The sequence below is a fragment of the Aptenodytes patagonicus genome, chromosome 1, assembly GCF_965638725.1.
Source record: "Aptenodytes patagonicus chromosome 1, bAptPat1.pri.cur, whole genome shotgun sequence".
NCBI lineage: Eukaryota > Metazoa > Chordata > Aves > Sphenisciformes > Spheniscidae > Aptenodytes > Aptenodytes patagonicus.
Genome location: NC_134949.1, coordinates 88,255,940 through 88,371,571, shown reverse-complemented (window position 1 = coordinate 88,371,571; position 115,632 = coordinate 88,255,940). Strand labels below are relative to the sequence as shown.

The 115,632-nt window shown below is 42.5% G+C and overlaps 5 protein-coding genes across 8 annotated transcripts; 3 read left to right on the top strand and 2 right to left on the bottom strand.

Moving 5' to 3' along the window:
- Positions 1-4,867: 4,867 nt before the first annotated feature.
- MIX23 (mitochondrial matrix import factor 23) lies at positions 4,868-14,024 on the bottom strand. The gene is made up of 5 exons (XM_076347875.1): positions 13,951-14,024; positions 12,926-13,051; positions 12,250-12,396; positions 8,814-8,873; positions 4,868-5,161 (listed from the first exon to the last, which is right to left on the bottom strand). Exons 1-5 carry the CDS (start codon positions 13,999-14,001, stop codon positions 5,111-5,113), a joined length of 435 nt encoding a protein of 144 aa, XP_076203990.1. The 5' UTR covers positions 14,002-14,024; the 3' UTR covers positions 4,868-5,110.
- A 260-nt stretch (positions 14,025-14,284) lies between these two features.
- Positions 14,285-23,565, top strand: FAM162A (family with sequence similarity 162 member A). 2 transcript variants are annotated; one of them, XM_076347838.1, is made up of 5 exons: positions 14,285-14,398; positions 15,575-15,700; positions 18,387-18,495; positions 21,405-21,513; positions 23,308-23,565. In XM_076347838.1, the coding sequence occupies exons 1-5, from the start codon at positions 14,383-14,385 to the stop codon at positions 23,401-23,403; spliced, it is 456 nt and encodes a 151-aa protein (XP_076203953.1). In that variant the 5' UTR covers positions 14,285-14,382; the 3' UTR covers positions 23,404-23,565. The 2 variants fall into 2 exon arrangements, with proteins under 2 accessions (XP_076203953.1, XP_076203963.1); XM_076347848.1 differs by having other exon boundaries at positions 14,288-14,408.
- Positions 18,885-83,944, bottom strand: KPNA1 (karyopherin subunit alpha 1). Of its 2 annotated transcripts, XM_076347711.1 has the most exons (15): positions 83,784-83,839; positions 70,856-70,989; positions 68,374-68,481; positions 66,471-66,570; positions 65,838-65,932; positions 61,708-61,839; positions 53,552-53,640; positions 51,597-51,696; positions 50,863-51,026; positions 49,632-49,710; positions 48,707-48,832; positions 33,572-33,699; positions 32,722-32,900; positions 31,074-31,262; positions 18,885-19,980 (listed from the first exon to the last, which is right to left on the bottom strand). In XM_076347711.1, the coding sequence occupies exons 2-14, from the start codon at positions 70,982-70,984 to the stop codon at positions 31,075-31,077; spliced, it is 1,617 nt and encodes a 538-aa protein (XP_076203826.1). In that variant the 5' UTR covers positions 70,985-70,989; positions 83,784-83,839; the 3' UTR covers positions 18,885-19,980; position 31,074. The 2 variants fall into 2 exon arrangements, with proteins under 2 accessions (XP_076203826.1, XP_076203816.1); XM_076347701.1 differs by lacking the exons at positions 18,885-19,980; positions 83,784-83,839 and adding an exon at positions 83,924-83,944 and having other exon boundaries at positions 28,238-31,262.
- Positions 83,945-84,521: 577 nt separating this feature from the next.
- FBXO40 (F-box protein 40) lies at positions 84,522-104,792 on the top strand. Of its 2 annotated transcripts, none has more exons than XM_076347493.1 (5): positions 84,522-84,975; positions 86,267-86,376; positions 88,388-88,474; positions 96,121-98,019; positions 100,145-104,792. In XM_076347493.1, the coding sequence occupies exons 3-5, from the start codon at positions 88,466-88,468 to the stop codon at positions 100,340-100,342; spliced, it is 2,106 nt and encodes a 701-aa protein (XP_076203608.1). In that variant the 5' UTR covers positions 84,522-84,975; positions 86,267-86,376; positions 88,388-88,465; the 3' UTR covers positions 100,343-104,792. The 2 variants fall into 2 exon arrangements, with proteins under 2 accessions (XP_076203608.1, XP_076203619.1); XM_076347504.1 differs by lacking the exon at positions 84,522-84,975 and adding an exon at positions 85,216-85,268.
- A 3,383-nt stretch (positions 104,793-108,175) lies between these two features.
- TAPBPL (TAP binding protein like) lies at positions 108,176-113,082 on the top strand. Its single transcript, XM_076347726.1, has 7 exons — positions 108,176-108,249; positions 108,550-108,798; positions 110,102-110,380; positions 110,838-111,179; positions 111,365-111,688; positions 112,410-112,499; positions 112,735-113,082. The coding sequence occupies exons 1-7, from the start codon at positions 108,183-108,185 to the stop codon at positions 112,773-112,775; spliced, it is 1,392 nt and encodes a 463-aa protein (XP_076203841.1). The 5' UTR covers positions 108,176-108,182; the 3' UTR covers positions 112,776-113,082.
- Positions 113,083-115,632: the final 2,550 nt, after the last annotated feature.

The following is a 115,632-nucleotide window of genomic DNA, read 5'->3' as shown; positions in this document are numbered from 1 at the left end:
GTGCTGCACACAGGCAATGGGCATTTCTGCTGGAATCAGCATTAGGGAATTCGCTAGAAACAAGTCTGTTCATGGCCACAGCAATGGTGACTGTGTAGCACAGACTTACTAGTGTCCTAAGCAACCTGCTGACCCTCCTCACATACGATGAGTGATGCAACAGACTGTAAACAAGTACTTCATATCTAACTTCAAGGCCTGTTTTTGGGACAAAGGACCTAAGATTGAGAAACTGGGTCGGTAAGGGCCCTAAATTCAACAGTATATAGATCAAGGTTAGAGCATGTTACCGATAAGGATGTTGCAGAATTTCCCAAACTTGAGCAGCAGTGTTATGGGAGTGGATGAAAGGCATTTGAGGAAGAACAGTTGTCCTGAGACAACATCTTTCTGAAGAGAAAAATGTTCCCAGTTCTTGGGAATAAAGGGAATGGGAGGTGTTAAAGCTGGAAGTCTGCCATTTTCTCCAAATTCACCACTCCAGATGAGGAGTTCCTCACAGCCTGATTTGTGGAGTTAATGACAATTCAAGCTGATAAGCTCAAACTCCACCTTTTGCACAAGACCCTGCTGATTCACTCAAATGCTGATCATCTTCCACCATGTTACTACCATGCATCTTATTCACACAGCAGGACAGATGAGCTAACTAGCTAGGAGAGCCAGCTCACCTTACTGAGGCCAGAAGCCACAGAATGTGTCCAACAACATGCAGTGCCAGTGCTAAACCAGGACACTTTATAAACTTCTCCACTCACCGGGATGCAGATCTCACTAACTCCCTTGGGAAGGGATGCTGATAAGATCCCCAAGGCAGCACCACCCCCCTGGAGAACCCTTGATTCTGGTTAGTAAGAAATACACTGAGCACAAAGACTAGGAGGGTTAATTTATAATCTTGGGAGAACTCTAGGTGTGAAACTAAAGATGTTAATATTGTGTGGAAATCATTCATTAGACTCCATATTTCTGGGTTTGCTGGTTTTTTGACTTCAAAGCATAAGAACTCTTTTTTTCCCCCAGAATGCAGAGTTGTGCAGAAGGGAAGGAAAATCAACACTAACTGTAAGCAAGCTGACGCTAAAGTTTACATAGGCAAATCAGTCTTGTTTTCTTTCCGTGGGAGTGCTAATGGCCATCCCAAAATCCAGTGATATTTCTAAGATTGGGATGCAGTACTCATCCTGCACACATAGTTCACGAAGTCACTTTGAAATGATGACGTTTCACAGACTTGCTATCAAAGACGATCAGTGGCAACAGACAATCCTAGGCAACCCTCATCCACACCTCTCTCTACTAAGCTTGGATGTAATGAAACAGCATTTGGAACATTGCCTTGAAAACAACAGCCGTCCCCATTGCATCTCTTGCACAACATCAGCAAGCTAGTGAGTGTCTCCACTTTAGTACTGGAGACGTGTTTGATATTACATACCATTCCAGCCTACGCTCACCATTTGCACAGATGGCAATTTCTTTTCACGTAACTGTACTGCTGTTCACTTGGGGAATCTGTGCTGGGAGAACAGCACTAGTATTCTTTACAGTTTTAAAGCTGAGAAACATCTTGCACTATGTACTATTCCAATAATGAAGAAACAAATCTTTACAGCTTGCAGGCCACTACTCTCTGGTCCTGCATAAGCAATTTTAAGAAGTAGAAGCTATAGTCAATAAAAACACCAGTACAGTAACAAAACAAAGCAAACACACACAACCCCAGACCCCAGGGTTATGTATTTATGAGTTATTTTTAAACCAGAAATTAAGCCACCTCTGTAAAAATGATTGTGAAAGCTAAGTCAGTAGGTCAGTCTTCTGGTTTCGCCGTGACAAGACACGTAATTGTGACTGGATGAAATGACACATGGTCTGCACTAAATTTTAAGAGCTGCCAAAGGAAAGCAGCCCTCCATCTACCAATTGAGGATCTACTTGTCATCGTCACAGTAACAACAGCCTTGACTTTCAACGTGCTGGTCTGCAAAGAAGGTTCCCCTCCTGCTACCCACCCTGATTTCAAAAGATTTCTGACATTGTACATCAACTAGGATTAATAGAAACCTGAACTTTAGCAGCACAAAGTTATCATATCCCTGCCTACGCTGAGCCTATGGTACCAGTACAGAGCCTCTTCCCCTCAGCCTGCTTCAAGACAAGCAAATTCTATCCTTAAAAAATTTCTGTAAAGAGATTACCTATTTCATCAGTCTTGAGTGCCTACAGGCTGCAGAAGACAACAGCAATGAGTGTCAGAAAAAAACACCTCTTTCTATTTCACAGAAGGACATAAGAAGCACACACTTGAGAGGGCTTTCCAAGGAACTGGGATCTGCCCACCTATATTCACCATTTCCAAGCAATGGGAAAGCCCCAGTAGAGGGGGAAGCCACCTGCAGGAGATCTAGACTCTGGGCAGGGGCATCAGCTGTGCTTTTTGTTCAAGTGCCTTTACTTGCAGAAATAAAGTTAGAACCAGGAAAAGGATGAAATCCTAGTATTTGTGGGGTCCATTATTTGATTCACATATGACATCAAGCAGGCGAGTAATTTTGTGACTACCTTGATGGTAAAGTTGAAGCAGGATTCAACTGCAGACTAGGCATGATCCTAGAATGGACAGAGCTCGCTAGACACAGAGATTTTACCTGCCTTTATTTAGTATGGTCCACAGCTCATACCAATGCCATTTACATACCATCACAAAACATCCCGCTTCACAGGCAGATCTGAAGTACTCAAAAAATAGCAAAGCCTTTTTCTCCTTCCCCATGCCCCAAAGCATGGCATGCAATTCCAGTTACTCACCTTAATGTTCCACTAAGTTCAACAGCAAGATTCAAACAGCCTCTGATCCATGTGATTTGCCATGTACTGTAAGAGATATCCCTCTGTGCTCAGAGCAAACTAAATAGAGTAATTCAACTTCTTAGTGCAACCCTTTGCATATAAGCTGCAAACACCTGAAGAAGGGATGTTTGGGACTTAGAAGTCTTCTTATGGTGTCAGCAGTTTTTCATATACAGGTTTGTATAGATCTACTTGTTTGGCCTTATATTCAAATGAAAAATAGTGCTATGTTGGGGTTGGGTTTTGGTTTTTTTTAACATAGTTTTCTCACAACAAATGCTAAGCTGGGCTACTGCAAAAAAAAAAAATCTGCACATGTATCACACCCATTTCACAGGTCATTTTTCACAGCATCTGCTTAAGTGAAGAAGTTTTCCCACAACAGCTGAGCAAACATCTGGATGGATAGAGGAGGACAGTGATTAACTCATTACAATCTCTAATTACTACAGAAGTACAATAGAAGCTTAAATTTCAAGAGTATTGATGCCAACTCTATACACGCTGGCAGAAGTTTCTATCATACAGCTGGCTTAAAAGGAGAATTTGTCCCCGCAGTTGTAGACCCAAGCCCTGGAGAGAACAAATATTTTAGACACCTATACTAGAGGTCAGTATTAGAGCACCAACTTTGAAATCAAAACTGTTCTCAACATCTCATTAGTGGACCATCTCCTGTGGAAATTAGGTTACTGGCAATTCAGCCCACAGTTCCGAGCAGTATTTGATTTCCACTTTGAGATAAACAATTATAAGAATTTAACAGTTGAAGAACAAACATGCTTTCTGCTTTCAGAGTTGCAGAAAAACAATGGGAATACTTCAAAAGCGAGACGAGCGCTCCAACTGGAGTAAAGTTCTGCTTAGAGCAGTTGCAGTACCTTGGGAAAAAAGGAAAAATATGACGTTTGAACATTAGGATTTACATCCTCAAAGACTTAAAATACATTTCTGCCTCATTTTCAGAGAAAAGTGAGACTAAATGACTCTGCTGCCTAAAAATAAAGGCCACCAAGTAGTTCAAGTCTCTACTGGACAAACAACTATAAAACAGATGATGCTGCACAGATTTTTGCCAGCTTTCAGCAACACAGGTACATTCTTCCATTTACCTCCCACCCCCCATATATGCACAACTTTTAAGGATGTGAGAATATATAGTCATTTCAGTGCTGTAACTGAAAGTGTTTGCAAGATGGGGCCTGTATTTTTAAGGCTCTGTTCAAGTTCAATGGTTCTTAAAGATTTATCGCTAAGTAATAAAAACAGCTGGCAACTAAGCAGACCTTGTCATTTGACTGTCAGCCAATTAAAGCTAGTAAAAAATAAAGGTATAATTACAGCAATTCTGATTTCCTCATACTTATCCGCTTTTAAATGCTGTGTTACTGCAGGGGTGTCGCGTTTAAAGCTTTCTGAATACACCACTATGGCCAGAATCAACAGGATCAGGTATGCACAGCTATTTTCTCAGTTCAAATGCAATTCACCTATAGAATTAGTTTTAAAGGTTCAGAAGGAGGGACAAAATAGGGTCACCGGATAGTTAACTGTCTCATTCCCGAATGAGATATATCTTCATCTCCAACCCAAAGTGGTTTTAATTGACACCACGTTCCCTATTTAAAGAAAAAATCCAGAACGCGGTAACACAAACCAAAGGACAGTATGCAACAGATGCTGCCTGTGAGCACTGTGGGAACAACGGCAAACCTGTATCCACATGCAACTCTGAACCAATGCTGCTAGCGTTGAGTAGCAATGCTACCAGAACAATGCTGGTAGCTTCTTACTTTCAGGGATGCTGAACCTACACTTGCTGATCATTCTGCAGTTTTTATTTCCTTTCAGATTGTAGTAGATTATTCGCACAAACACACCATGTTCCCTGATAGTTTGGCAAGCATCAGTTCAGGGAGAGCCCTGTCCTCCCTGCTCAGAGCTGGTTTTTACCGTTTTTTCCCCTCTAGGACTACTGAAGCTGTAGAAGTTCAAGGAAGATGCCAGTTTCACATTCCATTTGAAAATTATTTTAATACTATAAAACTCATTTGTTCACATATTTTGTACAAAAGATGAGTTGTTTTCTCTTAATTACAGGAAAATCATTTCAACCTTGAGATTTCAGCTAAGTAGGTCCAAAACAAAACAAGACTGGGTTCTACTGGTTCTGGAGGGTCCCAATACAGCTCACCCAAGGTCTCTTTCCAGTTTGGCTCTCATGGTTATGGACCACCTTGATGGAAAATACCCCACATCATTGACTCTTCGGAGGCTTGTAGTGAATTCGGCAACGCTCATTAAATACCTGAGACACCAAAACAGAAGAGCAAAAGCGAATCAGCCCTCATCCAGGAGATGATCAGAACTTCAGAGCTAGTTCAGGCAAATATCTCTTCACGTAGCACCCATCTCAAGCTGCCCAGCCCTGCTGTACCAATAAATGGTACTTACCAAGGCATCTGTCTCCATTCACTTTCTCTCCTGGCTTTAGTGAATCCAAAGTTTGCAGCCTGATGCTGGGGGACTGCACAGCACTAAAAGTGTTCTCCCTCAGATAAGGCAGGCTTATAATCCTGGTAGTCTGTTATCCTCAAAGATGATGATGCTGCCTTTTTTTTTTTTTTTTTTTTTTTTTTTTTTAAAGAAGGAGGGAAATTATCAGTGGAAGGCTCCTGACCGGCTGTGTTCTGTTAAGTTCAATCTGGCATTCAACTTTGGACACTGTATTCTTCTCTTTCCTGAACAAATGCATTTTACATTGTTGTGACAGCTAAAAAGAGGTGCAAGGGCTCTTGGAAGCCACGTTCACACTTTTAGTTATCTGACCGCAGGTGCTGATGCTTCCAACCCTCCTATTGCAAAGGGCACACTGCTCTCACCTCACTCACCTCTGGCACCTTCTCTGGCTAAAATTTAGCACACAGAACTAGAGACTGATGATCACGTTCATTTACCTTGAACTGCAGGCCTTGTCAAGCAGACTGCTTACCCTAAGGAGGGCCAATAAATGTTACTATTTAAAGTATGGCAGTCTGAATCAAAAGCACAACACATAGGCTCACACCAAAGTTACAGGTGCTCTTTACAAGCGATTTAATTATTTATCGTTTTGGCGCCAAACTTTGTCCAGCTTGTGTCCTGGAAAGCAACACGAGCACCACCTAGCACCAAGTTGAGGCACTCGTGGTTATTAGTTCCCCCACCAGCACTCCTGCAAGAGCACGTTTTGCCAAGCTGTCCAGAGACTTTTCAGATCCAAATGCCTGTGATCTTCAGGATGTTAAATTTCGTGAACTCTCCCATTGGCTTCACGTGCAAAGTGAGTGGTCTTGTAATTTTGGGGAAGTTATGCATCGCTTTATATAAACACGTTATTTTAAACTGTATCTTCCTAGAATCTTCTACTTCTACAGCTGATCTCCTTATTCAGAGCTCAGAACCTCTGGCAACTTCAGCAAAAGTGATGTTTGCAGCATGCATTAGTTTTAGCATTTATTCTTAACAATTTTTGAGTCATTTTCAACTTATTTTCAGATCTAATTTACTTTAAGAAACAGACACCTATTAGAAACTGCTTCATATTGCAGAAAACAAAAGTTGTGATACAGTTTCTTTCACATGCACACAGACAGCCTGTCCCACTACGTTACCACATGCAATGGACAAGAAGAGTTAAGAGTATGTAAAGGTCTGAGATCAGATAAGCAATAGAAGGAAACTGTAGAAATTAAGAGCCACAAAGGGTTCCCATTCAGAAGCATTTTAATACTAAGCAAATTGCACCATTTTTGTCCATTGTCTGTCAAAGACATTTTAAGGGCATATATGTCTTAAAGGGTACTGGAAATATGCTCTAAAACACTGTAAGGGTCTCTTGCGTCAAACAACACATCAAAAAAATTGCAGCTTCCACCTTGCTATCATGCAAACTTTTAAAGCATCTGTAACAGTACCTCTGCAGCCTACGGAAGGAAGATCAATACTGCAATCTTACTAACACTGCCTCCTACTTTTAGGATCATTGACCAACAGATCTCAGCGTGTTACTCAGGCCAGCTAACTCCATTGGTCTACCTGTGAAGTGCTATTCTCATTTTTCAGACAGGAAAAAACAGTGCCTGAGAAACCTTAACATTCATGTTACTATGCAGAAGTTTGATTCTGCTGTCTTTTACGTATTAATACAGAACACTCCAATGATAAACTCCAGTGCGGAGCTGCTGTACAGAGACTAATGCAAGTGTCTTGTTTTGGAAGTCAATTACTTGTTTGATATCAGCCAAACAAAGTTCTGCCACGTACATTTCTATAAAGCAGCATCTTTCTGTATGCCACTATTGCTACAGCTACCCAGAGTAAGTGTTTGAAAATAACTTTGTTTCCTAATCAGATTTTTCCAATCAGTTTTCAGTTGGTTAGGGTTAATATAAATATCTAAGTGTACTTTCCAACTAAAAGTCTGCAACAGTAAAAAAGAGTGGAGGTCCTCACCTGCAAACCAATAACCACTTCCATGTAACAAATTGCACTCGGTCCACAGCTATGACTGGGTCTAATTCCTTCAGTGACATATTTTTACAGGCAGCTAAATGAGACATTTATGCCTATATTCACACAGAGACAATAGCAGAGCTGGAGATAAAACCCAGAAATACTTTTCTCTTCAAGCCCTACTTTAAACATTAACAGGCTAAGATATCCCTGCACCATGCATAACTCACTATTTAGAAACAAAACGTTCTCCATCTTCAGGAAAAATTGGACATTTCTGTCACTAGCAAAAGCTTAATGCAGCTACAGAAAATCACTGGCATCAGTGCTAACTTTGGTGCCAACTCTCGGCTTCAGAATGGAGATAGTGTGGGGCGGGTCTTCCCCCCACCCCTTTTAAATAAAACTGACAGCAGAGTTGCCATAAGATGTTTGCCACTGGTGGCCTGCAGCATGTTGTTAAGGCTGTGCTGTTGCTTAGTCATATCTGAGCTGGCTTTAAATTAATTAAGTTTAAAGGCATAAATAGCTTTTTCAGACAGTACAGAAGCAGTACTGACTGCAAAGCATACCTAGAAAAACGTGTAAATGCTCATCTAATCAGCTGGCATTGACCTGTATTGTGGTGACTAGACCACCAAGAATACACAAGCTGTATTGCATTTATGCTGATGCAATCTAGAGGACTAAAATCCTGAAGTAGAGATTAAAAAGGGAGCTGCAGCTAGTACTAGCTATTTGCAAAAATCCTTTTTGCATTTAGAGAGGGAAAGAGGTTCTCTGTACGGTATTGAAAGCTCTGAAAAGCTACAACAAATGAGAAAAGGATGCTAGACGTGAAATGCTGCAGTGACAGAATACAGCCACTTCAGAATTTAACCTCAGTGTTAAGATCACTTTATAACAAGACAGTGTCTGCGGCCATCAATCCAGAGGGTGATCTGCCCCCTCTGTTGACACAGGAGAGCAACGGCAAGCCTGCCCTTTGCACCAGGGAGCATCAGCGGAGGCCCGCAGAAGCTCCATCAGGAAAAGGTTCAACTTCTACAGCCCCACCCTCCTCTGGCCTCTGCTTGCTCAGAAGCATGATCAGTACCAAACACAGCCAAATTTGAAAGACTCATCCCTCTGACATTGTTAGAGGCCGAGCAAAGCTTTTCAGACAGGCCACCACAGAAAAGTCTACAAAGTCCTTAGCCACTGGGCAAGGCGGAGAAAGGGATCTACGCAGGGAGTACTCCACTTTCCTCCCCCCTAAATCAGACGCTTTTCTTTCCTCTGCAGTGCAACTGAAAAGCTTTGATCTCTGCATCCAGAACTGGGAAAATGACTGACCTGAAACATTTCCCCTGGCACTGCCCTCACCTATTTCTAATTAACCTGCCTCCTAAGGCACCGGTCCCACACCTCCAGTGCAAGACCATCTGTTGGGACAGATCACCATCACTATTTTGAATGACGAGTACCTTCCAGCTTCTGTCGTTTACCACTTCTTCAACATTCAGCTCCGACTGCATCAATTTCAACTGCAGAAAATAACAGATAAAGAGGTTATTGTCAAACAGGTCTCCCTGCAGCCTTCAATATTTACTACCATTGCAGCTTTCTAGATCACAACCCCAGTACCAGGTCTGCATCCCCTCCGACGGTGCAAACTGAAGGGCACGATGCGTAATCATCCTGAAAGTCTGGCCCTTCCATTCGGCCAATACTCAGGGCAGACTGAAGTCTGCAGGGGCACAGTGAAGGCACACTCACAATGCCTGGCAGAAGTAGCTCCTGATTACTGATGCTCTGTTCTTAAGTATTGCCCATCAAGATTTGCTAGCAATTAACTGATTAACGTTAATGGCTTCACAGACAAAAGTAACCATACCTAATTCAAGCACTCGGCACGGGGAATGCCAGTGCCGGGGTTAGCTCTGCAGCCTTGAGTTGTCATTCTTCCACGCATACATTATTAGAGTCATAGGGAGCTGGCAGCAAAGATAGGATTGAACACGCAGATCTCAGATTCTGGATTTAGAATTAAGATCGTAAAGAGACCCCCTCCGCTTCCTTTGCCATCTACTCTGTGCACTGACCAAAAAAACGGTCTACAAGAACAGATCACGTATGTTCATGCTATCTGAACCAGTTAATATGTTATGTGATCACAGTAGGACAAATCAGGTTTACACGGATGCAAAAGCTCCGGCAAGAACTACCACAATATGCAGTTCTTGAGCACTCACTCGACCCATGAGAAACGTTAAGAATCTCTTTGTTTCGCACCTATTAGAAACTCCAAGGGGCACACATGACAGTTGTGTTCAGGTGACCTGTGGTAATTTGATCCTGCCATGAGGCCCTGAAGCAATAGTAGGAGATATAAGAACCATCTGCCATTTTTGCCTACATTTAGGATGTATTTTTGTTGGAGTCTTTAACACAACAGACTAAGAATCAGAGTTTATCCATTTTAAATACATGGTTCCAATTGGAGAGCTGGTGAACAGGTGCAAGCTAAGACAGCAATCCCATCAAAAACCTTCAAAGTAAGATGTCCAGACACACACAGCTAATACAGTTGTTGGATGAACTTTTACCTACTCAATAGTACCCCAAACTATTTGAAATAGCAATCCAGCATCAGCAGAGTGACTAGATGACCAGGATCAGTCTCTATAAAATAACCACTCAGAAGATCTTTAGCAGTTCAAAGAAACGTTTTTCCTGCTGGAGGATGTGAATAGGTTTACAATCATCTGGACTGTCACATTAATTGCCATTGACACCAAGCCTAAGCAAAATTACTATTTTAGCCTTTTCCTTAGAGTTCCAGACCTGAACAGAAATATAGTGTTAATTGACACAGCTATACAGGGTTTTTTTTTGTTGTTGTTGTTTTTAAAACATACTCTGACATTTTAACAAGCCTTACTAATTCAATTGATAAAGCTAATAATCATTATGCTGTATGTTTTGGATTTCCAGAATTCATTTGGTTGGCTATTTTATGACACTTCATTCAAGTAAACGAAGACGATAACAAATTAATACAATAATCAAATGATGATTTAATGTAAGTGGGCTAAAAGAATTGGCTTTATTTGAGTTCTAGAAAAAGTACAACTCTTACAGAGAACAAAAGAAAAAAAAGCGGGGGGGACGACACCTCATAAAGTCCAAGTGCAAATTTGAGGTCATCTCATCAAAAGATTTCTGGGATGTTTCCAAATCATGGATTACTTTTAACATTTAAAATCACCTCCAATTATTAAACATTATCATTGCGGTCCTCCTAGCGAATGATAGGTTTTGGGCTAAGTAAACAATTTAAATAATTGGTTCTGCAAACAAATTTGTAGAAAATACTAAGCTACCATTCTAGTTTTCCAAACTAATATGAATGCTTGTTAGCAGTTCCGTAAGTGAGGCTTTAAGAATAAAACCACTTGCCTGCCACCTGGTTCTTTAAATCTGAGCTCATGACAGAGCACATGAACAAACAGTTCACTCAGTGCCTGGGAAAAATCAGATGCTTGAGTTCAAATCATCTCCTCAGGAAGCCCTTTAACTACAACTGCATCAGCATTCAACTGCTTTTGAAACAGGGGCTACAACAGGCTCCTCTTGGAAGTACAGAGGCAAGTGGATTTTGAGGAAGTTCAGCACTGTAAAAGCAAAATTCAGGACCGATCTCTTCAAGTCTTACAGTACTGCAGCAGGGAAAGCTGTACCCAGGATATAGGACCCTATATAGGACACCATATATATATATGATGGTGGGATGTCTGGCTGTTATGAGAAGAACTCACGGTTACATTGGGAACTCAAAAGCACTGGTTAAGACAGTCCTCAACAGAGGAAGGCTCACTAAACTGCTGAACACAACAGACACACCTAGCCAGAGTATACAAAAAAAGCAATAAGCAAGCAGTCTTACTTGGTATGTGCTGCAAGCATATGGCGTGGAAAAAAAAATGTAAAGTGATCACGAGCCACACAGAGCGGGTCTGGTAGAGAAATCAACGGACCAGTTCACATCCCTGCTAATCTCTGCTCCTAGAGCTACACATGCAGTATCCTTTCCCCTACAAAGGAAGCCCTGGAATGGGGGCAAGAACTTCAGCGGCGTTCCCTTCTCCACTTCTGATACTCCATCTAGATCACCTCTGTTCACCTCTGGTGAAGTACACTTTCCATCCAGAGGCCAGAAGGTCGAGAGGGCGTTTGCTCATTAAAATTCGTTATGCAAACCCAGAAGTCTCTCTCACACCATCACAATGTATTCAAAAAATTAATCCAAGAAATACTAAACAACAAAAAAGTCGGTTAAGTGGAATTCAAGGTTGCCTGGCAGCTCCTCGTAGAGGACAGGAACTCCAATTAACACATCAAGTAAGAACGATGCTTCTCAAGGTGATAATGAAAAGAGACAGCTTTAAGACTGCGTAATTGTGTGGTGCAAGAGACATACACAAAAGCCGTATTTCATTATCTTCTGGTGTTTGCATTTTGGCACCCATACTTGCCGTTTGCAGATATACTAGTTTTAAAAGTTCTCAGAAAGGCAAAATGAACCTTCAGGCATTTTGAAAGGACTAAGCAAGCCACAGGTAAGTTGTACGCTAAGTGGCGTTAGTCAGTGAAGGTTAGAATCCACCGTGGGGAAGTACACGTTTTCCTATAGCATTTGTGCAACGGGATCTCAGAAAACGCTCCACTTGCAAGATAAAAGCAGCTCTGTCTTGTGGGCTAGGGGAAATGGTTCTCACAAACCCATCCAACAAGACCCTTGGAAAAGACTGCCTGAGTCAGGATCCACTTCAGGTTCTCTCCATCACACTGGTCTTTCCGTTTGGGAAAGATACCCTCTTCTTCCTATCTAAGTGATCTCTGAAAAGCTCCACCACTCACCTTTGTCTGCTCCTTCCTGAGTTGCTTTAATAATGCTACGTCATCCTGGGCCTTTTCCCTCTCTTCTCTGAGAGTTTTCACTATGCTGGAAGTCTGAGCGATGCAGTTTTTGATGATTCTCTCTCTGCTGGTGTGAGCATCCATCAACTAAGTGGGGAGAGAAAGAAAGTCACAACTAGTTCAGCAGAGAATAAAAGCCTCCGAGTTACAAGTTTAAGAGAGACTTTCCAAAGTCAAGGTATTGCTGCGCCTATAGAAATCCCTTTGACTCTATAATCCATATGTTGGAAGCAACACTGCTTTGAGTTGTGTTGCACCAACTTGATCAAAAGTCAAAGATACACACGGGCAGGAGTCTCGCGAAGTAGTGCAAAAGCGTGCTAGCACCCATTTTTAAAAGAAGCGGACTGGGCTAACACCATCCACTGAAGCCTGAAGTAGACCTCGAAGGATCGGTATTGCAGAACAAGTAAGTTCCCTGCAAGGTTTTAAACTGAAGTAGCTGTTACACGCGCGTGGTTGAGCTGTGCAGAGAAGCTGAGCATGCCAGTTATGGATACGTAAAGCACGATCTATCAAGGCAGTGCTTTCCTTAGAAACGGGGGATGCTCTACTGGCCACTGCGCATAACAAAACATCAGGAAGCGAGCTGGAAGTCGAAGGAGTACACACTCACAGACTGATACAGCTCTTTACACGTCTGGCCGGCATCAATTTTCCCCACAAAGGAAGCTGTTGGAATCGTAGTGTTTAATTCGTGGACGATTCTGTCATCGATTGTCCTCATCACCCTGAGCAACTCCTGTATTAAAAATAAAATAAAAATATTTGCTTATATCTCTGAGAAAAGCTTACCGCAAGAAATTTTGTAAGTCTTTTAATAGAAAATTAAGTAGATTGCTTACAAACAGCAAAGAACCCCCACCAAATGAACAATTCCTGCACGCAGGAGTATGTGCTGCAAACCAACCAGTTTCCTTAGCAGCAAAGGCCAGAGGGAAGGAAAGAACTAGTCAGCCCTGAGTAACTAACATCCCCCCGAAGCCCCCCGGCCCTGCCCGCCCCAGCAGCCGGGCCCTGCCCGCACTCGTTCCCTCAGGAAACCCGCCCGCGCCAGGGCCAGGCCGGAGAGCCGCCGACCAAAGCCCCATCCCCGCCCGTTTAAGGTTTCCAGGCGGGAAACTGGGCACAACCTGCAGCAAAACGGCAAACTTCGAATAAAAACCACCTTTTTTGGGGCAAGACGTTTAAGAAACGCGCCAGGTACCACCACCTCAGCCGACCCGCGCTCTGCTCACGCCGCTGAAGATACAGGCGGTATTCCACGCTCCATTAAACAACGTGAAGGCTCCCACGGCGCTCCCTCCGCCCACGGAGGCTCCCACGCCGCGGGCGCTCCCTCCCAGGAAGGGACCCCGGGAGGGGGAGCCCCTGCCCCGCTCCCCGCCAAAGAGCGCCGGGCTCCCGCCGCTGGGGGCGAGGGGAAGGCCGGACCCTGCCCCCCCGCCCCGCCACCGCCGCATCATCCCGACCGTTGCGGGGAAGGGTGACCTCGCCGTCGCCCCCCCCCTCGCCCCCGGGGCGCGCGCTCCCTCGGGGCCGCGCGGCGTTGCCAGGAGACGGCAGGAGCGCGCCGGCGCGGGGAGACGGCGGGACCGGTCTCCCCCCCCCTCCGGAGCCCCCCCGCCCCACGCGGGTTACCTGGAACTCGGCGAAGTCCTCGCAGTTCGCCGCTCCGCCGGGCGCCGCCATACTGGAAAGGCCGAGGGCCGCGGCGGCGGCCAATCCGGCGGGGAGGCGGGATGACGCGCGGGGCGGGGGGCGGGGCGAGGCGGGCCCTGCCTGGGGGCGGCCCCCGGCGGCGCGGCGCGGCCCTCGGCCGGGCATCTCCACCGGCGGCGTGGGGCGTCCTCGCCGCGTCCAGCTGCGGGGAGGGCTCCGGCGGCCCCCCCCAGAGGCGGGCCCGGGCGGCAGCGCGGCGGGCACGGGCCCGGGCACGGCCCCGGCCCCGGCGCGGCGTCCGCGCCTTCCGCCGCGCCTCTCCAATCGCGGGGGCGGGGCGCCGGCCCGGCGGTGACATTGAGGGGCGCCGGGCAGGGCCGAGGCAGCGCCGGCGGGGCGGGAGGCCGCGCCATGTGGGGCCGCGCCGGTGAGTGAGGGTGCGTGCGTGCCCCGAGGCCGGGGCGGGGGCTGCCCGACCTCTGCCGGGGCTGCCCGACCTCTGCCGGGGCTGCCCGCGGGTCCGCCCTCTCCCCCGTAAGGCGGCGGGCGAAGCGGCGTTGTCAGCCCCGAGGCGGCCCGGCGGGCCCTCGGAGGCGCCGGGCCCCCGGAGGCGCCGGGCCCCGTGCCGTGGGGAGTGCGGGACGGGGATCCCCCGGGCGGCCCCGGCCCGGCTCCGGGCGGTGCGGCAGGGGTGAAGTGAAGCGTTAGCGTCCGTGTCTGACGGGCACTAACGCTTGAAGCCTGGCGGCCTCTAAGCTGACTTGAAAAAACAATGAAAGGAATGGGTTTGTGCCTTTTTTTTCCTTCTCTGAAGATCTGGAGAAGGGTTTGGTTTCGTTGGGGGGGTCCGCTATAAATGTAAATCTTTTTTTTCAGAGCTGGAATGTATTATGCCTAGAAAATAAAGGGCAACTGTTTCTCGTAGGAGAGACGTTTTCAGCTAGCATAAAGGAGAAAAAGAGAACTCGATTTGTACTTTTAACAGTGCCCTTTTGCTTTTCAGAGTTGTTTTTCCCTCATAATTTTTTCATTATATTAATTAATGAATTAGAAGCTCTTTCTTGAGAGTATGTTTTCATGTATAAGGTGCCCTGGCCTTTTCTAATACACCACAAAGTAGGTATCTCTACTGCAAGATTCTGCTTTTTTCTTGGCTTTTTCCCTTGACTCTCTCAAGTCTGTGACTTGCTTTTGGGATGTGACAAGATTGGTAGAATGCTGGTGTGCAGTCCTTGAAATAGCACTGCCCAAAGTATATCTGAAGCATATGAATAGATAAGTTCCTTGAAACTGTGATGTGCATTGTGTGTGAGAAATTGTCTGTAGGCTGTAGTCTTGCGTTCCCATTTTTCTGCGTAAGGTTAATGGGCAAGCTCAAGTCATAGCTTATAGAGTCAAGCTTTAATTTCTTTGGTAGACTCTGTTACAACTTAAATCTGGTGTTTCGTGCATAGTATTAGATTTGTACCTATTGTTTTTCTTTCTTTTTCTCTTTTGTTTAAAAAAACCACCAAAACAAACTTCCATTTAAAGGCTAGTATTCTCACTTTCTACTACTCTGAATTAGATTTGGCCCCTTTGCTTCCTCTGCTTTCTCTTCCAGATAGGGCTGTTAAACTGCTGGGAAGAAATATTCCCTCGATTCTGAGGATGACTAAAGGAATGGATCCGAAGATAAGCAGAAGGCTTTGCATCAAACCCCAGGAAGAAAGTCAACTTCAGCCAAGAAGTAAGTTTTTGATAACGATCATGCTATGTTTCATGCCACGAAATATTTAGATGTCCAGGCTGCAATCATGTGAACAGGAATTTGGCTGACATAGATGCTAATATCCCTGATTTTGTGAGAGGGAATAATATTCTTTAGACTAAAAAAACTGAGCATTAAATTTAGCAATAAAATCTTGTTTTTTAACAAAGTCAGGGGTCAATATTTCCTCTTGTGACAATAACACAGCTTTCACTTTGTAGCAGGTCACTAGTATCTTATCTGACGTGCAGTCCTACACTGAGGCTCTTCAGCTGCGCCCTAGAACTGACTGTTCAACCCCCATGTAAACTATTGATGTTTAGGAATGTCGTACGAGCTAAAATACTTTTGCATTTTTTCATAGTACAACCAGCTCCAGCTGTTCACAAAATTGAACGTGCCCTGCAGGAGAGAGTCAGTCTGAATCATTGGCTTAGTTCATGTTTAAAGGTAGAGTTGTTCAGGTAAAGCTCAGGCCATGAAACATTTTTTCACTATATATGGGACAGTTATGATGCTCTAATCAGACTCCCTGTATAAAAGGTTCCCTTCACGGCCTATTGATGCTAGATAAAAGGAGCATACAGATGTGAAGCATTTTGCATATTTCTGCGGTAAAAACATAATGTAGCTGTACTGGGTAAGACCAAAGATCTCCTTAACAGTGTCATGTCTCCTGTAGTGGCTGGTAAAGGAGGTCCCTTACATTTTTGTGAAGGCTAATAGGAATGGTGGCCGATAGCAAGGATCTAAGGAAGAGTGTAGAAACAGGGCAAACATAGTGTTTCTCCCTAGACTGCTGTCCCAGGGGTGGCATCTTTGTGTTTAATTGTCCTCACTGGATTTTTCTTTCATAAATTTGCCCAGTCTTTTGAAGCTGGATGTATTTTTAGCATCCACATCCTCTGGGAAGGAATTCCTCAGCTGAAACATGCTGTGAGAAAACAAGTACGATCTTGTATTTGTTTTTGAACCTGGTGCGTGCTATTTTCAATCTGATGTTCCTTTATTCAATACCCCTTCCAAAACAGGATCTGTTCGTTACAACCCACACTCCCAATGAATGTCACTTAAGATTCTCCTGCCCTCTGTTGTGCTGAAGGGAGCTTCAATTACTGCTTTTCCAGGCCAAAGGTCTCAGTCTATGATACTGTTTCTTATATGGTGGCCATTCCATACCTGTGGTCATCCTTACCAATTTTCTCTGCACCCGTTCTATTTCAACTGCTTCTGAGATGAGGGATCAGTATTTCACATGCTTTTCAAAATGCTGGAGTCGTGGTTTTATACAATGGCATAATAATGCTTTTGTGTTGGTTTGTGTTCCTAATCACTGCTAGTAATCACAGAATCATAGAATAGTTTGGGTTGGAAGGGACCTCTAAAGGTCATCGAGTCCAACCCCCCTGCCATGGGCAGGGACATCTTCAACCAGATCAGATTGCTCAGAGCCCCGTCCAACCTGACCCTGAATGCTTCCAGGGATGGGGCATCCACCACCTCTCTGGGCAACCTGTTCCAGTGCTTCACCACCCTCAGCGTAAAAAATTTCTTCCTTATATCTAGTCTAAATCTACCCCCTTTTAGTTTAAAACCATTACCCCTTGTCCTGTCACTACAGGCCCTACTAAAGAGTTTGTCCCCATCTTTCTTATAAGCCCCCTTACTATTGACTATGACTATTACTGAACATTTTGCCAAAAGCTATGAAACCCCAAGGACTTACTCCTCAGCAGTAGTGGTTAGGTTATAGTCTGTCTTCTGCATGTGAACTGGAATTGCTCCCTGTTTATATACATGGGGCTTCACTGGCAATCTCATTGACTCAGGATTCTGAAGCCCTGCAGCTCTTCACGCTTAGCCCTCTTCTTTATGCTTCTGAATAACTTCGTGTTGTCAGCAAACTGTCTATCCACCCTACTTCCTAGATAATTCATGAATCCACGAGGCAGCACAGAGCCATACAGGACACCTCCCATTATTGGGCTAGTGTTTTGGTTTTTTTTGTTTTTTTAGAAAAAGGAGGTGGGGGGTGGGAAAGCTGTCTATCTTTGCACTTTCTTTGCTAGATTTTAATGGTATGTTATGTATGGAAACCTTCCCGTATTACATTCTGAATACTTTTTTATATGGAGTTTGAAAGACTGAGCTGAAAATTAAGGGTCTAATCTTTGCCTATGGTCATCTGTTTGTTTATACCTCCAGATAAGATAAAATCTTACACTCCCTGGAAAAGTTAACATTCTGTGATGCAATGGTGTGGCATATTGGCTTTTCTTTAGCAGTTCCATTTGATTTTTTTTTTTAAACTAATTTAAATGTAACAGGAAAACTGTAATATCACAGCATCTTAGGAAGCTTAAATGCTGGAGCAGGTTCCGCAAATTTAGAGCTACAAATATAGAGGTCTTGGGCAAGATTTGGCTTTTCCTTACATGGCCTCAGTTTAATCCACTTTTACAGGTTTGTTAATCTGACTGTGATATACTTTTTGTTCCCTAACCAACTCCAGCAATCATACTTAAAATTCTGCATTGCTCACCCTAACTGGTTTCATTACAGCTGTGGGAATTCATCTTCTCTGACTGTTGGTTTTGGTGGGGGTTTTTTTGTTTTTCTTTGTTTGTGTGTTTGGGGTTGTGTTTTGTGGTTTTTTTTTTTTTAGGTCGGACTCCTTTGAGGGTGCCTGGACACAAGCCTACAGACTGGGAGAAAAGGTTTTTGTTGTGGGCAGGCCATTTCAAAAAACCAGAGGATATACCAGAGACTGTCTCGTAAGTGCCAGTTTTGAAGCTGTAAAAGAAACATTGTCTATGCAGGAATAAGTTACTTGAACGCAACTCCAGAATAACTTTTAAATGGAATGGGTTTTCACAGCTGAAAAATCTTACACTGCTGTGTTTGGTGTATCATCTTGTAGATGAGATGACCTGAGCAATTCTGTATTGCTGAGATAATACATCCCTTTTGATTTTTTTCTGAAGGGATGACCAGCATCTGTCAGATGTTTCATTAGAAAAACATGACAAATCAGTTAATTTTTACTCTTCTCTCCCTATCAAAAAAGCTTTTTGCAAATATTAGTATGAGCTTTTTCTAGTGTTTTTCTTTATATGTCAGTCTCCCATTGTGTGAAACTTTCATCATATAGGTATAAAATAACTGAAACTCATTTAAAATATTTATTCATGAATGTCTGGAGGGCATGGGCCAACTTTCTTTACCCTTGGAATTTAAACTAACAAACAGTGGAAAGGCTTCGTAACAAAAAAAATACATATAGTCAAAATTCCCCTGTTGCTGGTGGAATCCAAATGTCAATGCTTTGCCCTGTGTGAAAAGTAGAAAATAAAACTGGATGTATGAAGATCAAACTTAACAATAACAAAAGGCAATTACTAGTTTAAAAAACATTCCTGGTGGTAGTATGGTTATCTTTTAAAACATGCTTGTAATGCTTTCAAATATATGTATTTATTTAAATTAAAAAGATACAGTAAATCTTTGTAAATCTTACTGCTTGGGTAAGCAAACTATGTAGCTGCCCTCTAAAGATATTCTATTTGTTTGGATGCACAGTATGGGAATTGAAAATCCACCCATGTATCTAAGTTTTTTCTAAATGTATCACAATGGATAAATATTGTTTAAAAAATTAATTCTTCAATTTTGTTTTGAATCATTTTTCTTAAAATTACATTTGAAATACATAAAGGCATAAATTATTAAATTATGTCAGTTCATATATTTTTGCATACCAAACACCTGTTGTGAGTGTTTTTAAGAAAACAGTTAGCAGAGTGATTGAAGTCATTTCAGTGGTTTATTGAAAGGACAAACCAACTTCTGATAAAAGCTGACCATTTTTGCAAGTGCATAGGGAATTCTTGTTTTTATTTAGGCAAATAGTTCAGCCAAAGCTGAGCAGACAATTGAGAACTATAAAAGCACAAAAGCTTGTTTTCCTGCTCTAAGCTGAATTAAGAGTGGGTTGTAAGGGCTTGTGATATAACTCAGTAATCTTGCAAGATGTGGTGATCAGAAGTAACTCATTTATTAAACAAATGTTCATCTTAGCCACTGAATTAAAATGCAAATTGCGTTCAGATAACTACCTTTTCCTCTTGTATTTTCTAACACATCCAAGGTACTTCAAAAATTAACTAATAAAGTTTTAAAATCCTACTTCTGTGCATTTCAGCTTGATTGCAGGCTGCGCCCAAGTTGTTCATCGCAGATTGTTAGCAAAAACAAATAACCTGGAAGCAAAATTTAACTACTAGTTTCATGCTAGATGGACACGTTCCCTATGTTCAGAAGTGTTGTACTCAGATCAATACTCTGAAACAGTGATCAAATCACTCTTGCCCTCCTCTTCAAAAACAAGAACAAAACTCTCTTCAGTTCTCAGGTCCTATGTGATTTACTATGTTGAACTATCGTGGATCCTTTGGTTTTTTTCCTCCAAGTATAAGGGTCAAAATGTGGTAAAAGATTCCATATTCGCTCATGTTTGTGTATGGTGATAATTTCCCAGTTCCATTAAATCCACTATCCATGTTAGTTTTGGGGTATAATTACCTAGTTTGATGCATTTATTCTTTCATCACATGATGCTGATGCTTTTCCAGTCATCTGTAATTTTATAATACGCCAAATTTAATCAGTGAGACTATTGGATCTCCTTGAGAAGGGAGTCAACTGCTCTAAATTCTGCAAGGAGAGTTAAATATATAGGGTATAGGTCTTTGGTTATTGTGGAAAGCACATCTAAAAGCATTATGCTTCACTGGCCCTTGCACTGGTATCTCTAATACAAACTTTACATTTGCTGTAACTGAGATGTCATTTGGGTAGAATGATCTTCAAGGGTTTAACCCAACTTACAATAAATGACTTTTTGTTTTAACTCATCACATGTCCACCTGGAAGGATACAGTGATAACTCTTCTTGTGGAAGAGTTCTGGTTTTTAAAAGATAACAGTAGACTAGGCAATAGGTTTCCCAAAGGAGTGGTATAGCTACTGGTGTGGCTAGATAAGCCCCCTGAAATAAAATAAAATTAAAAAAAAAAAAAATTAAAGGAGTCCTCTGTCCAAAGCTGATGTTGGAAAGCTTACAAGCATCCATGCCTCCTTAGTTTCTTAGGAAAACAGATTACCTTAAGAGTATTTACTCTAGCAGGAGGGAAGTGGTAGCCACTGGTCTTTCACCAAGTCCTGTTCAGAATTTCGGAGGAGTATTACATTCAGCAGCCAGTGTGTAATCTAATAGCACTATCAAATCCTGTCGCAGAGGATCATTAGTAAATGCATCCCTCTCCTTTTCCTGTTCTCCCCATAGTGAATGTACATATTTAAATACTGCAGCCTTCCTCCTCTGCGTTGCAGTCAAGTGGTCTAGAAAGGCAGCATTGTCTCTTAACAATTAAATAACCGAAAGTTAAAAATGTTGGGTTTGTTTCCAGCTTTGAGAGGAACTCCTTTGTGACCAAGTACCTCCCAAGGTAGGTGAGGATCAGCCTTTCCCATTCTTGTAAAACCTTTTTGTGAAAAGAGCCAAGTACGGTTAGCGTTATACCAAGATTACATAGATAGCATGCCAGGAGAAATCAAACAATTAGCCAGATGGTTTATTTGGGTCTCTGATAATGAGTCTGTTCTTTTATTATTATTTCTTGAGGATTGAAACAATCAGAGCAGCAAAGACCACACTGCGTGTGAAGTTCAGCTATGTAATGATTGCCTTGACAATACTGGGATGCATAGTCATGGTGATTAAAGGGAAGCAGGTAAGCACGGATTTTTGGCTGGTGAGCATGAATCAATCTTCACATAAACTCCTCAGTTCCTCCTATGGATTGTTAGTACTATTTTGTTTTGTTGGTTTTGGGGTTTTTTTCATTTTATCACTAAGCAAAAATAAAGTCCTCCTAGTTCCCCAGAAGTGACCCTCACTGATTAACTTCCAAGTCAGAAAAGGGCGACATCACTGTTAGACTGCATATGCTTCCTTTAGAAGGAAAAAAAAAAAAGTCTTTTTTTTTTTCAGTGCAATACTTAATTTTAGCTTGCGCTGTTTTAACTCTTTAATTTTGCTGATGGGCTGCGAGAGTTTGAAAGGAAGGAGCACCTTCTGTTGTGAGGATCTGGTAGGCAGGTAAATGCTCCTTGGGCCAATGGGGTCCATACAGTTCACTGGATGGACCTATTACAAGTGCCTCTCTACATGCTGCGACGCTCGTAGAATCAATATAATGGAAATAGCAAATGAGTATGTTTCTCCACAAACACACTTGAGAATTCTCAAAAGTCTTTTTAAACAGCGGGCAGATGGTCAGTAATAATTCTGTGCCCTTTAATTGCATTAGAAAATAGCCTTCCTTTAGTGTGGATGGAACAACTTTTCTCAAATTATTATTGTTTGTTGAATTGAAAAACTATTTCGTAGAAAAGCTCCCATTTCCTGTAGATGCTGAGTATCCTTCACTTGCACAGAATTTGGCAAGATGTCGAAGAAGTTCAGCCTATGGCAGAACTAGGTCTATGATTTAATTTGCATCATATGAAGTGAGGAAGTGTAAAGTTTAAGATTCCAAGTGCAGCAAAGGTTAGTCGTGACTTAATTTTATGTGTCTTTTAACACCGTTGGTGAACTATTAACTCTGTGGTATTTCTGTAAAGAAGCAAGGAGTGCTTTTTGTGTACTGAAGCCAAGCTAAAGCCTCTCAGCAGCATTAGTCTCAAAGTCAAGGAATGTGAATATAATCTGTGCAGCTTATTGTCATGTTGCTTTTGATAAAAAGCATGGTGATAACAGAAACACAGTCCGCTACATTCTTTTAAGGATGACTGGAAGCAGAAAACCCTGAGCTTAAAGCATGTACATGGGCAGAACCTTATTTGTATGCTGCCTTTCTCTGAAGCAGTTCTTCTGATGACAGTGTTCAGATCTTGTTTCTATAAGCTCCTAGTTGTTCTAGAGAAACCTTAAAACTAGTAACAGAGTCTCAACCCCAGCACTGTGAACTATTGAAGGGTCAAGTGACATTTCTACTTGTCAGCATTCCCCTATCAAAATGAAAAGGATGCAGCACTCTGAAACAAAACAGTGGAAAGGTTTTTCCCTGGCTTTAGCAGAAGAGATCAAACACTGACAATTCCCAGAGCATTTTCCTCTTACATTGGAGTAGTATGAATGCAAACTGCGGAAAGAGAGGAGGACAGCTGCTTTGGGACCCTTGTTTTCACAGCAGCTGGAATCTAATACGTTTAACTTCTGATTTGTTTCCACTACCTCTGACTTCTCAAGACCAGAGATTAGTATTAAATACTGTCCAGAAGCATAGAATACATCTGCTAGTGCCTTAACAAAAAGGTTTCATTTATTCCCAGAGAAGTAATGAGTTTAAGCCAAAATAGTCTATGGATGTTTTATTTTAACCCTCTCTCTTCCTAGCATTAAAGCTGACAGAACTGTGCCTTCGTAAGGATAGGCCAGCTATTTTGTAAACTATTGATTCAATTTTCATCTCTGTGGTCCCTTAGGTGATACTTTCTGCTCTTGCTTTGTCATTATGTTGTAGGCTGTAAAAAGGCATGAATCTCTTACAAGCATAAACTTGGAGAAGAAAGCTCAATGGAGACAGGAAGCTACTCAAAGTACATCTGCTAAACCTTAGAGGAGGAAACGGAGAGACTAAGGACTGGAGAAGAAAAGCTGATGTCCTTTTCAGCACTGGAAGGAAGATACAGTCACATCTCTCCTGTATGTTAGTTCTGTACTCTCATGTTCAAGAAAGAATGAATACATTATCCTGTAATCATTAAAACAGAAATACCTATTTTCTTTTCCTAACCACCTCTTCTTTCCTCCAAACTGTTGTCCCGTTTCACTAACCGTGAAGACAAGTGAGCAAACTGTATAGACAGAATAGTTGTTTCTGTCACATCTGCTATGCACAAGACTAAGCATCTTTTAAAAGACTGCAGGAGCTGTACCTGCATTCGTGGTACCAATCATCTCCTTTATGAAGTCTTACGCTCGCTCTTACCACTTACAAGAAGATAACTGGGACACAAAAGGACAGCCTATTCGGTTTCCATTTGTACATCTATACTTGTACAAACAAAATACCTTCGCTGGGCAGTCATCTGCTATCACTGACTATTTCACGTCCCTTCAGGAAGAATGGTGCTGTATGTATTCTGTATTGTTACACACTGCCTAAAATATTCCATACGTTGCTCTTTGTGTAAGAGAGAACAATTATTAGGGGAGTCCTCGAGTCAGGAATAATTGTATGGCCTGTACTAACATCATCAAAATGATCGTAAGTTATTAGAAAGTCTGCTTACGTGTTTGAGGTCCAGTGTGTTCTGGCTGCATTTAAGTAAGTGAGGATTACTTTTTGTGAAGAACTGCCTAAAAACAGAAGGGGGAGTGGTAGTGAAATGGCATTCCAGAGAACCAGTGTGATGCTGATGACAACCTAATGGTTTTTACACCAGAGCTGGTAGTGAGATGAGAGAATGTCCAAGCCAAGGGAATAGAGACAAGTGTTTTGAGGAATACCGAGCAACAGCTTCAACCTATGCTATCAGATTTACTATTTAGAGGCACATGAGTATGAGAAAGACAATCAGGCATTCCTGCCCTCTGCTGCTGAGCTCTTTTTTCCAAACCTCATTTGGATTTATGTTTTTCCACCCTTTAAATTGTCATCTGTGCTTTCCTGATACTAGCTCACTTAAAGATCATTTGCTTCAAGTTTTAGAAGCAGCAGACCCAGTAATACCTGCAAAGAGCAACTCCCAACAGTCCCATTTCTGACATTCATCCCAGAAGAGTCACATACTGTTCATGCTGAACAGCCTGCTGCAACTGGAGACTAGTATTTTTCCTCCTCCTTTCAGTTCATTTGGAAGGAAGTGTAGATTGGGACTGTTAGGACTGTTCGGAACTGTGTTACTTTCCAGGACTGCCTGCTAACTGGCCGCTGGGGACACCACAAACAGAAGAGGCAGATGTGTTTGAGATTTAGTTTGTGAACTTCCTGATAGTGGGAGGCAGATTTTTTTTTTTTTTTAACTTTTTCCTATTTTTCTTGTACTACTAAAAATTAGGCCTATTGCTGAAAAACATTAAAAACCCTACTAAAAAACGCAGGGTAAATCTTGTCTTTATACCTGGAAAAGAGAAGCAGTAAGATACCTAGTACAGTCTTCTCTAGTACTTTGTCCTTTCCTCTAAAGCTAGAAAATAACTGCTGCAGTCCACCTTTTTATGAATTGCATTTCTGGGTACCACTTGTATTGATGAGATGTAACCAATCAAACAAGCTGTGCAGTCATTCCACCACAAAGCTATAAACTTCAGATGATGCCATGACCTGTTATCTGATTCTCTGTAGGACAATTATCACAAGTACGCTGTCAATCAGAGCAGGCTTCTACAGATTTGTCCACTCATTTAGCACTGAATGTAAGTCATGCTTAATTCCACTGCAGGTACATGAACAGATCTTTCATGACAGCTCTGGTTCTTTGCCACACTAGTAAGTGCACAGGTGGGAACCAAAAAATCTTCCCAGATTGTGTGCATGTGCTCATTTATGTATTAAATGAGACCAAAAAGGAGAACATGCACTTCAGACAGTATTTCAGGTTACCATGAAGAGAAACTTGTGATTTGGTCGATGCTTTGTGATGGCAGAGCTTAAAACCATGCATCTCTCAAAAATATCCCCCTTTCAATAAGCACCTCCGAGTGCACTCTGTGAAGAGGACTGGCAGGTGCCTCATCTAGTTTTGGAAATAAAGCTACTTTGACTCATCCAGCTGGTAAAGCATTTCAAATAAAAATCTGTAAAACAACACTTGGAAAGCAACACCCCAGAGCAGCAACGGTCACCAGTTTTTCATTTTACTTAAATTTCTATAATTTTTTTGAGTTTACTCAAAAATTGAACTCTGGTCCAGTGGTTTGACAGAAGCTCCAAGTAGAAGTCCTTCCTTCTATCACTTTGGTACCTCCACCATTTCAGGATCTACCATAAAACCTGTGCATCGCTGTGCACATTTGTGTTTTCTTTCAGCTTCCACGTCAGTTCCAGAGTCTCAAATAAGAGCCTGAGCCACTGGGCTTTGTGCTGTCTCCAGCTTGCTCCCAAACATTTGCAAGTAGCTGGGTACTAGAAAAATGATATAAATCTTTCTCAGGGAGGCAATGAAAGAAACCACCTCTTTCCTGGTGTGGTGGCTTCCAAGAAAGCACTTCTAAATACAATGGTTAAAAAACAGCACACATTTCTGGCCTAAGCTGCCAATCTAGCCGACTGGAGAACTTAATACACCTTGTATCACTCAATTACCTCGTAGCTTTAGCCAACACCCTTTTAACAGTGCCTGATGGAGAAGAACATACTAAGCCCTTAGAACAGTTTTTAATTTTCTTTGTCCCCTTTGGCTTGGTCTGCACCACCATTCATGTTTATTCAAAAAAGTCAAATTATCAATCCTATACCATATGCCATATTGCTGTACCACCTGTTCCAGAGGCAAAAGGTACTTCCCAATGCAACGATCAATCTGACAACTTGAACACTGCCTCAAAAGAGCATGCAGGCTCACCATGGACATGGCCACAGCAGTACATAAAGAGGTCCTGTTTATTTTCCTACTAAGACTCAGGCATCTGAAGAAAGACCTTCATGTCTACTGGCTAAAATTGGCATGGGAAAGTACTAATGATGTGTTGTGCCAATCCCAGAAGCAAAGATATCATACGGGAAGACATGGGGAATCACTTAAAGCTGGCACAGAGGTAAAACAGCTGTTCTGGAAATCCTCGGGGAAGCACAGAGGTGCATTACCAGGAGCACTGTCACATTTAGGACTGGGTGGTGGGGTTTGGTTCTTAATAGTCTCAGCGCTGATAGTTACAGAAATGCAGGTTCAAGAACATGTAGGTTTTCCAGGGTGAGTGCCTTCCTCCCCCCTTAAGACTAAGTGAAGGGACTTTGACCACCAGTAGTTGGTTGGCATCAAGGAAGCAACACAGGAATTTAAGAACTGGCTGAAGTCCCTAGGCAGCAGTTCCCTCAAATGATTGTTTGCGTGTGTGCTGTCTTCACAGGAGCCCCAAGCACGGGTCCTGGCCTAGTGAGCTTTCAATAACCTTCTGCCCCATCATCTGTTGCATCCTCCTGAATCCAAGAGAGTGACCCTGCCTGCCACGTTCCACCCGGGAACTTTACCAATAGAAAGAATACCTCCTGTTTGCTGCCTCAACAAATATGCAACACTTAAAAGGCATTACAGATCCGTGACAGGACAGCTAGATAACAATTCCTGGTAGTCCCACATCTTCCTTTCTCTAACGCCCAGTTTAAAATTAGACTTTGTTAAAACCTTAATGTAGTAGTTTCACCTCATTACTGATACTGCAAGAAGAACTCAGAGATTCCTGTTTCTCATTAATCTTTTCACCTTACCAGCTTGTGGGGCTTTTGGAAGGTGCTTAGATTGGATCTCCACAAGCAGACAGAAACAAATGCGTTAATTTCAATTTTCAGCATAAGGGAAGAAGAAAATACACAAGATCACTTTTCTGGCACTACACACTGTGTGGCAGAGCTAAGAGAAGAACCCAAGAACCCCAACGGCTCCCTGGCATATCCTCTACACGAGACCACGCTGCCTCCTACTTACACACAAAACAAGAACAGATCATTCAAACACACTGTGACCTTCGCAAAAGTAGAAGCTAGAGGCGTTCTCTTAAGAGTTCCTGTTTGAGCAGCAGCACATCCTTCAGGAAAGCAAAAACTGGTTTCAATGTTTCTAGCAGGGGACATAACCCTTATTACTCTCATGTCAGTCTGAAAAAGTGCCTCGTTTCTCATCTGAGTGGAACTTAAAACCTTTTTACAGTCATTGCTGTTCCCGATTTTTAGCATCCATTTTTAACTGCTGATAGCAACACTGAGAGGGTTCCTGTAAAAAAGAGTTTCACCAATGCCAAATATAAAGTTAATATAAATTCCCCATTTCTACCAAAGATTTCTTTTTGTACCTGTGAGCATTACACTTAGCCACACAGAATCGTGTTAGGAAGTAGTGTTCAAGCAATAACGGATAATGATCCTCATACTCTTTCAGTGGCACTTTTCCTCTGAAACAGAGTCCTTCACCTGTGGCCTGAATGTTATTTATTAGATGGGTAACGTTACACTACATGTTTGGCTCTATTAAAATGCGAATAGTTTACTTGCCCTTGGCTTACCAAGTAATTCTGATCAGTCTGTATCAGTGAGCTGTTCCTTTCATAATTCACAAGTCTGATCTCCCTTCCATACTCGTATAATTTGCAGCCTTTGTTAGAAGTAGATTTTGTTTCTTTACAACCTATCAATAAAGCTAAGTAAAGCAAGGCCAAGAACTGGTTGCTGGAAGATCCTGATGGAAATACGCTCACAATTAAGCACCATTTAAAATTAAATTGAGACCTATGAGTTAGCCACATTTTAATCCATTTAATGTGTGCCACGTTGGTTTTTGTATTGTTTTAGTTTTCAGTCAAAATATTATGCAGTACCAGTCAAATGCCTTACACAGTCTAAGTATATATGACAACAATATTACCTGTGTCAACCAGGCCTGTCACTTCAAACAAACATACCAAGTTTAAAGATTTATACTTATCTGCTCTGAATTCACATATCCACAGCAAAAGTAACAAACACTGGCCAGGCTCCTTACACAGGAAGGCACACCATTCAGCTTAAATGGACTCTTTTTTAATTCACTCATTTAGAGGCAATTGTCATTATTTTCTTGGGGGGCAGGGGAGGGAAACGCCAACGCACCACATTGTTTTCACTAGCCTGGAAGAGAAAACACTTATATATATAGATATATAGATATATAGATATGTATATATATACACACATAAATATGTGTGTATATATATACACACGTGTGTGTGTATATATGTATATATACACACTAGTGTATATATACACAGAATATACATATATGAATATACAGAATATATGCACACACACTTTGCTCAGATTTGTTTACAAAATATGTAGCATTTTTATACCATCCAATAAGAGGTACATGATTTTAAACAAATCTTATAGAAATGACATGTTATTGGAAATTTACACGTAAAAAAATCCAGCACAAAAAAATCCAAAAGCTAAAACAAGATTTTGCTACTAATCAGTGCTTCTATCACCCTTCAAGAAAAGAGAAACACAGTTATTTATATGTGATGTAAAGGCAACATTGAGGGGTTTTTTGCTTTTTTTAAATTAACCACCAAATGTAACCCCCTAAAATTACAAAGAATCAAAGTCCATTTACAGATTAAGTGCAGTAAACTAAATGTTCCTTCAGCACAAAGCAGCACTAGAGAAAATAACTGGGAGAGGGAAGGTGGAGGCCAACTGGCTTAGCTAGGGAGGCAGCAGGTGGCTTCTGCAATGGCCACACAGGTCAGAGTCTCCATCCTGAAGCACAGACAGAACTGAAGACTGTATTTAAATAATGGTCACACAGAGCTGATGTTCAGGCCTTTGCCTAGCTTCTTTCAGCAGTTTGACAAGTGATTGATATATTTTTATTATTCTGTATCCAATGGGCTGTTTTTGCTTTTGCAGTGGCTTGTCACTGACAGCAGTCATAAGGAGGATCTTGCAGACAGTTCTGCCACTGACATTTACCACAGGTACATGACACTGCAGTTATCAGCGGTGATTTTGAAATGTTTACACTGGACAAATGTGTGTTCCGAGCATCCAAAATGGCTTGAAAGAACATACGATGCAGGGGGGAGCGGACGGCCTGGAGAATCCATTGCATTTACAGAAATGGAACTGCCACTTTCAATCACGTGGCATCCCCCCAGTTGTGTGAAGAGTTTGGTGTCAATGTCAGCTGAACTCAGTGAGGAGTGGCTGGCCTTTGCATCAGATGTCTGTGATCCAAGCAGGTTGCGGAGCCAAGAACATGCTGCTAGCAGAAGGGCAGTCTACAGCTGCGGATGACAGCTGTCATGCAGTCAGCAATGCCTTATAGATGTCACCTGTAGGAACCATGCGTTCCACGCTAATTCACCTGAAGTCCCGTAAACAGCAAAAGGAAAAAATGAAATGAAAGGGCCAGGCAGATCCAGGTGTAATATAACTATCCTTTGAATGTAGTGTCATTTCAGTTGTTAAATAAGGGGCTTGACCAGGAGGACTCTATTTTATCAGGTGAGCTGGAGAGGAAGCTCTTGTCTTGTGAAAATGAAAAGGAGATCTTAGCTCCTTGTGCTAAATTTTACAAATTAAGATTTCTGTATTCAGAAGATAATTTATCAGAAGAGAAATCTGTTCAAGTCACGCTCTGTAAAAACGTAAAGAGGCAGACAGGAATTTTTCAGCCATAACTATAATACCAAGGACCAGACTCTGGAGCATGAAGTTAGGAAGGGCTTGATTTTTAAGGAAGGCCCAGCTGGATCATACTGTGCTGGCAAGCAGAAGTGAGGGTAGTTCTCCATTCTAGAAGCTGGTTTGGAAAGTCATTTCTGGGGAGGTGGTAAGAGTGACCTATTCACAGGCTCTTTTCTTGTGGATGGAGAGGAAAGACTGGGAAGGTATACAAATCTCCACAGTGGTCTGCAATCCAGCTTGGGAGCTCAGTGTTGAGAAGGGATGGGGCCAGATGTGTTCAGTATTCTTAAGAACCATACAACACGTCCATTGGAGCCTGTTGTTGCAGGGGATAGAGAACTTATTCCATTATTTGTAACGTTCTATATGCCAATAACCCCAGCTGGCACATACAGCAAAGATACATTGCATGTGAAGATTTAACGCATCTCTCAGCCATCCAAAGACGCATCCAGGGAAGATTATGGGGAATTAACTCAGCTACGTTCTCAGAAAGTCTGAATGTCTCCCTGGACTGCAGGCACACGCTGCAGCAAATACATGAGAAAGGCAGCCTTATCTTGGATGCCAGGAGTGTGGGGGCTAGTGGAAGAGGGATTATTTTCCTGTAATAGGAGCAGGGAATATCTCAAAGTATAGAAAGGTGCCTCAACTCCACAAAGATGACAGTGGAGAGGTTCAGAATCTAGAGGAGAAGGGCGATTCTGGCGACCCCTTGCCAAGCAGGGGGCATCCTGCCACGGAGAGCCAAAAGTTTTCCAGATGTATGTAAGAGCATGTGCACAAGGCAAGCGAATGAGCGCAAACAGGGTTATGGAAAACATTGAGAGAATCACTCCACGGGTGGCTTGTGGCTCGACAACAGGATTGGCTAGGTAGAGGAGCACACAGCACAGGGGCACCTCAGAGCTGGAAGCCTTCCATGGGAGCCTCACACTGCTGGAAGATGTACTGTTGCTGGCTGAGATCCACCTGTGGGGCAATGCTGCTGTCTTCATCCTCTGTTCCAAAGTAGTGCTCAATCAGATCAAAGGCCTTCTGATAAATCTCTTGATTCTCATGGCTCTGCAGGAATTCAATCTTGTCCAGGCCTGCAGGGAAAAGAAGTACATAAAAGTTACAGCTCGGTGGAAGCATATGACCATGATCATTTTCAGTCTGTTGTGAACATCAAGTTCCATGACAATTCTCTCCCACCTTCAGAAAGAACAGGTCCCACTATGGAGACCCTTACCCAACTTGTACTCTCCACACCCAAGGAAAAACAGGTTGAACTACAGAGTTCCCTGTAACTGTGTGATGTGTTTCATAGTTTCTGCTGCCTCTACCCTCTCACTCAAAAAATGAAATCAACAAGCTTGAATGTGTAAAGAACAAGGCCTCAAAGACTTTTTCTGAAGAGACCTTTAGGACCATGTTTCCTGAAAGTGTGTCCACGGTGCTTTGTTTACAAGGACCATGACTACAGAATCACGTAACTGCAAGTTGGAAGAGACTTCTGGTAATCATCTAGTCCAACCTGCAGTCCAGCCCAGCACTACTACCAACACCAGATTAGGTCAGCTGTGTCTAGCCAAGTCTTCAAAACTTCCAAGGATGAAGACTCCATCATCTAATGTGTATCGTGTATATACAATGCAGTTAAACTCATGCAACCAGTTTTTGGGCAGACATTAAGCAGGTGGGCAAACTCAGGCCTTGTAGTCAGAAACAAATGAAAATAATACAGCAAGCTAAACTATCTCTGATACCTAGGAATGATGCTGTAATGAAATCCAAGTCTTAGCCACTCTAGTAAATCTCTAATATTGGGAATTGTAGTAGCTTTCTTGTCTGCTCCTTTTACTATGTATGAAAACTAGAGGAAACAATTCTCTGATACTCTATAGACATTTCTGCAACACTGATAGGAAAAGGGAAGTTAAAACCTAGAATCAGACAAGAAAAAAATCCTGTTCTGATATAACTCTTCCGTGGAAGTCAAGGGAACCATGGTGCAAGAAACCATGTTCAGTGATACTATCCTCTTCTATCCTGCTCTTGATAACCCATTTTTATTTTTCTTAATAAGTACTTGCCAATTGACAAGGAAACTAACCTTAAGAGCAGCAGTAGCTCAGAACTGGGATGAAATTATGCTGGTACATGCCAGAATCTCAGCACAGCAAAGGCAAACAAGGAAGTTGCTGCTGCTGCCATAATTCTACAGGGCAGCAGAGCGGGAAGGGAAAGGCTTGAAACCTGAGTGACAAAGCAGTGCACCTGAACTTTTGAACACTGTGGAAGGAAGATACTGAGGCTGAATGACACCCAGAGGGCTCCCTCAGGGTCAAAAGAAATTAAGAAAAGAAGATCTGTACACACTATCTCCAATCTACGTACAAAGATAATGTAAAAGATGGAGTACATTGGTAAATGGAGACTTGTCAAAGAACAGTTAATTTTCAGGTAATAGTGATGAGGAATTTAATAGAATTTGGTCTACTGAAACTCTGATCGGTTCGTGACCATTGCTTTAACCCCTGACTTCCACAGATGTTTTGCTCATACCATATGCTTCTTCAATAAGAGCACAGTAAGGATTAATGCCAGTGCCACTGCGTTTGGACTCCTGCTCTCCAAGCCTCAGGATGTTCTCCAGCCCATTCAGTGCTACTTGCACAATCTTTGAGTCCATTACTGTAAGGAGGTCGCAGAGTGGTTTGATGCATCCCAGTTCTACTAAATACCTGAAAAACACCACATGGAACCCAGTAAATTGTCTGCAAAATTATAACCGGTGAAGCCATTTAAGTACTTAGCGTGAAGGTCTAAGAACCAAAACAATCAGCTAAAATATCAACTCGACTGGAGTAACTGGAGAAATTATAGATATTAATAATAATATAGATATGAAATAATAATTTAATTTTGTAATGTACATTTATAATTCTATAACTATAATTTATATTTTATATTACTATAAACGGTATTGATTTAATATGTTTATAATTTTATTATTTTATACAAAATTGCATATAAGCATAATGTACCAGTATAATTTAAACAGGAAAAACAATGCCCTTGTCTGAGGGGCTGAGCTATTCCTCTCCAGACTGCTAATCCATTTTGTTACACTCTACAATGACCACTAAGAAATGAGTTTAAAAGTTGCATTTAGTTTTTTCACATAAGAGAAATGGTTCAATTAATGAAGTAAGTATTACAGCTGAAATACTTATGTGATTTCTCCCTAAAGGAATGAATGGCTCATTCACAACTCAATACAAAGACGTGGTCTCTCTGGATACAAACACTGGAATCATACAGAAACGTTTTCCAGTTTCTAGGTTATTAGTTTGATTTCTTGTACAAACACTAATTCACTCAATTGCATTGAAAGATTTGAACTATTTCATACTTGATCTGTTCAGCAGAGCCTCCAGATGTCGCATTTGTGATTGCCCAAGCAGCTTCCTTCCTTGTCCGAAACTCAGCCGTTTGCAAAATATTTATAAGAGCTGGAAAGATATGGGCATCTATGACTGTCTGCAAAAAGAAAGAACATGTCAGGGTTATAATAAAAATTAGAAGTAAATTCCTTGTCTTGAGCTGGTTAATGTCTATGCTTAGCACAACACATTAAACAATGAAACGTTAACTTATCAAGGGGCAAAAATCAGTTTTCAGCTTTACATTCAAACCCTAGATATCACCAGCGTCTGTGCTTATCCCAAAAGAATTCAAAACACGGTCAGATGGAAGTGACTGCCATATCTAATGCGTTACTTAATCATACCTTGACAGCAAAAGAATGCCATACTTCCCTTATTTTTCCAGGTAGTGAGCCACTCAGCTATTAAGTCAGTAAACCACTAAGTCATTAAGATCCCCTAAACAGAGAAAAAAACTTCATAAGCCTGCGTGTCATACGACATTTCCACTAGGTGAGACAACAGAGCAAAGAGAGACAGTATTGCAAGAACTCCTCAAAACAAGCAAGCACCACTATATTCTTTCCTGGTGAAAAGACAGAGCAATGGATGGTTCGGTAGTATGGTTAACTGCTTAGCTCACCAAACTGATGTAAGTCAAATGAGTTAAATACTCAGCTCAAAGTTTCTAGTAACTTCCTCTGGAAAGAGCCTTTTGCAATAAGGCACAAATGAAACCAGTTTAGTTACGCTAAGGATCTGAAACACTTTCATAAGGATCATTCAAAGAAGCAAGAGCTTAGGATTACATTTTTAAACTACCATTTTAGAAATATATGTCATCACAGAACTGGTAAAGGCAAATTCAAAGAAAGCCAAAGAGATCCTTCTCAAGGAGCTCCACAGAAGAAAACTAACAGATTACATACAGCAAAAAGCTATAGTCAGTTCACGGTGTGGACTGACCCAGTGAAAAAAACCAACTGTTTGATACCTCTTTTACCCTTCCTGTTTGTATGGGCATCCACACTGCATCTACTTTGTAAATCCATACCACATATCAGTTGTATCAAAAGTCCCACGAACACTGTCTCCTTTGCCACAGAATCTGCACTGCACAGCAATTTGGGGCCCTCAAGGAAAACCACTTACACTTCCATCATGCCATGTTGTATTAAATTTGTACTTTGCAAAGAATATTTGGCGAAAAGTCCTTAACTGAAATTTTTGAACATGAATGCTGGAAGTGGTAGGTCATAAACAGGAGCCAGCTATTTAAAAAACCACAAAAGAAAATATCTTCAGAAAACAGGATGGATTTTCCCCCCCGACATATTTTACTGGGGAAAAAAACACTTAATGTTTAAAAATATACAAAAGCAACACACTGTAAGAGTACGTGGAACGCAAGAGCATCTGCTTCATTAAGGTTATCAGATCAAGGACCTTTTCAGCTCAAAGGGAGATATAAATAACAGGAAAGCAACAAATAAAACACAGGGTGACACAAACCTGATAGACAAGGGATAAGAGAGACACAATCACAAAGAGAGAAAGTCTCCAGTCACTAATTAATGGGCCATTAAGAAACTACAGGCACGGCTTTGCAGAGAACCAGCCTGGACTTTGTAACTGGTAAGACAGGGACATGTGGGACTGTGCAAAACTTAGTAACGAATCTTTTCTTAACTATCTTACCATGTCACCTCCCTCTCTAGCCTGCATGAGTGCTGTAAAGATTAGGTGCTAGCAACTGAGACCAGCGTGAGTGAATTTGGGCCAGAAACTAAATCAGACCTCAGGAGAAACCCCTGTGTCTGTGGGGCCAGCAACTGGAGCGCGTGGGGGTCTCAGCATCAGTAGCTAGAGGGGCCATGGGCTAGGTAGCATGTTTCTGGGGTACCCAGAAAGGGTGAATTCAGGGCCAGCAACTGGTGTCAGACCCTGGGTGAAGGGGCCCCTGCAACTGGAGCAGGTGAGGTCCCAGCATCAGCCAGTGGGGAAGGTTCACAGTCCATAGGGCCTGTGTGCCTGGATGCCAGCTACTCGGGGGACTGGGGTGAAGTTGAGTGAGGGTCTTGGCACCTCAGCTGGAGTGGGACTGCAGGTCACAGGACCCATGTGCCTGGGCACCAGCTCCGTGGGGTGGGAGGATTTACATTTTCCCCAAATGTGGTGGTGGGAGTGGAGGAGCACAGTATACATAATTTGCTGGCAAACTTCAAGCTGGACTAGGTGGCAAGTACGAGGCCCAGGATCCAGGCATGGACAGAAGGCCTGTGCTGATATTCAAGGGATCTGCAGTTGTGGGGATGCTTGAGACAAATGTGTGCATCTGTTTGCTAGCAAGAATCAAGCTGGACTAGCTCATGAGTAGGAGACAAGTACAGTGAGTTAAGAGAGCTCAGGATCCAGGCATGGACAGCACACGGGCAGAGAGCCCACACTGATATTCAAGAGATCTGTGAATGGATCATAGGGCACACAGGCCCTATGGACTGTGAACTTTCCCCACTGGCTGATGCTGGGACCTCACCTGCTCCAGTTGCAGGGGCCCCTTCACCCAAGGTTTGACACCAGTTGCTGGCCCTGAATTCACCCTTTCTGGGTACCCAAGAAACATGCTGCCTAGCCCATGGCCCCTCTAGCTACTGATGCTGAGACCCCCACCCGCTCCAGTTGCTGGCCCCACAGACACAGGGGTTTCAGGAAGACCAAGCAGATGAGGTCCCTCTATAGACAGGCTGGAGCAGCCTCACGCTCACAAGCCCTGGTCCTCATGGGGGACTTCAACCACCCCGACATCTGTTGGAGGGACAACACGGCAGGGCATAAGCAATCCAAGAGGTTCCTGGAATGCGTCGATGATAACTTCCTTCTCCAAGTGGTAGAGGAGCCAACGAGGAGAGGTGCTGTGCTGGACCTTGTTCTCACCAACAAGGAGGGGCTGGTGGGGAATGTGAAGCTCAAGGGCAGCCTGGGCTGCAGCAACCACAAAATGGTGGAGTTCAAGATCCTGAGGGCACCGAGAAGGGCGCACAGCAAGCTCACTACCATGGACTTCAGGAGAGCAGACTTTGGCCTCTTCAGGGATCTGCTTGGTAGAGTGCCATGGGACAAAGCCCTGGAGGGAAGAGGGGCCCAAGAAAGCTGGGTAATATTCAAGGATCACCTCCTTCAAGCTCAGGAGCGATGCATCCCAACAAAGAGGAAGTCCAGCAAAAACGCCAGGAGGCCTGCATGGATGAACAAGGAGCTCCTGGACAAACTCAAACACAAAAGGGAAGCCTACAGAGGGTGGAAGCAAGGACAGGTACCCTGGGAGGAATACAGAGAAATTGTCCGAGAAGCCAGGGGTCAGGTTAGGAAAGTGAAAGCCCTGATAGAATTAAATCTGGACAGGGCAACAAGAAAAGATTCTATAGGTACACCGGGGATAAAAGGAAGATGAGGAAAAATGTGGGCCCTCTCTGGAACAAAACGGGAGACCTGGTTACCCAGGAGAAGGCAGAGGTACTCAATGACTTTTTTGCCTTGGTCTTCACCAGCAAGCGCTCGAGCCTCACCGCCCAAGCCGCAGAAGGCAAAGGCGGGGACTGGGAGAATGAAGAGCCGCCCACTGTGGGAGAACATCAGGTTCGAGACCATCTAAGGCACCTGAAGGTCTATGGGACCCGAGGAGATCCATCCAGGGGTCCTGAAGGAACTGGCGGATGAAGTTGCTAAGCCACTATCCATCGTATTTGAGAAGTCGTGGCAGTCCAGTGAAGTTCCCACTGACTGGAAAAGGGAAAACATAACTCCCATTTTTAAAAAGGGAAAAAAGAAAGACCCGGGGAACTACAGGCCAGGCAGTCTCACCTCTGTGCCTGGGAAGATCATGGAACAGATCCTCCTGGAAGCTACGCTAAGGCACATGGAGGACAGGGAGGTGATTCGAGACAGCCAGCACGGCTTCAGCAAGGGCAAGTCCTGCCTGACTAACCTAGTGGCCTTCTATGATGGAGTGACTACATCAGTGGACACGGGAAGGGCTACGGATGTCGTCTATCTGGATCTCTGTAAGGCCTTTGACACGGTCCCCCACAACATCCTCCTCTCTAAACTGGAGAGGTATGGATTTGATGGGTGGACTGTCCGGTGGGTGAGGAATTGGTTAGATGGTCGCATCCAGAGGGTAGTAGTCAACGGCTCAGTGTCCAGATGGAGATTGGTGACAAGTGGCGTCCCACAGGGGTCCATATTGGGACTGGTATGGTTTAATATCTTCATCAATGACATAGACAGTGGGATTGAGTGCACCCTCAGCAAGTCTGCAGATGACACCAAGCTGAGTGGTGCGGTCGACACGCATGAGGGACAGGATGCCATCCAGAGGGACCTGGACAAGCTCGAGAAGTGGGCCCGTGTGAACCTCATGAGGTTTAACAAGGCCAAGTGCAAGGTCCTGCACCCGGGTCAGGGCAACCCCCGGTATCAATACAGGCTGGGGGATGAAGGGGGGATTGAGAGCAGCCCTGCCGAGAAGGACTTGGGGGTACTGGTGGATGAAAAGCTGGACATGAGCCAGCAATGTGCACTCGCAGCCCAGAAGGCCAATTGTATCCTGGGCTGCATCAAAAGCAGCATGGCCAGCAGGTCGAGGGAGGGGATTCTGCCGCTCTGCTCTGGTGAGACCCCACCTGGAGTACTGCGTCCAGCTCTCAGCATAAGAAAGACATGAACCTGTTGGAGCAGGTCCAGAGAAGGGTCACAAAAATGGTCAGGGGGATGGAACACCTCTCCTGTGAAGAAAGGCTGAGAGAGTTGGGGTTGTTCAGCCTGCAGAAGAGAAGGCTTCGGGGAGACCTTCTTGCAGCCTTTCAGTACTTAAAGGGGGCTTACAAGAACAATGGGGACAAACTTTTGAGCAGGGCCTGTTGTGACAGGACAAGGGGGAATGGCTTTAAACTAAAGGGGGGTAGATTTAGGCTAGATAGAAGAAATTCTTTACGCTGAGGGTGGTGAAACAGTGGAACAGGTTGCCCAGAGAGGTGGTGGATGCCCCATCCCTGGAAACATTCAAGGTCAGGCTGGACGGGGCTCTTAGCAACCTGATCTAGTTGAAGATGTCCCTGCCCACGGCAGGGGGGTTGGACTAGATGGCCTTTAGAGGTCCCTTCCAACCCAAACTATTCTATGATTCTATGAATGTGCGTGTGTGCCTGGGGGTCTAGAGAGTGAGGACATGCGTGTTTTCACTAGTGAACTTCAGTCCTGATCAGCTGGAGAGGTGAAAAGGGACTTGGCAGTCTACACTTATGTTTTCTGTGAGTCCAGGTAGTGCTATATAAGGATGTTGTTGAAGTGGAAGCCCTTATAAGAACAGTGCATTAAGGGATGTTAAGTATTCTCTACCAAAAGAGCTTGATATAGATCTAGGATAGGATATGTGAGGGCATTAGTATTTTACTATTCTAGCAAAGAACAAGTCAAAAATCTCATTATCGCTTCTTTAATCCTCTCCCCAAAAGAAAACTTTTACATGAGATTTACTTCCTTAGAAAGTGTCTTCTTAAAACCAACTTACTAAGGAAGTACTAAAATCAGAGCATGCAATGAAGTCAGCACATATTAGCTGACAGGCAGTAACATACTCTGAGCCTTCTTAATGCAAAAAAAAAAAAGTTACCTTAAAATGTTTCAGTGTAAACTTGTAAAATAGTAGGAGAATTCCAGAACAAAGGGAACTAGCAATGGGACGGCAGCAAGTAAGAGAATCACAGAAAACTGTTACTGTTTTCCTTCTGGCTCCATCAATTTTGAACTCTCTGCTTCAACGCAAAGACTGGTGGGTAAAATTACTCTTCTCAGAGTGGAGAAATGTGCATTTGAACCTTTTCAGAAGGAACTGAATCCAGATCTCGCATCTCTTCCGTGAGTGCTCTTATTTCTATTTCTCACTCTGTTGTATAAAAGGCTATGGCCACCTTGTTTATTTTCTGCTCTACAGTGAAGTTGGCGTGTGTTCCCCACGCAGAACAGGTTAAAACACCACAATGAATTGCAGCCTCTCATACGGCACTTCACTGAACGAGACTGGCTCAAGAGAAGCAGATTATCAGTCACTATATTTTTATGTTTCCTACTGCTTGACGTGCAACGTAAGTGTCGTCACCACATCACCCTAGCATGAGTCCCAGTTAAAGGTACTTAACTGTCCTTCTGTAGTACAGCAAAGTTTTTCAACTAGCAGTCTGTTGACAGTTGAAACTCTCAGAGCTTAGATTTTTTAAAAAATACATTAAGTAGGTCAGAAAATAATTTGCTTTAACATTAATATCTTCACTAGATTTCAAAAGTCCAGTTAAGCTCATCAAGGGTGGAAACAATAAAGCGTTAATACAGAGGAAGTGCTAGCAGAATCCATTATTTACACCCCATGTCTTGCAGCCTTGCCCACAGCAGTTACTCTTGAAAGCAAACTAGAATGCCTAAGGATTCCTAGCTCTATGACATTTTACATGGGAATAACAGTTACTGTGGAAACAGACCATGTTTCCCTTTCAAATAATTCCTTCTAAGTGATAAAATAGTAAACTACTGAAATAGAGTTTGTTTTTTTCTTGAAGGAAAGCAAACCTCAGGCAGAGCAAAACCCTAAAGGACTGTGGCAGGATGAGGTACCTAAAACTTCTGAGGATTTAGAAAGTGTTAATTCAAATTACTTTACTTCTTTTAGCATTACTATACTCTGCATGCCTACACATGTGGAAGTGGGTTGAAGACTAAAGTAATGTAGTGCATATAAAAATGCTCAAGATAAGCATAGCTTTCAAACAAAATGAACACAGTTAAGGGGTTTCAGTTCAATAAGAACTTTAAAATCATACGAAAGAAATAAAAAAGAAATTTAAAAAAATCAAGTTGTAAACTAAGGACTGATGTACAAACTACTGCAGATCTCACTCTTTGCCACCTGTTCAAATGTTCCACTATCCCTTGAAAAACAAAGCGCCTTGGCTATTGATGAAAATAGTGGGTAACTGCCTCATACGTGCCATAAAGTAAAGGATGTTTAAACATTCATTCTGAGCTGCTGATGCATTGTAACGCTTGTGTTTATCTATGCCCTCTAAACGTGACTGAAATTTTTCAAGCAGTGTAACAGCAGGCCAACAGGGTAACCAAAACCTAAAGAAACACTCCAAAACCTGTATCGTTTTATATGGATTTTTCCAATCCACATTACTCTTGTGCTTGCATGTAAGAACAAAACATACTAACATTCTGCTTCCAACAGCAATCAACATCAGATGCACAGGAAAGTGTAAACTCCAGTCATGTTTATTTTTCTTTTTCTCCTTTTTAAGTATTCACAGTTGCAGCAATGAGTTCCAGTTTGACTACACCTGTATGAGAAGATAAGTTCTTGTTTGTCCTAAACGCAGCACCCAGTAATTTCTGATGCCTCTTCCTTCAAGGACCTTGCTCAAAAACAAAGAACAATCCTTCCTCATTCACCTTCTCAGATGCCACTCGTGTTTCTACAGCATTCTGCCACATCTCCCTTCACTCGTCTCATAGTCTACAAAGTTGGTCCTCATACAAAATCCAGTTGACATTTTATGGTCCCTCCTTACCTCCATATCCTCTGAAGATGGATCTACATACAGGACAACATTGAAGAGTTATACTAGAACAAGAATTAGGATTCCCCTTTTGTTTTTTTTTTATCCCTTTCCTGATGATTTCTAATATTCACATTGGTTTTAGGCTGCTACTACTAGGCACTGAAGTGGTATCTTAAAAATACATTAGAAATCTCTTTTCTGCATAATAGGTAATCCAGAGCCCATCCTTTAATAGTTTAAACTATCACTGAAATTTTTGCCCAACTGCATCCATTTGCATTTGTTGGAACTGAATTCCATCTTGACTTGTAACTACAAGTCTTTCAGAAAACTGAAATTGAATTTTAATTGACATTTGAATTTTCAAATTTAATTTGAAATTGAACTCACTTGTAATTCTCAGTCCTTCAGCAAATCTGGCCCTCACTTTTGAAGTGTCAACTTTTTTGTGTTTGTTTTGTTTTGTTTTTTAAATAGATGCTATCCCTGTGCAGTGGCCATCCAAGAACGTTGCCTGTCTCTTGGAAACGTTCTATTCTTCTTATTTATTTTATTCAAGCTTCTTCACTTTATAGTATTTGATTTTTAAAGAGTGAAGCGAGAGAAAAGTGAATTTTCAGAGTTTTATTTCGTCTGCATGGATGTTGACTCTAAATACACTGTAGTCATTGTTAGGGAGCAGGTCTTCAGCAGTAGTATATTAAATTAGTATTTTGAGCTGGTCAATACCAAGTGAATTTGCTTCTCCTCCTTTGGGTTCCCACAAATAAATCACTTATGGTATGCAAAAATACACATACGCATTTAGCATGCAAGTGTTGGCATCATGTGTCTACATACGATTCATCACATAAATGTGAAAGCAACCAAGTCTTACAGCATGACTGTTTTCCTGCTCATGCAAGCTCTGTCATTACCTTTAACAAATCAAGATTACAGTCACCACCCTAGCTGGCAGCTGCAAATATAGCCCTAGTCTTATGATCTCCTCCTGGCTGGAAATTTCAGTTCATAGAGGCTTCTCAGTTACTTGTGTTCCAGTTACCTTGTTTATTGATACAATTTACAACTGCTTTTTAAATAACATAGCAAATATTTGTAAGCCAAAGCTACTTAACATGATGGCATGAGTACAAAACCACTGCCATCTGAGAGTCAGGAAGGAAGCACTTCAGATCTCAGTTCTAATGGACTTCTATGTTGTTGACACAGACACCCAAGCCTACATACTCCAAACTGTATATGAAGCAAACTTCTAGCCAGTTTACACAAGGTTGCTACTGCTGTCAGGAAGAACCTGCACTATAATGAACAGCACCTTGTTGAGGTGTCTCCAGCTTTTAGGGTCTGTCATAGGAAAAAAGATAGCAATATACACTCCTGAGGTTTTCAGGCAGAATAAAGGAATTAAAAGTATTCTAGCTCTGCTGCACTCAATGTGTTATGATGTACGTGATTCACCACGTGTAGAAGCCTGAAAACAGATTTTGTACTTAAACACAAACTTAAACCTGAAAATGATTAATCTTTTGACTTTTGCTGGTCCTCAAATAAATATGACCTTGTCAGCAATGCCATATTTTGCTCTTAATTGAGACACTTTTGGAAGTCCTGCCACCACAAGCATGTGAAGATTTTAGACCACTTGTGCAAACTATGGCATAAACCAAACACACTTTATAAAGTAATTTGATACACAGTTTGCCTGTGTAAACCACAACTCTGTGTGAATCATGTCATTCCTCTTCCATGTCCCCAGCATTACTGTGGTCTTTTTGGAGAAGGGCCTCTGACAATTCTTAGCTTGTATCTTTACCCCAATTCGTAAAAACGTATTTCATTCCAGAGTTTTTAAAACTGACAGGCAACGTATCATTTGCTACACTTGCCCATGTCACATTTCAGGAAGGACTGGAAACCCTAAAGGAGGAGAAAATATGGCACAGATCCTGTTGCTACCATGCCTAGCCATACTCAGGTTTCCAGATGTTCTTGTGAGAATTTAAGACATATTAGAAAAGAATTGATAAGTTTCTTAACCTGTCAACAGGAGAGAACTCCTATGATGTCTTCACTGTCAGATATGGAAGATTGTGCCTGATGTATTGCCTTTCATAGCTTTTCAACAGGTTGCGAAGTTAGACACAGAACATTTTCTGAGGTATGTGATAGCCTTTCATACCCTTCAGAAGGGTCGACAGTCAGGATTTAGCTTCAGTTGTGCAGTTCTCCTTCTGACTCCCAGGAAGATGTAGTTCCCCTTCTCCCTGACTGGGGAAGCTATCCACTGAAGTACAGCAAAGCTGTATACAAACTAGGAAATTAACAAACAAAAACTATACTTAGTGACAATCATGACTGCATCAGGATATACACATCCAACCCAAACCTTAAAAGCAAAGAAATAAAGAGGGGAAAGACTGCTGTATTCCACCACACTTTTCTGTTGCCTAGGCACTGTTGATAACACACTCTGAAAGGCTTTCACTTCCACCTTGGGGGGGGGGGGGGGGGGGGGACGGACCCAAACCACCTGTGCTTTAATATTAGCTACAAAAGAAAGTTCAGCACTTACTTTCACACATTTCATGCATGTTAACTTATATTGCCTTAACACTAGAAACAGTTTACTTGATTGTGTTTGAGTGCAAATCTAATGGTGATAGACTACTGTCTTATCTTTTAGAAATGGCAGTGAAAGCCTTTGGAGTGTGCTACCAAACAGCATTGTAGGCAGTATGAAAGTGGAAATGAATAGAGAAGTCCTTCCCTCTAACTTTGTATTTCTATACTTTAGAGTGGGTGGATGGAGGGAGTGTAACCCAATGCAATCTTAAACAACACTAAATATAGCTCTGTCTGTTAATACTGGTTAAGTAAAATACCTATTAGATTTACCAAAATCTTTCATTTTCTTCTTGGTGTGCAGAAGGGATGGCTAGATTATGGCTTGAGCACTACCCAAAGTTTCCATAGTATTCTAACATCCCGACTGCTCTGGAGCAACAACCCACTAGTTAGATCAGCTGGTAACTTGCAATAACGTGGTTTACTATGCCAGGCAGACATTTAACTTTCAGGAAAAAAATTACCATGTGCCAAAATTATTCTTGTCTGATCTCTGGCTAAAGATTGTGCATGTTCAAAATCCAATCAGTATCATAGAGACTGGAATAGATCTGGCTACGGTCTATGACCTCTATAGGAGCTATCAAGCAATTTGGAGGGACTGGGAGGAAAGGAAAATAAATTATTTAGTTTAGAGCTGCATCTAGTATTTTAGAATTCCTTCTGTAAGGAAAATCAATTCTCAAGAAGTAATATTTTAATTCATCACAATGTGAAATTAATTTAGAGAAAGAAAAAAAAAATACCTCAACTCACAGATGAAATAGGTTCATCCATGAACTTAGTTAAATCAGATATTCTTCCCAGATGGGAATTATCCTCTGTCCTCACAGCTACTGAAAACAGACTAGGCTTTTATTCTCCATTTTACCATATGATCATCTTCAAGAAACACTTTACCAAATAGCATTTTCCAACCTCAGAAATTATTTTAAAGTGTTTTTCAGCTCAAATGTTTACAATGATTTTGACATTGAGTAGGAGTTGTCTGAAGTAATACCTCAGAGAAGGAGTTTTCTGAGAAAAGGAGATATATCAACTCTGGAGCTGAAAGGAGGTTTCATCGCACCGTGTATCTCACATGACATTCACTAGGTTGAGACTAGAAACTAAAGAATTAGAGCCTTTCTGGAATTTGTTGCACATCTGTGATGAGACTTTCCTTTCAGCATGAGATAATCATTGCAATTACACCTGCAATTGCCAATTTTACTTCCAAGAAACAGTGGCCTTGAGATCTCCAATCAAGCATGTTGTAAACATTATCCAATGTCCTTTACTTCGCAACTTTCCTCTAACAGGCCTCCTTCTGCAGTTCCAAAAATCTAAGCCTCATGATGGACATGATTTGCAATATGTCATAATTACCAGGATAATTATCTCCAGCTCAGAATCAGAAACACTATTTTTTTAATCTCATTTTTATAACTGCCAGTACAGATTGAATTGTGTATGCACTTAGGGCAGTCAGTGTTTCACTATATAGCATGTGCATGCTTGGAGTTTGAAGGCAGCTCAATTACTCTGAATGGGGCCTGAGGGATACTTAAATGAACTATAGTTTTCACTTTTGAGAAGCTGCTTCTCACATTTTTTCCCTGGACTTGAGTAACACATCAACATGCTTCCAACCTTGTCTGTGACATATCCTAAGGCAGCTGCTTTAAGCTAGATTCTTTTAAATCTACATGTATTTTGGTGATTTGCTTGACACTGTGTTTTCTTCCTGATGCAAGAATCCTGAGAAAGAAAGCTTCTACCCGCACAACCACAACAACTATTTTTCTATGCAGATTTAAGGGGTTTTTTGTACTTCTAAAGAATCACCTGCCAGAAATAAAGGTGCAATATTAATGGCTCACAGCATTAATTTCCCTCTCCCTTCCTTCCTACCTCACCTTTCCAAGTCACAAAGCAATTCTAATCTGTTCTCAGTAGAAAGGCGGCTGATCTAAACTGGTGATAAGCCACCCCAAAACCTTTAAGAACTACTAAACACACACATGCATAGATGTACCTAACAATTTTGTTTAGCTAGATCAGGCAAATTTTGTTTTAACAAAGAGATTATTTTATCCTTACTTGTTTTCAAATAAAGATGTGACAACAGTTTAGAAGACAGAGGATTACCAAGGGTGTAGTTAAGACTTTCCACCTAAAGCCTTACTTTTACATGTCTGAGTAGCAGATATCAGGTGTAAAAGTACTGTGCAAACAAGGACAGGCACTTACTTCTTCACTTGAACACAGGATGACATGGTACAGTGAATACTTATGTAGAAGTCACAGAAGTGAATACACTATTGAAATAGCTTCTGGTGCACTAGAATTTAAGTTACCTCTAGGACTCCTTACAACTGTATCTTCAGTAGATCAAGAATATGAAAATATAGATCCTGAAGTTTTGAAAAAATGCTCTAATAACCAACTTTACTTTCTATTGCCACTTCCGGTAACGTATTTCTTTATGGAATGACTTGTACAGGTATCTGGGTTTCTCAAGCCCTTTTTTTTCTTAAGTCTGCAACATTCCTATACAATTGTGCATCCTGAAGCAACTCTCTGATAGACTTGGGAAAAAACACAAAGTTAAGACAATGTATTGGGCTGGATTGTTCCCCAGAAAATACTCTTAGGCTTTCCAAGAAAAGCAGAAATGGCCTTCTAGAGAGAAAACACTGCTCCTCCCTGTTTCTAAGGAGGTAGCAGCATGGATAAAGCAGCCAAAAGATTCTTCACTGCAACAAAAGCAAAGGCAAAAACATTTTTACCTTAGTACAAGCAGTAGTAACTACCTTCTCTGCACTGCTAATTGCACAGCAATTACAATTGCTGATGCAGGAAACAACAGTGGTACAGTTGCTGATTTTACACAGCACTTTTTGTTAGAAATTCAGCTAATCCACAGATTAACACGCAAGCCACAATAAAGGCCGAATCAAAATTCTTGGAGCTCTACCAAGGTTAGATTAAGTAACTGACAAAAACCCATGATCTTCAGTGGTAAAAGTAAAATCTTGACTGAGAAAGCCAGAGCAAATACAACTGTAGGAGGTTTCCTTGCTCGCAGTTCCACTTCCATCTTAGTCACATCCTTATATCAGACAAGAAGGACCTACACAGCTTTCTACCTTTGTAAGTTTTGTTTTCCTGCTTACACGCTTCCTAACATAAGCATCTCTGAAGTTAGATGAGCATTCACTCTTAATTCCAGGAAGCTTAGCAGAGACTGAGTTATCTTCCACAGAAGTATTAACTTTATTTCCTATGCTTTCTGAGATGAAGACTTCATTCAAGGTATTAAGGCTTTACGCTGCCCCTTCAGCAGCTGAATTTCTTTGTAAGGGAGAATGTATAACCAAAAGATTGCAAGTGCCACCTGCAAAGGATATAATACACTTTTTCCTCAGGAAAAACATGCAGCCTTTTTACAATCTCCTAAAGTTTTCTGCAAAAAGAGAAGTAATTCCATCCTTTGAGTGAAGAGGGTTAACCACTTCATGCTAATTCTGATCATATAGAAAGAATAATCGAGAGCCGTCAGATAGAAGACTAGCAAGTGTCAGGCTGCCTTCCAAGGAAAAGGATATGGAGGAAAGAAGTACTCCTTGGCCACTTTTGCCAATGTATTATGGGACTTGGTTTACTTTCTGTGCAAACATGCATTGTTTCTGCCTGGTTACTAATGAGTGAGACATATTTCTGATGTCTAATATTTCTGCTATTTATTTCTATTCCTCAAAGAATAGATATGCCCAACTGGACTTCCACGCATCCTCTACAATCTCTGAAAATATTCTCTGTATCCAGTGAGGGAGAACAGCATTGAGAAATATAACTTCAGAAGAATTAAATTTGATTTACATGAGGAGACTTTCATTCAACTGCCTTGATAGGAACCTTGTATATTTATCAGATAAAGCCTGGTTTCACTACAATCTGTTTTTCCATCACTTCTGAAAAAGAGAAAGAATGAGGCATTGTCCTTAAAAGCCAAGCAAAAAATTCCCCTAGTATAGCTGTTCAGAAAAAACTCCATATCCAGGGAAAACAAAATATATTTAGCAGTTTCTTCTTTATCTAGTCAAAGAAAAAAATCTTCTCTGGGGAAGAGATGGTCAATCTCTCATTTATACCATCTGGAGACAAGTCCTGGGAATTCTTCCTGATGGCTGACGCTAACTCAGAACAAAGATGAGGTCTTTCGGAGGCCTAATTGTAAAGACTGACATACGCGAATGAGACTTTCATTTGCTTCTTTGTGCTATCACGTAACATGAAGGGATTACAAAATTCGGTATAGTCAGAAAGGACGAATCCCAGCGCAACATGTTAGATATTAAACTGAACAATAATGGAGGATAAGTAGCAATTTTAGATTTGGCTAAGCACAACTGCCTGTATCAGGAATTACAAGAAAATATAAACAGGAATAAAGTCTTTTACAATGTAGGTGTCCGTATCTGGTGGTGAAATCAAGAAACATGTAAAGTTATTTGAATCTCAAAGTTTGTAGCTTACTCTTTTCATACTTGAGAATTTCTGTATCTTAGTGATTGTCAAAGGCATGAAGCAAATTATTTAAGACAAGGTTTTCTTGACCTTAGCCTCATTTTGTCATTCTCTAGCATGACCATCTCCCCCCTTATAATCTGTAGATGATTATAAAATTAAATAATTTGAATGAGAGATGACTGGGCAATTGAAATATTCTAATTACGCACAGAGCCTATAACATACTTCTGCTTATATGTAATTATATATCTGTGACTCTGTATACATACAAATATGCACTTTACACACAAAAAACAGTGTACCGCCTGATGTGTGTTTCTTCTAGCCTGCAAGACAAAGATTACTGATCATAGCTGAAAAGGTTACCTGGATTTGGGCTCTGTTTCCAGCTGTTATATTAGATATTGTCCAGCATGCTTCCTTTTTGATAGATTCTTTTGGGCTGCTTAGCAAGTGCAGTAAACTCTGCAGTGCTGAACAATTCAGAATTACCTGAATACAAAAGGAAAAAAAAAACAACAACCAAACAAACCACACCTTAGAGGAAATTTAGGATAAAGAATCACAGGAACAAGGAATACAATGTCTTCAGAATCTAAAAAGCATATCCCATCAGATGATCCCAAAAAGTTTAAAAAAAAAAAATCAAACAAACAGAACAAAAACCCAGCAAGAACTAAGAAATAAATGTTTGCAGGAAAGCTAATGAGCAAAACAACTGAGTAATTCAGGTAAGAGATCATGCCTTCATTATGATTTCAGTGTGGCCTGAACACAAGAAGATACTAAGCCCATTACGACCAAACAAAAATAAGATGACAGTATTTTCCTGTTGTCTTGTTTTCTGTATTTTTGTATACTTTGAAGCTCCAACTACTTCTGCTTTCCGCATCAGCTGGCACAGAGGGGCAGACTGTTGCCAGTGTTGTGGCACCCAAAATCTCACCAGACAGAACGTGACAGGCCTTCGATGGCCCTACCATGGCACACCATTCAGCATAAAATTCAGCCTAAGAGGCAGACTTGCTTTAAACAAACCAGAAAAAAAACCAAACCTCAAAGGGTATTGCACAGCTATATACAAATCCCAGACATAGCTATGTAAGAATCACCAGCAGTTCAGGACTGAACAGGAAAACTATGAAAACTACCACATGTTTTGAGGCAACTAGCATCATCAATCCTTCACTTTCAAACTTCAAAAGGAACAAGAGGAGGTGTTTGTGAATAGGTTACCACAACTAACAGAAAGATGAACTGCAGTACAACACAAGAAAAAGTCAATTCATACCTGGGTCTGGATATCATCTCCTGTGACGATGTTCCCAACAGCTCGTAAGGCAGGAGATACAACTTTGTAGTCGTTGTGCCTAAAATTACCAAGGAAAGATCTAAGTGTTAACCACCCTGAAGCATCTCCATCTTTACATCCTCAAAGAAGGAACATCCATCAGCCAGGGGAAAACTTCCCTGCTAAGCCTGACTATCTCACTATCTGAATCAAAACATTCTGATTTTAAACTACTGGTAAGTCTTTCTAGGGTTTCTAAATATTTAGGCATTTAGATATCATTCAGCAGCATAAAAATAAAATATGAGATTAAAAGAATACAAATACTTCAGAGTATAGGCATCCTTGGGAGGGAAAAAGTAGTCAGCTTTAATTATGAAACACACTTAATGAAGCACCCACAAAGGCAAAGAATGAGACAGAAGAACACAGATAGAAGCTGTGTGTTTAACCCATACAGCTATTTGATCATCTTCTGTCATCTTATGCATCCCCCCATCATCACTGTTAAATGAGGATTGGAATAGGGAAGGTGAAGTAAGGATTTTTTTTCTCAAACGAAAACACTTCTTTATAAGAAGGTACCTTAGGTAATACATTCTATTTGTTAATCCAGCATCAGATTTGCTTTACTCTTAAAAGCCTTAATAGTCTTTTTTATTTACATCACTGAAAACCATTATTTCTTGTTCTTAGGTAACTGAATGCTCCACGTCCTGAAGAAATGGCTCTGAACAAGGCCAGTTTCCCTGACCCCAACTCCCACAGCTACACTTTACTGCCCAAAGTGCGCATATACTCTTCTACAGTAAGGATTTAGGAAATTATTTACATTTCAAGTCCCTGGTACTGTCAGTTCTAGTAAATTTTACTATTTCTTACATTTCTACCTTTTATATCCTTCAGCAATTTCACTGGTAGGTAATTATAACATGGACTTCAATGGCACAGAGAAAATTCCAGTATATATCATGGATTTTATAAAAATGCAGCTGTTAGGTGCAGGAAAAAAATCTCTTAAGAAATAGCAAAACTAGTACAAGAGAAGTTCCATTGTTTCTGTTACTCATGACAAATAGAGAAGACTGAACAGAGGCAGGTAAAATTAAAACTCAAATCTTGCTTTTTGGAAATTACATTTCAAGACATATCTAATTAAACTTCCTATTGCTGGAACCTTGATTTTAGGAAAAAGAGTGGATAGTACATTTGCTCAGAACAAATTTCTTACATCAGCAATTCCACAAGTCTTCTGCAGACTCCTGCATCAATCACAGCCTGGATTTTATCATTGGGGCCATCAGACAAATAAGACAAAGCCCAGCAGGCATCAGCTAATACATCTGTATCATTGACAAAGAGCAGCCAGGAAAGCACACTAAGACAAGGTGAAACCTGTAAGACATTAAGAGGAGATACATACATTGTACAGTTAAAAGGGCCAGAAGATCTATTAACATGTCAGTTAATTTTGTATGTGACATTATAGGACTAGGCACTGGCATCTCAAGGTTCAATACTCAGAAAATTTCAGACCTAGGTAGCACTTCCGTGCAGGGCTGTAGCCACACAAGTACAGAGGAGCATGTCAGCAGAAAAGCACTATGAGAATTCTTCAGCCTCTACAGTACAATGTCTGGCAACTTAAACTCATACTTGTCCGCTAAGATGTGCCGTACTTTGCACTACAGCAGCCAAGATGTACAGAGTTTTGTTCCGCTGTGGGATGGTCATCTCCAGTACAGGAACAGTAAAAAAGAGCTAGGAGGCAGCTATATTAGAACAGGCGTTGTGAATGTCTGCCCAAAGGACTAAATACATTCAAAAACTTCATCTGTAAGAAGCCCATACATTGTTTCAGAGACATCCTGAAATATTTCTACTATTTAGCTTCAGTTTCACCACCCTTACTGCTCATTTGGCTACCACCACCTCACAACGCATTTGCTTTCAAACATCTCTTACCTTGGCAAAATCTGGAGGAGGATTTTTCCCTCTGCAGAGGTTGGATAGAGCCCATACAGCATTTCGGGTCATAGTGAGACGGTTCTGTTTTGAAAGCAATCTGAAACAAACCAACAAAAAATTTTAACCTTTGCTTTTGAAAAAATGAAAGCCAGGTAACCCTGTAGGGTCAACTGCATGAATCATTAAAATAAACTCAGGCCCACATTTTAACATACACCAGGGCAAAATATGCTAGATTTTTTCTCTATAAAAATACACCCGGAGAAAAATCATGCTTGATGGCTGGATACTAACACACATGCTAGACACATGAATCCTAGTATCCCGACAAGAACAATAACCATTACACTAGAAGTGTGTTCATTTAATTGCTTAGATACTGATGTGGCAGATTAACAGCCAAAAGGTGCAGGAACTGTGACAAAACTACTCTAAGTAGAAGGATGTGCAGGTAGTTTTGGAAAGTACTCTCTTCAGTGAGCTGCATTTTTACGTCAGCCTCAGACTATCAGCCCCACTTTTACACTTTTGTATGTTAACTAGTGAAGGAGAATAAAACTTATCCTCAGAAAACATGTATAATCAGCTTTTGGGTTTCTCAAACATTCAAGACAGTCACGTATCTCACAGCAAGCACCGTTTACAGACTTTCTATGCACACTGGCTCCAGTCCCGGCATACGAAAGCCTTGCCCACTGGGTTCTTGTTAGAACATGATTCTACAGACCACCCCAAACCAGTCTCTTCCTGCCGTTGTTAAGGGGTGGCATCCACACACCAGCTGCAGGGTTCAACTTCTACTCCGTTAGACACAGGAAGCGCAATGATGTGATGAACTGTAATACTGACACCTTCATGAGATCTGTATATCAAAACTGCCCTCTCACATTAGGACTAACACTGACCAAAGCTGCGCCAGCCACTGTTACACTGTGACTCCCCTTATGTGAGATCAATCTGAGCACTGACAAAGATGTCCGTGGAGTTGGTTAAGTCAAACACAGTGTGAAGCCTCTAAACAAGGCATTTTCCTGACAACTTAGAAATTACCAGCCATAGTGCTCTTTGGCCTAGGAAGAATGCGGTAAGGCAAGACCTAGTTTTTCCACAACTGTAACAACTCAGTTTCTTTTTCTCATAGCCATCCCACACTGTACAATGCCTTTATGAGAGCACTGGAGAACTCCACTGCCGCAAACAGAGTTTGCAAAGGACAGAGACTGAGTAATCCTAATTTGGACATGACTAGACAAGATGGTGTCACTGTTTCAGCAGTAATATGGTCCTTCAGCAGAGGACCATCAAGATAATTAGCAGAATAGAGAAACGACACACAACGGGAGGGTTAGACTGGATTTGTTCAGCCTTAGAAGGAGACTGTGTAAGGGGAGATGTAACTGCTGCCTACAACAGTTTAACAGGTGGATACAGAAAAGAAGCCAGATCCTTCTCGAAGGTGCATAGTGACAGGACAAGAGGCAACTGTCACAAGGTAAAACATAGAAAATTCTGATTCAGTATCAGAACGTTGTTTTTCACCATGCCATGGTCAAATACTGCAACAGATTGCCCCAGGTGGTTACAGAATCTACCTTTGATGTTCCAAATTTGACTGGTTAAGTACTTGAGCAATCTAATCTGATCTCACCTGCTATGAAGAAAGGCTTTGACTAGATGACCTCCCAGAGGTGCCTTTCAACTTAAATTATTCTATGACACTATAATAATCCCAGGCATCCACCCACTTTGTAGAATAAAATAGTTCCAGCTTAGCTGCTCCTAAAACACGTTTCCATTTTAGCTCCATTACAAAAGTAGTTCAGGAGCCCCCATTAAAAAGTCTGATTAGTCCACAATAAAAAAAACATTATTATTCTTCAAGGTAAAAAACGAACTTCAGTCTTACCAGACACTCAAGCAAAATTCTGGAAAATATATTAAAACAGACTTACTGCAATAAAGGGGGCAGGATATTACAGTCCAATACATAGTCTCTGCACATAGTGCTGTCTCCAGCAATGTTGCCAAGAGCCCATACTGCCTGCAATGAAAACCAGAATAATAATTGCTTTTATTCTCACAATTCAACCAGTTTAGTGTATGTATTAGAGTGGGAGATACTCTGTTCTCACTGTTAGATCCTGGACAATGTATAGAAGGGGAATGCATTCTGTTTGAGTATTACATATATACACCCAAGCTCATTATATGATTCAGGAATATTTACACACATCTAAGAGGAATATCAAAACAGCCAACATGTATGTCTCCAAAGACTTCGCAGGCAGACATAACCTTGCTCTGTCCACAATAGAAGAGATGAGCTTATCTCCTCAGGCTTATTAACATACTAATAATACACTCCTCCTGGTTGAGAGCTGGTTCAAGTCCAGATGTTCATAGCACACATCAAGCAAGTTTGTATCTACCCAAAAATGTTTGTGAGGAACAGCCTGTATTAGTATTTCCTAAGAAGCCATAAAAGCATGCGTTGTTTACACAGTCATATTAAGAATGCTGACACCAACTAAGATGAAAATGAGAATCTATAAGCAAGATAAACCAATAATCAGAATCAAAGAGTTCAGATGGGCATTGGCATATATTCTTTAAGAGAAAACTATACAAAGACAGAACCAGTGTTGCCTATTAAGACATATGCATGGCAAAATGGAAGGTATTTTCTCCCTTGGACGTCAGTACTACTGTAACCCTTCCTTTTGAGAAGAAAAGATCTAAAATACCAGAAGATAATTAAAGAAGCATGAAATCCATCTTCTGTAATATGGTGAGAATAAAAGATTTGTTTTTGATTTATATGTTTCGTCAAGTGGTATTTTTTGGTATCACTGTCCACTAGTATGAGAGCTATAACTAAAAAAAATTACAAGTAGTCTATATGAAGTATAAAAGCCATTTTATGAATTCCATGTAATTTATAGACAATATTTTGTCACACAAGAAAGTGTATGAAACTCACATTTGCTATTTATTTCAAGTTAGCAGAGGGCTAAGTGTCATATCAAATAGATACGTGTATCTCTTATTTGTTAAGACGCATACAATGTCTACACAACCACTGGAAATACTTCCAATACCGCACATAGAGGACAATAGCAATCCTGTTTATCAGGGACAGCAGCTGAATGTCCTCCCCAAATTTCTCTTCAGTTGAAGACTATGTATTTATTTGCAGCAAAATGTGTTACAGTGCATAACTATTTCTCCAACTGAACGTACATAAGTTCCCCACACAAAATAAACATGTTTTTCTCTCCACATCTCTACTTGAAATAAATTACTCCTCTAAAAAAATTGACAGAATAAGCCAAATTTGTTACCTAAAGGAAATTCTCGGACATTCTGAAATAAACTTATTTATTCATTATCAATATAATGTCAATTCATTTGTTGCATTAGATTTCTACTATAACATGTTTTTAAATGGTGGCAAAAACATGCTACTTTAAAAAACAGACTCCAACCACTCTAGAGGCCCAAAACCACTAGCAAATCCTGCAAAGTTAATACAGCTAAAACCACATGTATATACAAAATGTAGATACAGATGTCAGCTTGCTAGATACAAAATAAAGAGACTCCTCTGTACCAGTATTACCAATAACACCATAGATAGATCCATCGGAAGTCCCTAAACTGCAAGTTGTTAAGAGACTAGGAGACTATTCTCGGGAAGGATTAGTTTGTTTTGTTCTCCTACTGCTTTCCAGGCTTCTGCTGTGAGCCACAGTCAGAGACAGGGCACCAGGCTATACTGACCTTTGCTGTGAAACAGTACAGCCATCACTACGCAATGTCCCCCCAAAACTGATCTTCATCATGAAAACTTACTTTTCTTTCCAATTCTTATTATTTTACAACTGTTGTGACAACAGTTTGTGTGAAATAAAAGTATAACCTTGGGTCTGGCAGCCTCATGGACTCAAGACAGAGAAGGCAGCTACTGGAAAAATTTAGCTTAAGAGACAGAACGTATGCCACCTCCTGCAAAATGTCATTCATATTAGAACTGTAAGAAGCCATGCTCATTGCTCACTGCAATGCTTGTATTTCTGCAGCAATGAGAAGCCCGAGGAATGAATCAAAGATTTCAGCTGGTTCTAAATAAGCTTGTGGATCTTCTAAAAATGTTTAAGGGTGAAAAAGGTTAGAATTTGCAGTAATTTCCTTTTATTGAACACGTGGGTAACTTGGGACACAATTTCCTTGTCTGGACACCCTTACACACATTAAAACACCCCTGGAAGCCGTATTTCACTTGCCCGTGGACTTTGTTTCTGCCATTATTGCAAAATCTATTTTTAGGGTTGACAACAGTGATAATCACTTAATCCAAGAATCCATTCTGACCCTGAATGACAGACTGGTTTTGCAACAGCAAATCCCACATCAAAAAGTCTGACCAGAGAAGTCAAATAGCATCTCTACTGCTTTCCCACTCTTGATTTTTTTATGGCAAGAGAAGTCTGGCCAAGTAGTCTGATACCACAGGACCTGGTAAGAGAGGATGTTGCAAGAATTCCTTGTAATGCTAATGACTGATACAATACAAGATGCAAAGAAATTGAAGTATCTTTAGAAAACTATGCAAGGTTTCATTCAACAAGGTAGATGTCTTTCCTTAAGGAATTACTTCAGCTCTTCAGATAAGTGAGGAACATAAGTCAAGCTCATTTAAACTCTTCTCGTCAGACACTGCTATAAATACAAAGCTCTGTCATGGTTCCTACAGACAACATGTGAACAATGACAAGTGTGTTCAGGGTTTATTTGTCTAAATAATGTTCAATGATTTCCATTGGTTCTTTTGTGCACTCCTCAAGATGCAAATGGCTTGCCTGCCATAACATTTTGGCCTCATTCTACACATCCCAAATGTTTTTATCTTCTTTTCTGGATAGTTGCAGAGGTAAAAGGATATTTAATTCCATTAGATTTCAGAGTTTATTAAATCAAAAATATATTTGACTCTCAAAAAAATTCCATTTCAGTACTTTACAATACCTACATCCAGACCTGAAGATGAAAAGAACCTGTAATTTGCAGATTTGTAGTCTGACTTTTTAACCAACATCTTGGTTAAAGTTGCGTGTAAATTGAAAATGCAAATGCTGCCTTGGTCAGTTGACAGCATCTGTTTATATACACCTGTATAAATTTCCATGTACTGCTAATAGTGGAGTAGGGATTGTTGCACATCTCCAGTTTATTTTACTCATTATTAACCTCCAGTGTTTTTTCCAGCAGTGGACAACTTCAGTAGTCAGTAACAGTAAAGTGCAAGTTTTGTAGAGTACTGTTAAGCCATATGGTGCCTTCTGTGAATAATCCATGTGCTTTCTGACAACCCTCCACTTTCCCCTGGGTTCTGAAGGCCATTATTTCATTAGGCCTTTGGATATTTAAACCAAGTGCTAAACCAACCACCAACAGTGTGTAGAGTCTGTGCCTCTTGGTGGAGAAGTATTACGAAGTGAGAATCAACACTTTCTCTACTTTTGGCCGCTGACTTGGGAAATGGATGTAATGCTGGGATGAGGACTGTGAAGATTAGCTTTCATACAAGTGTGATTGGGTAAGTGGACACAAGGAAGGATACCAGAAGGCCAAATTCCTAGGAGATGACTTCTAGTATGCCCCAACACAGAAAACACCTTTCTTTCAGTGGCTGGGTGGTCATAGTTCCTTATTTCTCACATCTCATCCACCCAAACAGAGAAAGCAGCTCATACTCATGCCTCAACTGTTTTTCCTGATTTTGATTACTAAGACCTAGTTAGTAGGACTGCTGAAGTAAAAGCCAAACAGAACTTGGACACCAGACTCACAGGTCACCTTTGCCAAACAAATGATGGTTACCAAAAGGAATAACAATACAACTAGAAATGGAAAAATACTGAGGGAAAAACATGTGGGTTGCTTTAGCTGAAAACACAGATGTTCCCAAAGGAGAACAGGGCAGCTGGGGATGCTCCTGCTACCGGCTGTCCAGCAGAGCACAATGACACATATCTGTCACCGTGAGATGATCTCAATCATCTCAGGGAGCGTAATGCCTTGCATGGTTTTTGAAGGAAATTCAATGTTCATCAAGGAAACCCAAGTTGACATCTGGGTTTTCAATACCTCAGCAAGGGCACTCAGGAGAGAACTGCAGCTAAGACACTGCTGAAGCTAGATCAACCTTAAGCACGTCTAAAGGGCTTTGATGGAGTCCTTCACTATAAATAATTTCAGGCTGACATATCTAAATTTCTAGATGTCTTTTGGAAGAAAAAATTGTGGTAAGTGGAAGAAGGCTAGGACATATGCCACTGACTAAATCTAAAAATCAGTACACCAAAACCAGAAATAGGCTGGGAGGGGAGGGAGATGTAGCCAAAGAGTTTTTCATAAATAATGGAGATCTAGCTTCTGTAATAAACTCCGTCTCTTTGATGGGAAAAATGGATGCCAAATGGTTTGACCACTGATCACAGGGAATAGCTGAGAAAGACTGATATACAATGCAAACAATGAAAGAGTTAAAGGATGGTAGGGTAATTAAATGTCAGCCTGCATTGCTTAATGTGAAACAGATCTTGTAAAAAGACACAAGATATAATTTCATTAAAATACATGTTGTTAAATAAACATAGTTATAAAGATTCCCTCACACTGACTTCTATAAAACCGCTGATTTAGAATCACACCAGACTCAGAAACTAGCATATGCAAAAGAAACAGTGCAACACGTTAGATTAAAATTGGCTTATAAATATGAAAAAACTGCTGAAAAAATCACGATCAGATAGGGTAAACTGGTATCTGTTCCTGAGCCACTGCTAAGGAAAGTCTGAAATAAAAGATAAATTCAATGGTGTAAGTCTGTAAGACTTACTCTAAGACAAAAACAGTGGATAATGATTAGCCAGTAAGCCAAATTAAAGTAATATTAAATACGAATTGTTTTTTAATTTATGCTATGATACATATTCAAAATTATATTACCACTTACATTTCCTGCTACAGAATTACTATCCCACTTAGCATAATAAATGGCTTACTAAACACAGCCTTCAGTATTTCTTTTTCTCTTCATCCTTTACTATATGGTCGTAGGGCTAGGTTTTGGCCTATCTGCCCTGAACATGTAGTTATATTTTCTGTATTTTCCTGTATTTTTGTAATTTGTTGCAAAGGTAGCAGGAGTTCTTGCAAATAATAATCTTCACAGTACTACTGAGAGAGAAAATAAGAATCATCATTTTACAGGGGAGAAAATTATGGCCAAATATCTTCCAGCTTCAGAAATCCAGCCTGAGAAGCCCAGATCTGCCCAAAACACAGACCTAACTACAAAAGTCACTTGCAAAAGTGCTGAGTTGTCCTCAATTACAAAACAAAATGCAAATATTTTGCATTGAGCATTCAAAAAACACAGAACTAGTATCTACTTACTGAAAACTGATATAAGCAAACTGTCCAGCATTGGACACTAAGCAGTAGATACATTTATCTCAGAAAGCTGCAATTGCCTTAATCGTAAGAATCTCTTCCCTTTTCTCTCCTTCATTCACTACGTGTTCCAACTTTAACAAACAGGGCCACAGTGTGACAAATAAAAGCCTCCTTTACTACCCGCTGATCTGTTACCAGGGCAACAATCTGTACATACACTAAATGAGACCAGAGTCATCTGGAAAAATACTATGCAATTGTGTACTAATGCCATCCTGTAATGCAGAAGTACAATAGCTAACATTTAAGTGCCTAATGCTTTTAATTTTTGTTTTAGTAGATATTATGGTGAAGTGTTTGGGTTTTTTAAAAGCTGTCAGAAAAAACAATTTATTTCATGTTGGCCTGCCTTAAACCCAAAATCAGCTGTGAGCAGGGCTGCAATCTCTAGACCTGCAAGAAACCCACCATGAAAAGGTGTAGGTAACACTTCGCAGTGGCACATTTTCCTTCTTTAGCACAGCTTACTACAGAGCAATTCATAACTGGTATTTGAAGACTTACTGGTAATAGAGAGATCATGGATTCAGCACCTGAATTACATAGAAAAATATTTTCCGGTAGTTATAACCCACTCTGCCGGCCTGCAATCTGAACTCTAACATGTCAGCAGTTTATTAGGAGGCAGAGGGGGATGGAGACAGATAAACTACTTAACTGTGGCCCCTAAGCTCTTCTGTTAATTCACATGTCTTAAGGCTGAAGGCTGCACAACTCATTCTAAACAGGTTCGCTCTTCCCACCTGCTCTCTGAACATCAGCAGGGATGATAACAACCACCTAATAAAAAAACCAAGTTAGCTCTTGCACAGAAGATCGTTAGGACCAGAAAAATGGAGTAGCCCTTACCAGACTCAAAGCACCAATCATACTGCAGAAACAGCACTGTTATAAGTGATGGCTGAATTTGGAAAGTAATGCTAGCATTTTCAAATTTGTTTTACCCCCGAAAAAACAAACTCTAAAAAGCATCATATAGCTAAGTCTGGATGGATTTTCACGTGGGCAGAACATAGCATTTATGTGCCATTTTGGCAATCTCCCTATCACATTTCTAGTTTCTACAACAACAAAGACTCATTTCCTCAAAGAAAGCTAAAAAAAATGGACAAAAAAAATACTTATTTCCTTTAATATAATTTTCTCAAGCACCTGAATTCAATTTCTCTTAAAAAACCTTTTCCAGAATAATTCAGCCTGGGACAGACCATTGAAAATGGAAAGTTGCAGAGTAGAAGAACTAGAAAGCTATAAGCAACTGTGAAAACAAAACAAAAAAAATCTGTCTTGTGGCAAATGTTAGGCACCTTTAAGTACAGGTGGTACATTTTGAGCCAGCTATAAGAGAGAAAGGCAAGTTACACAAAGCAATCCAATGCCCATGAGTTGGGACTCCTCCAATCATGCATCTCAATACAGCCAAACGCAAGGTCAGACATCTAGGAACAGAGAAGAGAGATCACACTTACAGGATGGAGAACTGAACCCTGGTAGTCAGTGATTCTGAAAAGAACAACGGATCATATTGGATAATCAGCTTAACCTGAGCTCACAGCGAGCTTCTGTGGCAGAGTCCACAAAGACATCTTGGATATTTACACACCAAAGTACCAAGTAGAAGTGAAACTGAGGTACTATCTCTGCAAACAGCATTGCTGGAAGAGTGCTACTGGAATTGTCCAGTGCCTGTAATTTCACCACCGCAAAAAGATATTGAAACAAAGAAACATTCAGAAAAGGGTCACCAAAAAACAAACCAAACACCACAGAAATACCCTCACAGTGAGAATTCAGAGCTTAATTTCATTTACTCAAGAAAAGCTTAAGCTATGGCCTGTAAGTAGCTATAAGAAAAAACAGAGAGCTTACTAATTGAGTAGACAATGAAACAAAAGCAAATACCTGGACCCAAAGCTAGTCAAATTTGTACAGTAAAGGTACATACTTTCAAGCTAGGATTGAGATTAACTGAAACTCTATTTGTTAACATGATTAATATTTCATCACCCTAAGTCTTCAAAGCAAGATTATATGTCTGAAATACATTCTTGTTCAAACACAAGTTATGGACCTCATGCGGAAATTACCGAGTCAAATGTTTGGTCTGTGCTTTACACGGATCCCTTTGGGCCTTAAAGAATATTCATCTACTCTGTAAGGAACGTAGAGAACAAACCATGATTTCCACTCATGCTTTATCTTCAGGAGAAACAAGCATGAACTTTCCATCTCTAAAGCAATTTTTTAAACAAGGCTTCTTGAATTCCTCAATACACAGAAAAATATTAACCCATTAGAGATCAAAATGCATTACCCCATTGGCTGTGGTTAAATAAATCATTTCCAAAAAAAGAAAAATACAATACTTGCTTAGATATCTTAACACATAGTAGGTAGAAAGGAACTGTTGTGCAAAACTGCCAAACGCTACGTTTCCTCTAAAGGCTTTCTTACAGGATAGCCTTGCTCCTTTCTGGGGAAGGGGAGGGAAAAAAAAAAACAAACAACCAACCAAAACAAACAAAACCCAACCCCACAAACCACCACACATACACACAAAAATCCCAACGCCGTTCTTAATCTTTACCTGTTCCTGTACATCTTCAAACTCTGAACTAAGCAGCTCTATGAAGATGGGGACGGCTCCTGCTTGGATCACTATTCGAGTCTGAAGGGAATTTCCCGAGGCAATATTTGTCAGCACCCATGCAGCTTCAAACTGGAAAACGAAATACAAAAAAAGTTTACTAGAAGCCTTCTGTGCCACACCAAAAATGGTGTCTTTCTGTCTTTAAAAGACAGAAAGAATTGGCGTAGGGAAAGCATGAGATATTACTAATTAACACAGACAATTCGCAAAGTAAGAAACAAAGAGTTAAGAGTTATTCATATCACTTGAAATCAAAATTTGCAGAAGTTCCTTATGAGAACAAGATCAGGTTTGCTGTGGCTTTTCAAATACTATTTTTTGCTATGCAATTGTATCACCTTTGGTCTGTTCTACTGCCTTTCCTTACTGGCTAAGAACCAATACACAAAAAATGCGTCTTCCCACAAGACATCTGATACCTGCATTCACTGAATCAGCAATGATATTCCTCAAGATGCACGAAGAGAGACAATATCAACATTATTTGACAAAACTTGATGGATAAAAAGCAAATAAAAGCCATTAAAAAAAACAAACAGGAAAGGAGATTAAAAAAAAAACCCAAACCAAAAACAACTTTGTGATCACAATCTGGTAGAACTCTGCAACTATGGCAAAGTACTCCTCTCCAACTCTGGTGATCAGTATTGCTGCCAAGAGTTATTAGTGTATGATGTTTTTATTCAAGACTTGAAGCAAAACCTGAGATCCTGAATTAACACTTCGCATCTTTTGTTTTAACTGTTTTTGTAATTTATTTTTATTTTAATCTCAACTTGCAAAAGTATTAACTTTTTAAGTTGAAATGCAAATTTTAACACTACTGATACAGACCTCAGAAGATATAGATTCTAGAAATCTAGATTTTGGTAGATTTCTGCATGTTTTTCAGTCCAAAAATTATTACACTACACTAGCAAATTTAAATCCTATCAGATACATTCAGAATCCAGAGAACAAAGAGACTGCCAAAAGTTGAATGAAAAGGCAAAAATCAACGAACAATAAAAATGGGAAGTTGTATGCTACAAATGACCGATTTTGACATTACTAATGAATTTTATTAAACTGATGTTGATCCAGCAGTATTCCAGTGAAAATCCTGACATACTTTAAAGACTAGCTATCTCTGAAGACCAGCAAGGACTTATATTTAGGATTTAATCATAAAAGCAACTCCTGCTAAGGAGACGTACAGAATCCTGAAATGGGCCTGAAATAAGAATTCAACAATTAAGCCTAGGCATGTAAGGCTTTTAATTTTTAAGTGTTATTAATTATTAAAGACTTCAGTTTTAGAAATACAATTAACCCTACCCTCCTGACCAACTAAAGGAGAAATTATCTTCTGGTAAGATGTGATCAGAATAAGCGATTCCAAAATACATCACTGTAATACACAAAGAGTATGGGCTGCAATAAAGCAGAAACACACAATGTCAAAACTGCAAGACTCATTGTTAATGAACTAGAAGCAAAACGTTCAGGCCAGAGCTTAAGGCCAACATAAAATGCACTTGCTTTCCTGTAATTTTACTTTCTCTGAAGTGAGTATCCAGTGTTTTGTGATACAGTATAACAGGATTATTAGTCATCTTTCAGTCACAGAGGTTTCTTACTCATATTTTAGAACTTGCCCTTTGGCTTCCTAATGGATGCCACCAGGTTGAACTATTCACAACTCTCACTCACACTCTCTCCAGTCACATACCCATAATGGAGAAGAAACACTATGTATAAACAGATTAATCAAATTTAAGACCAAATAGCAGGTACTTCTTGCTCAAATCTGTTCTTTACTTCAAATATTTCTAAAATAAGTTTTGACTATGAGCTAATCATAAGATCTCCCCATCTTTTGTGGAACGAAGTTCTGTTAAACTGAGCTCTTCCCAACATCTAACTAGAATCAAGGGTGAATTAGATGATGCCCTTGTGTGAGCACCACTTAACATTTCAGATGGTATAAGTTACAGAAAGGTTAGCTGAGTGACAGTTTCTCTCCTCCCACTGTGGACACCTGATGCTCCAGGATGTATAAACTACGGAACAGCCACATGCAAATGGCAAAGGATAGAAAAACAAAACACTTTATGATAAAGTTAATTAACAGGAAGAAAACCTCATTCAAGGGATGATCTTGGTATCTGTGTGGTACTGGTTTGGGTTTGGTTTTGTTTTTTTTTTTTGAAGATTTCTCTCTCCATCACAAAAAGATTTTGCACATGAGACAAATTTACTTGTTCACGTATGGTTTAAGTGATCATGGAGAAGAGGGGAGCTTTTTTACGTCTTGAAATTGCCTGAGTAAAAACTGGACAGAGGAATTCCAGACAAATTAGGCCTTCCTACCACTGATACCAGAAGCCCAGTTTTTACCAGGTATTCTATTGACAACACAGAAGAAAAATGGAACATAAAGTCACATAAAGTTCCAAGTCCATCAACATGGAAGAGTTTCCGTATTCAATCCACCATACAAGTACCTATAGTATCTGAGCAAAAAAATACTTCAGTGTTTCCAGAATGAGTTGAAAATCCTTTCCTTCTACAGCTAGGCTAGAGAATGCCTAGAACGGCAAGCCCAAAAATCTATGTCTGTGCCAAGGAACACTTTTGGAAACACTAACAGAGTAAAAACAAATATTAAAAAGTGAAGTCAAGAGGAAATTCCTAACAGATCACAGCAAAATGTTCTACCTGCAGACCCTGAACTGCCAAGCGCAGACAGATTTGGCAAGATGAAGGAAAATTAACCAGTTGGAATGGAATATCAAGAGCAATGTACTCGGGTTTATATTTTCAATGTTTTGTTACAAACTCTTTAGGAGAAGATTGGAATTTTCAACTTTGACTGATTTTTGCTCTTTCCGTGTAAAAAAATCAATACAATACATGCTACCCCAGTAAGGCCATGAGAATTTGACTCAGTCTACGATTGCTTTTGAAGTTTTTTTTAAACTAAAGATGTATCTGCATTTGATGAAGTATCCTCTACCCTTATCTTCTCTTCCTATTCAAATATGTCCTTCAAATATTAGGAGATGGTTTCCCTTTATCTGCCTGTCTTAGGCTTCCATGCTAGAGCCCTATGAGTAATAGGAGGCATTCCGGTTTTTTTATATCAGATCACTTACAAACTTTCCACTGGAGTTGCAAACCAATAAACTGGCTTAAATCAGATACATACACTTAGTTACTGTCCACAGACCCCTCAAAGGTAGCTAACAGACCTTTGGAATTCTGTGGATATCAATTTGAAAAGTAATTCCTTTAAATGATACCTGTTCTCTAATGTGTAAGAAAAAATGTATCAATTTTTTGCACATCTCCACTCACCAAAATTTGGATTGGCATTAACATGGCATTAACAAACTTCTTGTCTTATGCATTTTGAAAGAACATTGATTCTAACCTATATATTGTATTTAATGGTTACCTGTTAACATTTTTTTCTTTTACTAGGTGATTCGTTTCTTTCATTTTCTACTAGCCCAGAAGAAAGAACTCTGGCCAGAAAAAAGGACAGCTGGAAATGAGACAAAGCTCCAAGAAGCAAGTCCAAGACAAATTAACCATCATTGTAGCAGACACAATTTAGTTTTCAAAACCAAAGCAAGTAAGTTTCAAGGTTTCTATGTTTATCATTATGGATTGCAATTATAATTCTAAACTTTAATTTAATCAAAAATTTAAGTAATAATTCTGAAGATTATAAACTGTCCTCAATTAATACAAAAAAAGACAAACACTAAAGTTTAGTTTAATAGCTTTTCATCTGTTGAGGTCCAAATTTCAAACTCTGTTTTTGTTACATGACAAAGTGTGAAGACCCCATCCTAGCAATCACATAACGCAACTCAGACCTCTCCCCCCCCCCCCCCCCCCCCGGCCCCGTCTCCAGAGGTCTTGCTGGAAACCCTGAAGATAAAAATAGCTTTTTTAACCTAGTGAAGGAAGAAAGGAAGTACAGCTAATTAAACAAATTACTCTTTTTTTTCCTACCTAATTTGCATCACCAAATGCCTTCATAATATATGAAGATAGACATATTTATATTTGTATACCTGTAATGTACAGTTTTCTTTTCGTTTGAGGAACTCCACAAACCTGGCCACCACTCCTGGTGTGCTTATGACTTCATCTATTGGGGGATTTGGTTCTATTTAAAATAAAAAGCAAAGTTAGACTGCATCAAAATAATATCCAATGACATACTGACTCCTCTTTTCTGAGAGTGTGTTCTTTTTCTACAATACTGCTTTACCTTTACTAAAAGGCAATGGATTCCTATCTGTCACGATAAGATGACTCTATCTTGAATTTTGAGGTAACGAGGTAACGTGATTCAAAACACTAATGCACTCAGTAATTTAGGCAGACCAACTTCACAGCAGCTGTTCTGTGAGGTCACTCTGGCATGCACGCATGCAGAGAAACTTCAGTGTATCAGTATATTTGAGCCAGAGACACTGCCTACAATATTTAAACTTACATTAAAGAGTAGACATCACATCTGCATCACTTAGTAGTTATACAGATTTCAAGAGAAGTGACTGTTACATACATCTAGCTGACATTTTGCAAAACAGAGCTTCATCCAGAAATTTCTGTATGAAACTCAATCTTTATTGCTGTCAAAGTAAAAACATATGCCAGGGACGTTTCTACATTTTTCTCCAAGTAATTTCAGCCCTTACCTTTAGAAAGAAGCTTTCGGAACTTCTGGGTGGCTGAAAGTTGCTGTTCTGGACTATTGGAGAAAATCATCTCAATCATATCAGAGGTGATGACTGCACTCTAGGATTCAGGTGGGGGAGACAGAATGAGTGATAGAGAGCAAGAGGGAAAACAAAATCTGGGATTAGTGGTAAAAAGGTTACAACGTCTGGTAAACCGGTATCAGGTTTCTCTCTTACTGAGTAAAAACCTAGGTAAGACCATTATGGACAACAAATGTGTCATCATACATGTACATCTACATAAGCAGCATCATTCTTACATGTAGTCTTTCTTTTCTGGAAGCCAAAATTAAAGTTTTACTTAAGATATGGCAAGAAAATTACTCTTCAGAATCTCTCACCGGTATTCTCTCCCCTTTTTTTCTATCTCCCCTCCTCTAAAATAAATGTAAAATTGTCACCTTCAACAAAAGGTAGTTTAAATTGGAATAGCAATTACTGTTATGCAAGAACACCACTTTGATTATGCTATTGTTTAGAGTTCTGTAACATGTACATTTTGACTCATTCTCTTACACCAAAATGTATAGGACCTGTCAGTTTTAGAAGAGTTGACAAACCTAATGCTTGTCATCATAATCAAGTAAGAGTATTAAATTTTCCATAATACTGACGGTTTCCACTAATACGGCTAAATTAAATCAGCAACCTTTCTTATGCCAGGTAAAATCTGACATTCTGTTCATCACACATGTAAACCCATGTAAAGAAGCATAAGGGAAGTCAGATTTTTTCTTCCACTTCTTCTGATCTAAATCGTTAGATAAGTAGGGAGACAGATGACAGTGCTGAAAATACTTGAGCTTTGTCTGTAACAGCTAACAGCTCCAACTGTTAAGATCCTGAAATTAATGATATTTAAAATAGTAAACTGCATAATGGTAGTATTATCTCAATTAGATAGGCTCCTTTTCTTACTTTTTACTATTAATTTCATATAAGCTTCCACACAAATAATTAAATGGTATTTAGGACTTGTCTGACGTTTAAAGACTATCTTGAAGAATAAAACAATATATTCTATTAGTGATCTACCACATTGTTTATAGGCATTTCTCTGTTTCTCAGTAATTTTCAAGGCTGGTATAACCACCAACAGAAAACAAGCCTAGCCTGATTTCTATGAAAACATCATTTGCATCCTCTGAATACAGACACAAGTGTGAAGATCAGTGGTCAGACTTTTAAGTGAGGACTGTACTTTCCTTAAACTTCTCTGTTACAGCCTGAATCCCTTACCATTTTTCTTTCCAGGGAAAGGACTATGGTAAAGAAACAGGGAGAAAGCAGAAAAGTCTAACTTCCACTAAAAGTTTTTTCTGTAGGATGAAATTCCATCTTGGAAAGGAGTTCAAGGACACATGCAGATAGATAAGCTAGGTCTAGCTGTGTTTCCAACACCCTGGCTAAAAATGGTGCCACTTGAAAGTCCGCTAATGAAGATTTCCACTGAGCCCCTTTTTACTTTGTAAATTGTAATAACACATTGCCTGGTTTGTATTTTCATGTTTCAAGTATTATGAATTTCAGATTAAAAAACCCAACAACTCCGGGCAACAGTTGATAAAATCACCCATAATGGTAAACATCAAAACCAGGAAGTAATCAGCCTGCCTAGAACAATGACATTTTATTTAACTTTCTTGAAAACATATCCACTGAGCAACCACTCACTCTATCCATAACATTTTTCTCTCATGTAATCTGTTTCAGGGCAGTTCACCGATAGGTGTTCAAGAGCTGTCCATAAGCTCTTTGAATGCCATTTTCCACATTCTTCTGGAATTCCATTCCCCTCAAAGTCACTGCACAACAGGCCTGCCTAGTTTCAACAAACACTGTATCCTTTCTCATCACTTACAGAAGTCATCTCCATGTTGTTCATCTGAGCCTCATGGAAGCCACCATCTGACATCACTTCCTCCTCCGCTTCTTCCTCAGCTGTTGCAACATTTCGGCGTTTAAACAACTAAAGAGAGAAAGTATTTAACGTATATTATATAGCCAATATATACACAGCATGTTGTGTTAGGCTGCAATAAAAATGCAACACAAAATTCTTACAACCTGAAAGAAGCTAGTGTACTGGCTACAGGACTCCTCCCGACAGTAAATGGAGAAAGTTTAGTCATAGAGTAAATGAAAACAGCAATGTGCTAGAATATTGGTTCCCAGCATTTCTGAAAAATTCTCACTGATATTCCCTTCTCTTCTTCACCATCCCCCTCCATCTACAACCTATCTCTAGCTTCCAGACAATTGGTTTCTTGCAGAGGATGCTGAGGCTCAAAGACCTGAAAAATTGCTGTATATAACAGATCTTTGTAGAACGCCTGCAGAGGCTGGGATAATTGAGTTACGGTGGCAAAAAGAGGGCTTTGGAGGATGATCACATGGGATTGAAATTATACTGGGAAGAACGGAATTTGGTTGCTACCACTTCGAGAAGGTACCCAGTTTGAGATGTCATGAGGAGAGCTAGAGAGGCTACAGCTTCTCCCCTTAATTCAGCTGTCTCATTGGAAGAAACATTAGCAATGACAAGATGGCTTTGGGGGTGCTGCTAGGCCTGTTGAGTTCAGGAAGCAAGACTCCAGCATTGAGCCATGTCAGATTTGCACCACTGCAGATAGGCAAGACAGAGTCCTGACACAGACCTGCTGTTACTCGTCTCCCGAGAAGATGGGGAGGAAACAGTATGTAAAACTGCTAAGTCTATAGCAACCCTAGGTCAGTGATAGGCATCCTTATGGAATGCTATTCCTTCTAAGCCACTGTATGATATGCCCACTCAAGCTCAACAAACGTGCTCAAATACAATCTTAAACCAAAATTTATACATTGCCAAGATACGTGAAAATTCAGAGGCCTGACGTTGTTTTTGTGGGGTTGTTCAGCTTAAAAAAAAAAAAACCACCACACAAACAACAAACAAAACCCAAAAAACGGGGACTTTAAACAAACTTCAATGAGCTATGTGCCAAATACATAAAAGAGAAGTACCTGTACAAGGTCTGAAATTGTAGAGCTGCAGACTCTGCTTGCAACTCCACTTCTGCTCCACTGTTAGTCCAGTTAGGACTAACAATTTTCCTTAACAGAAGGAAATACTGCCACACACTTTATTTAGCCAACCTGTGGTAATCAGGTCCAAGGCAGGTCAGAGGCACAGATAAGACAGAAAATGACTCATCGTCTTCCTAATTTAGTAATGGCTTTACAAAGTAAGACCAACGACATTCTGTGCTACCAGTAGTCTGGAAATGCTACCTGCAGATACTGAGCAAAATCAACAAGTCTTGCCACTCCCTCTCAGAACTCTCCCCTACCTTTCCTTGAAAGCATCTGGTATTGACACTGCGAAAACAGTATTAAGCAGAACAGATTACAGACTTGACCTGCCATTCCAAACATAAGCATATTACTATCTTCATTCTAACTCCAGAAACCTCAACACTGATGAAAAAGGCTTCATTATAACTTTGTTTGAAATTGAACCAATCCCTTAAAGCTTCCAGTGAACACAAGAACAAACGGAAGAACTGTTCAGTGCTACTGGTTTTTATCAGAAGATGGTTTTCATCATGTCTTGTCACTGCTGCTGTTTCCTGATTAAACCTGCAGAGCACCTGCTACTTTGCAACATGAATGAAGCAGTGAGAACTAGCAAGACACGAGCAGGTAGAGAAGCTTCATTTCCAAGCATTTTTGTCAATCATTTTGCTTACAACATATACTAAATCCACTACTTAAGGTACCAGCCTTAGAGGCATAAACATAGCATGAACTTTTGTAAATTCATAAATGAACTGAAACTTAAAAGACAGAAAACTGAGAAGAATCAGGTCAACAAATTATTTCTTCCCTCAAGAAAATCATTACTGCAACTTATAAGGACTTGGTCAGACCTTCTCCTCCTCCTATTCCAGCTGCAATGTTTCCTTCCATTTCACCCCAGCTTGCCATTCTTTGAACAGAGATTAGAGCCACCACAACTCAGGTAGCAAAAAAAAAAAAGAAAAAACCAAAACCCATAAACAAAAAGCAAAACAGGAGTTCCTCAGTCACGTTCAGTGCAAGGTCAGACAGCTTTGCTCATATCATCTTTAAGCTGCTCTGGCCAATCTTACATTTGAGTGAATGAGGAGCACTCACTAAGTTTTGTAGAGCCTGCAGAAGAGACAGTAAAGTCTGCAAGTGACTCTGATTTCAGACTGACTATGTATGAATTTGGCAGGGCAGGAACAACTAAGAAGGTGCTTGGGAGAAGCAAAGAGCCAGAGACAGTGCAAGACAAGACTGTTCAAGGACTGGTTATGGTTATTGCAACTGTAGTACAGTACCTGTTCCTCTCTCTTTTGCTTCCGTAGCTGAAGACCCTCTTCTTCCCGCCTGCGACGCATCTCATCAGGGTTTAGAGATTTGTTCTTGTAGCTTTTCAGTCGGAAATTCTCTTTTCCTGAGGTCGTCATGATTCCTTTACAATGCAATTAAAAAGAGAAGTCAGAAAAGAATTACTCTTCAATAACACATCATTTTACATTCTGTCTCCCTCTCTTAATCTCTGTAGCCATGCGCTTCCAGCCACTGCCCTCCTATATCCTGTCACCTAACTTCCAATAACTTAGAAGGTGTAAAACAAAATTTCACAGAATCGTCACTTCTGTGTGCCAGTTCTTCACATCAGACCAACAAACTTTTATATTACTCTCTGAGGCTGCAAGGCATGAATAAGTGAAATATTTTATTAAGAAAGAACTGAGATCTATAAGGCAGAGTATACAGCCTGGGCTAAAAAAAAAACCTGCACTAATAAATCTTAACATTTCTCCACACAGAGAATTAGCCAAACTAATTATATTCCCTTGTCTTCACTCAGAAGTGAAGGGGTCTTAGCTGCTTTTTAGCTTAATTCACTTTGCAAGTCAGTACAGTGGCTTTTTTGCACTCCAAATCCACATTTTAAGTTAATTCAACACAACCCTGTGTTCCTTCTATCCAGACACAGCCTACAAGAAAAATGAAATGGAGAGAGAAATTTTAGGTGAGGATGGTTTAACCACTGAAAACGCTCACTCCTGCAGAGAAAGCAGTGCTATTTTTCCCCTCCTCCCCACCCCCAGCCTCTAATCCTGCCACTGTTCATGCAGACGGGCCTTTTTTCAGTCTATGATTTCCAAGTGGATCAGCATTTATAGCTACCCATGATGATTTTCACATGTACAATGCTGCACTTTGGAGTTACTTAGCATAAAACAATAGCTATAAAACTGTGTGGAAAGGCCACGCCCCCCTTAAATCAATGGGCTGTGGATCAGGTCTCTACTCTGAGTGCTCCATTCTGCTGCTACTTCCCTCCTTACATGCCCCCTTTAAATCCAAAAAAGGTTGGGAACCAAATTCTAAACATCTTGGTACTTCCATGCATCTTCATGCAGACGCAGAATCTCTAATACATTGTAAATATCTGCAACTCTGTAATACAAAATTTAGGAAACTATACTATATAAAAAGTTACTCCACAGGGCTTTTAAAGGTCTCTTTCAAATGCCCTAACATGTTGTATTAAATATGCTACTGTCCTGGTTTTGGCTGGGATAGAGTTAATTTTCTTCCTAGTAGCTGGTATAGTGCTCAAATTCCATAAGCACAGAATTACCAGGTGATAAATGATCTCCTGTGCACTTTTTACTTTAAAATGGAGCAACACGAGTGTATACAGACTCTCAACAGCTTAGGTTTCCTATTTAAAATACATCAAAGGTATAATCGAGTCTACTCTAAACTCTTTTTCTTTCAGTTAGCACAAAGTGTTTTAAGAGATTAAAAAAAAGAGGATACCCAAACACGCTTCTTGTTAGAGCCTCTTTTTAAGTTGCTGCTACTTGACAACCTTTTATAAGAATTCTGATGATCAGAACTGACTTTCACAGAAGACATTTCGGGCATCACTTCAAGCATTACTGTATTCTGCCAACTGAGATTTAAAAAACTGTTAAGAGACACAAAACTACTGTATTCAAGATCAGTCAGTCACAGATTGCACTGAATGCAACATAAAAACCTGAGCGTATAGGTAAGTAATTCAGCAGCCTAATTCTGCTGAAAAGGCTCTTCCTGAAATGGCTTTTTTTTAAATAAAGGTCCTACAAAAAGGTAAATCTCAGAACGCCAGAAGTTCCCCACATCATTCTTAACAGCTTAGAGACCCCTTTCTTCCTGTGTTTAGGTGTCTGAGCTTAAAGTGTTCATGTTTCTTACAATATGTTTGGCAATAACATTTTCTTCCCGTTTTTAGTTTAAGTGACTACTACCTGTATATTAAACATACAAACTATTTGGGGAAGTCCTGGATTTTAACTGTAAAAAGAAGCCCGGCTAACAAATACTCAGAGTACAAAATTTCTTTTGTTTCTAAAACATTTTGAAAGAAATATTTGGTATATTTTAGAATCAGCAAAATGAACCCGAGTACCAGATGGACAACCATGAGCTAAAAGGACACGCCTAACAGGAAAACAGCTTTGCAGCCACTCTAGCCAATCTGCCCTTGAGCATGAACAAACACAGGCACACACCACAGTCCAGGTAAGATCTCAGGCCTTCCGTGACATTATTAATAATTCTCCATTTTTGTCTGGAACATGTCTTCTCAAACTCACAAGACTATATTTGCCTTTATTTGGGATTTCAGGACTTTGATAGCTCCTGTGGTCATTTCACACCTTCACTTTCAATACCTAAAAGTTCTTAATTTAAATAAATCCTTGACAGGGAACATTTTCATTTCTTAATACTGAATTTCACCTCATTTCTATTATGTAGCTCCTCCGTATGATGTTCCAGTGTTTCTAAACATCAATGACACCATCCAACTTCATCATCAGCAAGTTTCCTTAGCATATTCTTCCTTATTGTATTTATTTACCTAGTTTCCCCTCATCTCCCAACTTGCGTATTAATTTCTTTCCATTAATTTTGCTTCTGACTTTAAGGTAATAGTTTTCATTTTCCTCTCAGAGCTCTATTAGCCCTCTCCCGTTGTACTTAACATCATCGTTCCATTTATTGAAAATACAGGCACAGGATTTACTTGAATTCTCTGACTTTACCTCAACCCCTCTACCTAACGGCTTCACAAGAATTATCTTCTATTTATTACACCCTTTACAAGCGTTAGCTGCAACTTTTGGCTATGCTCATTTCCGACTTTCAAGACAGCTCACTTTGCTGACTAACACCTTCTTCTATTTTTTGAGTAATCTGTAAGCTTAAAATCCTTTCAAAATAGCGTAGTGTGTTTTACCTGGGAGTAAAGCCTTCCTACAAATTCCTACCACCAAATGACTGGGAAGACAGTTTCTTCTATTAAATGTGAAAAAACTAAGCTCCCTTCACCACTGAGAAGTTATCAATTCAACTAGTAATGAGCTCAATAGTTTATTTCATAGTAGTCCCTCACTGGTAGTAAGTAAACAAAATCCCAACACATAGCCACATACCCATTTTATATACCTGCCTATCTAACCTGTATAACTATTAAATCCAAAGTTATTTTCTAAAAGCAGCTTTTGTAATATCCTCAATATCTCCTAAAATCAATTCTTTCTTGATCATTCTTTTACTGGTTCCCCAGCTACTGGTGAAAAATTCAATGACCACATCCAGGATTTCATGTGGCCCGCATCTACTGCTAGCATCTTTAGACCTCTTCAGTGTGAGCACACAAATTATTTTTTTAGGACTGAAAATACAACAATCCTATGTTAGTTGTTACAGTCATCCAAGGATTGTTTGCTATAAATCTCCTCTTCCATTTTTCAGGATGCAGCCTTTCCCCCAGACTAAACCACAGAGGCAAAACAACTTCAAATTGCCTCACTCATCTTCAGCAGCTTTGTTGTGGCATAACTGAAAAATCTTTCAATGGTCACTTTAAATTCACCCATGGTAATTTCTCCATAGCAAACCCTGGATCTTCTCTGAACTATCAAAATTAATGCTACTTCGGGTGAAAATCTGTGGTGGTTGTCATGGAAATGTTCTACCCATCTTTTCTTTCCTAAAGATAGCGTAGTATTTTCCACATTTTTTTCATACTCCTGTCTACAGATAAAAACCGCTGGCGACCTGGTGAGGACTTTTCATGGTGTATACTTTGGGGTTTTGTGCAGGACCACTCAAACCCCATATGCTGCTTTCTCCTCCTCAGTTTGGCTGCCATGAAAAAATGATTTTTAGTAAAATTAAAAACACCATCTATTCCTGAATGTCTGCATTTCCCTAAGGAAATGATGATCCCCAAATTTTTCGCTGATCAAGACAAGTACCCTACCAAATGTGGATGTGTTCTAAGCACACATTTCTAGGAGAAAGGAAAAGTACTGCATTTCTCCTTGCTCATCAAGTCAAAGAAATTCAGAGGCACTGGGAAACACAGAGTCACTTACTGTGATGACCTACCTTGTCCCAAGTAACCATCTAGATAGGAACAAAAATGAACTTGCTGCCTTCTTAAATCAGTTATCACTGTCACTAGACTTAAGGACTTTGCCAGAAGGAATGCCATGTGACTAATACTCTTGGATATTCCACACGTCAGAGGTATCCAGATGTAAAAATAAAGGCCTTACAAACCAAGGCCTGCATAATGGTATATATATAACCCAGATGACTGAGACTAAGATTACCAAATACACTGCTGCTATTAAAGACTGTCAGAGACAAACCTTCCTTCTTTGGAATTAGGGGTGGGAATAAGGAAAAAAAAAAAAAAAAAAAAAAGAAGTATTTCAGAAGTGTAGACCTGTACAAGAAATTCTACCTTCCAATGGAAATATATCGGAAGACTTGAAAATGAAGGTGGACAACGAGGTTGAAGAGAAACAGTGTAAGTGACTAAAAATGTTATCTTGAAGATCCATGATCTGACATATTACCAGTCTATGTTTCCTAACAGAGGCAGTTGTCAGAAGGAAAGGACTCACTGGAGGCATACTTGTGAGCTCTACCGTACCCTCAAACTGCTGTGTCTCCTTTAGATTGCTGCCAGAGAGACAGTGAAAAGATACGAGAGGCACTGTTGGCTCTGAAAGGACAACCCATGTCAGAAACGGCACTGTCAAGATGGAACTCCAAGCAGTGAGAGAAGCTGGAATTATTCAAGGTAAGAAATGGTTCAGCTACACTACAAAACCTTTACTTCCAAGGAGATCTTTGTTTGTTTATTGGCTCTGCCATAGGACTCTAGACCTCCTAGAGAATTAAAGTTTCCTCACAATCGTGCTTCTTGACATCATGCCAAATACCTACAGTACAGCCTGGACAGATGTTTGAGCAATTCATTGAGCTCTGATTACAGGATGGATCATCTCCTGACACTCTTAGTGACAGACTAGAAAACCTATCCAATTTAAAACTCCCCTGAAAGCAGCATTTGGTCATTCATTACTCTCATCAACATGCTCCCTACAAATCCAACGTTTTGGCCACAAATGCCTTTGGTTTTTTTCCCCATGAAGTGTAGATTTTGGAATGCCCTTCTAATTTGCTTTTTGGCAATTCTAAGGCAAGAGGTTCAGGATGCTAACAGAAGTATTTAAATCTTGTGGAAGTAAACTGTCAGCTTTCTTGGAGGTGACAGACAACGAAAGCTCTTCATCATAAAACCATGAGTAACATAGGGCGTAGAACGATAAAAACTATCACCTGGGATTAATGCTATTTCCCTGGAAAAACTTACAGAGCAACATCCTACATTTGTCATCATCCTAGAGAGATGAAAACACATCCACCAAGTCTCTACACTGTTGTCAGTGTTATCTGAGGGAAAAAAGAAAATAAAGAAAACAAGCAGACTGAATTCTCTCTTCACTGCCACCTCCTGTTGTTTGAAAAACCGGCTCAACCAGATAAACATTTTGGTGAGGCTGTATCTGCTTCTTTTGCAAAATTATTTGACAAAGCATACCGGATTACAGCAGTCTATGGGAATGCCCATCAGTACAAACACCCACATCACCTGAGGGACAGGGGTGTTACTTCCTAATTTCAAATGTCTTCAGACTCTTATAAAGCTCAGGACATCTAGAGGAAAGGATATTTAACCATCTCAACTACAAAAAGCTATTGTTCAAGCACAACACAGACGATTTCTAAAACCTTTGCTTAACTTTCTCTAGCTGTAAAATGGGATTGGGAAACAGGTCTCACAGGCACTATAAAATTAACAGTTACAGTACTTGTAAAAACCTGCAAAGTAAGTTTTGCTGATGATGTATCAAAACCTAGCACTAACAAGGAAACAAAATGATCACGTGAATTTCATTTTCTGTGGCTTGGGAAAGCTGCAGCAGCAGGCACAAGCGCTATTCACTAGCAGGAATGACAGACTGCAGTTTATGCAGAATAGCAGGGACCCACACTCGTAGGGCAACCATCACACAAAAATGATGGAGAAGAAACAGAACCACCACTTTCTGCTATCCAAAAGGCTAGAAGATTAAAGGAGCTTCAAGTGCAACATTTGAATGTACATCTTTACATATAAGACTCGTAGCTAAACACGGATAGAACATATAGCCTTGAAACAGGGTTCAGACTTTTACAGACTTTCTGTCAAAAACTGGAAGAAGGGAACTTCTTCATGGAATTGCTGCCCATCTCCATATCTTTCAAATCCGCTTTATTTTGCAGGCTTCCTAGTCCTATTAGTCTTCTTCCATGCCCAGTAGTAGGCCTTAATTCACAATTGTTTCTGTTCTAGCACCTTTATAAACCTATGAAATAGCAAACCAAGTACTAATCCACCTCATCTATAGCAAATTTGGCATGTTCTAGTTCTAGGCCACTTGGCAAGTTGGACTGGTACTTGCTTAAAAATGAGAACAATCTTAAAACTTAAGATAATTAACGCAAGGCCTGAAAAGACATAAAATTTTGCACAATATGGAACATGATATTACAGACAAATTAAAAGCCTCAATATTGACTGTTGCTCAAAAGCAAACAAAAAAAAAGGAGAAAAGAAAATAAACTGTGTTATCTGAACAATGCTGAGGATACCTGATGTCCAAGTTTGTAGGGATGTCACATTTCAACAATGTGACCTCCTCATCTTCCACAAAAGAAAAAAGGGCTGAAAAGGTGGTTAAAATAAAAATGAACAACCACCATATGAAAGGTATTTCTGCAAAATGACTAAACTTAAAGGGTCAATTGAGTATACCCCCAGGTAACGTTCAGAAAGATCTTCTGTGCTTGCAAAAAATAGGTTTTTAAGAGACTTGCCTAAAATCAGGCCAACACCAGCTTGCCAGGCCCCTGATCATCCTTTTTTACACTAAAAAACACACAGAAAGAAACAAAATAAGAAAATCCAGGAAGCGTATTTCTGGTTGCAGCAAAAAAAACACTAACAGAAATAGAATTACTTGACACTTGGTGCTGTCTCAGAAACTGATCCAACACATCAGCCTGTACTACCAGTTAAGCGCACTGACAGCCACACAACTGGGCACTTAAGTCAATTTTTAAAAGTTTAAGGATTATGCCTTTTCTTTTTTTTTTTTTGAAGAAACACCACTGAAGAGATTAAGTAGTAATGCATTTACAAGGTTTATTGGAAAACAGTTTTACGGGAGGTGGGGTGGGGGAGTGTCAATAAAAGATTATACACAGCATATCTAGCACTTCACTACACATTTGCTATCACAAAGATATTTCCAAGATGTTTTGAGTTCCGTTTTTTTAAAGGTCCATTTTGACCTAACGAGGCAGCAGATAGAGCTTTCAAAGTTCCAGAAAGCTTTTAACTTGAGCAAGAGGGCAAAAAACCTGACTCTCAAAGCCAGGTCAACTTAAAAGGAAAACATCTTCAAATTTGTTAACTGAGACTTTCTGATTTGAGTTGCAAACACAAAATTCCTTTACTGCATTCAAAGTCATTGCAGTGCAATGTATCTGTTTAAATGAAAAAAACCTCATCCTGATTTCTATAACCCCACAGTCCACAATCAACCTCAAACCAAAAAGGTCCCACAAGTCATAAAACAAAGCAGCTAGTGACGGGGAATTAAACTTTTCAGACACACAGGATAATACTAACATTAAAAAAAATAACCTCACTTTAACGTGCCCACCTACACAAAATAACAAAAGTGATTATGCCTGTGTGCCAAACTAAAACATAATCTGTTTTTCTTTTAAAGCAGAGATTCATTTGTATTTTGATTAAGATTACAGCACATCCTTCCTGCACTTACAGAATGAGCTGACCCACAATGTATTTTCTGTAAGATCATATCGAAAAACTGGACCATTTGAAAAACAACATCTCTATCATTTGACAGTCATCATCTGTCAGGAGAAAAATCATCCTAACATTTCTAACATCCTAACATGCCCTAAACATTCTTTACAAGAGAATGAGAGTGCACCTTTCAGCATTTCTTATCATGAAAATAAGAAATCCCAGACACTTTAAAACAAATTAGGTTAAAAAGAAACTAAATTATTAATTAATTTGACTTTGTAGTTTCAAGCAACTTTTGTTTGGGGTTGTAAATGCCAGAAGGCACTGAAACCAAACCTACCTCATGCCTCCCCGATGACAATTTTGCCTTCAAGAAATTTATTGGTTGCTGTGACTCAGCATTATAGAAGATATGTGTGCAAAAGCACAAAATAACAGTAAGTCAAAATTCTACTGATTTCATACTAGCTTTGGACATCAGCAACCGAAAGAGTCACATAATACTGATGTATCAGCCACATCAAGCCAAAAACCACAAGAACTTTAAAGCCTGACGACTCTCTCTCTGCCTCCCTCATCCCATTTACACCTAGTACCCCTCCTACCAAAAGCTCTCAAATCCAACACACAGCACATGCACAAACACACCTCTTTTCCTTTCTGATCATTTTGCAATACAAAAAAAGGTAAAACAAGAAGACACAGGCAGTTAAAGAGGTTATCATGCGGAAGCTATACGAAGGAGTCCTGCATCTTTTAAGAGGCAATCTCATCCTGCTTCAGACAAAAAACACATCACAACAATCTAATACTAATCACATTATTATCTGACTTTACTTAAAGGTAAGTTGTGTTTTTTGTGCCACCAAAAGGTGGTTTGTTTGCCAAAATGACATTTTCATATATAAACAGGTGCATTTTCTTTCAAGTATAACCTTAGCACTAGGTTTGGTAGGCTTACAATGCCTTCTTTGGAGATAAATACACTCAGGATGTTTAGCCACAGGATATTTATTTCTAAAATCAGCATATCACTTATGTATAATCTCAACTTTATGCCCAGACTGTAAAAAAAGTAAAGATCTGTGTGTGTCAAACTGGTTAGTTTCTCACAGAACATATGAATCCCTACTGCTGAGCCTGGCAAGCAGTCTGAACTACCAAATAAAAATAGAAAAAGAGAAAATAATTACTCTAGATCATAAGGAAGCTTTCAGCAGCTGGTGACTAGCTAAATCTTAAGTCTTACGGCATACTCTTAAAACTCAGTCCATTACTCTCTATATACATCCAGGAATACAGTCGTATTTCTTTTAATTCTAATGCTTTTAGCTTCTGCCTCCTCATAACACTAAGCATTAATTATGTTTCAAGAAAGTATTCACTTTATCCCAATTTAAAATTTCTTCTATGTCACTGAGCTCCATTTACTCCTGTCTTACATTAATGGATTAACACAACTGATAACGCGATGTCCAATCTACCATTACTTCCTACCACTTTTTCATACCCTCTTACTACTAACTTCCTTTTTAAACCAATTCTGTTGAAAGAAAATCTACTGTCTGTCACCTGCCTTAGACTACCTCTACTTCTTATCCTCATAATGAATTATTAAGCCTGCACAACGCTTAATACAGTTCAAGACATTCATGAGGTGGCATAATATAATTTCCAGCCCTACTGTTCTACAGATTTTATATTTATCAGAGGCTTTCACCAAGTGTTTTGTTTAAACTTATTTTTGCTGGTTTTCCAGAGTTTCTCTACCTTCTTCAAAATAATTTAAAAGTACTGATATTTCTACAGGCCTTGCATCCTACTGCTGGCATTTTGTACGTCGAAAACCCCACATTCATTCTTGGAAATAACATAGAGAAGTTTAATCCACTACTTGCTTGACAGACTTCAAAAACTGTAGCAGACTAAGGATGGATTTTTTTTCTTCAGAGCAGAAAAAAACCTGACTTGCTATCATATCGCTGCCCCTTATCTCTGCAATTTACATCAGCATTTTTTTTCATTAGTATTATTATATTATTTCAACAAGAACTTCCATTAGGCTTTAGCCCCTTAGTATGAAGCTGGATAATTTTCATATCAGTTCAACTTCCACTCTTGTTCTCTGAAAAAAAAGAGGTGGTCTGGTCTTTCTAACTTCTTGTTTGTCCATTACATCATTCCAGAACCTCCTGTTTAGATATTTCAGCCACTCACTACATTTCATCAAGTGAGTAATTCCTTTAATGTCTTTTATTTTTCTTGACTTGCTCCTCGCCTACTAGGCTCCCTCACACCCCTATTCCCTTTGGCCTTCAGAATTATTTAAACAAATCCATTCAATTTAGCTATTTGCTGCTGCTCTTCTATTTCCCCTTATGTTTCCAATGTACATTAAAACCCTAACCCTAATTCACATCACTTTTTTTTTTTTAATCTGCTATATTTTATGCTTTTTCACATAGACTTGATTTCCATTTTTCTGGAGGGCACTGTTTTACAGCCATCAACCTCTCACCTCTTGCCAGAAAGTTACATTTTCCAACCTAGCAACTTCTTTACTGTTGCCTTTAAAGGTACAGTTTCCTTTTGTTTTCTTAAGGATATGAGTTAAGCCCCCCACTTTGCCCCCTCCAGGACTTGTAAAACACTTCAGAAGAAGAATTCCACAATCTCACAGAGAAGGAGACAAACAGAAAGATATCAAAGCAGATACAGGGCAGTCTAAAACAAAACGTACCATTCTGTTCACTTTAGCTTATTCAACAGAAGGGGGGCGGGGGAAGAGAAGAGAGCACTGTATTGAAACACTGAAGTTGAAATAAGACTATCAAACAATCTGGTTAAATAAACATTTACACTTAAAAGTCTCTATAAAGAACCTTTCAGAAACTGCTACAACGTCTGACTGTAGTACTTTTAGTTCTCATAGTGTCTTTGGTCAGTGCTGCTGACATGGGCTGTTGCTGCCTTTCCCTTTACAAAGGGACTAAACTGTGACTTCTCCGGGAACCAGCAGTCAGCTAAATATACAGGACCACATAAGCGAGCCAGGTCTGAAGACATCAACACAGAGAACGTAACATCAGGAAAAAAAAAAAAAAAATCAATGGATGGCACACTGACAGTAAAAGGTAAACATCCCGGTACAGTGTTGGAATGAGAGATGGGATGCGACAAAGATTCTGTTTAGAAGTTTTGGGGGGAGGGGGAGAATCCTAAGCCCCCCAAACAGCCATGTTTCTTGGAAGTGAAGCATCACGGCATCTGTTTGAAAGATTATGACAAGGGAACCCATTCTGAGAAAAGCCTCTATCTCGCATGTCATCTTATGTTACCATGCTTCAAGCTACTCTTCATTTTCCCTGTGCCTATGGGTACGTCTAAAGGGTAATTAAAAGTTGCAACCACAGTTCAAGTAGAAACAAACTTGTTTTGAACGAGCTAGTTCACACGTCAATGCATGTGGTAATGCTGCAGTGAGAACAACATAATGAAGTTACAATAAAAACAAGGACAGATACACCAAAGATTAGTTTGATTCAAACTATTAATTTACACAGTGTTCTATTAACCGTTCTATTCTAACTATTAATTGCCACAGGTATATACAAAATAGCTTTAAAAAAAATCTAGTTTCTAGGAATAAAGTTATTTACACAGTGTTCTATTAACCGTTCTATTCTAACTATTAATTGCCACAGGTATATACAAAATAGCTTTAAAAAAAATCTAGTTTCTAGGAATAAAGTTGCAATCCCATTTCCGATAGCCCATAGCCATATCCCAACTTTGTTAATTCTTTCGTTATCATCAAGCAGTCAGAGCAGAAAATACACCAGCGAACAAAAAAATCCAGAGAAACAGCAGTTTGAATAAAGGGACTATTAAACACAACCATTCAGCACCATTTGGGAATTCTGCAGAAACAGCAGCCCAGTATTTTCACAGCTCATGACCTATCTTTTCAGCCCAGAGTTTCAGTTTTCGTGAAACGCCCTCAAGAGGCAAAGCTTAAAATCATCATTACGTGTATTCTTGTACGAGCAATACAAATTTAAAGATTATGAATGGGCCGAGTTCCTGCTGGTTATAAGGTCTCCGGAGACATGTCAATTGGAAACGGCCACCACGGCTACAGAGAACGCACAAACCCTTCGTCACATATAGGCAGTCAGAGAGAGAATGTTGTAGCCGGGATAAAGCGAGGCTATGAGGTGATGCTCGCAGGGAGAAGGTACAGCTTTTGTAAGATCGACTAAGATCACTAGGGGAAAAAAAAGCGGACAAGCTTGGAAGACCCAGGAGAAAGTTTCCCTTCCCCTCCCCCTCGAGACCCGGCACTGCCCCTCCTCACACCCCGTCCCGCCAGAGGACAACACGGCCGGTCCCGCCGGCACGCAGCAGCACCGGGGACGCCCGTCCTTGCGGCACGGACTTCTCAGACTCCCCGCAGCCGCCCCGCCGACTTCCGAAGCCAGAGCGCGGCGCTCCCGCGGAGCGCAGCCCGCCACCGGCACAAGCCCCGCCGCCCCACCAGCCACGCGGGGACTCCCGGGGCAGGACCGGCCCGGCCCGCCGCCCTCCCGCTCGCTTCCCGGGAGCCCCCTCTCCTCCCGCCGCCGGCCGCAGCCCGACAGCTCTCCCCGAGCGGGCGGCGCGGGGCCGGCGGGAGGCGACCGGCCCCGGCCCACGCGCGCGGCTCCCGCCGCGCCGGCCGGCCCCGCCCCGCCCGCGCGGCCCCCGCCTGTTGCACGCGCGCAGGCCGGGGGCTCCCGCAGCCGGCGGCACCCCCAGCCCGGGCCACCCGCAGCCCGGGCCGAGGCGCCCCCCGCCCACCCCCCGCGGGGACCCGTCCCTCCTCCCGCGCCCGGCCCGGCCCCGCTCACCGCCCGGCTGCCGTTATCCCCCCCTCCGCCGGCTGGGCGCGGCGCGGCGCGGCGCGGGCCCGAAACCGGGGCTCCCCCCCTCCCGGCGGCGCGGACGGCGGCGCTCTCCCCCCTCCCCCCCCCCCGTACCTGCTGCCGGCGCGGCGCGGCGCGGCCCGGCCCGGCCCGGCCCCGCGCTGTCTCCTCTCGGCCCCGAGGCGCGCGAGCGCCGCTCCCTCCCTCCCTCCCTGCTTGCCCAGCGCTGGCTGGCGACGGCAGTGCGCACGCACCCAGAGAGCTGCGTAGCTTCCGGCCTCACCGCAGCGCCCTCTGGGAGGGAGAGACCTTCCGGCGGACCCGCGGGCCAGGCGAGGCGACCCCGGCCGGCGGCGGCGGCGGCCGCCCCTCGCGCGGCAGCGGCGCCCTCCTCAGGACGGCGACACCGGCGGGCCGCCGCCCCAGGGAAGACTACGGTTCCCGGCATGCATCGCGCGTCCCGCGCAGCCGCAGACAGGGCGCGCCGCTCTCGCCGGGACCGCCGCAGTGCGCCGCGGGGCATGCCGGGAGCTGTAGTGCGGCGGGCGGCGCCGCCGCAGCCGGGAGGGCCTGGGGAGGGGGAGGAGGCGCCGCCTCCCCGCCTGAGGGGCGGTGGCGGCGGCCGGGCGGGTCGCAGGCGCGGAGACGGAGGCGATGGCGACGGCGGCCGGACGCTGCCCTGCGGAGCGTGGCGGCAATGGCGCAGCAGCCGCGAATGGCAGGGCGGTGTCAAGCGGCCGCGGGCCGTAACCTGCCGCCTGCCAGCGGTGCCGCAAGGGAGCTTCGTGGCAGGCAGCGGTAAAAGGGAGAGGGACCCCCCCAGGGGCTTTTACAGCCCCTTGTAACCTAGCGAGCTGATATTTCCGCCTTAATTAATGCTCCCTGCGATGAAGGTTTCCTAGCGGTGGCCTCGGTGTCACCACAAATCACGTCACTGCAAGCGAAGCGCTGCTGTCTGCTGCGCACGCTGAGGGGTGCGGGGGAGAAGCGAAGCCATTTCGCGGTTTCACGGGCGGTACCGTACGGTAGTAAGACTGAACGCGGCAGAGTGGCAATAATAGATGCAGCGGTGGTCGCTGGTCGTACAGTTAGCATGAAAAGCCACAATAGCTGCTGAATTAGATGTTGAATTAGATACATAAATTAGGCTGTGTGACAAAAGCTCGTCTGCACACCCACAAAGGAGCACAGGGAGACGACGGCAGGAGGGGGAGCCCAAACAGCACCCTGCCGGGCTGCTCCCAGGCCCATCGCAGGAGCCATCAGCCCACCAGAGGCCCAGAGGAGCACAGGGGCACAATGGCAGGTGGGAACCCAAATTAAGGACTCGGAGGAAGGGACACCGTGTCCGGGCCCCTCCCAGGGCTGTCGCAGGGCAGCCTCAGCCCCAGAGCACCTTTAGGGCTGGGGGGGTCGCTGCGTTCGGGGGGTGGGACACACGATGGGATGCAGGGGAAGAGCGTTTGGGGATTGCGCAGGACTCATTAGGGGATGTTTAGGGGAGGAACCAAAGGCGGGAAAGGGAGGGATCAGGGTGATTTGTGGAGGAACAAGTGTGGGAGAACAGAGGGATACGGGAATAAAAAGGGCCGGTCGCGTGTAAGTGGTTTGTGATGGTTTGTCTGGCCATGCCCTGCGCCTGATCGGCACAGCCTGTCCCGTCTTCTCATTAAACTCCTTTCGCACTTTGCCCTGGGCGAGGGATTCTCGTTACCACACGCGGGGGGGGGGGGGGGGGGGGTCTGGGTGCCAGCGGCTGGGGCTCGTGCCCATGGGGCAGCACCTGGCGAGGGCGCGGGCGTGCAGGTGAGCGTGTGAGCAGCAGCGAGGGTTGCAGCTGGACCAGCCGGCGAGGGGGCCTGGGGGCCGGGAGGGGTCTGGGAGGGAGGAGCCAGCTGCCAGGGGGGCCGGGGGAGTCCCGTCCAGCTGCAGAAGAGGCTTTGGGACCTGGGGGCCCCTGGGGGCAAGACCACCACGGGGGGAGTTGGCTACTGGGGGACCAGGGGGACTGGAGAGACTGGGATCCAGGGGCAGCTACTGGGCAGACTGCCTGAGCCCAGCTGCTGGGGAGAGCCACGTTGTACATATGTGTGTGTATGTATATATATAAAAATACACATGTATATATGTATGCATGCTCACTAGTGCACTTCCATCCTGCTCAGCCAGAGGAGGGGGTGGGATGAGGCTGCTGGTGCTGTGTTCGTGTGAGTGCTCTGTGTGGCCATCTGTGTATAGGTGTTTAACTGGTGTATATGTGTATTTGTGCATGTGCCTACTGGGAATACAAGCTCAGCCTGGCCACTGCTTGGACCTGGGGGCACGGAGCTGCGGTGGCAACCTTGCCCCTCTCAGGCTACCAGATCTGGACTGATTTTCTCATATCAATAGATATGTATATTTGTATACATATCATATGTATACATATACATATATGATATACATATCATATACATAGGTATATTTCATAGGGCTTCTATATAGCACAGCATTTCTACCCATAGAATTGAGATCAGAGACATTAAAGCAGACAGGCAACAGCTTTCTCCCAAAGCATTTGCACCAAAAAATAAATAATGGTTACACTTTTCTTTCAGAGATTTCATGTTTCTCGCACCCTACCAGTAAGCACATCTGTACTGCAGCAGGAGGTCTGGTTACAGTATTGGCTGGCATTCCTGAGATACCTTGAATCAAATTAGCACAGGTAAGGGCGACAGCAGAGATCTGCAAGTTCTCCTGCTTTTGCTGAGAGTCTGGTTTCAGGTGCAGCTGAGCTAATACAATGGTGTGCTGCAGGTACAAGGATGAATTCCTGTTTCCTGTCGCCTTCGCTTTTCTGCTCCCTTCTCTCCACCACGTACGCATTTTCAGGCACAGTGAACTATGTTCATTCAGCGTGCCTTGTGATACCCTGCCCTAAAAGGCCACCACAGATGATGCCTTTTTGCAGTACCGCCATCACCTGCAGGCAAAGATTTGCAAAACCTGGGGGCTTGTGTTACGTGAGGCAGCAAGGCAGAGTACCGAACAGAGTGAGGCAGGCCCAGGGCAGGCTGTTTGGGTCTGCGTGATCACCGAGCAACACATGGAAGCAGTAAAAAGCACCACCAGAGTTCAGACTGTCTGGAAACAGAGATCTAAAACCAGGCTGACATCAGGTGCCAGTAGAATTAAGACAGAAGGTAGCTTCATTTCTGACAGCAGCCGCTTGTGAAGCCCTAAGTATTTTAGTAATCTAGGTTAATTCAGCTGGAGGGAGTTTACTCCTAAACCAGTAATACAGAATTTTGAGAAGAATTTTTTACTTCATTTAAAAGTGAGGCACACAAGCAGCATGTTTTTAAACATAGTCTAAAAAGATGATGACAACACTGAAGGCTGAAGAATGACCCTGAACTGGGCGGGGTGAGGGGTGGAAGTGGACAGGGTAAACAGATCAGCGATCATGTTGTGACTGGGTGAAATTCGGGTGTAGGCATATTGCCACTGTCCCCTGTTTTCTGTAGTGCAATGGGATGACAGAAAATGGTATCACGATAGTACAGCCCTTTCTAAAAAAGGCCACGGAGCCAGACTGCTAACCATATTTAGCACTAATAAATTACGATTGGCACCAGCAAGCCTTGGTTGTCACCTACTGACATTTTGTTCAGCCCTAAAGATGAAAACACAGTTGCCTGCACTGTTTCAAACAATGAGAGTCACTGGGGACTCGCAGATAGGGAAGAAGAAAGATAAGGCAAAGCAACAAGTTCGTCATGACTTAGGATCTCAGAGCCGCCACCGCCATAGCCAGAAGATGTTGCTCTGTGTTTCTGAGGTGGTAAAAAGTGGTTGCATACAGCAGCAGGGTCACAAGAGGTGTCTTTGCAGCCAGGTGGGGTGAGCACCCACCAGGGAGAAGCAGCGCCTGCCCCATCTGCACCCCTGAACCTCACTGACATGTAGTAGTACCCGTATGTCTGTACTCACCATGAGTATGAAATGCTCATCATGAAACTCGCCATTAAACTCATCATGAAATGCTTTAATGGGTCCATGCTGATGGTAAAACATGACTGCTCTCTTTTGCTCCTTTGCTTCCTCAGGTTTGGCTAAGGAAGGGTGACACTGGGAGCTGCACCCTTCAGGCTTCCTCCTGGTGGCTGGTGGGACCCTTTCACTGTGCAGCAAGGCAGCTGGAGCTGGGGAGCCTCCTGGGGGTCCCTGGGAGGTGGGCAGACAGATCTGCCCGGCTGCTCAGCTCTGGGCCATTCCCGCTCTCTTTCTGCCCACCCCTGCCCAGACAGATCGGAAACCCGCCATCGCTGTCTGCACCAGCTGCTAGAGTTGGTGAGGATGGCAGCCAGGGGCACGGCGACAATTCCAACAGCAGAGACCACAAACTGGTGTGGGCACCAAGGGGAGTTAAGTCGTGAAGGGCAAATCTCCGTCAGAGAGCGGCAGGGAGCTGATACAGGGCTCTGGGAAGGGTTTTGATCTTTTCCTCTCATGCAGGGGGCACGGAGTATTATTGGTCCTGCCTCTCACATCTTCTCTGTGAAGTATCACTCCAGAAGTGACAGTGTTAACAAATACAGTGGAAGAGACTGCTCTGTAAGCTGAGCTACGTGGTCACATGCACGGGTTTTATTTTTAACATCCCAAAACTACTTGATATTTCTGCCTGGGCTTGCTCCGTGTCCTCCCATTCTCTCCTCTTCCTTTGCTTGCAGTTCTCCTTTACCCAGCTCACTTCAACCCAGCTGAGCACAACCAGGAGAGCAAGTGTTTGGTACACACACAGGGACTCTATGATTAAGGTAAGGCTTTGTAAATAGAGTTTGAGTCTTTATTGGTCAAACCTTATGCAATGCAATGGTTACTGTATCAAGCTATGAAAATCAAGACGTCTTCAAAACAGCCTTAGTAATTAAGATGAAGTGGAATAATCAGACACAAGAGGTCTTAAATGGCACCCTAAAACAGAGGCAGCTGGTAACTGTGAACGCTTCTGTGACATGCTACTCTAAAAAAAAAAAAACCCTCCATAATATATTCAGTGGCTTAGCCATAGTTTGCAGCATTGTATCTGGGGTTTTAAAAAACTAAGATGCTGAGTCTAAGATGGGAGCTTCAGTAGCAGGACAGATGATAAACCAAAAATTCAATTTCTGTAATTTTCAAGAAACTCTGAGAGAAGTAAGACAAGACAGTAAGGGTCAGAGGAGAGGCAAAAGCAATCTTCTGGCAAAAATGCTAAGACTTAATATCCGCTGAGTTTTGTAGATTCAAACTGCAAACTGTATGTTTGTAGGCCAGACTGAATAATAAGATGATGAAGTAAGAATCACAAGTGTTAGAGGTACTACTGTACCATTTAGAATTGTGGCTGCTTAGCAATTTTTATTCAGGAATCTTTTCTTTTTTGTTTCTATGACTTAGACGTTGACCAATAGCTCTGAAATTCTCTATGCGGGGCATCTGCCTTGGGCTGGGGTTTTTTTGTTTTGCTTAAAACCGTTCACTTGATTATCTCAAGAAGTTTTCAGAAAAGTATGTTAATGAGATTGTTTACCAGGGCATAAAATAGAACCTGAGCCCAAAGAAAAAAAACACAGTTTGGACCATTCTTTTTTTTTTTCTCAAACTGCAACTAAACAGGAACCTGTTATTTTAAAGCACTTGCTGAACTCAAACCAAAACCAAACCCGTTTCCCAGCTGTCGATGCAAAGTGAGAGTTTGTCTGACTCTGTCTCTACCAAGGACAGCACAGGGACCCCTCACATGCACGAGGAGCAGCAGAGCAGCTCCATGCCACAGCCTCCCCCTTCTCCCTGTCCTGCCTGTCTCCCACACGACTCCCCAACAATGCCTAGCACAAGACCCTGCTGCTGGGCTGCCCTCCACCATACCGCCAGCCCAGGGGACCACTTCAGCACCTGGAATTTTGGGGTGGGTTTGTTTCAGGTGAGCTACAGCTACGTTGCGCCAGGTAGGGAGGAGCAAGAAATACTGCTGATCCAGGTCTCACAGCGGGGAGTGCAGTGTGGTAACACCAGCAGTGCCCTGTGTTACCCATGCCTCACTGCTCTGAACTCTCCTCTACTTCTCCCATAACAGCACCAGCGCATTTCACTGGACAGAAATTGCACCAGCAAGTTTCGGTGCCTCTTTACTGCGTGTATGCAGCACAGATTTACCAGGCGAGGAGGAGGCCTGATGGTGTGACAGCTTCTCTTGAGCTCCACAGTCCTGCATCCCAGGTTTAGGGAGCTGAAGAGAAGCTGATGTGCTGCTGTGGGAACCTGAGCAGCACGCGTGCTCTGAAAGAAAAGCAAGGAACGTGCCTGACTGATGCACTGGACTGTGGACCTACTCCGTCCCTGTCATTTTAAAGCATTTTTTTTTCACTATAAAGCAATTCCAACCTGTTAAGTAACTCTGAACCAGTGGTTATTGCCATGAGACACCACAGGCTCAACAAGCTGATCCCCAGCTAGAAAATAGAGGGAGTAGCTCCCTAATTGTCACAGCCTTATCCTTCTATCTTTGGGCTTATCTAACAGGTCAGTTGTCTCACAGAAAACCTTTTCACTCTGCATGTCTTATACTGGGGATTTGAGGTTCACCAGAAGGATTGTCCTGGAATCAAAGTGCCCCTATAAAACCCACGTGGGCTTGTTCAAGGTCTAAGCCTCAAAGAAACTATGTCTTGCACAAGCTTGGTAGAAATTTCTTAGTGGTGCTGATGAAGATTTCATCTATACCTTTTATTCTCCCTTTCCACCTACCCTGGGCTGTACCATATTCACTCCCTGACTCACTTAAAGCTCGGCTGGCAACAAGCGTATGCAAGATCAGTCTGAATGGCAATTGCAGAGCAGGTGTGCCACGAAGGACAGTGACCCGCTGTGCCTAACGCCAAGGCAGTCGCTCAAGCTGTAGCTGTCCCTGCTGTGGGTGTTGAGATGTGAGGCTTGACTCACTTAGGGCTCACCGTGATTCCAGGTGGTGGCATTCTTGGGTTTGCTTTTTGTTTTGTATCGAAGGACAGGACTTTAGAAAAATTAGGCTCCCAGAATCATGTGCAAATGCGGTACGGTACGGTTCCCAATGGCATAGTGTTTTCTTCCTCAGCCTCAAGAAATAAATATACCTGTGCAGCAAAAGGAGACCCAAGCCTGATTTCTTGCTGCGGTTGTTCAGTACGTAGTGATTGAGGAAGAACGCTGCACGAAAAGAGAAGAAAATTTCTAGTTTAAGGAGACTTAGATGCTCCCCTAGAAAGTGTGATTCTACAGCTGCCTCTGCCAGGGTTTTTGTGCAGGAGGCATGCAACTGCAAGTGAAACATCAGAACCTGAGCGTCTCCATGCTTGGTGTGTATATATGTATATTTTTATTTATATAAAATACTATGTTTAATTCTATTTCTTTTCCTCTTTCTACACTTTAATTCTACATCTGCCAAATAGAAGTAATAGTACCTTTTAACCTCAAGTGCACCTCTAGTACTGCAAAGATAAATTCATTATTGGTTGTGAACCCCCTCAGATACTAAGATAGTAAATATATTGAAAAACCCTGTAAGGAAATTAATAAGTCTGTATTCACCTCAGGATTTAAGTATTATGATAAAAATGAGATAAACACCACGTACTGGGTAACAAGGGTTAAAAGAAATAAGAGAATATCTCCTATCTGCCCTATACAACTCACCAAAAGTATTCCCATCCCTTGAAAATATTTTTCTGTTGTAACATTATATATAACTTTAATATTCTTGGCTCCAGCATTTGGATGCAAACTTTCATGAGATTTTTTTAAGAGCTCCTTATCACATTGTAAATCTTAGAAAGACTGTTTTATGTTCATTTGCAATCTCATCTCAGAGGCACTTTTTAAGGTAATTATCTGGGGTTTCTGGTGGCCCTTTTTGATGGTTCTTTAAAATGGGAGGCATCCCTTGATTCTGTGAGAAGAGCTCAGATATGATGTATAACCTTAGTATGTCATATGATCAGTCACATATAGCAAATACCAAATAAGAAAATGGTTGTATTGTTTTGGGTCATTGACTGCAACTGAATTAAATACATATTTACTGAAAATAAATTGTAATTGGTTTATAAACTGTAAGTTATTGTCACTGAACAGATCTGCTCCAGACGCAGACATATCTGCAGTTAAAATAGAAGCTGTATATTTTTAAACCTTACTTGATTTGCTGTCATGACGGTCTAAAAATAAAGATTTACCAAAGTGGACAGTCTGCGGACTGTAATTTGCATCCTTTCTTTCCACAGTAGCTTTAACATGATTCATGTGAGCATTTCTGTTTTGATTTTTTTTCTAACCCTGCTCTTAGGAAATTTTGCAAGTTGCAGGGAAACAAGAAGTGTACAGGTTTAGAGAAATGTTTCACCACCTGACATATCTGTGTGTCACCTGCCTCTGGATGTTATGTATCAGACTTACTGAGGCAAGAATTTGAAAACTTTCTGCTCAGGGTTTTGAAAGTTGTAGTTTGTGTACTGACAATAATACCATCAACTAAACCACAGAGCTAACTAGATCATCAGTTAAAATACAGAGCTCTTGATTATCAGCATGTCAGAATAGAAGCAGCATTCAAACGCTGATAAATATCAGAAAAGTTTTCTCTCCCTTCTTCCTGTCCTCCAGCTACACAGATTTGACAGTGAGAAGAGAGGTATAGAAATAATTTGTCTGACAGAACAGCATATACAAGTTAGAGATGAGGTAAACTCGACTAAAAATGGCAGATCTGAATAATGATGAAGACTTATTCTGGATCTGAATGCTCTGATACGGTCACTTTTGATAAACAAAGCACGTGTTTTCTTTCTCTACACGTGATTCAGATGGGGTTCGTTTCAGCATACCACAGTGTGAAAGCAGGCTCCTCTCCAGAAACTTTGCAATCAGCCCTTTCTGTGTTTTTGGAGAACCGTAAGGCCTGTGCCTCAGATGTATTTTTATTTATCAATTATTTCTCTCCGAGAGTTGGTTTTGCAGTGGAAAGTATTGTTCATGCATTCATGTTTTTATTGCGGTGTAATGTACCCAGCCTTCCTCTGACCTTATGCAAGTCATAGCTGGGACTATTTTTAGAGATTATATTTGCAGCAAAATGCTACAAGAATGAGAGCAGCAAGGATGCTGCCAATGTGAAATAAATCCATCTGTATCTCCTGCTTCTCTGAGCCGCATAAAAGTAGGTGTAACTAAACAGCCTAAAGCAGGACAGATGCCACCCTAAACCACATGTATTTAACGGCTGGGTGTGGCTGGGGCCACCCTGGCCAGCACCCTGGTGTCACCTCTGTGCAGAAGCCAGTGCTTGCCAAGACAAGGCAGGGAATGTCATAATGGATCGTCACAAAATACTATTTTTCTGCATTGCTGTCTCGAGCTCTTTCCATGCAAACAAAGGTAAAGGTACTTGAGCCTTATACCTCTCAGAGCATAAGTTTGTCCCTAGGCAAAGGGACCACAGAGGACTTGTAAAGAGTAAAGACTGCAGGACCGAGGAGGAATGGGATTCACTAAGAGATGTAAGCAGGTATTGGTCAGTGTTGGAAGTTGCAATGGATGGAACAAAGATGTGTTGAGCGATTAATGCACATCAAATTCAAACACGAGTGTGTGGTCTTTGGTGACTGCAGGAACCCACATGCATTGCCTTTCCCAGACATCTTTCCTTCTCCTGCGTTGTTCATGACTTCCATTGCCTAGATGTGAAAGACGAGAAGTTAAAACAGTGCCTTCAAGAAAGAGAGGAGAAGCAGCTTCACATAGCACCTCTTCCCCTTGAGCCTGAGCCTACTTCCTCTGCAGCACAGCTCTCCTCAGGGCTAGGTCACTTAAGCCTGGGGTTGCAAAAACACTCACATCTAGGTAAATGACACTACTGTATTTTCTTTAACCTTAGGAAAAAAACAAAGTCTAAATTATTTTACTAATAACGTGTATTTTTTCCAAGAGCCAAATGAGAGTCTGCTGGACCTATGGTAGTTCCTACTGCATGGAAAGTGTGGTGGGAAGACTTGTCAAAAATCTTTTTCTCATTTTCACAAAAAAAAAAAAAAGCACCCTGGGTCCTGTTTGGAAACAGAACTACCGTTCCTCCTTATCATTAGCTTTTTCCCTTCCACAAAGATTCACAGTAGACTGAACCAATCCGGAATGCAGCCTCTACAGCAAGGAGCAGAAAGTCAGAAGTCTGGGCTTTTCTACTTGCAGCAGCTCTTCTTTGGGCCAAGTTACTGATACCGGTTGCAGGCATCCAGGGAAGTAGCTCCAAGCAGTGACTGAGCAGCCTCTAGTTCTCTAGTCCAACAACTGTGTGTGAGGGGAAAGGACCACAGGAGGCCCTACATGTTCCCCCTAAACAGCATCTCTTACAGACATTGTTGAAGAAGACTGCTGGGCTGGGTGGACCACTGGTCTGACCCAGAATGTCATTTCTTATGTTCTCAGATTGTTTACAACAGAAGGCATGCCTCATGCTAATCACCATCTCCATTTACTTGCTGTCGGACTCTGTGCTTCTGTTTTCCCATGTTTAGGGAGAAGTAACAGCTATTGCCGGCAATTATTGCAAGGGAAGAGATATTATGAGCAAGGGCAACTGAGAACTTTTGGAAGCAGGCCTCATAAGTGCATTAGTTTTACTAACTAAACTGATTTAATTGACTTACTGGGAAAGAACAAAAAGCACAATAATGAAAGCAAAGCAGATCAGTGGTTCATTCTGACAGAAAGCTAGTAATCTGGTAGTGGTAACTTTTTATGTGAGGATCTTCATACATCATGTTCTTGTACTTCTGCTTTTTGTTGTTGGACCTCAGGAAAATTGTATGTCCTTTTTATATCAAAGGTTTTTAAGGGGAAGAGAGGAAAAATTTATATATATTTTTTGAAACCATGTTAATGTGGAAATGTGAGAACTGAAATGCAGTCTTCCTTAAGAAAACATTTAGCCTGTTTATGTAATAAAGCTGGTTGAAATTTCTGAAACATTTGTTTTGGCATCCTCAACTTGTTCTTTTAATCCAGTCTGTTTGTTGCAAAATGTTAAATTCATGGAGCTGCCTGGTGGCATCTGAATTTATGAAACAGAGACTGGTATTGTTTATTACTTGCTGCCTGGGACCTTTTTCCCTATTTTTTGGCCCCTTTTTGGTGCCACTAACACCTTCATAAACTGAACCTAAAATATGACCAACTCAGGATCACCTATTCAGTTCCGGGTAGCATTTGACACAGACTAGTACGTAGGATGAACTGAAAAAGTAGAGCGGTGGTGACCGGTTTTTGTAGGATCATGCTCTAAAATAGATCCCAAAGGAACAAAAATGGATTCTTTCTCAAAGAGGCACCCTATAAAAGGCATGCTTGGAGCTGACCTCTCCCCTGCTCCATCACAGGAAGGGAGAAGCTCTGCTGAGGTTAGACCTTTGTCGCTCCCCTTCTGCCCTAACTGCACACCGTGGTGCTGAGCTAAGGATGAGATAAACCATACCTGCCCTCTTTTCCTCTTGCCTCTCTTCTCGGCATTCACTGGTGACAGCAAGGGGAAAAAAGGTGAAAGGCAGTTTGTAAAAAAAAGTGAAAGAAAATGGATTTAACTGGGTGAGTATAACCTTGCAACAAGCCCCCGCTGCACTCTGGAGCTTCTCTCCAAAACACAGACCGAGGCATCACCTTATTCCAGGTTTTGACACTTGAAAGTAGATGTAGGAAGTAAACCTGCCTGAAGGAAAGTCCCCCGCAGCCTCTGTTCCACAACATACAGGCATCATCTAGGAGTGTAAGGGTAAATCAGGGAGTAAAGAAGGCCAGTAAGAGTAAAGAAGGCCAGGCAAATTAGCCTTCACCCAGGCTGGTTTCCACACTGGGAACTGGGATCATGATGATAATCCTCACTCTCAGCCTTGCTGGTGTAGAGCAAAGGGAGGTTCATTTGCACGACATTCATGTCTTTATGGGGGACATGACAAGACATGTAGGCCAAACGACCAGCTAATTTTTCTAGAGAGGAGAAAGAAACATCATCTTTCCTACTCAAACAGCATTGAGGAAGTGGAAAGCTCCCTCACTGTGCCTCTGGCAGTCTTGGTTTCAGCAGCTTGGTATAGATAGACCCAGTGCAAATACTGGGACAGAAAACAGCTCGCTCCCAAGCCCTGGCTGCCTCTGCTGGGCTAATGAATAAGGACCTTATCTATATCTGTGCCGCTATCAGGCCACGCTGTACCATGGGTATCAGTACTGACGCATGACTGTATGGAGCTGGCAGTCATTTGCCCACAACCTTATTCCTGCTAGAGGTGCATGTGAGCACCTAACGCGTAGAAACCAAGCATGGGCACGGGCGGCCTGTGGCCGTTCTTGCTCCTTCAGGCAATAACTCTTATCTTCTTGTCTTTGCTACACACAGCACCGGGCTCAGAAAGCTCCCCCTGGGCAGCACAGGCACTGTGAGAGATGTTTCAACCGGCACTGCCACGCACCAATTGAGCCCTCCATCTCCTGCATGGTGATCAGCTGCCGCTTTCACTGCGGGGCCACCTTCCACATGTGCAAGGCAGAGGAGCACCAATTGCTCTGTCCCTTAGAGCAGGTCTCCTGCCTCAACTCAGCCTATGGCTGCCCTTTTTCCATGGCCCGCTTTAAGCTGGCCAAGCACCTCCAGGTCTGTCCAGCCAGCGTTGTCTGCTGCTCGATGGAGTGGAATCGCTGGCCAAACGTGGATTCAGACACAACCCTCCACAAGAACATTATGAAGGAGACCTTGAACGAAGAGTGTCTGGACACAGCCTTGGCGCTCAGAGACCAGAAGATACTTTTCAGGACTTTGAAAATAGCCGACTTGTTTCCAGAGTGGAGGAAAAAGGATGAACTGGAAGAGCTAATGGACGAAGCTATAGGTGGGGAAGAAGGTGCTGTGGGAGGAGTAGCCTGTGGTTCCCAAGAGGCCGATGACCAGTTGTCCGAGCTCAGCCAACGTGAGCGTGAAGATTTGGCAAAGGACAAAGAGGGAATGGATCTGGGGAGTTACAAAACCTGGGAGAACATTTTCAGCAAAGAGCTCCTGGCTTGCAAGGTAACGGGCTCAGCGGCCAGCGCAGGACAAAAGACAGAGGAGGCTTCCAAGAAAACAGCATCAGACCCTCATGCTACCAGCTCCACAGAGAAGGCAAAGGAAGTACCTGACGGTGCAGAAGAGGCAAAAGACCAAAAGCCTGAACAAGTAACACCAAATACAGAAAGGACAGGACTGGCTCCCTGGCAAGAAGGGGTCCTGGAAAGGCTGAAGAAGGAAGTTGGTGTAGGTGATTACAACATGTATCTGGTACATCATGGGGGAATGCTCATCCGCTTTGGCCAGCTAGCTGCTTGCACACCCAAAGAAAAAGACTTTGTCTATGGGAACTTGGAAGCTCAGGAGGTGAAGACTGTTTACACCTTCAAAGTGCCAGTTAGTTACTGTGGCAAAAGAGCACGACTAGGAGATGCACTGGGCCACAAGATACCAACTTCAGACAAGTCAGTGGATACCTCAGAATTGGGAATAAACCTAGAAGAGCTACCTAAGGCAAATATAGTTAAAGCCACACTGCTGTGTGCACTGGAAAAAGAGCTGAAAGGCCATGAGATCTCCGAAGCAAGGGGTATCGATGGACTCTTCATGGATTTTCCAACGCAGACATACAGCTTCCCTCTAGAGTCCTTCTCCTCCGATGCTGTTCTAGCAGATATTCTGGATGAAAAAAGCCCACCAGAACTCCACGTGGAGCTCTACACTGAATGTGTAACCAGAAGACACAACAAAAGCAGTTCAGCTTTCACGTTCACTTGCAGTCATTTCTTCAGGAGGGATGAGTTCCCGTCCCACTTCAAGAATGTGCACGCTGATATCCAGTCATGTCTGGACGGATGGTTCCAGCATCGCTGCCCACTGGCCTACTTGGGATGTACTTTTGTCCAAAATCACTTCCGCCCTGATGGACTTAAGGCCAAGGTTATATACAGCAAGCCTCTCAAGACATTTGCTATTAAGCCAGAGGTGGACACCGTCCTTGCTGAATCAGGGAAGTGCAATTCCACAGTGGCTAATCGAGGGAGAAATAAGGACTCGCTGAGCAGCCTCCCAGTGGAAGTGCTCAAGTACATTGCTGGGTTCCTGGACAGCTTCAGTTTATCTCAGCTGTCGCAAGTGTCAGTGCTGATGAGGGACATCTGTGCCACTCTTCTTCAAGAGAGGGGAATGGTCCTGCTGGTCTGGGAGAAAAAAAGATATTCCCATGGCGGTACTTCGTGGAAAGCTCGCAAAAAGGCAAGTGACTGTGACACTGGGAAAAAGAGAGTCATGGGTTCTTTCCAGATAAAACACAAGCATAGCAAGGGATGCTACATATAAGCATGCAGATATGGGGAAGGTTCATGAAGTTGTGAATTTGCAGCACAATGTCTCAGGGGGGCCAGGGCTGTAAAGTACAGTACATCTAGCAAAGGTTGGAAGGTGTAAATGGACATCTTCTGACTAGCTAGAAGTCCCCACCCAAGCTTGTCTTGGGTAACCTCTTTGCATGTGCACCGTTTTTAGGCACTGGGAACTGAGAATTCCTGATATTTAAAGGATACACATGGGGTTTTGAAGAACTTGAGGTTCATACTTTTTTTGTTCTTTGCAAGCTGATCTAGGGTATGTCAAAACTAAAACATGCTTCAGAATGCCAAAAGGGTAAAGAACAAGGAGACATGGCTGTGAAAGGAGCTCAGGTGTTCACATCAACCCGCAAGGGCTTTCATGATTAGTAGTTCACAGGATTGCCAGGAGCATCTGACTCGTTGGGTTGTGGGCACCTGAGGGAGCAGCATGGGGATAGGAAGCCGCCTTCTGCAAAGCTGGGCTCCCACCATTTGTGCTGGAAAACTATCATCTCCCTTATTGGCTGTTTGGGTAGTCTCAACGAAATACGTAAACGCAGCTCAGTTTAAGTCCTAGCCAAACAATAGTTATTACAGGTTTTTTCCTAGCTGATAGCCTTGCAGCTGCTCTAACATAAAACTGGTTGAAAGAATAACATGAGAGACTCCAGCATGACCAAGCAGACAAGACAGAGATCTAGGAACAAGTAATTTAGATCCAAGGAAGACTCCCAGAAATGATCTAAAGACCTGGCTTTCAAGCACACCCCTGAAGATCTCCACCTATTGATTCTTATCAAAGGGAAGCTTAGCAGTTTATGACTCTTTCTTAAGAGAAAGTACTCTTTATTAAGAGAAAAAAATGAAGCATGGTGAATTCAAAATCTGTGTAACAAAGTTTGGAGGCTGCAAGTTGAATTAGCCCAATCCAAAACAGGAATTAGCCACTGAAATAATTTACTGAAGGGTGTGGCTTCCTTCAGTAAAAGGAAGACATTCTGGCTGAGCAATCAAATAGCAATTAACTTCAGTTACTGTAGCGCAATTTCAAACCAGTAGCCTTCAATTTAAGGACTGTCTAACCCCTCTCATGTTAGCTCTCTGTACTGACCACACAGGAATCTTGTTTCCAATGCACAGACTCTGCTTAAAAACATTCTGTTTGTAATTAATCTGAATTTCTTGACTACTGTGTATAATAGCTATGATTACTTAGGACTAGGACAGGCTCAGGTAATCTTAAGTGTAGCACACCCACGTACTGTCCTTCTTCTACAGGAAAATCCTTTTTAGGGAATCTACTACAACTTTAAAAATTCATTTGATTTAATGGTATACAGCAAATATTAAAGTGACTTAATCATAGTCTTATCACTAGATGCTAGTGTATCACTAAATGATACATGGTATCACTGCAGACAGAATTGGAATATTTTAACTGCACATTTCTATTTTTTACGAGCTCGTTATCTCCTCTAGGAATAACTTTACCCTTAGATTTCCCAGGCTTGTTCTGGGGTGGGGTGAATAACAACAGCGTTGTAATGTTCATTACTTTGAAGTTGCTGATAGATGCTTTGGAAGGTCTTTATGAAGTCAGGTTCCTTTGAGATACATATCGCACAAGCATGCTGTAGTCACTCTACTTTATAAACATCTTGGATGCAGCTATAAACATCTTGGATCATACCGTACATGCGACAGAGTTTTCTGTAGAGGTGCAGTGGTCAGGTGTTCTGGATTTCCTCATGCCCTGCACTGGATTGGCACAAAAACTGTAGAAGGATACTTTCCTGTTAGAAATGGTAGGTGATGACTAAAGCAGCAAAATCAGCAAGTACGAGGTACATAACAATACAGACCCCATTTTTACTTGTTATGCCAGCCCTGCACAATCCGATGTTCACTAGCCTGTCTGGTACGAGTAATGCACACCCACTATAAGCATACATAGATTTTTAAAATCCTGTTCTATTTTTACTAACATTCCCGTTTTCTCTCCCCAATTTCTCTTGCTGTCCCCGTACTAGATCTGGCAGTTCAGCAGCCTGTTCTCCAGAGTTAACAAATGGCAGCGCAACGATGTCGCGTGCATGTCGGAGCACCTGAAGAACTGTCCCTTCTACCAAGTGGAGCACAAGACGGACCCCGTGCTGCTGACAGGCATGTGCGAGTCTCGAGAGCAGACTCAAAAGACTTTGGTTTCTACTTTCAAGCGCAGAGTCTGAACAACCCGCTTCCCCTCTGCCACGCTCCTTTCAGGGCCCTTGAAAAGAAGATTTGGGAATTTGGGTGTAAAGATTGTTGCTTCCAACTCTCCTTTGGACGTACAAAACTGGCTTCTGCCCAGCTGCGTTTGGAACATCCTGCATCTTTTTTTTTTCCTGCACTAATTTAATTGTTAAAACTTCATCCATTGCTCACTGATATCATGTGCTTTCTGTTTATGTTTCTGTTCCTTGCTTAATACAGCATCCTGGAGAAAGCAATAAGGATCTTGTTTGAAACAGCATCTTCACAACCTTGAAGGTAGGCTGCTGCTCCTGTACCATGTCCCTGAGAGAAGCAAGAGCAGTTAATGTACCTAGCTCGACTAGGTCTGAAACACCTTAGTTTTGGCTGGTGAGCCAAGTTCTGGGAGCACAGGCAAATGCCCTCCTGCCCGTCAGACCTAGGGGTTGCTAACCTGTTCTGAGGCGTGGGCAAAAGAAAAGGAGCCCCCAAAATCAAGTGAATTAATTAGGACTCAGGAATGCACCGCACAGCCACAGACCATCGTTCAGGGCTCCGATTCAGGCAAGCGTGCCTAGTTAGCATTGATGTCAGCATTTGAGCGCAAGCCTAAAGCTGAGCTCATGGAAACATTCAAACCAAAGCAAACAAACTTGTTCTTTGTTAGAAATAACCAAGTAGCAAAAAGTTTTAGGGGTTCAATTGACTTCTTACATTTTTTGGTTAATAACTTTCTCTGTTTTATTTAAAAATCCATTAAAGCCATCAAAAAATATTTTAAGACATTCTTAGAATGCCTTACCTACTCAGTTTTGCAATTGTAAATTGCAAATTGTAATTGTAAGCAATTGTAAACAATTTGTCAAAGATTTTATTTTTTTCTGTAAAAGAGAAGGCATTCAGCAGCCCATTCAGTAACAGTATGGATAATGTTTGCTTCAGTTAAACGGGCTGGAGTATAAGAATTTTTTCTTTTTTTACAGAGCAGAAGAGTGATTAGGGTTTAGTTGATTTTTTAATAAATACACTAATTTAAAAACAATGTGCTTGTTGAGGCAACAGATGAGAGAAAGCAGGCAGGTCACCAACAGCGTCTGTCTTATGACACTATTTAAACCCCTTTCAGAGGCACTAGTTAGAAATGCCATAGTTGTGGTGGCAGGTGGGATTCCTCTGAAATGGCTGTAAACTGATTTGACAGCTTACAGCCGCTGCGCAGCCACAGCGGTGCCGACTCACACCCCTTTCTTTTTTAAGCTCGTAAGTCAGAAGTGCGAGCTCAGGACATGAGGTCTGGCTTTCATCTCACCGTCTCGGGCAGGAGGACCTCGCTGGGACGTCTGCTGGCCTGGACTGCTGCTCTCCTCGCCTGGGCTGGCCAGGTGAAAACTGGCCCAGGTGGATGGACACACGCCGCACTTGCCATCCCCGGTCTCGGTGCAGATCTGGGGTGAGGCAGGCTATGCAAGAAGGAGGCCTCTCCTACCTATAAAGGTTGCTGATGAAGCTGAACTAAGTGCTTGGTAATTGAAGGCGTGAATTGCATGGTGACCGAAACCATGCTGAGTGCAGCTCGTCCTTGTCTACACTTGCAGCTTAAGTGGTCCCTATGAGATTTATAACCATATGAGGATGTTTTTCTTCTCCAGACACACACTCTCAGGAGCATATCGTCTGAGTTGTGGGGACAGTGGACTGGTCCCAGGAGCTGGAGTAGCAGCAGTTAAGATTTATTTATTTTTTAATGCTATTCTGTTTTTTGTCCCTAGAGATCCTTTCTGGGAAGTCTCATAATGCTTTACATATGAGAATAAACTTGTCTGCGCAGGTATCCTGTGGAAAACGTGACAAGTGGCATCCCAGTTTTATGCAGAGGAAACTGAAGCAAATGAACATGGGGAACCTAAGCTGAGCCAGGAGCAGTTAAAGCTGGGTGCTCTGATCCTTCATCCTGTGGCTTAAGCCACTGCATAAAACCAAACTGGCCAGCCTTTAAAGTTGCTTACAAAAACTCACCTGTCCTCAAAACATCCCATATAACATAGGTCACCCAATATTATCACTCTGTTTTACACAGGGAAGTTGACAGAAGTGAGAACATATAGCCAGACTTCCTAGACTGGCCTCTACATCAAGGCGTCATCCTTCGCATATCATGTACCTGATTTTGAAAGATGCTGAGCACCCAGCTGTAGCTGCAGACCACAGTAGCTGCAAATGCATGTCCAAAAATTGGGTGCCAGTATCTATGCTGGGTACATAAAAATGGAGCCACTTAAAATTATGGATAGTTTCGGGAGAAAAAAGAAAACAACCTTAAATGATAGGGTCTCAGAGTAAGTCAGTGTTCAAGGCTGGTATAAGAGACCATGAAAAAGTTAGTTCAACCTATGAACTGTCTCTCACCTGATCAGCCACTTAGCTGCTGTAAACTGGTGTAGATGCCCTGAAATTGTGGCTTGCATTAAGCATGAACTGGGCTCATTTTACCTTTAGTGCCAGTGTCACCAGCACCACTGCTATTCCGCTTCTGGCCTCCTTCTGTCGATGCCAGAGGATTTTGTTCTTGTATCTTCCTGCTCCTGGAGATTGCATGACTTCAGTTCCAGCCTTATTACCACTGATCCTGCTTCTTCCCTGTGCAGGAGGTGCCGGAGTCAGACTACAGGGAGGATGCAACCTTTGCAAATGTGGTGGTTCAGGGTGTGGGTCGGAGATAGGAAGGTCGCAACCTCTACCTCTTGGGATCAGGGTGTACATACAACGTCTAGGAGACTGGATCATTTTCCTTCTGGTACTGCTATAGGGTATGCTGGAGAGACACAGGCTGTTAATTCAGAGAGAGAGAGACAAATTTGCCCCGTCAATATATATGTATACTTCTGTAAACTGCAAATTTGGTTAAGTAACCTTCGGCATATACAGTAGAAGCTGAAAATCCACAGTCATCTTCAGGTTAGTCTGGTTAACCCAACCCTGCAAGAGGGGAAGCTGTACAGGGAAGTGGAGATCACCCTCATACCAGTGCATACCCACCTGGCAAATGCCAGCTGGTGGCCACTTCTTACTTTACCTTGCATTTAACACTAGCAGAGAGCTGTGGGCTGGTGTGGGATGCAGTTTAATTAATCAGAGGATGTATGCCAAGCTAGGTCAATGTTGATGGTCCTGCTCATTAGCAGAGTCAGCAGAAGCTTTGGAGAGCTGCAAGGAACCAAATTTTTCTGCTCTATTCATCTTGGTGTGGACAGCGCTGGCTTAGTTAAAAGGCAAGAGGCTTCGATTTGGGTTCAGCAAGTCCTTAGGCTCCTAGTTTAAGCTTGTAACTTAACCGATGGAAAGTTAAAACTCTTTCTAAATTTCAGCTTGAGGGATTTGATTAGAAGAAACTGGGCATTTGGTGTTTTTCAAAACAGGTCTTTTGCTGTGGCAGGGTCTGAACTGGAAAAGTGGACCCAAGTACAGCAACTGAGGTTGCTCTTGGTCCAGATCACACACTCCAGACCTTCATGGCTTTGATCCCATTTGTGCTGCCCACATGTCTTGTGCAGGGCAAGAGTAATACTCCGCACGCTCCAGGCTGATGTGTTTTGCAGTGTTTCCACTTGTTGGAAGAACGGGAACAAAAATGATGGCATCATGGAAATCAGAGAGGTCAGAGCAGGGCAAAAAGGCTCGGGACAAGAAAGCAGAAAGACGGGAAACAGGAAAGGTAACGGGTTTGGATAGAGGGTACCTGCCTGATTGTAGGTGTCATGGGGAGAGGCAAGTGGAGAAGGGTAAAAGGGCACACCAATGAAGGGAAGTGGGATGTGGAAGAAGTGATGCAGCTGCAAATGTTTTAGGAGGAAACAGTTCGGACACCAGGAGAATCAGAGTGATGTTTAGCAGAGCAGAGATATAAGGGGAATGGAGAGTTTAGTTTAGTTTATTTGGTTTCTACTGACAAAGTAAGATATTTGGATGAACCTGGTGAACTCAGTGAAATGCAGACTCTGTTTTGAATTGTAATTTATACAGTGGACCTCCCTCTGTGGCACAACCTCTGTTCTGGGTTGGAGTATTCAGCCAGCGGATTGTTGAAACATGAGCTGAGAGGCCATGGTAAAACCACAAAGAGTCACAAATTTTTATGTTCCTGTATGCTCATCATTTGCCGCCAACAACAGACTTTCTGAATAAATGCTTCTCCTTGAGGAAGGGGCTGGAACTTCCCAATCAGTGTTATAGAGTAACATGGGGCAGATGATAACTCTTAAGGGGTAAAAGGGTAGGTCACCTACCCTTGGAGGGAGAAATTACTTGCCAGGCCTCCAACTCCCAAAACTGAGTGAGCACAGATAAGGTGAAGTTTATCTGAACAGTGTTTGTTATTTTGCAAAACTCTGTAACTCCTTGTTGCTTTCTTAAGAATAAAAATTATTATGGTTTAAAAAAAATCCAGCAAAACCCAAGGCTTAGCTTGTTTTCTTAGTTTCATCACATTAATGTTTGCTTTGCTTTCAAATCAGATGTGGTAGTTCCTGTACCTTCATATTCATTATGCTCCTTTCCTCTGCTCCACTCTTCACTATAATTTTCCTGGTTGAAGACTATTATTTGTATTTATTTTCTATATTTATTTTATAGTCATTTAATTTTGACAATTATTTTTATTTTTGACCCCATCCTCTTTGCATAGCCACTTTCTCCTTCCTGGTTCAGTTATTTACTTATATGAAAAACTTCCTCTTCTTTTAAAAATCTGTTTTCCAGATTGACGTTACATTACATCTACAAATATTTGAAAAAGAGTTTTCTTTGCCGATCTCTCTCCTTAGTCTTCACCTTGTGGCTGTTCATCCAGGAACCTACAGAGGGATTTTTGCTTCTTTACTTGGGGTGCAAGTTCCACAGCCACTGTGCATCTCTCTCAGAAATTCTGGGCATCTTTCACATCCAGTTTCCTTACCGCTACAGTCCACATTAAAGAGTCTTCTTAATTCCTTAGTTTTTCATTTCTTTTGAAACAAAACCTGCATGTACAGTACAGGCCTATTCTTATTTAGCTTCCCACTTAATTTATATGTAAGGAAATTATGATCACACGCTCCAAATTTATTTTTGATGACCACCTGCTCTATGACTTAATTGCTATTTACAACTAACAAATCTTTTGCAGGTTCAGTGATGGTTTTGTGAAGGAATTTGTCATGTCATACTGAGAATTATAGACCTAAGGCCCGTTATGATCATGAGAGATTACTCTCTGGTCCATAACTCTGAACTTAGTTTTCCCCTGGCAGCATAGTTCTTACTGGGATTTATCTCTTTTAATATTAGCTCTCTCCCTACATATCCAGTTATGAACTTGAGCGGTTCACAGCTGACTCTGAGCTGCACCAGAGAAAAGCCTCTTTTAACTTTCTGAGTTTCATCTAAACAACCTATAACATCATTCATGTGATGCTAATGCACTATTTTTATCTTCCTTTCTATCAGTCCTGAACAGCAGAACATTTTAATACCAGGGATGACTGTTATTCTACCATATTTCTGCTACTTGCATCATAGCTAGTTTACACCCCATATTAGTTGCTCATATTTCTTTCCTACCAATATCTGGAAGGTAGTTACAAAGATAATGGAGCCAAAGTCTTCTCAATAGTAGCAGGCGATATAACAAAGGGCAATAGCAACAAGTTGAAGCTTGGCAGGTTCAGGCTGAACATCAGGAACAACTGTTTTGCCAGAAGGGTAATGCGGCACTGGAACAGGTACCCAGAAAGGTGGCAATACCTCCAGCCTTGGAAGGTTTCCAGACTTGGTCAGACAAAATCATGGTGACCTGATTGAGCCAGAGGTTGGATCAGAGACCTCCGGAGGTTTCCTCCCACCATCAGTTCTCTGATTCCACAGCATCACCTGAGATTCCCTGTAGTACACAGGCATCTGCCTCCCTGGCCTCACCTGCTTCCCTTAGCTGAACTAGATAGCCCTTTGGCTACTGGTATTGTCTGCTGCTGCTTCTCTCATCACAATTAGTACATTCTTTCCCCTTGTTGTCTAGGCCTCTGCCCATCGATACCTCCTTATCTGTCATCACATAGTTATTTAACTGGTTTTCACCTCCCTGCGTAGGAAAACAGATACACAGCCCTCTCCCAGCAGCTGCAGCATCACTGAATGGCTCCCTTGAACATGATACCTACACGGTAAAGTTATATTTACTAGCTAGCTTGGTAAGTTGCACAACTTTTTACCAAAGCTGTTCCTTTTAGCCAGGCTGATCCAGCATGCAATGGATTGCAGCTCTGGAGAATGGAAGAGAGTCCCAGCTTTAGCAGACACCTGGAGGGATTCGATTATGGAGAACAGACAAGAGTGGCTTACTGCTCTGCAAAACAAAGTCTATCACAACTGCTGTGTTGGAGCCTCTCTGCAGGCAGTAACCCACAACTCGTTTCACAGCCACAGCACAGGCTGCAGACCTCCCCCAGCTCCTCCGCATAAACAGCTAATGGGCAAATCTGCTGAAATACAGTTTTGGCCCCACTGGAGCTGGTATAAAAACATATCAGAGAAAGGAGCCTTGCCTGAGCAGAGTGGTCTGTTGCATTTGCCCGGGGTGAAGGAGTTGCACAGACGCTTGTGCTCTGCTTCATTGGCTGATGGCAATATGTGGGTACCCTCTGAGAGCACAGACAATGCCGGATAATAACATGCGGGGCCAGGGGAGCAGAGATGAGTGCATCTCAGATTGAAGGGGGATGCAGGGATTCACAGGGTGTGCTGGTGGGTGTGTGGTATTACCCTGGTGAGGCAGTGGGAGAGCTAGTCAGAGTGGCTGGCCACGTTTGACAGCTCAGGGCTCCTAAGCGTAACTTCAGCAAGAAGAATTAATATTCCTTGCGAGGCTTTTCCAAGTAGGACTGAAGTGGTGAGCGAGGATGGGATTGGGATGCAAGGGGTAAGTCTGTATCAAGAACCCGTATCTGGCCAGTGCAAGGTGCTTCTTGGGCTGGGTGTCAGGAAGTTGTACCAGAAGAGCTGGGCCTGGGGATTATCATGGTTTCCTGCAGGTGTGTATACATGATCATAGCAGGCCAGAGGAAGGCTAAGTTGTGTTACTGCAGGGCTAGCAAGACTATGAAGAGAAGAACAGGCCTGCAGAGAAGCAGCCATTTTCTCTCCGTGTGTCTGAAAGACGGGGAAAAGCAGTAGTTAAAACACCATCAGAGCTCATCCATTTCCTCTCTCGTGGCTTGATTTTTCTTCCCGTGATGTTTTTTCCCATAAAGCCAGGGCTGACTTGGCGGCTGGCGGTGGCACCACACACTGCCAGGCTCGGGGGGCTGGCTCACGTCACCACAGAGCAAACGGGCTTCCAGGCAGTTGAAGGTGGTTTTGCGGGGGGGTGCAGGGGGGAAACAAAGCAGCTTCAACCTCTAAGTCTTTCACAAAGCTAAAGTCTTCTAAAAAGCAAGCGGACAGAGATGTGGCTGCTTTCAGAGGCTGCTCAGCGGGTCCAGAGGAGATGAGCTTGCACGCAGAAGCACGGTGGGAAAGGCCGATACAATATTGACTTAAAGAGGGATCCAGCAAAAGCAGCCCAGCCGCAGGTTTGGGGATGCTCCTCGAACCCAGCTGATCACGCCCCACTTCCCTGCTGCCTCAAGTCTCCTGCGTTCGGTAAAGCAAGAGTTAACAGGTTAAAGGGTTGGGGTTTTTTTTCCCTTCTGCTTTGCCAGAGCGAAAGTGAAACGAAGGGCCGCGCTGCTGCCGGCAGTCGGGCCCGGGTCTGGTTCCCGTGAGGATTTCGGGGCCTGGAGGCGGCTGGGGAGGCCGCGGGGCGGGATGGCCGGCGGGCGGGTGCTGTGCGGGGCCCTGGTGCTGTGCGGGGCCCTGCTGGCCCTGGAGGCGGGTGAGCAGCGGGGCCACCGGGGCGGGGGCCGGGGCTCCTCCTGCGCTCAACCCCCCCCAGCCCACCCCTTTGGCGAAGGTCAGGAAAACTAGCGTCTTCCTAAAGGTTAACGCCGTTGCCAGAGGAGGGTGGCACAGGGCTAGAGGGGTCCACTGCCAGCAGGGCTGGGAGAACAACCCCAAAGTGGCAGCCAGCCCGCAGCCTCCCGATTATTTATCCCCCATCCCAGAGAAACTCATACGCTCTTCTTTGTTTGCAGTGGGGTTCACGCATTCAACCAGTTCTTTTCCCTCCCTAAAGGGCCAGCGAAAGCTCCCACACCAGCACCTCCGTTTCGCAGGGTGGACATTGCCCTGGGCTGCTCCTATGTGGGGGAAGATGTAAGAGGTTTGCTGCATGCCTCTGGCGGCTCGTCCTCCGAGCATCCTGCTACTCTCGTACTGAGGGGTATCAGCATCAGAGATGACGGGAACTTGGATGATGTAACTGAGTACAAAGTCCCACAGGAAAATCCTGACTCCTCTTCTCCCATTGTCTTTGAAGCCTCAGGTGAGTGGGAATGCTGGGGTGGGAGAGCTGCCCGACGGGGTTTTGGCCACTTACCTGCATCAGGCTTCTACGAGGTTTTTCTTTAACTGAGTTTAGACAATTGATTTTTGAATGGCCACTAAAGTTACACGCATGATTCCCTGAATTCGGCAATTTGGACTTTAAGAGAGGAAGATTGTGGAAGATGTTAGAATGCCCTGTTGAGGCACCTCCCTCCTACTGGGGCTATCCTAGATTGCCTATCTCTTGGGAAATACTTTGTCAAAAATAACTCAGGAATTATTCCACTATACAGTATTATTGCACCCATAAAGAGCGTTCCCATCTTCAGTCATGCGGGTGTTTCTTGCTAGCAGGAAGCATGGTGGTAAGTGGGCACGAAGCAGAGCTGTCCTGCTCAGAAGGCCAGCTGTGTGCGACTTGGCTCTCCTTACTTCACTCATGGGTGCCACCCTGCAGTCCAGCCTCTGTTCCCCTTGCTTTGCACGTAACTTTGCAAACACAGTCAAGGAAAGGTCTGAGCCCGTACTTCGCTGTGGTCTTGTTCGCTGCCTACAGTGCTTATCTGCGAGCATGTGCTTCCGTACAAGCTTATTTGAGGCTCTAAGATATTTTCAGAGAGGAAGCTGAAGGTCCAGCAGGATCCATTAGCATGGGTCCAAGCTTTCCTTCAAATGCTGTGGGTGGACTGGGCGTGGGTGAGTTCAAGCACACTACAGCCAGGCTACTGTCAGGCACTGCAGACATAGAGTTAATTTCCAGTGATGTCCGTGGAAAGTGTGTGAGTCACTAGGATGCTTACGCCCATGCTTAAGCCCATGCTATGATCAAAGGCACAGATACAGTGTGTCTCTACATCCAGCCACTCCCACCTTCCTGCCACCCTTTCTTTCCTTACCTGGGATGCTTCCGTGTCCCCTTTGTTTCTGGATTCAGGCCTAAAAAGAGTAAACGTTGCAGGTCTTTCCTGGGCATATCACATACACAGCTTGCTTTCTTGAGCTAGCTAAAGGGAATCTGTTCTGTTTATACTCCTTCCCTAACAGCTTCTTTTGCCCAAAGTGAACTCTGTGCAATCTGGCAGGATAAAATACAACTGACAGATTGAGGGATGTAAGACAGCCATGACAAACCTCTCATATTCTTTGCAGGCCTTCATCTGTTTAAGCCTAGTCTGGCATTTCTGGGCTCTGAGTGACCCCAACAGCGCATGATGCTCCTCCAAAATAATGTATCTCATCAGCTTGCACTTTCTTTCCCCTTTTGGATTCAGACAGTTAAACCTCTTCCTATATCCTCACAGCCCAGTCGGTATCCATCCCACACGCAGAGTCCATGCTGCACGCGGACTGTGATGGGGAGGAGGTGAACTGCGAGATCTCCCCATACAGCTTCCAGCGGCCTGGCAAGGGGCCCTGCCATACCTCCTGGTTCATGGCCACCCTGCAGCTCTCCGGCGGCATCAGTATTGCCCTGGTGCTCAGAGGACCCCACTGCAGCAGCTGGGAGGAGGAGCACGATGCAACACTGCACCCAAAGCTGAGGATTCCTATGAGCAAGGAGGGGACGTTGCTGACCACAGGTGACCAGGTGGCCCGGGGTGCCCCCACAGCACCGAGGGACATGAGGGGAGGGGAGCCTGCCTCCCCAAGAGTCCTATGCCCCACCTCCCACCAGGATCTGAGGGCTGCCAGGAGTTGATGCTTAGGGAAAAAGCGGTCATGCAGATTGCCCCCCACCCTGCCTCCTGTCAGGGTTTCCCATGCCCCAGCCCCTGAAGATGACAAGCACCTTCAAGACCATGATGTGCACTTGGTGTCTGCCTGTCTCCCTGCCCTGCTAACCCCACTGGGCTGGCTTCCTCCAGCTCTTCAGTTCATATGACCCCTGGGGCATCACATAGGGCACCTGTGCCTCCTCCTCCTCCGGGTGGGGAGTTGACTGCCAGCCCTTCCACCAGCCCTTCCCACCCGAGGGTGCCTTCTTTAACCAAATCTGTTTAACTCTCTGCTTGCCTGTGCCCTTCTTTCTGTTTCTAGTTGAATTTCAATCGTCATCATGCAACACTTCCCTGCACACGCATCTTGGCAGCTCAGTCACCCTCGACTGCCGCTTTGCCTTGGCTCCCAGCTCCTCATTTTCCTCCCTGGAGTGGAGGAGGCAGCACCAAGGCAGTGGCCGTAGCCTTTTCTGGTACCAGGTGGGGAGCACAGGCCCAGCAGCGGAGCCAAAAGTCCACGTGGATGTGGTGGAGCTGCTGGGGACTGGAGACGCGTCGCTTAGCCTGCAAGGAGTGAGCGTGGGAGACGAAGGGACGTACATCTGTTTGGTGTCCACTCTACTGCACCAGGCACAGCACATCATCCAGCTGCATGTGGCCGGTGAGGAAGGGAAATGCCTGGTGGCAACAGGAGACCCATGTCCCCAGGCACTGAAACTTTGCCCTGCACCCTTATCCCATCGCTCCCAACAGTCATTGTCACAGGCAGCTTGTCTTCTCTCCCTTGTGGACAGGGACTTTTGTACTCTGCTAACAATAAGTCAATTCCCTCTTTATCTCTTCCAGAGCCTCCAAGAGTTCATGTCATTCCAGCAGTGGTGTCATTTGAGAGAGATGTGACAACTACTCTGACCTGCAGCATTGCTGGCTATTACCCCCTGGACGTCTCGGTGAGCTGGACACAGAAGACTCCTGAGGATGACGCAGAAATCCCCCTCTCAAATGCACGTTTCTCCAGCCACCGGCAAAGCCAAGATGGCACCTACAGCATCACCTCCTACCTCAGCATCAGCTCAGCCACAGCACGGGCACCAGCCACCTACAGCTGCCATGTTTCACACGTGGCCCTGGCAGAGCCCATCTCTGTGAGCGCCCATCTTAAGGCACCAGGTAGATGTCAGAGGCAGAGGGATGAGTTCTTCATCCTTCCCAGACCTCCTCCCACCTCATCTACCCGCCACAGGGATCAAAACCTCTGAGTGACACCACATCTGCCTGTTTCTTCATGCTTTCCTTCTGGTGTCCTCTCATACCCATCCTCTCTATCCTCCTCTTCCCTTTCCCTTTCACTTCCTCAGCTTTTATTTCACTCCCTGAAGCTTTTGGGGAGCAAGTATCTCATTTCCTTCAAGGGAAAAGAGATTTTATGACCAAAAGTGGAGCAACAGAGCAAAAGTTTGTAGCACGTGGGCTGGACCCCACTGGGCAGGTACAAGAAAATAGCCATGCCCCAAGTAGTTAGACGCCAGTTTTTTGCTATAGTTCTCGAGCAGCATCAGTCTCCAGCTGAACAGGAACTATAGCAAAAAATCCATCTCCCCATTGGAGCTGTTGGGGTTCTCACTCTCCCTGCTGATGGGAGATTGCTCCTGCGTCTCCTGACCCAGCAGGGAAAAGCAAGCAATACTGCAGTTTAACAAGTTACAACACATCAGTCCAGCCAGTATAACTGGCCCTGGGTCTGTGTAGCTTTAGCTCACGTGTGTCGTGTCACATCTGTGTACCTGACAAGAGCATGCACGCTGGGGGAGCTCGTTTAACTGTAACAACTCGCTGGCTGTTCAGCCACTCCAGACAACCTAACATCACTGATCCTCCTCTTCCTTTGCAGAGCAAACGGGATCAGAAGGACTGGTGGGGGGTTTCATTGCTACCATCATTTTCATCGTTGTCCTCTTCATTGCGCTCAGGAGAAGAGCAGGTAGGAGTTTAAAATGTTGAGCCACTTCCCTTGTGGGCAAGATGCAGCAAGGAGCATCTTCCTCTCCCCTGCACTCCCGCTCAGGAGACATGGAGGTCAGGATATCCCAGGATCCTGGAGGGAGAGGTGGGGAGCAGATGAGCTGGAGACTCATTTCTGGTGGAAGGCAGCATGAGGTGATGTTTTGCACCGCTTTGGTTTTCCTGCATCTTCTTTTTTTCTCTCTCCTTTTCAGCTAAACCAAAGTCTGAGCAACTTCTAAGGGCTTCAGAATAGAGGAAACCCTTGTGTCACCCACCTGCAGTCCTTTGTCTCCTGTCCCTTGACACATCCTACTCAGGAGAGCCAGTCCTGTCCAAATATTAACAGAGCTATTACTCGGTATGGGAGGGGTAGGGCTGCCCTTGGTGGAGGAGCCGAGTGACCGTTCAGAGGTGGACTCACAGAAAAACGTCTTCATCTTGGGAGGGCAACATCGATAGCCTCAGCTCTTCGCTCGGATGCTGCATTACAGGCAACATGCATTCATTTTTAGAAATGCCTCTTCTCTGGTTTCAGGGAAAATTAAATTGTATATAGATGAGTGTTTGTATGACTGTATATATGTATATGTACATGTTGTAAGCAGGTATACAATATTTACACACGTATGTAGGTATGTATCTGTAGATGTATATAGGTACATTTGGTTAATGTCTATGAGGCAGGTGTTTAAGATATTTATGTATGTATGTGTTTTAACTGAAGTTGGGCAAATATGTAGGCAAAATTGATACTTCAAAATGGTAAATCCTCAGAGGAAGTTATGGGTTAAACTTATCGCAAATCAAGCAATCGGAAAAATATGACTCTCCAGGAGAAAGCTACAATAAAATTTTTAATAGAAATTTCACTGCTAGAAGTTTACAAGGTGGAGAAAACCTGTGGTTCTGTAGTTGTGAAAAAGACAGACACAATTAAATGATTTTCCTACCTAACAGGGAATTTGAAGGTAACACTTAGAAATCTTGAATATAACCAACAGGGGGGAAAAAAGCAGAAGGAAAGTGTGGATGGAAAGGAGGTATATGGTACACAATAAAAGTAAGAATTTATGAAGCATACAAGGTGATAAGGAGTGTTCAAAATAATCTGGAAAAACTGGATTGCTGCAAGTGGTAACGGCACTTGGAAGGAGTTTTTTCAAAATACGTTGAAAACCAAGAAATGCTAGCAATGGCCTAGGCTCTTGCTGGGTGGATATAGGTAAAACTGTTGATTGATAGAGAAGATTTTTGATGGAGGTTTTTTGATACAGAGAAGATAGTTGTTTGTATACAGAAAGAAACAGAATTCTGTATTCATACTACATGAGGATGGTAAACAACTTCCTAATCTATTTGCAAACTAAGGAAGGTTTTAACAGCATCTATTAAGAGTGAGTATTTTCAGATCAGAAAGTTTGCATCTCAGAATCATAAAAGATTTGGCTGAGGAGGCACCTGGCCCAATGGAGTTTGGTATTTAAAAATCCTGGCATACTAGAGAAATCCCAAGGTCTTGGAAGAGCATGTTGGGCCAGTGTTCACAGAGAGAAAGCGAGAAGACACCGACTGTTAGATGGTTCCGTAGTAATAATCATAGGTAAGAGAGTGTGAGGTTATTGCAAGTTAGCTAACAAAGGCTTCAACAATGAAAGTAACAATAATTTAGTACGTTAAAAAAAAAAAAAAGTTGTGAGAAACAAACCTGACTTCATTCTTTGAAGAAATATTATTTGGTTGATAAAAGCATTGGTGCAGATTTAACAAACCAAGAAATTTGTAAATTCTGAAGAAAAAATAATAGTGTATGTATACATCATAATTTGCATTATATGGATTAATTACTAGCTAACAGACAAATTTTAAAAACTCATTGTCCAAAAAGAAGCAGCTATCACTGCTGAAAGCATGTGCTTCTCTGCAAGAACTGTGCTGTTTAATATTTGCATCAGGAGATAACAATTGTAAAAAATATTGTTGACAAAATTTGCAAATGGCAAGATCAGTAGCTAAAGCGGAGGGAGTCCTTCAGATCAACACAGGCCACCTGGCCAGCTGAGCATACTCAAACAAGATAAGATGCTCAGTAATGCCAGTGGAGTCACTTCAGGTACTGGACCACCACGCTGTCTCAATGCTGTTGATCCATGAATCCCTATCAGTTGCCTGACCTGTGGGAAGACCTAAGAGTGACCACGGGCAGAATGTAACTGCTGGTGGAAGCAGCTTTTGCTTGTATCATTTCCTCTTCATTTTTGATGCGTTGCCAATAAGTAAGTATTTTTAGTTCCAATGGTTGTCTTCTGTCTGTGCATCTCCCACACCGCTCTGTGGAGTCAGGCCTACTGCGTGGCTCCATGGCCGGTGAACAGGCAGGCTGAGCCCCACACAGAGGGGTAAACCACCTGGGACTCGGGAAGGGGAGCTCCAAGGGACCCGTGGTGTCAATACGGGTCAATGTCCCCTCACTCCCAGAGGCTGCTACTGTGGAGCAGGACTCACAGAAGATTTTTGTACTGCCTGCTGTATTCAGAGACACCCCCAGATAATTGGTGGGAGTGTGATAGCTGGCTCCTGTGCAGCCAGGGAGGAAGGACAAGGTGCCAAGAGCAGGAACCTCATTGGCAACCACTGGAGAAGTCACTGTCCCCTGCGACTGACAACGCCGAGTCGGAAGCCCAGCAAAGCCTGAAGCTGCAACGCCCATCGGCAGTGCAGACGCCCACATGGTTTTTTAATATGTCAAAAGCTTGGAGGTGGTCCAGAGCAAAATGACAGGACCAATTAGGAAGGTCAGAAAACGCCTTACAGGGGGCACTTTGAGACATTACTCTGGTCTTACTAAACCAGTATCTCTCAATTACACCACAGAAAATACAGAGTACTGGTGGCACCGTAACCTGCAGAGAAAGGCACAGTGAGAATCAACAGCTGCAAGTTATATTTAGGCATGTTCAGAGTAGAATAAGACATAATATACTCAACGATGAGGATGATTGTCCTAACCATCTGTCAATAAAAATGGTAGACTATCTCTCAAAGTCTCCAAATAAAGGCCATGTTAATTTTTTCAAGCTGTCCTTTAATAATAATTTTTTAAAAAGTTATGG

Coding starts and splice junctions, on each gene's coding strand:
- FAM162A (XM_076347838.1), top strand. Junction 18,496..21,404: donor GATATACCAGAGACTGTCTC/GTAAGTGCCAGT, acceptor TTATTTCTTGAG/GATTGAAACAATCAGAGCAG. Junction 21,514..23,307: donor TGGTGATTAAAGGGAAGCAG/GTAAGCACGGAT, acceptor ATTATGTTGTAG/GCTGTAAAAAGGCATGAATC.
- KPNA1 (XM_076347701.1), bottom strand. CDS start 70,984: ATGACGACCTCAGGAAAAGAGAATTTCCGACTGAAAAGCTACAAGAAC. Junction 68,482..70,855: donor AGCAAAAGAGAGAGGAACAG/GTACTGTACTAC, acceptor TTCTCTCTTTAG/TTGTTTAAACGCCGAAATGT. Junction 61,840..65,837: donor AAGAAAACTGTACATTACAG/GTATACAAATAT, acceptor TTCGTTTTCCAG/TTTGAAGCTGCATGGGTGCT.
- TAPBPL (XM_076347726.1), top strand. CDS start 108,183: ATGGCCGGCGGGCGGGTGCTGTGCGGGGCCCTGGTGCTGTGCGGGGCC. Junction 111,180..111,364: donor CATCCAGCTGCATGTGGCCG/GTGAGGAAGGGA, acceptor TATCTCTTCCAG/AGCCTCCAAGAGTTCATGTC. Junction 112,500..112,734: donor TGCGCTCAGGAGAAGAGCAG/GTAGGAGTTTAA, acceptor TCTCCTTTTCAG/CTAAACCAAAGTCTGAGCAA.
- MIX23 (XM_076347875.1), bottom strand. CDS start 14,001: ATGGCGGCGCCCGGCGGAGCGGCGAACTGCGAGGACTTCGCCGAGTTC. Junction 13,052..13,950: donor AGGACTTCGCCGAGTTCCAG/GTAACCCGCGTG, acceptor TTTTTAATACAG/GAGTTGCTCAGGGTGATGAG. Junction 12,397..12,925: donor GTAAAGAGCTGTATCAGTCT/GTGAGTGTGTAC, acceptor CTCCCCACTTAG/TTGATGGATGCTCACACCAG.
- FBXO40 (XM_076347493.1), top strand. Junction 98,020..100,144: donor CGTGGAAAGCTCGCAAAAAG/GCAAGTGACTGT, acceptor TCCCCGTACTAG/ATCTGGCAGTTCAGCAGCCT.